We start from the raw sequence: 126,473 nt of genomic DNA on the forward strand, positions 1-126,473 counted from the left end.
CTAATAGTTGAAACTCATTATTATATTGTCGATTTCGATTTCTAAAAAATTGGAATGGAAAAATATAGACAACCACAATTCAACAGTATTAATAATCTCTTCTAATTTTGACTTAACATGAGCTTTAAATATAAATTAGTTTTTGGCCCCGGGCAATACCCCGGACCATTATATTTCTATTATAAATGAGGTTTTATAATAAAAATTATGTGATAAAATACAAATATAGATTAAATTAGTTACATTTGCTGTAAATATAAAAGTGGTCTAGTACAAACCGTATAAAAGTATTTAAATAAGCTCACAAACAATGGAACAATATCGGTGCGTTGTGATGCAAATTATCACTGACTTGAAAACGAATTTCCGACGCAATCAAGATGCTCAATTGTATTCGTCGGCATGAACCCTAAGGTTAACAAACCACTTCCAGCTTTGAGTCAAGTAACTTATGCCCAATAGTTAGGGCCTGTTCTCTTACGTTGAAATTTAGTTCAGTTCAGTTCAGTTCAGCTCAGTTTAGTTCAGTTCAGTTCAGCTCCGCTCCTAATTTCCTTCTCTTGTAAAATATTCATTTCAGTTCAGTTCAGCTGAGTTCAGTCAATGAGAACAGGCCCTAAATGTGTTTAGACTATTGTGCTTGATGTATTTTTTCAAGTGTGAAAACTAGGGGAAAAAAAAGGGGGGGGAGGCTTATTCTATTTATAGAAAAACATGAAAAAACATAGAAAAATAATCCCAAGCATCAATGGGGTGAATAATCACCTTAAACATCCTTTTAAATGGGTGGTTATGAGAGTTACTTATCAAGAGATCAGAACAATGGAGGTGGTTAATCACCTTAAACATCCTCTTCAATTGAAGGTTATAAGAATTACTCAAGAAATGACATGGCGCCATATCATCAGCCTAGTCATGATGACACGTGGCGGGATCATCAGCATGTAATTTCAATAATGAAAATTTAAATATTGAATACAATAATATTACATTTACCGATGTTTTACTCAATTAAATTTCTAAATAATAGATTAATAACCCCTAGTCTAGAATATTGTCATATTGCAAATTTCAATATCGGATAGAGAAAATAATATGTAATCATGATCATATTCGCTGGCACCAATTATTGTGCTTATTATGTAATATGATATCTTAATCATTCTTGGTAATAATCATCACCAAATCACTGATTCACCCCACCACAAACAATTATCATCTCCCCAAGTACCATCCACCAACCACTCGTCTCCTCAAATACCATTCACCATCGAAAAACTCCTCCCTCCCCCCCCCAACCCCTATCATGGTTTGGGTCTAAGTATTTTGACACTTGGATTCATGTGAAGCATTCTCATCTACTGACGACAAAATTGCTAATCGGGTGCGAAAAGAGATTGTAAGCATGTAGCATCACAAGCAAGAGGCAAATTTGATGGGTGCGTGCCCTTGTATATTGACAACAAGAGCAGGGTTTAGGGTCCAACAAGGCTTGTGAGTTGTGACGAACTATCAAATTGAGGCAAAAATAAACAGATCCAACAGCAAAATTTATCTATTTTCTATTTTACGATGCGTACATGTGGCAGCACGATATTTATAAGGAACTACGTACAACAACACAAAAAAGTATTAAAGCAAAGAAGCAGCAATGAGTACAGGGCAAGTGGTTAATAATATTCAACCCCTCCTCCCCATCAATCCATGTACACTACAACGTACCGTAATTATAAAATGGTAAAATGGTCAAAGTTCTGGTAAGTTTTCATTCCTTTTTCTTAATTTTTCCTTTTTTTTCTTTTTTTGTGCGCAAGATTATATTCAAAATTTATACAACATTGAGTAGTTATTACTTGCTTTGTGAATATGTTTATTCATGAGTTTTGTGCTTGTATGGCTTAGCTTAACAACAACAACTAGGTCTTAGTCCCAAAATGATTTGGGATCGGCTAACAAAAATTGTTTGAAAAGTAGCATAGCAAGATGGAAATTGTTTGAAAAAGAGCTTAGTAAGGTAGATCATTGGATAAAAGTATTTGGGAAAAAAAATATATTTAAATAAAATTTAAGAAAATTTCACAAGGTATGAAAGGGGTAAAAAGGAGAGGAAAAGCATGTAACGGAAATAAGTAGATTTGCAAAAACATGAGTTGAGTATTACCAAATAAAATTAAATATATACTTAGTAGAAAGCCATCATTATACTTTTCTCAATTCCCAAAACACTAAAATCACTAAAAATCACCATCTTCCAATCTTTCATAGGTCTTTCCCTACTCCTCGCAATCCCAACATTTTGCCTCTCTTCATATTTTATAACCGACGCCTCACTTGGTCTCCTTTTCATATGGCCAAAATACCTTAGGCGATCCTCCCTCACCTTTTATTCCTAAATGATACCCATAATTTCTTCCTACTAATCACATTCTTTAACCGATCCTTTCTTGTATGGCCATCACATATCCATCGCAAATCGCAACATATGCATCTAAATCACATTCATCATATGCATGCAATAGTGCTTCACAACCCAATATTTTTTACCTTCTAGTGATGCAGGCCTAAAATGTCTGATGTCGTTCAATAGAATTTACCCTTCAATCTATGAGGCATGTCAGGATCACATAAAAACTCGGTCGCACTCTTCCACTTCAACCAATCTTCTTTGATCCTATATTCATGTACGCTTCATCTCCATTTAATTCTCCATAACTTTTAAGATAATAAATCCGATATAGTCCTTCCATTTTAGGTGATCAACCAAGTCTCCTTGTTTCTCACGCCACTAAACTACATTCTAAATAGTCTTACTTCTGCTCACCTTCACAACCACGAGATTCCAAAGTCCATTTCCTTATTTCCATCCTATTTTTCATGCCTTCGTCCATCTCATCAATCGATACAATATCATCAGCGGTATATCATCTTGAATTGATCTCGTCTATTCCTTCATGACTGTAGCAAAAAGATAAAAGAGCTAAATGTAGAAAAAGATGAGCTCCAATTGTAATAGGGATTTCTTAAGTTTTCTAGCAATGGTCCATACACTTGCGCTAGCTTTCTCATACATGTACTTAATCATGTCAATGTATTTCCGCAAATTGTCTCTGTGTTAAACATTAACTAGTGAGAGTGTTATATACTCCCGGGTGTATCGTACACCCAACTAACCCTAGGTTAGTTTTTCTCTTTAATTGATGAATAAATGAAAAACAATCATCAAAATGAAAACAAAATACCTATAGGTATATTGTACACCCGGGTGTATATAACAAATTCTATTAACTAGTACTCATATAACAACAGTGGTCCGCACACTTAATGAACTCCTTTTGTAATAGGGAACTATTAAGTCTTCCCAATGTATTTATTTATTAAAACTAAAGTACTCTACAATACAACACTGGATTTTTTTTCCCTTATCGTTCCACCACTAGAATGTACGGTGCTAATGCAATCACAAGATTCAAAAATTATTAGGCAAGTTTAATGAGATGATGATTATTAACAATGTTTTGTTTTAGGGATATTTTTAAGGGAGTGCACAGTATTTTAACATCAGAATTTAAAGGGCTATTAGTAAAAACACAAAATACACGAGTTCGTGTTGTCGTGTTGTTTATGCACGATTTATTATCTAACAAAGAAAAATAAAATCCAAACAATAATGAGTTTCTCACCGAGAGTCCCTTACTCACTGGTCATACATCTTTATAGCATTTAAACTATTACTACAAAAATCTCGCACTAGTAAAAGAACAATAAGTATTCTCTACCTTCAAAAACTCAGATGTAAAATTCTTTTCAATACCAAATCCTAAACCCAACCTGGAAACCTCTACCTCCTGTAAGAGCAACAAATATCTGCATAATATCGTTCTGAACATCAAGTCAAATTCGACTCAACCAAAACTCAAAATTATTGCCAAAGAGGACCTATGCAAAATAATGAAACATCAAAGATCAAAATAAATACTTAAACTCTGCACAAAATGGAAAGATTTATGAGAAGTCGAAACACCAAAACACAACCCTAAGGCAACACCAAAATCGAAATTGCCAAATTCATGAAGAACAAAAAATCAACCAACCCAGAATGCTGTAATCAACCACTGAATTATGCTGTAATTAACAACTGCATTATCAAAAACAATTCATTGCATCATCACAAAGACACAAATTACATTTACTACGAGCAATTTCATCACGAAAGATCTAAGGTTGAAAATCTACAAAACCAACCCCCCCAAAAAAAAGCAACATTAAGTAAAGTCATAGCCAGCTTAGAAAATATTCCAGCTACCTCACACAAAGTCAAATCAGACCTTCAAGATAGTAACAGTTCACCAGTTCAGTGCTCCGAAAATGGACTGCGGCCTATTCACATCATGTCAGTATCAACAGGTGCACATTGAGAAAGGAGTGGAATTGGAAGGTAAAACTTAAGAGATGAGTGTTCTATATTATAGCACAGAAGAAAGCGAACACACAAACACACACAGGAAAAAAAAAAAGTAACTAACCCAAACACAATATGATTGAAACACAGTATAAAGATATGAATTGAAATTACATATGCTACTGAAGCCTGTAACAATTATGTATTATCCCATACATGAAAAGTGAAGGCTTGTCCTGCAACAGGTGAATCATTTTTCTTTTAATCCCACAAAAAACCCCTTCACACCCCATCCCCTGATTCTCTCCGCAAATGCCAAAACACATAGCAGTCTGCCAAAATTAAACAGTAGTCCAACAAACTGAAAAAAAAAAATTTGCTCGAACAGTATCAGCTTCCACAAAATTATTATTTCAAAAATATATGTGGGGAAGCAATATAGGAAGAGAGAAGAGGTTAGACAGGAAAAATAGAGAAAAGGAAAGTTCAAGAACTATGCAAAAGATTACCTGAACACCTCACATGCTCAGTGAAAGACTAGCATGGAGTAAACTAATTTTTTCTGCCAAGAAAATTTAGCACCAATGCAACCCAAAAAAAAAATGAAAACAGAATGCGAGCAGCAATGATAATGCTTCAAGAGAGTTACATTCACGCGGGAAGGGCAAAAATGAAAACTAAAATAAGGCATCACTAAATGCTGCAAAATGAAGAATTTGGAAAGAGAAGCAATGGATAATTGGACTCTCATATATTTTTCAACTTTCAAAGCATTTTACTTACAATTCTCTACCCTCTGGATATAATTTTCCTATATAAGCTCTGGATAATAAGACACTAAAATCCAATCAGATGTTCTAACAACATCTCAAGGAGTGTATTCTATTATTTAGCACGCTCCTTTAATGCTAACCTAAAGGCTATGGAAAGAAACTGTGAAATGAGAAGAAAAAAAAAAAAAAAATCTGTACAAAGGCAACAAAAATTTCAAGCACCCATTTACCTGCACAAACAGGACAAGGGTTTCAGACTTTTCAGTTAAATGAGAAAACCAGCAGGTCAGTAAACTAACAGCAAACCCCCCACTGTTATTGTCTCAATATAAAATCTAGTGAGCTGAAAAGTCTGGCGTCAATCAGCAAAGTAGCATAAACCCCTCTTAGTCAACCTCATAGCAAGTTAGAGGACTTCTGTATCTACAAATTCCAGTCAACCCGAGAATAAACCACATCATCTCAGCAAACCATCGGTTCCATTCCTGAAACATTTGAGAGTATAAATCTTATGTGAAAGAGAGCTCTTTAAATCAGAAAAAACTTCACCCACTCTTCTGAGCATCACTATTTTGCTCCCCGTATGAAGCTTTAACAGCCTCAGCAGTCATAATAGCAGCCACTGCCTTGTGCATTGCCAGATCTGCTCTACAAAGCATTCTCTGAGCATTCTCCCTTTTCATCTTAGCTATAGTAACGGCATGTCGAGCAGCACTTGCTGCATCACGCAGTCTAAACTCATCAAGCTCTGAAGGATCCAGATGCTCGAAGTTGTGCCTTTGGAACCCATCTGTCTGGTAAAGCATTTGGCTGGGCCATTCAGAAGAACCCCATAAATTTACTGGACCTCTCTTGCCTGGAGTTCTCTGGCTGTAGGATGATGGCTGCTGATCATTGGTGGATGGTATAAAGCATAGCTTTTTGGACTTGTTTCTATAGAGTTTCGGGTAATGATTCCTCTCATACCCATCACTACTCAAAGAAAAGTATCCCCCAGCGCCAGAATCCCTAGGCGAGAACATTCTTGATGATCCCTGAAGAACAGGAGAAAAGTCAGATGTCCCTTGATTATAGGCATTGTAGCCAAATCTTTCATCCCCAAAAGTGAAACCATTTAATCTTCGGCCAACTGAAATATTCACAAAAAAAAAAAGGATAAGTTTCAGAGACGAAATGGCAAGGTCTAGCTAGACCACAAGAATTGAAAAAATTAATTTAAAAAAAAAAACAATTAAACAAACCAATTAAATGGTACCTAGAGAGTGAAAAGCATCTGTATCTCCCGAAATACCATTGCTCAGTGCACCAACTGGAAGTCTCTTTTGTGACCTCTGTTTTGACCCTCTATTTGGCAATTCCAATCCTCGTGGTTTCAAACAGAAAGCAAACATGGGAGGCTTCTCAATGGTCAAGGGTTTCTCCTGGCACCCACTGGAAAGGGCCAGGTTACTCTTTGCCATCATTTGTTCCCATTCTTTTACTTGCTGCTGATACTTTTCCCAGAGTGGAGGCTGCATGATACACATACAGCTCTATCAAGTTCAAAGCAAGGAGAAGAATAGACAAAACAACCAGTATACTAGCCTCTATCATACAGAAAAAAAATAAAATAATAAAAGACCAAATTAATTAGACATGGAGCATATAGTAGACGACCAAGATTGTGGTTTCAGATTTCTTCTTTCCATTTTGCCTCCCTAATTCTTTATAATCAACTAAGTTCTCAACATGCACCTTGTACCGCTGCTAAAGAGACTTCCCAATTGTTTTATCGTCGATTACAAATATTTCTACCGGTAAAAAACTAGAATCTTCATCATGATGGGCAATTAGCAAAGCCGGTACATTCATTGATTCATGTCTACAGCTCTAAAATCTGGTATAGGAGTATACCAGTCAGTTCACATACACAAATATAATGGACCTAACAGATTTTCCAGAACAGAATACAGTAATTCAGGGGTCAATCAACAAAAACTATAATGACAAGTACATCTTAAACAAAGAAAGGTTGCATGACAGAAGATCAATTTCCATTAGTCACCCTAGAACAACCAATTGCTTCTTTGCAGGAAAAATAATTAGCTGACACACATAAACAAGATTGTCTGTGAAAACTAACACGACACTGTCATATATTATACGAGTAATTACCAAGAACTCAGAGATGCAAAATACTCTAAGACACAACATTTCAAAGAGGGAAAAAAAAAAGAAAAAAAAAAGAAGAAAAATCTTACGAAATCATGCTACTTTCAGAGAGACAGGTAAAAAAAAAATCATACAAAATCATTTTAAGAACAATAAAGGGCAAGCAATTTAAAAAACGGCCAAGTGAAGGATACCTGTAGATGCCGGACCAAAGGCAACCCCTTACTCTGTCGTTTCTCCTTCCAGTACGAATAAATGATTTTAATTGCTTCGAATGGCCCGACCTCAGCTGTAAATTCCTCCAGCTCATCCAAACTGAAGTCATCGTGCTGTTTGGAATACGCAAATTTCTCAAGCACATCAAGAGTCTTCTCAAACATCTCATCAGATATATTCCCACAGCCCCCTTCATTACAATCTAAGTGGCTGTGTTTCATAATCCACCGCTCATCATCACTGTCCATGTCATACAAAACACGAGATGAATTCATAGCTATTTCAATATCTGTTTCCAACTGCCTATAGTATTTGAGAGAAGGCCGGACAAACGGTACGTCAGGCACATTATCGTCATTTTCTTCAACCATACGAACTCCAGGAATGGGAATATTTTTCACAGATGCGGCACGAAAGTTCCTATTGTAGCATTCTTCATGCATCTCCTTAAAAAGTGTCCACTGAGAACGGTCTGGAAATTCCAGGATCCAATCCTTTCCTCCCTTCCACATCATAGCATGTGTGTAGCGATTTGTTGTTCCAGGTTGCACAAACTGGTGTGCTTTGTAAGAATATTTGGTATCCCCTGAAATTTTTACACCAAGCCTCCACTCATTATGATCAAACAGCTCAAGAACAATTCTTGCCCCACATTCTCTCCACCCTCGGTCCCCAACAGTCACCAAAAGATTTGCCTCACAAGAACACAATTCCATATTTTTTTGAGAAGTCCCAAAAGCTTCGGATGTCTTCTTCTCACTAGCTCTTCTAATGCGTTTATGAGAAAAGCCTTTTGACTGATGAAATTTATTCTTAGAGTTAAAATCCTGTCCTCCAAATGGCAGAGAATATGAAACCTGAGTCCGTGGCTTCTTAGGTCCATTGCCAAAGCCACTACGGAGAAAGTCTTGTTTCCCGTCAATCCAACCAGGAGAATGACTTGCAGAAGCCGAAGAACAAGCATGACCGATTCTACTCTTATCCCACATACTTTGAGAGGCAGTGAGATTTGGACTACATATCCCACCATTGGTATCTAAAGCTGAACCAGTAAAATTTTGAACGTTTTGCACAACAGCATCAGTATTCCTTTCAACAGGAACAAATGATTGAATGTCAATGGTCAAGCCATTGGCATCTAATGGCTTTGCTGATGAAAGCCTTTGTTCACTCTCAATTAGCTGAGCTTTCCCATTTTCTGCCTGAAGCATGCTATGAGTTTCATTGTATACAAAATCTTGAGAGCTTTGAGGCTTCAAAGGCATTCCTTCAGCAAGATCTGCAGAGAGATTATTGATCCCATGATCAACATTTAAACAAGAACCAGACTCAGATCTACCAAGTGGCAAGACCAAAGAATCATCACCTAATGAAAGTGAAGATAACACAGAATTATCACCAACTGGACATGTGTTGACACCGACCGATCCACCCTCATCATCTGGATGATCCATCAAATAAACAGGATCTTGCACCCTTAAGCTGGAGGAAGGAATGCTGCGCTCCATTAATAGTCTCAAATGTAGACTAAGAAAGAACGAAGGTGCAGCAGAAAAAGAGAGAGCAAATGGAGGAAGTCTTCCATTCTTTTCGTCACTATCAAAAGCTAGTCGGCTCAACTTGACACAAGCAGACTGCCTAGAAGAAAAGCTTGTTCCACGCTGCCTAGATCTTTTGTTTAGGTTCTGATTAGATAAAACATACCAATATTAGGACAGGCACCAGAAAGTTAAGCAACATAGGCTAGTTTATCAGAATAGCATGACTTTCAGTTCTTCATCTTAGACAATGACAGTAAATATGGGGGTAGAAATAACTGTAATATATTACAAGATAGGCATAATCAAACAGCTTGGGGAATTGTATAAAGAAAGTATATTACGACAGAAGAAGGACCAACATAATCAGTAGATATACAGAAACAAGCACCTGATAATTCTTCACTATCAATTCAATTCATAAATATATACTATTGATATAAAATGGTGAAGGATTATTTGAAACATAGAGACACCAGTCAATTCAATTCTTATCCTGTGATATATCACATAGAGACTTAGAAGAGGAAACAAGAAACATTTAATCAGACTAAACTATTTGTCAATATGCAAACTCTAGGTAAGAAGCACCACAATTCCTATACACATTGGATATTTGTACATAAAGTCTTGCATGAACTTTTATCAATCGATCTAAAGAAGGATACACATAAGCAGTGGAGTTGCATAATCTTGCAAACAATCAAAAATTGAAGAAAGAAATATAAACCCCTGTGATCATATGGTAAATCTAATCTAACAATTTTGAATAAAAGTGGAAAGTAACTAAAACTCACTTGATAAAAATCCGATTCCCTTGCTTAGTATGTGTGTGCGTGTGTGTGTAATAAAAATGAAAATATGTTGAGACTGTAATAACAACATTACAAAAGTACCATCTTTAGCATAGATGCTTCTCCAATCTTAACTCAGTCCTATCTCCCACTCTCTCATCCTCAAAACCATTTACGGTGTATATGGATTGCAACACCTACTTTCAAATCGCCATGTAAACTTTCCAAAATTCAAATTTACACCTCATGTCTCCAATTCCTTATATGACTTCCCATATATGAATATATATACTTCAAGGAAAAAAAATGATGCTGCTTCAATGTTATTTGTTTCTCTCGCCAAGTATGGAAAAGTGGAATTTCACAGTTTTGTACTACAACTCTACAAGTCTACAAATAGATGAGCAGATTCCCATTATTAACAAATGAAGAAAAGATTAAAAATAGAAGGGTTGGAATGAGAGAATAGCATGGCAGCCAGTGTTAACACAAAGGTTCAAGAAGAGAAGAACAGTTATGATTTTTGGAGACACTTGGTCCTTTACTAAAGTAAAACCTATTCCTAAGATCTACCAATAACCTCCCAAATAAGTTTCCTCTGTCCAATCCCCTACCCCCCTTGCATAATCCCACTTCCAAAAAACAGACATGACATTTATAGCTCATTTGGTTTAATGGAAAAGAAAATTTATCATTAAAATGAGACAATGGGGATTATCTCGCATTACCCTATATGATAACATAAGATTTTTCAACGCGATTTTACGCGCAAATTAATTACCAGAAATAAAATTCATGTCTGCTTACTAAACATGTCGTTAAGATTTAATTCCGATTACATTTCAGCCAATCACACCTACTTACTCCCTCAAAACAAATATACTATAACAGTTAACAACCAATAAACACAATGGAACCACTAAAGCATTCCAAACACAATTATATTCTTTCTGTGGGAGATTGGAAATTGCAGTGATTCTTGTTATTCTCGATCAGTAAGAGACTCATCACTGCATCAGCATACATTTCACCTAAATAAGAACTGAACCAACAATAAAAGCTATGAAGAAAAATCTGATGACATTAAGGTTGAAAGATAAAGTATTAGGAGTCAAAAGGTCTTTAAATGGTTGCAATCGCTCAAATTTCAGTAGTGAGCAAATAAAGCCTGCAAATTGGCAGAAAAGGCTGATGATAGCTAAACCCTTCGATTAAATCATTCTGTTTCATATTTCAACTTCAAATTCTATCCCAACCCCACAAAATAAAATTGAAAACAAATAATAATAGCAATAAGCCAATAATACAACCCCATATACCCCAATTTCTCATCTTTGAGTTGAAAAATGGATACATGTTCTTAATAAGACTCTACGGAATCTGTTCAAGCGTTGTTCGGATTTTATATAGAAAAAAAGTAAAAATAAATAAAACTCACATCCAGTGCCACATTGGCAAAAATGCACTGAAACTATAATTCAAAACTGAATGAATTGTTATTCGTAAAGTGCTTGTACGTGGTGTGCAACTAATTTGGTCAAACAAGGAAAGATGATAATAATAAGTTTAAACCGTAAAATTTCGCATGGCCACAACAGAACATAGAGTACAGAAGTTGGTATGGACAGAGCATATTAAAGCAGGATAAAAGATCAAAAGCGTCATTACCATCACTGAAGAGAGCTTCTGGGAAACATTGGTCAATTTCCGATTATTAGAACCATTCCGGAGCATTTTGATATTATCATAAGTGCATTCAGACGGTGGCAGTTCCTTGGTAAGCATACAGTGCTTCTTCAGCTTTCTGTCAATATACAACCACTTGGAATTTGCCATCGCACCGAAGTTGTAAAATGTGAATGCTAGCTGCTTTCCAAGATCCTGCAAGCCAGAGAATCTGAACCTTATTGAGGTTGCAGGAAGCTGCTGATCATCATGCATTTCTTTCTGATCAGAATGACAAAACACACCCAAGACCAAGAAAACAAAGGAGACTGCCTGGTTCATGCAACCTTCAAACAAGAGAAACCGCAGACCAGCAGCATTATCAACAACAAGTATCTCCAAGTTGACCATAGGCCAGGTAGAGATCAAAGTGCCATGTTGAAGCATGAAAAAGTACCTCTGCCATTCAACTACACTGCTGATCAAAACTGGCAAAGGAAAGCTCAAATCAAACTTAAACACCTTTAAACTCGTGATGGGAATAATCAGCTTCAGAATCCCAGAACAATCAGTGTCCCAAATGAGCTCGTCATTGCTCAATCTATAGGCATGGTGATAACATTCGCCAACTGAAAGTGACATTTCAGCACCAAAGTCTATAGAATCAACAAAATCGGATGCGTTTCCAAATACTCGAGGCTTCTCGGATGGTGGCTGTTCTTTTTTGTGGAACCGCCTCCTGACATAAACTATTGGAGCTCTATCATTATCAGAAAGGAAATTGTCTGCAATTGGCCTCCTCTCCATTAAAGAATCAACTGAATTATTTGGCAATCCAGAACTACAAGTATAGTCATCAGCATCACGCCCAAAAACAACCATGTCCAGGCTTCCCTGCGGCTCAATTTTCACTTCAGAAATGGAAGATGATTGAGATTTTGCAGATTCAAGCGGACTTCGCTTTTTCCTCTTCGTTCCAGTGGGTGGTGGTTTTTGATGACCAAATCGAGCCAACCATGAAATAATAGGCTCAGACTCCGTTGCATCAGCAGTATCACCAGGCTCCCCCTTTCCTGATTGTGCTGTCGACCTTTTGCTCTCACCCTTTCCAGGCACCTCACTTGGTAATAGAAAGAGCTTGAACCTCTCATGCTGAAGGTCAATCCATTCTTCATCACGATCATCATATTTAACGTGATGCAGATTTCTCTCTGGGTCATAACCAGTGACATGACCAATATACCACCTTTGGTCCAATGGCCAGAACACCTTGATCCTTCGGTTAATTACCCAATAAGAATCCAAATCCCTATAAAAAACTACATAAAAACGACGTCGTTTTCTAGAAACCCCTTTGCCTTTCTGCTGCTCCCTCGGTTGCAGAACTCTAGCCTCAGCATCACTAGCTTCGTTATCTGACTCGTCACTAGAGTTAGCATGTGCAGTAGTCAGATCTCTACTGGAAGAGGTCAATGCTGACAACCCATTTGCAGATGGCAAATTAGAGCTCTTGCCTCCCGAAGAAAATCCTGTGCAGCTTGGATCAAAACGAGATGAAAGCATCCTTGCTGCATTTGCCTCAAGATTTTCCTCATCATCCAAAGAATCATCACAAATCTTACTCGACTCATCGAGGGAAGGCTTGTCTTCCACCGTCAACCCAGGACTTCTGGTTATAGAATCAATATTTTTCTTACGGCTTCTTCTAGCTTTCTTGGTAACGGTATCGCTATTGCCTAGAGACGAATGAGAATCATCTCTCTTCAAATGCCGAAGCAAGTCAGGACTACTAGACCTATTTTCTTTATGATCATGAGGATTCTTTTTCCTTTTCACCTTCGCGATCACACAGCCATTAGAAGTACCCTCGGATTCACCATTCTGTGCCACATTGCCATTCGCAATTCCATTTTGTGATAAAATACCACCTGTATTGCCACTCAGCTTGCCTTCCCCTTCTGTTGAACTTGCTTTGCTGCTTGATGTTCCCTCTTGCTTTGACACACGACCAACCTCAACCTTCTTTCTCCGGACCAAATCTCGAGGCCGCTTGGGAATAGTGACATTACTGTTCAAGTTAAGAGAAATGCCACCATAACCAGCACCGCCACCATCCACTCCTGATTCCTCCCGTGACACCTGATTTCCCAAGTCAGCAGAATTCAACCCACTCTTACAAACTTCCCTAACACTCTTCTTCTCCTTCTTCTCATTCGACAGACTACTCAGTAAAACCTCCTTTTTACTCCTCTTCCTAGCCTCATTTTGATCACTAGAATCGAGTTTTCGCTTCACACCATTACCACTACCACCACTCCCATTCCGGGAACCCCGCTTTTTAACAGCAGAAACCCAGGGCTTCTGATTATATACCCTTTGCAGATCCAATGACATAGATTTCTCAGCATTTTCAGTACCATTAACCTTTTCTGCTCTATCTTCCATTAACATGCAATTATTCTACTAATTATAACCCAAAATCCCCAACCTACATGCCCACCATTCATGTCCGTACCAAAAAATCAGATCTGAAACCACAAATTTGCACCAAAATATAAATAAATCAAAATGCAACCCCATAATCATCATCATCAGCATTAAACAAAAACACAAACTCTCAACATTTCAACAACTCAAAAAAACAAAAAAATCATATCAACAAGATCTACCCCCAAAACAAACCTAATTTCGCGAAAAAACAATCAAAAACAACCGCATGCGAAAAAAATTAAACCAAAAATTCACAACAACGTACCTTAAAATTCATTTCATCCTCCAAGAATCAACAAAGATCATCGTTATGGTAGGTTAGGGTTTAAATCTAAGAATTTTCCGGCGTTAGCCCCAAATTAATTTAACGAAATTCGCAAGTAATTAGGGATTTTTCCAGATAGAACGTAGAGCTAGGGTTTCGTTTTTCCGTCACATTAAGAGAGAGAAAGAGGAGAGAGAAAGTAAAGGGGTTTTTGATTTGAATAATAAAAATTAAAATTGCGAAAAAATGGTTTTTAAAAAAAATAATTGCGCTTTTTTTGGTAAGAATTATAATTGATGATTATCCTAACCGTGTGATTTGATATCAAATCATATCAGACGGTTGAAAATGGATTACAATGGACGGCTACGATTTGATACAGAAGTGGGGACACGGTTTTTAGAGTAGTTAGCTGAAAAATATTTGATATTTTTAGGAAAAATAAATAACTTTTGTAAATAAAAAATATTTATTCATCTTTTTTTTTATTTTTGAATTTCCTTAATTGTCCTTTTAAAGTAGTGGAAATTACAGGTTTTGCCACTCGGTGAGCTTTTGAAAGAAGAAAAAAAGCGCCCTGTAAATAATTGAGTGACATGTGGATTTTGGAATAATTTAATTACACTTTCGATTGTATTGTGATGACGTGGATTAGCTTGAGAGTGTGTGTAATTAATCCACGTGTAATTTATTTGTTGATTTCTAATTATTTGCCAACTGTCATTTTCTGGTTTTCTATATCCATGTTGACAAAGCAAATCATCACCATTTGATTTGATTAAATCCATAATCTTAAGCTTTATTAGGCATGTGATCAAGTAAGAAAAAAAATTTACCCAACTACAATAGGTGGGAACTGGGAAGCAATCTCAGAAAAAAAATATATATATTAAAAAAAAAAAAAGCAAAAAAAATATTTAAAGAATACGGAGTAAAACGATAGTTAATGTTAAAAAGTTTTTTTTATCAGATAGACTGTGTGAAAGTATTTGATTAAATAATGGTTGAAATAAAGGGAGGTGTGTGTATAAGGAAGAAGGAAATTCATCATTTAGTTAGAATTTTTAAAACAGGGAAAAAAAATTAATTTTAGATCGTGAAGTTTTTGATACAGTTATCTTTGAAAATAATTATAATATGTCTTTATTTATCATTAAATGCTACTCGTATAACAATAGTTAAATATAAATATGAAATATATTTTTATCTATAAGACGGTTTGAAAGTATTTGATTAAATTGTGGTTCAAATAACGAAAGTGTATGGAGCTTTGCGTAAATTTTTTTACATATAAGGGAGTGAAAATGAAATAGTGTTCATCAATTAGTTAGAATTTCCATAACCATACGTAAATAAAATTCATCGTGAAGGATTTAGTACAATTACCTTGTAAAAAATGCGAGTACCACTATAGTTATAATATGTCTTTATTGTGTTCATATAATTTGACGAAATCAAGTCGTCTATATGCCACATAGATCCATTTAGTTCGCCACATCACTTATATGGATGAGAAGATTCAAACACTTGACTTCTTAGTAGAAATGTTATTGTTTAATCATATATGCTAACTGTCAATTATGCTTAAAACTTGCACAATAAATAATATTATACTACAAAGTATTGAAGACATATATTGCATACAAACTATTAGATGCTTTTAAAAATTAGCAGTTGCACAACTATAAAACTAATAACTCGTTGCAACGCCCGGGCTACTAACTAGTTAAAACATTAAATTAAGATAGTTATTAAAGGTTTTGTAGGCTAGGGTTTAAAAAAAACAAATTTATTTTTTTTGAATGGTTTTGGAGGGATTGCATAATATTTAAGGATTGGGTCGGGGATTTGAGACATTATAAAGAAATGATATTTTTAAATAGGAAATTTTGCAAAAAAAACCACCTTTTAAATCTTGTTTTTTGCAAATAACCACCTTTTAAATTGTTATAAAATAAGGAGAAATATAAGAGAGATTGATAGAGAATATATCAGTGTATTTCTATTCCATATAATGGGGTATATATAAATACAATACATTAGGGTTTGAATGGATAAGAATATAAACCCTAGATCTAGATTGTTCCGGTATGATACAAAGGAGGATAATGGATATCCACAAATATTTCATAACACTCCCTCTTGGATGTCCATTATCGAAGATTGTGCCTCATTAAAACCTTACTACGAAAAACCCTGTGGATAAAAACATAGTGAAGGAAAAAGAGTACATAATTCTTCGTAATATGCTCGAGATGCTGCCTCATTAAAAACCTTACCAGGAAAACCCAATTTGGGACAAAACCATGGTCAAGGGAAAAAGAGTGCAGCGCGTATTTTCTCCCCCTGATAAATACATAACTTGAGATCTTCTAGTGTCGCAACAATGAATCCAATATGTTGGATATATTCTAATAAGTTGGTAAAATATCACTTGTTGATCTTCTACTCTCCTAAGCTGAAGTTGCATCTTCAATTCTTCAAGTCTTCACGTGAACATATGAAGTGTCTTCATTTCACCATGTATGTGTTTATCTCTAATATCACCATTCCAAATTTCTATTTAATAGTTGATTAAAAAGGTTAAACTCATGCGGTTATGACTTCTTCTGGAAGTCGTTAATAATAAATATTGGTGATCATTATTTGATTTAACATTCATTAATGATAATTTGATGACAAACTTGATATTATTAATGTCATTCTTCAATCTCATATGAATTATAATATAAAATATGTAATTATGTACGCTAATCATGGTTCTTCTAGACCATGAGAAAACATTCTCGCGCATAAGTATTCCATTGATATTATTTAGATGTTTCATGATTGACATGATAGCTCTCTTATAAATACAAATAGTAAATCCTACTAACTCTCATATGCTCAAACTTCAGGCTGAGATGTCAATAATGTAGTCACATAGACTTTTCAAGAGTTTGATAATAATTGCAATATTCAAGACATAAAAATTTGTAGAGTTGGGCATTTAATACGTCATATATAAGTTCTTCAGGAACTCCTTTTACATGATTCATAACATGTTATTATATAAGTGTTGATTAGGGGATTTTTATCCTCCAATCACCGTCTGACAAGTGGACCAACCAGGTTCCGCCACGTGTCCTTCACGTAGGCCAATAGGAGCCTGCCACGTGTCAATCACAGATTCGTCCTCTGCGGACCAATTGAGACACGCCACGTGTCCACCCGTGCCAAATGGGAAAACCGGCCATCAAGGCCCAATCCAGTCTAGAGGCCCGGTCAGCCCTAGGTTTACCTTAAACCTAGAGAGTGGCACGCTTCTCAAGGCTATAAATACTTAACTAATCCTCATTAGTTGAGAGATCGAAGAAAATACATTAATTACACACAGTAATAACCGGCTGATCTCGCTAACAAAGCAGATTACCAACACTAAGCACTCTCACCTAGAGAGACCTTATTACTTTAATTTCCGTATTAATTACTCCTTAATCAGGTACTAACTTGACCGTTGGAGGCGGAGCTCTCAGGAGTCTCCGTTATTTTGCAGGTACAGGCGTCCGGTTCCAGTCTCGGAATTGTAACTCTCCCGCAGGACATTAGAAAACCCCGAAACATTTGGCGCCGTCTGTGGGGAGAGTACTTCAGAGATGGCATCCAAGTCTGTACCGACTCCAGAAGAGAGGCGTCCCCTAGACGACCCTCAAGTTCAGTCGGACCATGATACCGAAAGTGAATTTGAAGTTGAAACTCATACAGCTCCAGACGGGACCCTAAGAGCCCGACGTACCCGTCATACCGAAAGGAGGGAACGGGAGCATCTTCAAACAGGAAGCGAGCCAGCAGGCGCACCGCTTGCTCGGCAACAGCCGACTGATGGGTCTGCTCCCATCACAAGGAACGAACTCATGACTTTCATGAGGGACTTCAAGGGAGAGATTCAAGAGTTGATCAACAAAAAACCGCCTGCTTCAGTCAAAGAGCAGTCGGCCAAGAAACCTTCTTCTTCACTGAAGAGGAAGCCAGTTCAAGGGCGAGAGGCGACTCCTCATCCTAAATCCAAGAAGCGGGAGACACCTGCTCTTGATTTCACAAAATTCCGTTATCCTACGGGAAATAGGAAACCGGTTCGTCATATTCAGGCGGACGGGTCAAAGCAAACGTTCACAGATGCTCGGCTCCTGCTAGAGCAGAAGAAGAGTGACCGATTATCAGAGTCGGCTTCTACTTCAAATTTTCAAGACAGTTTGCGAAATGCCTCGATGAGGCATACTCAGTCGTACCATGAGAGTCAGTCAGGCGGCACCTCCCGTCAGTCCGGCTTTCATAGTGCCCAGGCGGTACCAAACTTACCATTTGTACCGCAACAACAGTATTTTATGCAGCCACCTCCATTTGGTGGACCTGCAGCAAAAAACGTCCAACCTATGGACTGGCAGCTACGGCTGCTTAGACTTGGTGAACAGCCGTCGGCCTTCTCCAAGGAAATTACTGAAGCCGCTCAGCCGGCCAAAGTAAAAAATGTTCTAGTAGGCGCCTATGACGGCACTACTAACCCAGAAGACCATCTGATGGCATTCACCAACCTGATGTACCTTCAAGGGTTGGATGATCCCACTTGGTGCAAGTGTTTCCCAGCGACTCTCAAGGGAATTGCACAGCAATGGTTCGGCAACCTGCCGACTGGTTGTGTAAACAGCTTCAGGACGCTTGCTTACTTATTTGCCTCCAACTTCGCTATGAACATCCCTGCGAAGAAAACGACCCTTGATTTGGGAACAATTCAGCAGGGCGAGAAGGAGGGGCTTCGTTCTTACATCAGGCGGTTCAACCTGATGAGAATACAGATTCAAGGGCTACCGGATGAGGTAGCTTATACTGACTTTTTTAGAGGTCTCAAAGACGGGTCTACCTTCAAATTTGATTTAGTTCGAAAAAGGGTGGCGACTCTTCAAGAGGCCTTGATTGAAGCAGAAGCCTATATACAGGCGACTGATCTGTGTACGATAAAACAGTCGGACGGGAAGAGGTTCGACAAAAGAGAGGGACGACAGAAACAGTCGTCCAACAAAGATGAGAAAAGAAAAGAGGTCTGGGCGGCTGATTCCTCTAAACAGCCGGCTCAGAAAAAGAAAAAAGAATTCAAACCATACTCCCCAAAGTATGTGTTTAACAAGGATAACCAGTTTATCCTAAAAGAAATAAAAGGACGGTTCTCAATTGAGAAGCCGCTCCCCATGAAGGGTTCTGCAAGCAACCGGAACCAAGACAAAATCTGTGCTTATCATGATGACGTTGGTCATCACACCAATGACTGCATCAGTCTCATGCGGTACCTAGACCGCTTGGCTGAGCAAGGTGATCTTGACACATATGTCAAGAAATCTACGGGGAACACCTCCTCAAAAAAGCAGTCGGCCAAAAAGAATCAACAGGCCGACAGTTCCGACACTGATGATGCAGTCGTCTACACCATTGCAGGCGGCTTCTCAGGAGGCGGCCCCACTATTAGGGGCAACAAAGATAATATAAGGCGGTTAGATGTAAATTCCGTTCATCAAGAACGGCCGTCCAAATATACTTTTCCTGAGATTGTCATCACTGAAGAGGATCTAGGAGGGGTAAGGGGGCCGCATGACGACCCTCTCGTTATTGAATGTAAAGTGGCCAACCAGAGAGTTGGCCGAATCCTCATAGATACCGGGAGCTCCTCAGATCTCATCAGCAGCAAATGTCTGTCAAAACTGAAATATCAGACGGACTGCATACATCCGGCCTCCCACCCTTTAATAGGGTTTGGAGGAGGGGTCGTCCACCCACTGGGACGAGTAGATTTACCCATTCGCCTGGGCGAAAAAGGGGAAGGACGACACATGGTAGTCCGGTTCCTAGTAGTAGAGGAACTCTCGGCCTACAACATGATTCTGGGTCGACCAACCCTGAATAATTCCAAGGCTGTTATAATCCCGTCTCTTATGCTGCTTAAGTTTGAGAGGGATAATGGAACAGCCGGCTCCCTAAGGGGAGATCAGAGGATGGCCCGAGAGTGCTATCTCTCGGATGTCAAGCCCACTGTTATGGCCACTGGGTCAAGTGGAGGAAAAACAGACCTTGACAATGTCAAGGAGAGTGCGCCTGTTCAAGAAGCAGGCGGCAAGAAGAGAAAGGCGTCCCAGACAGAGTCCGCAAGAAAAGCAAGAAAATAGCAATCATTGGCAGAGGAGCGGCCGGATGAGTTCCGCCCTCAGCCGGCTGGTGAGCATGCGGACCTGATATTAGACGACTCACGTCCTGACCGAACAGTCAAAGTTGGGACGACTGCTCTGAGAAACCTTGGTGACGACCTTCACAACCTGTTGAAAGAATACAAGGACATCTTTGCATTTGAAGTCCATGAAATGCCAGGCATTAGTCCTGATCTGGCGGTACATAAACTTGCTGTGGATCCGAAAAAGAAGCCGGTACGGCAAAAGAAGCGGAACCATGGCGAAGAAAGAAGTCAGGCGGCAGCCGCCGAAGTTAAAAAATTACTTGATGCAGGGTTCATTCGGCAATGTTACTTCCCAGACTGGGTTGCAAATGTGGTGCTTGTTAAAAAGCCGAATGGCACCTGGCGAATGTGTGTAGACTACACAGACTTAAACAAGGCGTGCCCCAAAGACAGTTACCCTCTGCCTAAAATTGATAACCTGGTCGACTCAACAGCCGGCCATGCCTTGATGAGTTTCATGGACGCCTATTCTGGTTTCCATCAAATTCCCTTATGGAAGAAAGATCAGGAGAAGACGGCCTTCGTCACTGATCAGGGGTTATACTGTTACACGGTCATGCCGTTTGGTCTTAAGAATGCCCCGGCTACCTTCCAACGAATGATAAACACAGTGTTCTTTGATCAAATTGGGAGAAACGTCGAGGCATATATTGATGATATGATTGTCAAGACTAAACTTCAGAAAGATCATCTGACGGACCTCCGAGAAACTTTCGCCACACTCAGGCGGCACCGTGTCATGCTCAATCCCAAGAAATGTGTATTTGGAGTTGAGTCTGGGAAATTTCTCGGATTCCTTATCAATCAGAGAGGAATAGAGGCGAACCCTGAGAAGGTACAGGCGGTCATTGACATGCAGTCGCCTCGTACCGTCCGAGAGGTTCAGAAGTTAACAGGTTGTCTGGCGGCCTTGGGGAGATTCCTAAGCCGATCAGGCGACAAATGCCTATACTTTTTCCAGGCAATTAAGAAAAAGGCAAGGTTTGAATGGGGGCCGGATGCTGAGGCCGCCTTCTAGAAATTAAAGGTTCACTTGCATTCCTTGCCGAGGCTGGTCAGCCCTTTGCCCAAAGAAGATCTCTACATGTACCTGGCCGTCTCTGATCATGCGTTAAGCGCTGTGCTCCTTGCTGAAAGGGACGGCTGTCAGCTCCCGGTCTACTTTGTCAGTCACGTACTGAAAAATGCCGAGTTGAGGTATCCCCTAGTGGAGAAATTTGGTCTTGCACTCTTCATGGCTGTTAAAAAATTGAAGCCCTACTTTTTGGCACATGCAGTCGTCGTGTATACCGACCAACCGATCAAACGGCCCCTTACCATCATGGAGTCGTCAGGACGAATGATCAAATGGGCCATAGAAATACAGAGCCTCGAAGTTACTTTCGAGCCTAGAAAAGCAGTGAAGGGGCAAACCTTTGCTGACTTTATTGTAGAGATGACTCGTCCTCCTGACTCTCAAGTTCCAGACCAAGTCTGGAAGGTATATGTGGACGGAAGCTCTACTTCAAATGGTTGTGGAGCAGGCGTCGTATGTCAGTCGCCAGAGGGCGACAGGTACGAGTATGCTCTACGCTTCAGTTTTCAGGCTTCAAACAATGAGGCAGAATATGAAGCTTTACTAGCCGGGATCCGCATGTGCAAGGCGGCAGGGGCAAGAAAAATAGACGCCTGTTCAGATTCACAATTGATAGTGAGTCAGTACAATGGCGAATACGAAGCAACCCATCCGGCCATGATCAAGTATTTACAGGCGGTCCGACAATCAGTCGGCTCCCTTGAGGATTTCCATCTGATCCAAGTGCCGAGATCAGAAAACAACCAGGCAGATGCACTGTCAAAATTAGCATCATCCGCCTCCTCCGATACTCCTCGAACTGTTTTTTGGGAAGTAATGGAGAAGAGAAGCATCGAGGAAAACCCTATTGGAGTCCTAGACAGAAGCTCAACCTGGATGGATTCAATCAGGGCATATCTGACAAACGGTACACTGCCGGATGATCCTCAACAGGCGGCAGCACTGAAAAGACGAGCCACCAATTTTGAAATTATAAAGGGAGAACTTCACAAAAGGGGGTACCTACAACCCTTCTTAAAGTGTGTTACTCCTGAAAAGGGACGAGAGATACTAGACGATCTCCACTCTGGTTACTGTGCTTCACATATAGGTGGAAGGACGCTTGCTCAACGGGCAAGGCGGCAGGGCTACTTTTGGCCTACTTTGGAAGCAGATGCAATGGAGATGGTGAAAAAATGTGACAAGTGCCAAAGGTTTGGCAAATTAATTCACCGTCCGGCTACTGACCTCACTACCATTCACAGCCCACTACCGTTTGCTAAGTGGGGCATGGACATTCTGGGTCCATATACGCCTGCTACAGGCGGCAGAAGGTATATACTTGTTGCCGTTGACTACTTCACTAAATGGGTAGAGGCGGAGGCTGTAAAGGGAATCAAGACGAAATATGTAATTTCATTCATTTGGAAAAACGTCATCACTCGGTTCGGGGTTCCCATGTCTATGGTTTTTGATAATGGTCCCCAATTTGAGACGCCTGTTCTCAAAAGCTGGTTGGGTGACCAAGGAATTTCAAACTACTTTGCATCTGTCGGCCGTCCACAAGCAAACGGCCAGGTAGAAGCCTTTAATAAAATCATCTCAGACGGTCTCAAGAAAAAGATTGAACGAGCAGGCGGCCTATGGGCGGATGAACTACCACATGTTCTCTGGGCCATTAGGACGACTGAAAAAGGGGCGACTGGAGAAACTCCATTCCTCCTAACTTATGGTGCAGAAGCTGTTCTTCCAATAGAACACTACGAGCCGACTCTTCGAGTAATGCTGTATAACGAAGAGGCAAACTGGGAAGCCATGCGCCTGGCATTAGACTCTCTTCCTGAAAAGAGGGGCAATGCTGTTTTGCGCCATGAGATCTATCGCCTGAGAATGACTAGATCATACAACAAAAAAGTACACAGGCGTCCACTCAAAGTGGGGGACTTTGTACTTAGAAAAATGGAAGCAGTTGGTAGGGCTAATGAGTCTGGCAAACTAACTCCCAACTGGGAAGGACCCTACCGAATCTATGAGGAAGTCAGGGACGGTACCTACCGTCTGGAAACACCAGACGGACAACCGTTGCCTCGAACTTGGAATGTAGATAACCTCAAAAAATATTTCTTCTGAATGATGTAAAGTAAAGAGCTACTTAATAAAGTTTGCACTTACTATTTAATTGTATTACGAGGGGCATGCCGTCTGTACCTTTACAGTCGGCTACTCTCCATTGAGTTTTTCACTCTATCTTCAGAGGGGCATGCCGCCTGTTCCTTTACAGTCGGCTACTCTCCATTGAGTATTTTACTCACAATACTTAGCTAAAAAGATTAGGGCCTGGCCGACCCTGTGCCTAACAGGCGGCTACCCTTCTTTGACTTAGCACCTACGTTCACCAAGAACTTACCAAGGCCACCGGCCGAATGATCAGACCAGGCGCCAAGCCACCTGATCAATTTACAAAACTAATACGACCTGTCCCAACATCATAGCAGGCGTCCGACGGCATCCCTCCGGATGAAATTCGTCGCAGAGAGCAGCTCCCTTTTGGGTGGAACATTGTTCTATAAACTAACTACACGGCACCTATACGACTGTCCCCAAGGGCAACCACGTAGCCGTTTTTGAGACAAGGATAACTCTATCACTAACCAAACCAGTGGTAGCAGTTGACATCTGAGTCAGATAACCGCCTGTATTACTTGGGATAAATGCAGGGGGTACCTATTGAGTTAATAGCCAACAAACATTGGCGAATCAAGGGGTCTAGCCGGCCTACGCCGCCTGGTACCTCTACTTCTCAAACAAAAGTGGCGGCGACTGAGTAACTCCAACGTTAACTCATAGTCACTCCTTCAAACTTGGTATGGAACCTAACAGGTTGGAGTCGTCCGCCTGTTTTAAACAAACAGGGGCACTCAAACCCCTATTCCTACTAGGTAACCTATTGAGTTAATAGCCAACAAGCATTGGCGAATCAAGGGGTCTATCCGGCCTACGCCGCCTGGTACCTCTACTACTCAATCTAGATTGTGACGAAGACTAAGTAACTCTTATGTTAACTTAATAGTCACTCAAACTTAGTATGGAGCCTAAAAGGTATGAGTCGTCCGCCTGTTTTTAACAAACAGGGGCTCTCGACCACTACTCTTGCTAGGTTAACAAATTACGAGTTAAAAGCCAACATTGGCAATAAAGGAAAACAACCGGTACCCGCCGCTTGTTATCCTACTTAATTCCTTGGCGACTAGGTAATACTCTATTTACTTGGTCAGACCGATTGAATAAATGGCCGACTGATCGCCCAGCTTGGAAACAGACAACCAGTCGTCCAGGGCATAGGCGGACCATCCGTACCTGTCTACAATCGGCCATGCAAAACAGTCGATATAGTGTACAATGCAATATCAAATATTCAACACTTAGACAAATTTCAAGCAAAGAATGATTTCATTAACAGATAAAAATATTCAGAACCCCGGCCCCCTGGCCGGGTAATTACAAAAGCAAACGGCACGCAGGCCGTGGAAAAAATACTTAAAGCTTAAGAAGGGGGCAGTTCAGTATCAGCAGCTGCCGCCTGGTCAGCACTCTTCTTGCTGGACTCGGCCTTAGCTGCACCATCTTTTGATGCCTTACCCCCAAGTGGCACAAGCGCCACAACCGGCTCTTCCTCCTCCAACGCACCGTCCAACGCCTCTTCTTCACCAGCCGCCAGGATCTGTTGATTATATATTTCCGAACACTGGCGGTACGTTCTTTCCCACGAGGCGAAGTCGGCACTGGGGAACAGTCGTTCCCAGGTCATGCGTTGGATTTGAGCGGAGTCTTCCACCATCTCCCGGACGAGCTCTTGTTTCTCTTGCTCGGCCTTGTCCGAGAGCTCTTGGGTAAGACTCTTCTCCTGGTTCACCAGGCGTTCTTTTACGTTAGCCAAAGATTTCTCCATGGCTTCGTAAGAGTGCATTTTTTGGCGAAGGGGTTTCAGCTCGGCTTTAAGGTTGGTGACGGTCCCCTCCAGCTCGTCCACCTTCTTTTGGGCCGCCTCTAGCTGAGCCCGAACAGCGGCGGTCGCCTGCGCCTGATAATAAAGAAGATCAATGGTCAGTACTTCATTTTGGGCAATTTGAAACATTGCCTTATCACAGCTGGAGGCGGCCATAGCCTTTGCGGCCTTTACCTCTTTGTTTTTCCGATCAATCGGCTTGCGTAGGCTGTTGACTCGGAGCAGGGCCTAAGTACAAAGAAAAACAGGCGTCAGTTTCCAGATAAAAAGTTAACAGGCGTCCTAGAACTCAAAAACTCAAAAATATGCCAAGTACACCTCAGCAAGGATCCCTGAAATCCCATCAAGGTCAAGGGTGCCGGCACCCCTGACCGCCTCCCTGTCAGATGGAGGAACTACTTTAACCATGGACTTGGCTACCTCAACCAAGTCAAGCCCCTGAGGGCCGGCTGCATTAAGCGAAAGGAAAAAACAAGTTAGACCTAATCAAGAAGGAAGCAAGGGTGAGTTTTTACAAGCAAGTGTCCATACATCTAGGCGGCCCCGCCTGGGTTTTTGAAGAAGTGGCCGGCTGCTTCTCAGCCGCCACTGTTTTCCTGGAAGACCCAGGAGAGCTTGCAACAGTCGTCCTCCGGGCCTTGGGGTCCGGCTGTTGCGAGGAAGAAGCCCTTGGAGTGCCAGACTGAAAACAAAAAGAGTTAGTATATGCATAAGACAACTAAAAGGAGAAGAGTTTTCAAAGCTTACCAAGGGTGCCTCCTTGTTGGGGGAGTCGGCATACGACTGCTTCATTAGCGAGACCCGCAGCATGGCCGCCGCAGTCTTAGATGCTGTTATTTTACTCATGGCGTCGGCTGAAAGAAATAAACAGCAAAGTTAGTAAAAATCCCAAGTAAACAAGGCGTGAAAAAACAGAGTATTCGTCAGGCCGGCTACCTCTAGAGCACCGACTGCTGAGGCCACAGGCGGCCAAGAAGTACTCGTCATAGAGCCACTTGAAGCTCGGGACGCAGTTTAGGGGTACTTGCTCTCGTACCCCTGAAGTAGAGTTCACCCTAGTCTCTACTTTGAAGAGTCCTTTGTCTAGGATCTCTTTTTTAGCCTTTGGGGGAACAGGCGGCATGCTGCGGCCGCCTGCGAGAAGAGGCGGATCCCTATTCCACTTGTTAAAGCGTTTGTTCAGCTCCGTGTCTGAACTCTCGATAATAAGAAAGGTGTTCCGCCAATCCTTCCATTTGTTTGCCTTACCTCTCGTCATGAGGTAACCCCTATGGCTTGTTAATTGATACCAGCCGGTACCTCCCGACTTAGGGGTCCGGCTGAGATAGTTCATGTGGGCGAAAGCCTCAAAACTTGGCTCCACCCCGTTCAGTTCGCACCCGGCCACATAGCCGAGTACGTTTACCCAAGAGTTGGGGGCTAACTGCCATAACCCCAGATCATACCCATCTAAAATCCGCTGAACAGCCGGATGTAATGGGAAGCGCAGTCCAGCTTTGATGGCCGCCACATAGCAGCCAAAGCAGCCGTCACCATAGCTGGTACCAGCCGGCCAGACGACAGTATCTTCTGGATCCGGCACAAACAGTAAAAACTCCGGGCCCATTTTGTGGTTAGCAATAAAGCTCGCCACGTTGTCTTGCATGGTTGCAATCCGGCCCCGGGGTACCCTGCAGTAGTAGGGGGCGTTTTCCTCTCTGTAAGAGGCGGACGGCTCTGCCCAATTATCCCCCTTCTCAACTGCATGAGAACGTCTCGCCTCTTGTAGGCGGCTATGTTTTTCTTCTGAGCCAGAAGAACTGTGGCCAGAAGAGCTGGATTCGGACTCGTCCCCTGACGAGTCCGAAGAGGACGACTCTTTTCCTCTCCTAGAGGGGCCCGCCTCCTCTCCCTTAGAAGGAGCAGAAGGAAAATTAGACATGTCCACGGTAAGGTGGGAAGGGAACACCTTGGTCCCTCTCTCAGAACTGTCAGCTTGACAGTCGCCTCGTTCTACATCTGGCGCCTGGTCAGATGTTTCACTAAGGAGCACCCTTTGGGAGGAGCCGTCTGAGTTTGATATCATAGCAGTCTTTTTCGTTCTGGCCATCACGTTCTGCATAGACACAGATACAGTCGGACTTTGTATAAAGGGCAAAGATGGGTCCAGAAAAGGGCAGGCGGCACTCCTAGTCCTAGATTCAGCCGTCCCCGGTGACCGGCTGATCACTAACTTAGGTCGTGTCGTGTGCTTCCGTGGTGCCATTTCAAAAAATAAAAAGAAAATTAAGAGTAAGAGAACTGAGTTACCTGAACGAGTGACGGTTGATGAAGTTCTGGAAATCCGGTGCAGTCGGCTTGTCAGAACAGGCGGTAGGCAGAAAAGGTCCGAAATGTCAGAGCAAGTTTAGGGGTCCGAATGTTCTCGCAAAGTTCTCAAATGTGAAAATGACCGAAGTCAACACTTCCTTTTATAGGCAAAGTGAGAAGGCGAAGGGTCGCTTACAAATTCAAAATTTGGGCGGGAAAATCTCTCGGCCGTTTGCAAGGTGACACCTGTAGCAGGCCGTCGCCTGTCATCGTGCGACACCTGTCACAGGCGACACGTGACCAGTCACGTGCCACCTGTGAGGGGCAAATGATTAGGGGATTTTTATCCTCCAATCACCGTCTGACAAGTGGACCAACCAGGTTCCGCCACGTGTCCTTCACGTAGGCCAATAGGAGCCTGCCACGTGTCAATCACAGATTCGTCCTCTGCGGACCAATTGAGACACGCCACGTGTCCACCCGTGCCAAATGGGAAAACCGGCCATCAAGGCCCAATCCAGTCTAGAGGCCCGGTCAGCCCTAGGTTTACCTTAAACCTAGAGAGTGGCACGCTTCTCAAGGCTATAAATACTTAACTAATCCTCATTAGTTGAGAGATCGAAGAAAATACATTAATTACACACAGTAATAACCGGCTGATCTCGCTAACAAAGCAGATTACCAACACTAAGCACTCTCACCTAGAGAGACCTTATTACTTTAATTTCCGTATTAATTACTCCTTAATCAGGTACTAACTTGACCGTTGGAGGCGGAGCTCTCAGGAGTCTCCGTTATTTTGCAGGTACAGGCGTCCGGTTCCAGTCTCGGAATTGTAACTCTCCCGCAGGACATTAGAAAACCCCGAAACAAGTGTCATCAATAATTTCATTACAATTATAAGCCTATTGGAATATAAATATCTCTTTCTAATTTTTCATCAAAGTTGTAAATATGTCTTACTATATTTTGAAAGAACATTCACATACACCACAGCCATTGTAAGAAATTAATCCATGCAATATGAGATATATAAAACATGATAACATATTAAACAAATTATGTAATGAGTAATGCATCTAACTTCCTACATATGCAATAAACCAATAACCTATGACTCACGTGTACATGAATATAAGACTCAAAATGATGCAAGACACTGTACAGCGTGGATTTAAAAATCCATATTTCATTGGACTTCGGGTCTATGATAAAATTATGATCATTATCATTATGTCGACATCAAAATGTACATATATTTCAGATCCCTTACTTGTGGATTTAAAAATCCATATTTCATTCCATTATGCATATGCATATTATTCATCGGTTCCATTATGTACCGGTATCATAAAATTCCTTTAACTTACATTCCGCATGCTATTTTACTATGATATCTTAATACATTTCTCATTGGTACCATCATAACTTTTCTAACATCATAGGCCATCTATTATAATAATTCAGATATCTATACCACTTTAGGGTATTTCATACACTATGGTATTTATATACTACTACACTATTAGTGTCAACTGCACTATCTTGCCAAACATCATATCTATTAAACATATCTTTATTTTGGAACTGATCATACACAACCTACACTTCAGGTGTAGTGATTCAAGTACAATTGGCAAGATTTTATCTCAATGTATACACATAATTAATATGACCAAAATGTATCTTCAACGCTATGCAACATGAGTCATAACTGAATACAAATCAAATCATAAATGTGCAACATATCTTGATAATATATATACAAAAGTTGGCATATATATAACTTTTCAAAATACCATTATAGGGATCATATATATTCTTTATTTATTTATTTCGATTTTCCCAACTTTTGCTATTTCTTCTCCCCCTAAGTTGGTAATATATCTCTTTTATAGGGGCGTCTAATTCTATACCAACTTAGTATATAAATTTGCATTAAAATTCATTTCAATGGGAGGATCACAATCAAAATTTATCTCTTCCGGAGAACAATTTCGATGAAGAATCATTTATTCATTAACTTTATATTTCATGTGCATTTATTATTAAATATTCAATAATATTTTCTCTTCTGGATATCAATGTCAATGGGGAGACATATGTTGTGCAGTTGTACGTTTTTCTTTCTTCTCCAACTTAATATGTGCTGACATATAATAGCCTAAATCAAAAGAATTGTTATACAAGCATAAATCACTTGCTCGTAATTCTAGTAGGTGATGATCTTCTGGATCGTTAAAGACTTAAATAGTGTATTTGGTGAGCTTCTGATCACTTGATAGTTGACAATAATATATAAGTTATTTTGGTGAACTTCTGGTCAGCAATTACTCCTTTATCAGCCATTACTCCTTTATCAGCCATTACTCCTTTATATAAAAAAAATCAAAACATATTAAATCTTGAAATTTTTATCAATACAAATTATTATAACTCACAATCCAAATATAACTCAATCTCAATATTACGTCTTGTCATTCAATTCATTTTATATATTTAACCTTGAGAAAGCGTCAGCACATTATCAAATGAAACTTCAGGTTTCCATTACGGGTAATTATTATTAAACCTGGATGGCCTAATTTAATTATCACATCCAATCACTTCTCTAAATTTGAACTCTGGTCAGTTTTCAACACTAGTGATCACTTTATTTAACTTACTATATGGATGGTCATGAATGTGATGTGATTTTAGAACACCAACAAGTGTTTCTTTATACAATTGGCAAGACAATCAATTAATATTTTATCCAATAATTACTCATACTCTACTGGAGTTTATACTATAAACTTGATACATGTTAATCTTGTTGGATATTTCATACTCTTCTGAAGTCTTTTATATAATCATGAAACATATGAACTTTACTAAAAGTGATTTCTCTAGAAATGTAATGATATTTACCACTTCCTCAAATTTGTCATTATCAATAGTGACTCCTTTCCTTTTCAAAGATACTTAATTATCTTTAGAACCTATTGATTTATCACGCTTCAGGCATGCTATAGGTTCATCAACAATTGATGTTGTACTCTTAGGACATCAATTTTAAATTAGAGCATTTACAACTAGTATATGATAAATGTCATTTGTTTATATCCATCTTCAGGATGGTATCATTTCAAAATATTTAATGAACATATGGTCACTTTTATTAAATAAATCGTTGATATTTAAGTTATTGTATGTATCAAACTGACCATCAATATATTTTATTATTTATATGCAAGGGTTACATACAATCTCCCCCTAATCCTTGCATACGGGTCCAACAACCTTTAAAATCCTTGCAACTTTTAAGCCATAAATTCTTTTGGCAATTTCATGTATCAAGTAATATGTTCCTTTTAGCAAAAACATGCTTATGTAAAATTATACTTATAGAACACTTATCATGTTCCTCATGCCCAATTACGTTCATTGACAGTTGTATCCTAGCGGTTTAGCACTTTAAAGCAATATATATGTTATGTACTTGAAACAAAATTGCCCTTGGCTAATCAATAAAATATAAACAACCTTAATCATAAAAACAAATATGATGTATAAGAAAGGTAATTTATCAAACAAATATAGAATTGCTTTCATGATTGTTATGGAGTGCCTACTACATACTATACTCACTAAAGCCAAGTGACCAAGTGGGATTCAAGGTCAAACAATTGTCAGATACAATAAACAATTAACTTAATGCTTTGTTTGAAAGAAATTCACATGATAAATCTCAAATCTATTATTAATTACAGAAAATAATAATTTGGCATTACTATTGAGTCCGTAATTATATTATTGGACATTTAGACGTACCTTTACTAGTGCAGAAGATATAATTTGCAAATTGATCACTTCAAAAAAAAACCAACTCCATATGTGCAAGTCATATGTAATTATGACTCTTATAAAGATATATTTGATAATACCTTTTATTTCTTGAGTATATACTACCAAAAAAATTAATATGATATAATAACTTGATATAATTAATTAATGTCTAGACTCCTCAAGATATTGTTACTTGATTTATCTTATAATCCATTACAAATACAACTGTTATTTAGTGAACCAAAAGTGTATACATATATATAATTCAAATAAATGATAATACTGATAAGGTTATTACTATTATTCAAGCCATAGACTGTTGCTTAACGATTATCTTATTAATATTGTTAAGCATGTATATCAATCTTGTATAGCTCCAAAGATAAGAATTCTAATTCCTAGCCTTTTGTTGAAACTGGTTACATATCTACTGATTCCATAGCAAATTACCAAAACAAAAGTGAAGGCCTATATGCAATTAATATTATAAGCATGTAGAGAGTAATTACTGCTCGACAACCATATCAAAATTAAAACATATTCAACAAATGAAATTCATAAAACATTGAATTAACCAGTTTGATCAATACCCCACTTGCTTGAACAATATCAATCTCCAACAAAATATAAAACCCACTAATCCACTTAATTACTTGGACATTATTAATTTGCGTCATAATATAGTGTAGTCATAGACCTCATATTGGTACATCCTACTTTGAATCATTGGTAGCTAATGAACCCAAATACTCATACTCTTTACATAAAGCAATTTGATAATGAATTAATATAAATAGTATATAATGTATGCGTACCTTTATTACTATTCACACATCAAAAACCACCAAAATTCTTAAAATTTAAGGTAGTAAAATATCATGAGACATTATGTGAACCAACAATTATGTAACCACATACACCTGAACTTAGGATATGTAACATTAATTATAGAGAAAAATAATGATAACTTAACATTTAACTACAACACAAAACAAAGAGATAATGCGAGTTCAATAATCGAATATGGACACGAAACTTATAAACGGAACCTAAATACCAAAGCAAGAACATATAACGCATCAAATAGAAAGCCCAAATCTCCCCATCTAAATCTAGTTACTAATGAACACAAATTAATTAAACTATTAAACTAATAGAACAAATTCAATATATTTATTTAGGTGAATGAATCAATCGAATAATCCTAAAAATTAACAACATCATATAGTTCCTTCAATAAGATCTCTCATCATTCAATTACCAAAAATAAAAATCGAACAATTCAATTAGATTCCAAAATACAGAACAAATAACCATATTCATCATTTCACGAAAAAATAAAATATCAAAAATAAAATAAAATTTGAAGAGATCATACCCATGAGAGAAGTATCGAGAAGACTGCGAGTAAACAAAACCTGATCAGTAGGATTAATAGTACCAGGCTCAATTTCACGTTGTTGAAAAGTGAGAATGCTTGAGATGCTGGTAACGAGCAAAACAAGAATGGTGCCGCCAAAAGTGGTGATGACAACAGGTCAGCTTTGGCAATGGAGTTCTTTAATTCGGATCTAAATTAAACAATTTGCGTAGAGCTTTGGTGCTGATAACATGTTATAAAATAAGGAGAAATATAAGAGAGATTGATAGAGAATATATCAGTGTATTTCTATTCCATATAATGGGGTATATATAAATACAATACATTAGGGTTTGAATGGATAAGAATATAAACCCTAGATCTAGATTGTTCCGGTATGATACAAAGGAGGATAATGAATATCCACAAATATTTCATAACATAAATAAAAATGTTGCAAAAGACCACCAATTTTAAAAATTTTGTTGCAAATTACCACTTTTAGCCAAATTTATCACTTGTTTTACATTGAATTGGTGGTATGTTGCAACAAAAATTTTAAAATTGGTGGTTTTTTGCAACATTTTTTTTAAAAGGTGGTTAAATGCAAAAAACAAGATTTAAAAGGTGGTTTTTTGCAAAATTTCCTTTTTATTATTATATATATAGATAAGTTAACCGACTATGTTCTCGAATAAATAACGCTATTTTACTAAAACTAGGGTAGCTAACACACACAATGCTACACATAGCTAGTCATGTCCGGAAATCTATATGGATTATGTTATAACTTTAGTTGTTGATCGATAACATTAGGTAAAATATGTAAACAAAAAATTTAGGGGTATAAATATCTATACACTACTTTTAAAATTTCAATAGTAGGGTCAACTAACATTTATAAGGGGTTAAGGGCAAATAAGCTGATAAATATTTTAAAAGGTATAATTGTCCATTCACTATGTATAAGAGTTATCTCAAACTTTTTAAAGGCTATATATAGACTAGAGAAGAAAAGGGGGAAAAACAAACAAGCCAAAAAGCTACGGGTTCGTTTGGCATTGTTGTGGTTTTCTGTTTTTTGGTTTTCAAAACTCAAAAGTATATTATAAATGCCACATCATGAATTTAAAATTATTTAGACTTATTAAAATAATGACAATATTGAAAACTGACAACAAAAGAAGTGGAAATATTTTTTCCTTGTTTCTTATTTTTGGTTTTTAGTTTTCGAAAAAATAGGAACTGAAAACCAAAAACGATGTTAAACACACTCTACGTTACTAATAAAAAAATAAAAAGGTTAAAAAAAAAAAGTAGCACACATGTAAATGAGGGTATATAAATAGACATTGTTAAGGATTTTTTTTTTTTTTTTTTTATTCAAAGGAGGAAAGAAATTCCTAGGGAAGAGCAAAACAAAAAGAACAAAAAACACCAAACAAACTAAAAATCTACCGACGGAGGGACAAGACGTGGTAAAGCCACGCATTTACAATCCTCCTCTAAAATACAACTTACATCTACTGGAACATTATTAATAAATTCTAACTGAGAGTCTTGAACAACTCCGCGGTTGGCCAACCGATCCCGCCTCTCGATTGCCTTCTCGATACACATGGGCAACCTTCACATTCCATCTTTCATCATTCAATAGCTTTCGACAGTAAACAATATCATGGATATTTTCACCTTTGGGTATCTTCTGCATTTTTAGAGCTTGAATGCAAGCAAGATTGTCAAGCTGAAACTCCAAATTCTCAATTTGCAGATTTTGTGCCATTTCCAGGCCTCTGAGTAAGAGCCATAATTTCTGCCCTATAAGCTGTGCAGTAGCCAAAGTTTGAGTGGAAGGCCGAGGTCAGAGGATAGTAGGTAAAGTATCTAATGAATTGGTGGTTGAATTCATGGAAAGTGTATGGAGTACTAAACATTTTTTAAATGTGATGAACTAGGTAAAATAAAAATGAAAATGTACGTGATCATCACTTAATTAGTTAGAAATGGCAAGTGTATTCTGAACGTGCATGGTAAGTTATGTACTGCAGATCTTATACAATTTAGAGACGTTATTCTTACAAAATATACTGTCAAAGAACCAATGATACTTACTTAGGAAAAGACAAATACAACATGATAATGAAAATTTATTTAAACCTTTCAAGGTGGTTGGATGTTGAATAAAATGCATTAAAGTATTTTATAAACTAAATTAATGGTTATATACAAATAGTAATACGGTGAAAATGAAATAATAATGATCATCAATTAGTTAGAACGGAAGAGACTTAGAGTTTTCAAAATATCATGTGAAAAATCCTCATTATTTAAGATTGTATAAGGTTTGGTAAACAATTATCATGCAAAATATTACTTTAATAATAATTGTAATTTGTCCTTAACTCCAACGCAAATATGTTATCAAACAATCAATTATACTTTGATAAGGTGAAGGATATATTCATATACTCCGTATATAATATGACAACAAATACATAAATATACTTTTACGGGTCCTAGCCACGTAACTTAAGGTAAGAATCTCAATTATCTTCTAATTTTATAAATGTACATGTAGTTAAGCAAAACAAGAAAAAAATAAATAAATTAAAAGCATCTCTTTCTCACTTTACATCAATGTTTTTACTGTTTAGGAAAAGAAAAAAAAAACACACACACTAAAATGCGTGATTTATCTACCTAATCTACATTTTAGATCATGTATGCTATGTTATTTGAGACAAACACAGTGTTTAATAATACTTTATACAAGAAAATTTAGTGTTTTAACGATATATATTTTCATTTATCAATTAGAACAAGTGATTTTTTTTTTCCTTCATGCATGTTGACAAGACATTTTTTTTTTTTTTTTTGGTATCGATAACCTCTACAATCCAGTTGAGCAAAACATTAACAAATAGAATAGCATTAACATTCAATTTTTATTTTTTTTTTTATTTTTTTTTTTTTGGAAATAAGGATTGCTATATAAGAATCAACATGCCACAATATTTGTAGTACAATTTATGATTATAAATTGACACTTTTTCTCATAAGTTTTATTATTTCGCATACTAATAATATAAAAAATATATGCTAATTAAATTCCTCAAAAAAAAAATATATGCTAATTAAAAAAACTATAAAATTAATTCATCTACCTTACAAAGATTTTAAATATAATTAAAGTAGACAATTAAGATATAAATTAATACGGGTAATAGCATTATTTATGACAAATATATTTCGTAGAATTTAAGTTGACTCAAATACGTTGGAAAACACAAAAGGCTACAACATAAGGTTAGTGACATCTACACCATTACAATAAAATTTAAAATACATGCATCAATGCACTCACCCTAACGACATGATTCGAAGTGAAACTTCAAGCTATATACTAGTTTAGTTTCAATTCACTTGCAACTTTGTAATAAGTTATTTAGGTCATCCATGGATGTATAGTTTATGACTTGCTATATGAAACGTACGTAGTATGGTATGGTTAATACAAGCATAGATGACTTAATGATTTTAAGAATATGAATTATCATCAACTTAAAGGGTATGATATTTTCTCTAATATCAACAAGATACATTCTCTTTGTCAAAAAAAAAAAAAAAAAAAAAAATACATTCTCTAATGACAATGCATAAAACTTTTAGCCTTAGCTAAAAAGTTAGGGGGGGGGGGGAGTACATTGGAATATACAAATAATAATTAAAAAAATCACATATTTACTTCCTAAAAAAACCATATGCTTATGTATTACAATGATCATTTGATGCTCTTTATATCATAATTTTTTTATTCACGCAATTATCTAAAAATGCACTCCCATAATTAAAAATTAGGGGGGGGGGGGAAGTTTCAAATATGGAGTAGTTTTAAAATATTTGCATGATAAACAATTGGATATTTGTTTGAAACCAAATACATGTTATTCTCTTTGATATCGAGTAGAAATTGTTTACATTAACTTCATTTGTTCATCTTTTAGTTTTGTTGACACATATCTCAACGGATTAACATCTTAATTTTATTTAGGAAATTTTACAAAAAACCACCTTTTATAAGCAGTTTTTTGCAAGAAACCACCTTATAATTTTTTTTTTTTGCAAAGACACACCTTAATCAATTTTTTTTTTGCAAAACCATACCTTTATGCCGGAAAATAGAGTCAAACCCTATTTTTCGGCGTTGACTACGCCATTTGCACCCACGAAACTGAGAGTGGAGGGGGGAAGGGTGGCTACGGCTATAGAGGAGGGTTTAGGGTGGTCAACGTCGTTAAAGGGGTGTGCTTAGGGTGGTCAACGCCGTTAAAGGAGGTGTGTTTATGGTGGTCAACGCCATGAAAGGGTGGTTTTGTGGGTGGGGCTTAGGAGCTGAGGGAGGTGGTTTCGTGGGTGGGGCTGAGGAGAGAGGTGGTTTCGTGGGCAGATTGGGGTAGTCAACGTCGGAAAATGAGGTCAAACCTCATTTTCCGACATTAAGGTATTGATTTGCAAAAAAAAAAATTGATTAAGGTGTGTCATTGCAAAAAAAAAATTTATATGGTGGTTTCTTGCTAAAAATTGCTTATAAAAGGTGGTTTTTTTTTTTTTGCAAAATTTGATTAAGTTATTAATGAGGCGGACAACTTACTACTAGTATATTTCCTCAAAAAAAAAAAAAAACTTACTACTAGTATATGTAAACGATCATACCCAAAATATGACTTTACTTAATCAATGTGGAATTTCATTGTTCATGAATCTTCTATTCTAATCATTAAGTAATTAAATTCAGGAAGATTATCTTTCTTTAATTTTGATTTACATGTACATTAGACTAAACTCTTTAATAGACCTGGTTCACACTAATTTATTGTGGACCACTTATAATAAAGATACTATGGTCACTTTATTAATTAAAAAAAAAGGTCACTATGTTAAAATAATGGTCATTATGTTAAAATAAAAATGATTGTTTTTATAAAGGTCATAAGCGATAAAAAATTTTAAATGAAAATTTTAAAATACGGGTCAATATGAATAATATAGGTCAGTAGGTTATAAAATTAGGATCATAACATCATACTTCAGGTTTTGCAACAATAATAAAAATAACAAATATTTTATTAAAGGTTACTATGTTAAAATTAAGGTTACTATATTTAATATTAGGGTCACTATGTTCAATACAAAACCAGTTACGCACATGTGTAACTTCGGGTCCACAATAATATTATTGTGAACTAGGTTCATATAAGTTTTTCTGATAGTACACTACTAAAGTGGGGATAAATCTGATGATATTTGTAAATCCCAAATAGTACAAAGAAACTAGGTTAGAACCCGTGCGATGCACGGTTTATATAAAACCTATTTTTAATTTGCACATTTTAATAATAAATCGCTATTACACATTAATATAAATAAGAATTACGCACATTTTGTAATTTAAAATCTTTTATTTTCATCAAAACTATGATATCGTATCTGTTCGACGTCGTTTAATTCATAGTTCAATATAGGAGAATGTTTATTAGTGTGTTATTAAAAAATATTTCAATTTCCTACAATAAATTGATAGGTTTTAGTTAAAAGATAGAAGCTTCTAATATTTAAATTTCAAAAATGTTAAATAGGATAACTCTACAGCAAAAAAAACCGTCATCATTGCATTTAGGCGGAAAAATTTTATTAACAGAATGACACGTGAGCAGTGGTGATGTCATCATCTTCTGTTTTAGTAATAGTTAATAGATAGATATGGTCTTCATCTATATATATTTAAACTAAGTAAATGAGATTTATATTGTAAATTTTTTAAAAAATTAATTAAATCACCCGTATATAGTAAACATCTTGGTTTAATTTGATAAAAACATAAGTTACAATAATGAATTAGTGTACTTGTTCCGCCCAAAACCCTATATAGCAACACGATACTTGTTAATTTATATATATATATAATATATTATATATATATATAATATTATATATATATATATATATATATATATATATATATATATATATATAGCAACACGATACTTGTTAATTTAATAATTTTAAAAATGAAGTTGAACCAAACCAATTTTAGCTAAATTCAAAATTAATAACTTCAAAAGAAAAAGGCCTTAAATTATGTAAAATATATTATAACCCTTTTTTAGTTTGTAATTCTAATTTATAATCAATTAAATTGGTTTAATTTCTTGATCTTCTACTTTTATTTTGCAAGCTATTTAACTAATTCATATTATAGTCGTCTTAATATATATATATATATATATATATATATATATATATATATAATTAGGTTTTTAAAAAAAAAACTCGCGTGGTAAATGACATTTAATCACATTCTATTTTATGAGAGATTTCCCTAAAATCGAAAAGTTCGAATCTTCCTAAATCTACTCTTCAATTTTTTAAGTGGTTGAGAAAAAAATGAGACATATCTCATTTTTACTAATAAAACACACAAAACTAACATGCACGATAAACAAGCTAAGTGAGAAAATAAACTTAAATCAAATCAGCAATTGAAGAACAAAAACTTAATTAATACAAAGCATATATCATATATTTTAGTCATTTCGAATATGGAGTATTACCTTTGAAACAAGTAAAAATTCAAGTATCAATAAATAAAATAATAATAATGATAATTATAATAACCAATCAATCAACCATCATCAATAATCAATAACTATATACTAAAAGACACACCAACAATGACATGTGTCATTTCCTGACGTGTCTTTAGTTGTTTTTTTTGAATAAAAAATTATATTACAGAAACAGATCTATACAAAAATAATTCGCTAAACTTATATAATATAATTACTTAAAATAAATAAAGATTTGACATATGTTAACACAAATTTTTATATAGCTATAATTTTTTACATCATTTTATACCTAACAAATCTTTCGTAATCCTTTATTTTGATAAAAAAATTTGTCAACTACATTATATATTTTTTTTGTTTATAAAAAACTAATTATAATGATAGTTCAAGAATGATTATTGAAAATTTCCGTACAAGGCACGGGAACTAATAACCTAGTATTAATGATAATATTGACATTAACCATTACAATAATAATAATGATAATAAAACAACAATAATAAGAATTAAAATACTCCGTATTAATAACAACAATACCCGCTGAAGTAGGTCTAGAATTTTCCCTCAAAAAAAAAAAAAGTAGGTCTAGAATTTCTCGAAAACTCAAAGACATTTAGGTACGCGCGTGCTGCTGCTCATATCTTAGTTACTAGGATATGATTGCTATAGATAGAGGAGTGGGGGCCTATTTTAATTTGTATCTTAGATTTCTACTAATTTTTTTGTAGGATGTATGACTTTGTCAGTTTTTGAATAATAATAATAATAATAATAGTAATAATAATAATAATAATAATAATATGATAACAACAATAAATAATAATAAAGCAAAAATTTTATCATCTATCTTATTTCCTCTATTTCTTTTTTATTGACACCTTTTTTTAGTCACGTTTGCCAACGCACAATAATTTCAATCATTAATATCTTTAATTACCGATAAACAAAAAATTATGAAAATTTGATATTTGAAATATATATATATTCTTACGAATCTAACAAGATCTCACATGACTATATTTTTCATTACGTATAAAGCACAAATCATGGACAAAGGAAAATGACTGAATAGTGCTAAAGTCAAAACGTGTCAACTAAAAAAAACGGAGGTAGTACATCCGATTGGTAATGTGTAATCTACAATATAAGGAAATAAAATATTTACCATACTAATTTGACATTTAATGATCTTAAACATAAGGGAAATAAATTTTCCATAATATCTTGATAATGTGTGATCTAAAAAAAAAAAGAAAATAAAAATTTGACTATCTATTTTATTGATACTTTCCTATTTGTTTATCATTATTTGATTCTCATATTATTTTATAATTGTGGTAAAAACTTGTTTTATTATTCTGGCAATAAAATAATTTGGATTATCATTAGGCCTATTCATTTCACCTTAAAAAAATAATATTCAGTAAAAATAATTTCAGTTCAGTAAAATTAGTTTCAGTTCAGTAGAAATAAGTTTAGTTCAACAAAAATAATTATAGTTCGGTAAAAATAATTTCAATTCAGTAAAAATCAGTAAACTTAAAGAAGAAACATAATAGAAAATCAGTAAAAATAATTGTAGATCAGCAAAAATAATTTCAATTCAATAAAATTAATTTCAGTTCAGTATAAATAATTTAAGTTCAGCAAAAATAATTTTAGCTTAGTAAAAATAATTTCAATTCAGCAAAAATAAGACAAAGTGAACGGGGCCTTAATTGGTATTGTCATTATTATAATATTAATTATTATTGTTACTATATATATTTTTTTATTTCATGATATTAACTGAACTTGAACTCAGCCGAATCAATATGAAAATAAGTCCAAAGAATAGAGCATAAGTCTAGATAGTTCTATGCGATGATTCATCCAAAATATTTTTATTGCCAAAATAATTAAACAAGTTGTTACCATAATTATCAATGAAATTGAGAATCAAATAAGGTATAAACAATCAATAAGATAGACAAATTATTTATTTCTTCAAAAATAAAAAAGGATAGACAAGTTATTTGTTTCCTTGTATTTAGATCACTCATTATCAAAATAGATAAAAAATATCTTGTTTCCTTATATTTAAGATAACTCAATGTCATGATAGTAGAGTAAATAATTATTTCCTCATATGATAGATTACACATTATCATAGAATAAATAATTGATGACAAACATTTTCCAAACTTTTTTCTTTTTTTGGTTCTTGCTCTAATGTGTTTGTAATGCTATGTTTTTTTTTTATTTTTTATTTTATACTAGGTTAAACCCCGTGCAAATGCACGGTTGTTGAATAATTATGATAATAATATAATTATATAAAAATTAATAGTGCACGAAATATATTATAACAATTAAAACATGTGAGAGAGAAAATATTTATAGTTATAATGTGCAAGTTGATATTAAAAGGGCTTGTTCTCATTGACTGAACTCAGCTGAACTAAACTGAATTGAGCTGAACTGAACTGAATTGAATTTAACTGAACTGAACTGAATTTAACTGAACTGAACTGAACTGAAATGAAATGAATATTTTATAAGAGAAGGAAATTAGGAGCTGAGCTGAACTGAACTGAGCTAAACTGAACTGAACTGAGCTGAACTGAGCTGAGCTGAACGTAAGAGAACAGACCCTAAGAAGTTTATTTTAGAATTTATATAAAAAAAGTCATAATCTAAATGCAATCTTTATTTTTATATAATGACGATTTTTTTAGAAAGTAATTTTGGCGGGAATTTTTTAATAATATGTTGTCAAGTGTTCCTTTAGATTCGCTTTTAGTAGTATATATATATACTTGATTGATTTATTTATATGTATATTCTTTATTTTCTTGAAGATATGCTTGAATCATTTTTTTTAAGCTTTGAAATTATTTTAAGAAAGATGCGAAATACATACATTTAATAAATTTTAGATATGAGTTTTAGTAAAGTTTTCTTTTTTTAAAAAAAAAAATTGCTTATATCAATACTCCTGCATGGCAATAAAATGTATCACTTATATTTTTCAATCATATTAGACCACACCAAAAAAAAAAAAAAAAATTCAAACCAATTTGAGTTATGAGTTTTAGCAAAGTTTTTAAAAAATCAAATTATTCACCTAAGCTTAGTTTTAGTATTCAATATATGTAACTAGCCTTTTGGCCCGTTCAATGCACGGGTTCTTATCTAGGTTATTTCATATGTAGGTATTTTTTCAATAGTTGAAACTTTTGATATGAAATACGAAGTAATTGTTTCATTGCTAAAACTTAAAAGAAAAAAAAAAGAATGAGGATAGAACTGTGGAAAAAGATAAAGGAATTTATTAGATACATATATATACATGAAGATTTTAGGATATGAAATGACATATTGGTTTAAGTTATATTTTAAGTCTATTAGTTGAAAAGACAACTTTTATATAATTCAATTCATATGTTTATGTGATGTATATTAATTGGTTCAACTTTATTTTATTATGATGGAAATGAAACACTTCATTTTCTTAATTGAATTTGCAAGTTATAGAATGTATAAAGACTTAAACAAAAAAATCAAAAGGGGTGACATATGTCATATGTGGTAGTGAGTGACTTGTAATGACATGTGTCATATGAAAAATTATGGTTTGTGTTTTTAAATACTAAGTATAGATAGATTACATAATTTTAAATTCAAGAATAATAGACGGTATATATCCTATCCTATATATAAAGTGAAAGGGTGTTTTGGGTGATAAATTTCATTTTTCCAAAATACCCCTCTCATATTTGTAAAAAAAAAACTACCATCTAAAACATAATACCATCCTTTAATAAAAACTACCATCTAAAAAACCTAACATGTGAAAAAAAGAAAGAAAAAAAAACTTCCATTCGTTTATCCTAATACATTCGTGTGAAAATTTAATTAGTTTAGGATATTAAATCGAGTTAGGTCGAATTAGAACGACACATATCAAAACAAACCTAATCGAATTAAACTACTCTTGCTTAACTTCAGAATATACGGGGAGTGTCCCACTTAAAAGATGTTAGGATCTAATACGGAATACAGTAGTGTAGAAGTTTAATCTAAGTTGAATATTAGTTCAACCAAGACCGACTCATATTTGAATGAACTTAAGTGAACAAAAACTACTCGTACTTTCCTAAAAGATAAGATGGAAAGAATACCGCTTAATAATGCTAATTCAATTACATTAGTGTAGAAGTTTTATCAAAGCGAGATATTAATTCAATCTATATTGAATCAAGATGATTTAGTTTAAAACAAACTGATGTCAAAAAAAAAAAAAGTTTAAAACAAACTTAGGGCCTGTTCTCATTGACTGAACTCAGCCGAACTGAACTGAACTGAACTGAATTGAATATTTTATAAGAGAAGGAAATTAGGAGTTGAACTGAGCTGAGCTGAACTGAATTTCAAAGTAAGAGAACATGCCCTTAATCAATCTAAAACTACCTGTACTTCACTCTGAAATAAGCTGAAAAAAATCTTGCTTAATAATGATAATCCAATTACGTTAATCAGAACAAACCTAATCAGTCTAAAAGTAGTTGTTTCACTTTAAAATAAGATGAAAAAATCTCACTTAGTAATGCTAATTCTATTTCGTTAGTGTAAAAGTTTTGTGAGAGCAAGACGTTTATTCAAAATATACCAAATTCAAACCGATTCAAATTAGGACAAACCTAATCGAACTAAAACTATTCCTATAGTCCTACTTTTTATTGAAATAAGACATAAACCGCAACTTATACCGCAACCGTAGTAAATAAGTGATCTTATTTATTTACCTCATACGTTATCCTAGTTCACATTAAAAACATTGCATCTTCTTCTCTTCTCCTTGATTGGGTTGTCCCCTTTTTATAATCTCTCACCACTCATCTCCTCCTCATAACTCCTATTCACCATCGATTTCCCCCTTTTTTCACAAACCCTAAAAAAACATATAACCTCGTTCAGCCCCCGATTCTATCGCATCACTTTCTTCTCTCATCAATCCAATCCGTCTTCTTAATAATCGAGCATCTAATTAGAGAGAATCGATTATATTAAAGCCCTAATTTTTTATTGTCTTATCCCTATGTTTTTAATCAGTGTTTGGGCTTGAGGGAATTCGTCGATTTTCCTGTGATTTTTTATTTAATTTTTTTATTTTGTAAAGAAAATTAGGTGTTTTTTTTTTATTAAAATCCCTTTTGATTTTTAATCTGTTTTGTGAAATTTGATATCTGGGTTTGACGTTTGTCGTCGTAAATTTTAGGGATTGTTGTTTTATCGGTGATTTTGATAGTTTGGGAAGAAATAAACTTGTTGTAGATCCTTTACTCGAAACCCCCAGAATTTTCAATTGTTGAAAGATATAACCTTTTGTTGAAATTGCTAATAAAATAAGTTATTTGGCTGTAAAATTTGACCTCAAACGTTGAAGAAGAGAGAGAAAAATGGTGGGTGGAGGAAACAGGAAGAACGAAGCTTCAATTACCATCAACAACTCGAATGTTTTCGCCGCGCTCGATACGCTAAGGAAGAAGAAGAACAAGGATAAGAGCAAGAGTAGCAGCAGTAAGAGTTCTAAGACTCCTTCAAAGGAGCAGGAGGAGCCTCAGGTTTTCTGGCAACCTGCCCCTTTGAATGCTAAGTCTTGGGCCGATGTCGACGATGAAGATGACGATGATTACTACACCACCACGGCTCCGCTGCCGTCCGTGTGGGGTGCCCCCACTTCTCAGCCTGGCAACGAGGCCGCTGCCCCGGCAGAGGTTTGGTCTTGTCCTTTGTGGTTGAATTACTGATGTATTCTTTATATTTGGAATCATTAAAATGTTGCTTGCCTGATGAAATTTTGTTTTTTATTGAATTGTATGGTAATTTACTTGTTGCATTTTGTTTTGATATTATGTGGATAACATTTAGGCAGACAATGATTTGTGGCATTAGTTTCTGTTTGTATTATTATATTTTGTTGGTTGAATTAGTTTGGTATGGAATGTGATTAGTCAAATCAATTTGGTGGCCAACACTTTTTTGGGAATATATTGTCATTATCTGGTGTAAATTTTTCTTATGATATTAAGCAGAAATCATTAGTTATGATATTGAAATGTCATTTTGTTCATTGTTTGTATAAGGATTGCTAGTTGATTTTAAGGCATAAAGGCGTAACAGATGGTCTGAAAACTGTTATTATGAGGAAAAAGTGACTTAAATTGTTTTTTGTGGGAGCTGTATAATTTACATTACGCTGTACCATTGCCACAATAAAAAATTCCAGGAGTTTTGGCATGTACTTTTGTCTACTCGAGAGAAAGTGGTTGATAAATACCTTTATGTTGTTACTTGTTAGTATTCACTAATAACTATGAAGGAATTTTGCTCCCTAGTTTATTACTATGTATTTGTGTCGATTTTTCATTTATAGTCTTATTAAGGTATATTTGTGCTATTGATAATCCCATATAGGTTGATTAGAAATATTTGTGCCATTGATAGCCTCATTGACGAAAATGTATTGATTTCTTCGGAAGGATCATAAGATCGAGGGAATTTAATACTTCGTCCTTCCCTTTATGTTTCCCATTGTATTTTTGGTGGTCAATCTTTAGCAACTTCGACCATGAATTCTCGCTAATTTATTAGTATAATATAGTTATGTGGGATCTTGTTATATTTGTTTTAATGTGTATTTAAAAAATATCAAGTTTCAACAATTTTTACTAAAAATTGGAGATATTCATGATTTAAGATGTGTCTTGAAGATTGTGATAAGTCATATGGGGCAAATAAATAACTAAAATAAGGACAAAAGAAGTATTACTCCATCTATGGTGCTATAACGACAACACATGATATGATGATTCCATGAATTAGTTGCATCACTCTCTCGTGGGCTTCTTTAGGGGGTGTTTAGTTTATTATATTGGAATGGATTGGTATGGAATCTCATACTCGAAAGGTATGGATTCTGAAACCCATAGTAGTCTAAAGTTGTTTGGTTTTGATGTTGGAATGGATTATTTACTTCATTAATAGAATAGATTTTGAATCTTAGGGGGAGAGGTGGGTATGGGATTTCATAGGTATGGGGAGGAGTTACAACCCTTTGGATATGAGATTCCATTACTAAAAAAAACTCAACCAAACAAAAAAATAGATGGAATGCATTCCAACTACATTCCAAATTATCCAACCAAATGACCCCTTAGTTCTTAAGCAAAGATAGCATGACAAAAATGAAGTTATGAAAAGCTTATCAATAGGGAAGTCCCACATTTATTCAGGGAAAAAAACATTTGAAGATGATGTAACTTGGCATTTTTACAGAGTACTTGTTCCCCTTTACATTTTTTGCTTCATCTAAAGTTTCAGACTTGCGATATGTACAATTCAATTTGTGATACTTGGGTTGATTTATTGCTTTCTTAAGTGTCGGTAATGGCTGGTCTTTGTTTGTAATGTTGCTGTTTGCTTTGTTCATTAAGTTTATTAACCGCAATGTTGATAACTGATGCCTTCTTCTTTGAAAATCAGGAGAGTGAAAGTGAAGATGATATGCTTGACCTAGGTGATGAAGAGGTTGAGGAAGAGCATGAACATGAGCATGATCATGAGACAGAGGCTCCTGTACATTCAGAGCCAGTGGTCAAGAAAGCTCCTGAAACTCCTGTGCCTAAAGAAACTGAGAGACAGCTATCTAAGAAGGAAAGGAAGAAGAAGGAACTCGAGGAGCTAGAAGCCCTTCTTGCTGATTTTGGAGTTCAAAGCAGCAATGGTCAAGGTATGTGGACAGCAGTTTACAATCTTTACTAATTAGTATCCTTACAGATGAACTGGCTTCTATTGAACCTAAGAGAGGAAGGAGAGATGAAATAAAAAATGCTGGTTGCAAACCAAGTAGATATGGTTGCTTAATCCTTCTTGAGCAGTTACTAGCTATGTGTGTCATTTTGATATTGTACTGGTTTTTGGTTTCTGATAACCAAAGAGGATGGGTTGTCTATTTAGAATTTAAAGACTGTAGGCATGAACTGGGATTGGGGATTAGAAATGGTGACATGCTCAATTTTTTTGGATGTTCTTTTTTTTTTTTTTTTTTTTTTTTTTTTTTTTTTTTTTTTTTTTGCTGGCATGTATGTGTTGACCTTTTCAATTTTTTATTTATTTCCTCCGTTCCTTTAATATTGCAACAATTACCATTTGAAAGTGTTACAAATATTGCATCAATTACCGTAGGTAGGAGGAAGTTTCACAAATATTGCAACATTGCTATATATGCATGTTTTCTCTCTATCTCTCTCCTCATCATTTGAGTCCCCCCCTATCTTTATTTCTCTCTATCTCTCTCCTCATCTTAAATCCCCTGTCTTCCCCCGTGTTGCAATCTTAGGGGAACGGACGAAGTATGTTTGAGTGTTTGATTTCCTACTTGGCAATGTTTGTATTTCTTGTTTTCTTGATGTGTGGGCTTGTTGGGAAAAGGTTTCACTGATCTTTAAAACCAGTAGTTGTTTCTTTTGTAAGATTTTTGCAGCAGATGGTTTCACAGATCTTTTAAAACCACTAGTTGTTTCTTCATATGATTCATATGATTTCCGCAGATGCTGCACAAGAGAAGAAAACAGAGGAGCTTAAGAAAGAAGGTGATTCAGAGAATGGGGAGAAGAAGGATAGTGGTGCTTCAGAGCCTAAGAGTGCAAAGAAGAAGAAGAAGAAGGACAAGGCTTCCAAAGAAGCTCAAGATCAAACTAACAGCTCGGAGGCCGCTGCTCAGCCAAATGATACGGCTGGAACAGAACAGCCAGAGAAGGACTCATCCTCGCTTGATGTTAAAGAACGCCTGAAGAGAGTGGCTGCTTTAAAGAAGAAGAAATCAAGTAAAGAGATGACTCCGGTGAAAGCTGCTGCATCGGAAGCTGCTGCAAGGAGTGCAAGGCTTGCTGCTGCAAAGAAGAAGGAGAAGAACCATTACAACCAGCAGCCTGTGCGGTAAACCTTAGATGTTCTTTTTGTATACAGGTCAAGGTATTCCCGTTTGGTCGTTCATTGCTGGTGCACAAATAAACTCTTGGGGGATCTGCTCTGCTTTTGGATAGAATTTCTTTTGCTCTGGACAGCCTTGTTTATGTAGTCAGGAAAATTTGTCCATTTTTGGCTTCTGAGGTCTTTACTAAATTGCTTAGTTATAATGCGATACCATTTTGGAACCAGTTTTTTATGATAACCTTTTGCTAAATGTTACTTAAACTTGGTGGAGCAGATGCGGGTAATGTACATTGGAAGCCATTTTTGCGAATGCTTGTGATTTGATGTTTGACCTTTATAGTCTTGTTCTGATGTGTAATTTTTCTTTGTTTGTTTGCATCCTTTAGTACATAACCAGTATTAGTGATTCTGAGAAAATGAAAAGTTGAAGCTCTTTGTGTGGCTCGAAACAATCCGCTATATCAAGTGGAATGTTCTAGCTTTTCCATTATGTGATGTGATTGTAAAATTATATCTGTCTGTCTGTTCCATTGAAGAGATTCCCTGATGTATGTATGAATTCAACTTGGTTTTGTAGCAGAATTGTTGAACCCAGTTTTCCTAGGTACAAATATATAACAGGGGAATTTTTGTACAATTGCAGTCACTTCCATAGTTATTTTAGGATAATACTGTATATATATAGGAAAAATGAAAAGAAAAATCCAACTTTTGCCTTTTTTTTTCTCTTAAAAATTCAACTTTTATTTTATTCCTCAAAAATTAAACTTTATACCCCACTGTTTCCAATAGATTCATTGCCAGATGATGATTAGCTTTTTCAAGTTGTATGCCACGTGTTAGTTATTAATAGGTCAATTAATTTTTTAATCATTAAAAACAAAAAATAAAATAAAATAAAACAAAAACCAGCCAAACACCACCACCTTCACTAGTCAGCCACCTTTTTCCCGTCGTTGCCGACGCACAACACGGCTTCCCTGTCCGCGCCTAGTTGTCCTCTAATTGATGGCGACGTCCATCTCCCTAGAAAGTTGAAAGTCGGGTCTGACTAAAACAACTCCGACTAGCCACGCTGAGCCCAAACATTACTTCTCTTTCTTCTCTCTTCTCTGACAACCCATCGCCGATTGATTCTCTTCCCTTGTTAAAGTCGTTGCCGACTCTTGTTCCCCTAGTTACAGCCGACAATCCTCCTCGAAATTGAAAACCTAAAAACTGATTAGCATTTGTGGTGGTGAGAGGGTGTGTAAGGGGTGGTTTTGTGGTGGCTGCGAGGTGGTTAAGTTTGGTTGTGGCTGTGAATTGGCTGGGTTCGGGTTTCAAATTTTTGTGGTGGTGAGTGGGTTACGAGTTGTGGTGTTGGTGCGAGTTGTTTAGGGTGGTTATGGCGGGATTTCGTGTCATGGTGGTTGGTGGTACAATGTTCTAGTGGTGTTAGTGGTGTACTGGTTGTATTGGTGGTGTACTGGTTGTTGTGGTAGAGGAATTGGTGGGTTGTTGAGTTGTTTTTGTTTTTGAGGATAGAGGGGAGAGAGAAAGTGGAGTGACAAAGGATATTAGGAGAATAAAAAAAAAAAAAAACTTTTTAAACCTGTTTAACAGGTTAAAGGTCAAATGGATTTATTGGAAAAGGTGGGGGTATAAAGGTTAGATTTTTGAGGAATAAAATGAAGGTTCGATTTTTAGGAGAAAAAAGTATAAAAGTTAGGATTTTTCTTTTCCATTCTTTTGTATATGTATGGACCACTTTATATCTAGGAACAATTGTTGTTTATTCAAACATTACTACTTTCTCTAATTTTTTGAGTTGTATCACTTTGGATAATGTGAGATCTTTGTTGATTGTTGGAGATGAGAGAGATAGAGAGAACAAAAAAAATGGACTCATGGGGTAAGAAAGAGATATAGAGGTTTATTTATTATTATTGTTATTATTTTGTTTTTTGAGAAAAGAGATTTCGTAACTATAAAGTGTGCAATTGATTTGAAACTTTCGTTTTAGGAAAGTGAAGTAATAAAAATGAAACAGAGAAAGTAGTTTATATAAGAGCAATTTGGCAGGGTTGTGATAGATTTTTCTAGCTTCATAGAAGGTGCATATTCTACCTTCCATGTTTGATGAGTAATCCGTAATCAATGGTGTTATATACAAAGAGAAAATTATAGAGGACATTAATGATTTGATTGTTCTATAATTGATCTAAGCTCTAGATAACAATTCTCATATTCAAACTTTAAACTCTTTCGAATTTTATAGTTGGAATTACTCATATTCATCATATACAATTTATGTTTAATAAAATAAAATTTAACTCATAGAGAATAAGTTAAGTTTTTATGATAAATAGTAAAAATAAGTAAACATTAAAGTTAAAATCTATTAGCGAAGCAGTAAAAAAAAAATTATTAAGTAAAAACAATTCAAATTTGGGAGAATTTGGGTTAAGATAACATGATATAAGAACTAAGAAAACAAAATAAAAAACAATAAATATACAATTGGTAAAGAAAAGAATGATTAAAGTAGATTTGTAGTTATTCGTTTAATTTAATTGTTTAGAGAATATGGTGGTAAGAGTGATTTGTTTTTCACATATTTATTTTATTCTTTTTACTACCTTTTCTCTCATGTCTTATGTCTTCCAGTTAATTGCTATGTTTTTGGTGTTTAGAGAGCCACAAGGGCGAGCTGAGAATCGATCCTAAGATCCCCTGGAACCGGGAGAGAAGCTCTAACTACTCGAGCTATCCCTCACTCTTAGTTAATTGCTATGTAAATAGCTCATTCCAATTATCAATAATTTATTTTTCTTGTAATATGCTACGGAGTACATGAGAAATTGAGAGGACATCATGGTCATACAAAAACAAATCTAATTGATATAAATAATTAATTTGTTCTTTGGAAAATACGTGAAAATTACCTAATACTTCATATATTACTTTTGTGAGAAATTATCTAATAAACAAATGAATATAAATACCTTATAAAGCAAATTTTGATGTAAAAACATACCTTTAGTCGGATTCTGATAGTTGATCGAATTCCTCGACGACGTTGATTGTCACGTGAGTATGATGTAACTCAATTACATACCCTCCTTTTGCCCCTTTACATGACTTTTTTGTTTCTTTACCCCATTTCTCCTTTTTTTTTTCTTCTATATCCCTGCGCCGATGTTACTCGATACTCACCCAAATTGACCATTGATGATTAATTTGAAGGCTAATTAAATTTCTCCTATTCACAATTAGAAATCCACACTTAAACTTAAGATTTGTACCTTGTCATGAACATGTTGGTTGATAGAAATTTGACCAATTTGACGGCTACTTCACCAATTAAACATGCTTCAATAATTAAACCCTATTTTTCTTAATTTTCGTACAGGAATATTGTGAAGAGATGAAGAGAGGGTTTTAGAATTACCTTGATTTGCGATACTGTAATTGAAGTTCAAAGTAAACAATTTTGATTTTTGGTGCTTATTGATGAGGTTTGAACTAATTTTTCTTTTGCACTTCACAAATGAGGAACAATTAGAGAACACGGAGAAGAGAAATGAAGTGAGTGAATAATAAATGTGAAAAATAATGGGAAAAAATGTCATTAATAGTTACGCTATACTTGTGTGTGCCAGTCAATGTTATGAAATTTTAGTCAACTACCGGAATTCAACTAAAGTATAGTTTTTACAACAAATATTGCCGTAAATCTTCATATAAGTTATTGTTATTATACAGAGTAATTACTCTTATTAAATGTCAACTTTGTCTTTAAAAGGTACGAAGTATTATTTTTTAAATTCTCAAAATTGAGGTTTCAAAAAAAAAAAAAATTTAAAATAAAAAATTCTTAAAATAGAATATTTAAAAACCATCCATTTATTCTTGCCCTTATGAAGTCAAGTTAGACCAACTCAAGTCGATTTATGGACAGTCGTGTTGGAGTTCATCAATTAAATTAACAATTACAACCCTAGAACAATAGCTCATTTCACCGAAAAGATGAAATTATCAATTTACCCTGCTTACCGTTATCAGACCCTCAAATATTTCGATGATATTTTATGCTGGGTAAAAAATGTTTTATGGTATTTTCGTGAACAAAACAAAACAATAATTCGTCGCTTACTTACGTGAAGAAAGAAATCTCAGAAGAACAACCAAACAAATTCATCTCCCAAAATTAAAATTCAAGGCAAATGCTTTAATTTTTAACACAAAAACCCTTTTATTCTCTCTTTTCTAGCAAGAAATTAGCAGCGGGCAAAGGATCGTAGGTAACTATGATTTTCTCTCTCATCACTACATAATTTCTGTACTAATTTTTCGTTTTATATTTATATTAATACTTTTTTTTTTTTTTGCAGGTTAAAGGGCTTAATTCTACCCGCCAAATTCAGAATTTTCCAGAATCTCTGTATTGTTTTTCTGGGTAAGTTTTGTTTTACTAAAAAAAAATCTTGTTTTGCGTGAGATGGGTTTTTGCTTTGGAGTGTAGAAAGTTGAAATTGACATTTGTTTGGGCAAAATTTGATGTTCACAAACTTGGGTAATTTCTAATTTTGGGGTTTATTATGAGTTTTATGCAATAATTTGGGTTTAAAGGGGATAATAAGTGAGGTTTGTTAGTGGTGAATCAATGAATTGGAGTATGTTTTTGAGAGGGAGAGAGAATGAGCATTAAGCTTCATTCCCCTTTTATTGGGACACCCATTTGTAGCTCTATAGATGGAAGAAAGGGTGGTAGTCTTGTGTATTTGAGGCGGCGATGGCTGCCGGAAAGAAGGAGCTCAAGCTCTTCAAAATGCAGATGTTGGAAGAAAAATCATTGGTCACCAAATGGTGTTTGGTTTCCCCATATATATGGAAAAATTACTAAATTTTTGAATGAGGACCTTGAATCGAGAAATGAATTGAGGGTAAATTATGTGAAAAAGCGTTTTTTGGAAGGGAAAGGGCTGGTGAAGTCTCTTTCTCCATTATGGCAAGAAGGGCTACTTCTTTTCCGGTGCTCAATTTTTGCCGCGGTGATATCTGGGGTGTGCTTGTTGCTGTGGTATGGCCGAGCTAAGGCTAAGGAATACGTTGAATTGAAGCTGCTGCCTTCTGTTTCTTCGGCATTGAGTGAATACATTCAACGTGACATTGATTTTGGTAAGGTTCGACGGATCTCACCTTTGAGCATTACATTGGAGTCGTCTTCTTTTGGGCCTCATTCTCAGGAATTCTCATGTGGTGAGGTTCCCACAATAAAGGTCAGGATTCATCCTTTTTCTAGTTTAAGGAGGGGAAAAGTTGTGATTGATGCTGTTTTGTCTCACCCCACATTGTTGGTTGCACAAAAGAAGGATTTTACTTGGTTGGGGATTCCCTATACTGAAGGTAGCTTTCAGAAACATACTTCAACGGAAGAAGGAATTGATTCTCGTACGAGGACTAGGAGGGCCGCTAGAGAAGAGGCAGGTGCTCAGTGGGATAGAGAAAGAGATGATGAAGCTAGGCGAGCTGCAGATACAGGATACATTGTGCCTAACCATGGCTCTAGTTCTGCTGAGGTTTATGCTGAGGAAAATAAAAATGGTACAACAGAAACGATGAATGAAAAGTCACACTTCTGTGGGGATGAAGGGATGCATCGGAGGGATCATTATTCCATGGATATGGGTGTTCCATATGATGTGAAGCATGATGATTTGGAGAAGTCGTTTGGCATAAAGGCTCCTAGATCAAGGTTAAAGTCCCTTTTCCAAATCATGCTTGGTCCAACAATGCCTAAATATAAAAGAAAAACCAACGGGAGAGACCTCTCTGCGTCTGGTGATGCTGCTAAAAGAAGAATTCTTGAGCGAAGTGCTGCTCCTGCTTTTTTGTACTTCCAAAGGCTTGGACTTGAAGACTATACCCAGTCTTCTAGTTCAGGTGTGGCATTCACTTCCCTTTTAAATACACATGAATTCACAAGGCTAGCCACCAACTGCAGTGATAATCTTGATGCCAAAAGAGAGGAAAATGCTGATTATGGGACGCCTGAACTGTCAACTCACAGTGCTAGAAGCTCATATTCAGGAGATCATGCTGTGGGTCCACGTTCATCAGTTCTGTTGGACAAAGAGATTGAAAATACAGCTGGATCTGATTCATCTAGTTTTGTAGTGGGCGATGCTGAAATAACCAGTGATAAATTACCATGTATTGCTGATGTTAATGTTGCAGGAAAGAAAGATGCTACTGATCTGAGTAGCAGAGGTCCAGAAAGTGTTGATGTAAGCCTATCAGATGGATCAGACACAATGCAACACCAAAGTTTTGAAACCATCAGAGGCACGTCTTCTGATCAAGGATATCTTGGATCGTTTGATCAAGCCACTGTGCGTCAAGAACCTTCACCTGTGGGTAATGATTCCCAACCTGCTTGGCCTCCAAATTTGAAATCAACCTCCACCTCACCTCCAGGAAGCAGTGGAGAGAAATTTTCTTATCTTGTGTCTGGTCCATTCCAAGAGTTGAAGAATGGCATGGGTCATAAATTTGAGGATGTTGTCACAGAATTAGTTGAAGAAGTGGATGATATTGAGACTGAAAGGATTGATAAGACACTACCAGTTACTCTCGATTCTGTTTATTTCAAAGGAGGAACTTTGATGCTGCTTGGATACGGGGACGCAGAACCCAGGTGCGACTAATTTACTTTTGAGAAGATCAATTCTCAGTTAAAATTATTGATGGCTAATTTCTGAATTACTATCTGCCTATTTGGTAGGATATTACTATGAATGTTTTTGTTGCACTTCCATTTCTGTGCTCGTTATCTCTGATGTCGAGCTTCCAGTTGGCTATATGTTTAAAATTGTTTTTGTTGTATGATGCTCTTGACATTTACTTTGAACATGTATGCTTGCCCTGAAGTGTGTCAAAGATAAACAGTTGGCTTTCTTGGGAAATTGTTGTTTGAAACTAGCATGTCCTTGATCCAGTTTCTGGGTTCTATCTGTGAGATAATGAAGTAACTATCTGTCAAAGGAATTTTCAAATAAGATTTACATTGCTATTTGGTACCTAATACAATCCTTCCTGTTACAAAATGGAGATAGGTCTGCTGTAGCAAAGAATTCAGAGGTAAGATAGAGAACATGTGCACCAACACACACAAACCAAAGATCAATAGAGGAGAACAAGAATGCCTATGCAGAATGTTTTTGGCATTGGTTTTCAGATTTACATTATTGTTTGGTACCTAATACAATCCGTTGTTACTGTTATGCATTCGCCGTCTTATTTAATTTTGTTGGTTGCCTTAAAGGCTCCTGTCATAGGAGTGTTGTTTAGAGCTGCCTAACATTTTTACTAAGTATGTGGGCTTTACGATGTATTCTTATTTCATCTGTTGGCGCTACTGATCTGGCATGGTCTACATCTCTGATGTAAGCCAAATATTTGACTTAGATCTAGTGTTTTTTTTGGTTTTTTATTTTTGATGCTACATTGCTATATGTGTTAGCTAGTAACATACTAACATCAAGCATGCGAATGGCTTGCAATATTCCTTTATACAAAACAAAAACAAAACAGAATTCTTATCTATAATCATCATAACTTTCTCTCAAGTGTGCTATATGAATAGAAAACTTCCTCCAACAAATACTGTAACTTCTTTTCTAAGCTACTAATAACAAAACTATTATGCATTACCTAAAGGGTCTAGCTCCTTAATAACAATTCCTTGCAGTTTCTTGACATACAAAAGGACGATGTTTGCAATGACTTCTGTTTGATTGCTTTTATACTTTCAGATTTTGTTTCAAATTTTTCATTAATTGTCTGAACACTTCATCTTGGTGGGTTGTAGATTTGTAGTGTATCATACTTAAAGACCAATGTACATGTTCTTTTACTCTTATTTTAAATATCTTCTTTAAAGCATGATTTGCAACACTTGGTGTCAATTTTTTGTGAGGTTTATACTTCAGGTGTACCTAGCCATCCATCTGCTGAGAGACCTTTTCTTTCTCATTGGTACTCGTAAAAAAATTCTGCTTAATTTGTTATCTTATCCTTTATGTTCCTTCTGTGTAGGGTGATGGAGAATGTTGACGGACATGTAAAGTTTCAAAACCACTATAGCCGAGTACATGTGCAACTTAGTGGAAATTGTATGATGTGGAGATCAGAGAGGGAAATCGATGATGGTGGCTGGTTATCAACAGATGTTTTTGTTGATATTATTGAACAGAAGTGGCATGCCAATCTGAAAGTTACCAACCTTTTTGTTCCGGTAAGGTATATGCTGATTTTTATTTGAAGTTGTGGAATTATTCCAACATAACATTCTTGAAAGCTATGAATGCTTATGATGTTATGTACTTTGTTTTTTTTTTTTTTTTTTTTTTTTTTGCTTTACAGCTTTTTGAAAGAATCCTAGAAATTCCAATTGCATGGTCAAAAGGAAGAGCAAGTGGTGAGGTGCTTATCTGCCTTTTTATTACGTTGGTGGTTTTAACAGCATTTGCCTGTATGATAGAATTGTAATGACAAAAATATTTCATGGGCTTATTTGACGATAACATTTGTTTAAGTAAATGCTATATGTATCTTTGATTTTTTTCCCTGGGCCTTATGGATTGAAAACTTGATAGGTTTACTGTCTAATTGTCTAGTAACTCTATTATGAGGCCTACTAATCTTTAATATTAAGGTATTCTCCTATGTTCATGTAAATATTTACTTGTCTAGAGATTCATGATGAATTAAAGAGACAAAGGAAGAACAGATGTGACATATGGGAGACATTAATTATTTAAAGAAATCCATAGAAACTACAAAAAGGGAGGAAACAAATGGTCAGGAATCAGGAGTCTTCTTTAGTTACTCTATGGGAGTGAATGATATGCTTACTCTTGAGGCTCTTGCTTATGGAGTTTTGGTGCATTTCCTAACATGTTCCTTTTCTGTTGTTTTGCAAGATTGGGGGTTCCTTTTTAATGTATCATCCCTTTATTTTTTGTCAAATGAAGTTTATCATTTTAAAAAAAAGGTCTCATTGAAACATGCGACTATCCAACTGCAACAATAGTGTATATGATCCCTTTTCAGATTATCATGTTAGTTTGGCATTGAAAGCATTATATTCCGTCATTTTAAATTAATCCTCTTTTGCAGGTACACATTTGCATGTCGAGTGGGGAATCTTTTCCTAACCTACATGGTCAGCTAGATGTCACTGGGTTGTCCTTCCAGATATTGGATGCTCCCTCATGGTTTTCTGTATGTTCTTTTAAATTCTCTCTCTCTCTCTCTCTAAGAATTTGAATTCTTCAGTAGGGGGTGTCTTTTTGTCAATTATATTATCCTATGCTCCGGAATTCTCAGTGCTTTGTGTTATAATTATAATTTTTTTTTACCTCTCCTCTTGGCCTTCTTTAAAAACTTCTTAATATTTTATTTTTAAACCCTCCTTTTTTTGTGTTTTTATTACACTGCTGTTGTTTTCTCTTGTTTTCCACTTTCTTACTTTTCCTTGTTTGGTTTCTTATAATTTATCTCTTCACTTTTCTTGTTTAATAATTTGCTGACAGTTCCTTATAATTAGTCACGTTGTCTGACACTAAATCAATTTGAGACTCAATCGTGAGATTCTTGGCTTTTTGACACAATTCCAAAACTTGCTTTATAAAACTCTGAAGTAGTGATTCACTTAGTCTTGATAAAGTAAGGAATAGGGCTTAAATTAAAGTGGACAAGACTCCTAAATAAAATAATAATGAAGTGATCAGAAATCACAATTTTAGAGTATTTGAAGGCTTGCACCAAATTAGAAACTACTTAATCCATTTATGAGCAAAAATTCTGATGCAACCTGGAGCAGTTTTTGAAAAAGTGCGCCTAGGCGCTGAGGTGTAAGGCGCTAGGGGGTAAGCACTTAACTTGGTCTGGGCGAGGCATATGTGGTTAGGCGCATGGGGTGCAACCAAGGCGCACTCGAGGCGCATCTGAAGCAAACTTTAGCCAATTTTTTTTTAACTTTAATTTTCATACAGTGCACCTCACTTCAAAGAAGCACACTTATGCGCAGCAGAACCCCTCTCGCTTTAGCGCGCCTTAAGCTTTTTAATATATTGACCTAGAGAAACTTTGGCCACCATCCACACACAATTTTGCATTGTAAAGTGAACATCCTTTGAGGGAAAATCAACAAGGTCACTACCATAAAAATCTTGAAGTCTTCTCACAAGTATATTGAAAGACACAAAAGTTCACAGGAGCACACACTACCCCATAGTTCCCAAAGCTCATCACAGAATTTGGGTTAATGACTGGGTTAAGAAGGAACATTGGTAGGCAGACAGACACAGACCACCCAGCACCCCTATCCGATGTGGCTCAGGCTCACAAGTTTTGCAATATATTAGATGAGAAACCTTTTTTCCGAGAAAATTTTCTACATGTTTTTTAAGTACTTGTAAATTTAAATGCTTAATGCGGAAACAAATTAAAGAAATTACCTATAGCGTGCGTAGTTGGATCAAGGCTCTGTTATTTTATTTAAGCACGATACTTAATCCTTTTCATAATTTAGGAAACTTGTTATGCACCACTGAGGAGAGTTGGAGTTTAGAACTAGAGAAGGTAAGCTGACTTAAATACCATTTAAACAGGTTTACAAGTTGCTTATTTTATGATTGCTTTAGAGGGTGCTTGCTTGAATTTATGCATTATTCTATGATAGAATAACTTCATTCTTAAGTTGAATTGTATACCTTATTTTTTATTTAGAATGATGATAAAAAACCAATGCATTTCACTGTTGCAATGTAATTTATTATTGCATTTTGCCAATGTTATTTCCAGGATATGTCAGCAAGTTTATGCTTTCGTGGTCAACGTGTATTTTTGCACAATGCAAATGGTTGGTTTGGGGGTGTTCCTTTGGAAGCTTCTGGAGATTTTGGCATTAATCCCGAGGAAGGAGAGTTTCATCTAATGTGCCAGGTATTGTTCTAGTAATCCTGGAATGCTGCTCACTTGCTCAGAGAGCTCACAGATATTTTGAATGTGCATTATTTATTATAATATAAGTGGTACTAAGTGATAAGATATAGTATTACCTATGTGTAGCCATTAAGAATGCGTATGTAACATTGTAACTTGCTTTATATTGGGATGGTATGTCATGAAATTGCCGTTATGCTTGAGCTTTTGTTTACACCATGTCCTGTCTCTATTGCCGTAAGTTACGATTAATTTCCAGCCAGCATTCTGATAGTTGTCTTTTGTTTTGCAGGTTCCCTGTGTTGAAGTCAATGCTCTTATGAAAACTTTCAAGATGAAGCCTTTATTATTTCCAGTAAGTAGATTGTCTCTGATGGAAGGTTAAAATCTGTTTGTTTTAACCAGCTGCTTTCTCATATGAAGTGAGTGATGTGATGGTGTTAAATCCGACCTTGCTCTATGACAAGGTCCATACGCTTTTGGTGGCTGGTTTCTATTAGAATTGGCATGTATGGTCGTACAGAATCCAGACCAGACCGAGCTTAGGTGGCTTAATCTTACTTCTGCTGAAAATTTTCATAGGTGCAAGTGTGTAACGTTATACTTTTTTCAACCCTCAATAGTTTTTATGCTTCTATATTTTTAATTAAGATTTGAATTCAAGACAACCTTTTTTTTCTTGCCTATCAATCCTATTTTCTCTCTTTTTTTTCATAATTCTTTCTCTTATTTTTTTTCTTCTCTCTCTATTTACTGTGACACCTATACACATAGCATCCTTGATAGTTGTTGATGTGGAAATTTTAAAATGGATGGAGTAGTTATTTTAGCGTCGAAATATTATTGGCTTTAAGATTTAGGGTTTTCGGTTTCTGGAGTATAGTGGGCACTAGGGCTGCAGAAAACTGAATCATAAATCTCTTGAGAAGATGATTTAGGAGCAGAAAATTCCACTTTATAATAACAACAAAAAAAGGTTTTGGTTTCAGTTTGAACTTGGAAGCAATTACCTGCTTTTCCAAGAAAGTACTCATCCTGTTATTTGTTTTTTTTTGTTTTTTTAATAAATGGAACTCAGTTTTTTAATCCTAGTATCTGATTATGATTTTTTGTAGACTTATCCTAGGAGATTTATTTTAGTAATTGATGCCTTGATAGTCACCTGTTTTCATGAGACATTCAGTTTATAATCTATAGGCTCAATATTTTCATTGTTTTTGCTCTTTTAAATCTGTTTTGTATTCTGGGATGGTCAGAACTGGTTTTACTAGCAAGGGAAGTTCATTGGTTATGTTCTGATACCCTTATAACCTGTTTAAAAGAATATTTATAATAGTACAATTGATTTAAGAAATGTGAGGGATCAGGTTTTATCCTAGAAGTCTAATTTTGTTAATGGTGGTAATATATGAATTGACACATAGTTAGCTGCATTATTAAGTATATCTGTGATCAGTTGCTAGTTTCTGCTGGCTCATATTTCTTGCCATCTTTTGTTTTGCATGGATCTTCTAGCTTTTAGATAAAGTAATTAATTTGTTTGGTTACAGTTAGCTGGATTTGTGACTGCCATCTTCAATTGTCAAGGACCATTGGATGCTCCTATATTTGTGGGCAGTGGAATGGCCACAAGAAAGATGGGCCCCTCAGTGTTTGATATACATGCATCATCTGCGTCTGAAGCAGTAGCAAAAAGTAAAGATGTGGGTGCTGTAGCTGCAATTGATCATATTCCCTTCTCTTATTTATCAGCTAATTTCACCTTCAACACTGATAATTGTGTAAGTGAATCTTAAAAACAGCACATTTGTTAGTTTATGTTTGCTTCAACACTGATAATATCACCTTCAACACTGACATATTTTGAACTGCTAGATTTTAAATTTTTAATTGTGCTCTGTGTGATGTGGTAGTTTGATGTTTCTATGTTAGACTCTCTGGCATGTCAGTCAGAAATTTCAGTACTTTTTTTAATCATGTATGCTCTTGTTGAAATATCAGGTAGTGTATGTTAGCGCATTAGATGAGAAATAGTGGTGTCAGAATTATTTTTCTTTTAGGTTAAATTTGTCCATCTTTTAGGCTTTAAACATGTGTAAGCTGTTAACATATAATAGATTCTTGTATATATTACTTGGTTTTAAAAAGGGTGTAATATCTTGGCGTTGTTTGATTTGCTAAGATGATCTAGTCTAGCTTTATTATAAGTCATAACTATTTGTTCATAGGCAAACATGAGTTTAATAAGATTCATCCTCTACGGGAATAAAATTCCCACTAACCAAAGTAGATAATCACTTGAATATAATTGATTCATTGACTATTTTCAAATGTGTAGGTAAGTGTGTTTTTCTTGTGTAGTCATTTCCTTTATCCATCAATAAGTTTAAATTGAGTCAAATGACTGCAAATTTCTATGTACAGATCGCAGATTTATACGGAATTCGGGCAAGCCTTGTGGATGGCGGTGAAATTCGAGGGGCAGGGAATGCCTGGATTTGCCCTGAGGTAATGTATTGTTTAGTGATTATATACAGTTACCAAACAAACTAGCTGCAGTTTTCAGATAATTTCAACAAAGTTGAATTTACCATTGGACACTTTATCAGCTTTATAATGCAATGGACTAATCCAATATCAAACTTATCCATCTTTTGCCTTTTGATTTTTTTTAAAGTAGTGGATAAGCCAATTGCCTTATTGATCAAGACTCCAATGTAAAATCTGCATTTGCTGGGGTATTGCTGTTATCCGCCCATTTATGAGCTCATTCTTTTTCTTGCTATAGGCGGGAGTCTTAATAGACTCAATAGAGCATTAGGGCGATGGTTGTGTATGATAGGTGCTATATTTGATACCTTCTTATCAGTCTTTAGTTATGTGATCCATTATTAATCAATTATTTTTAGCGAAAGGCTTCTATGAGATAAATAGATGACGTGACTTTTTATGTGATATTGTGTGACTCTTTGGGATGACCTATTGATTGTTTGAGATGAGTGATTTACAACAACTTTTAGGTGTGAACTATGAAGTGACTTTTAACAAAAATTATGGTTTAACTTTAGCTGTCTTTTTGTGTACATCCTTCTGAAGTAAGAGCTTGTCTTATATTCCTTTCCATATCTTTGGCATGTGAGTGTATCTTTGTTTGGAATTAGTTGGCTTAAGGGCTTAACTCAGTGAAGTAAATGATGTTATTAAGGTTTTAAAGAGGAGTTTGAAGGATAAAGAGATTGTAAGTTTTCTCTGGCTATGTGTGTGTACATGGAGGGAGAGGAACTGGTTGAGTTGTACTAGATTCAAGCTTGTTGGTCTTCCACAATCCACACACACACAAGTAACATTGAATTCGGAGATAAAGATAGTCTTTGATTGAAAATATTGAAAACGAGGGCAGAAGGATCCTTAGTTTGCTCCGATGTGTAATAGTCTGTGGAATTGCATTAGTTCTTCACACAATTCATCTCATTAATATTCGAATATTCTCTTGTGGAAACTTTTACTTTCTATCATTGCTGGAAATAGCAATATTTTGCATTATGATTTTGTTTGTAGTTCAATTGGAGGCTTGCATCTTTATTTTACTCACTTGTTTAGAATCTTTAGAGCTAGTTAGTGATTATGTTGATTGGGTGGTTGGTTGAACTTTCCATTCATGTGATCAAGCTTTATTGACATCCTATAAGTAACTTATGATTGGGTGATTCAGTATTATCCTGTTTTAGTTGTATTATTATTGTGAATCAAGAACTATCCAACTTTTGTTCCTTTGATACTTGAGCTGTTTGCTTTATTACGAATTTCCTCATCTTTTAATTTTCTTTATTAAAACATAAGAACAGGCCGAGGTAGATGAGACAGCATTGGATGTGAATTTTTCTGGAAGTTCATCCTTCAACAAGATTCTGCACAGATATCTACCTGGTTTTCTGGATCTACTACCTATGAAATTAGGGGAACTGAAGGGCGAGACTAAAGTTTCTGGATCCCTTCTAAAACCGTAAACTCTAATCTCTTGAATTTACTTTATTAGCATATATGCAATTATGCAAAATTTTGTATGCCTATTCATAATTTTATAGAAAAGTCAGATTGTCTTTAAAATATTGCTTATCTATCACTAATGGTATATCTCAATAAAATACTTAAGTTAATATTACAATCAACTCTTGTCTATAAATGTAAAACTCTAATCTCTTGAATTTATTTTATTAGCATATATGCAATTATGCAAACTTTTGTATGCCTATTCATGATTTTTTAGAAAAGTCAGATTGTCTTCAAAATATTGCTTATCTATATCACTATTGGTATATCTCAATAAAATACTCAAGTTAATATTACAATCAACTCGTCTAAAAATGTAGGGTATGCAATTGTAAATGTAAAAACAAAAAGAAATTAAAAATTTTAATTTATTGACAACTTCTTCTACTATGTAGATGATAATTGTAAGGTGTGTAGATATGTTCTTTGCATATTGATGAGTCAATTATGATAGTTTGAAAAAAAAATAATTATATGCACTATTAATTTAAATTTGAAAATATTTTTCTTTAGTTTTTTTTTTTTATCTAATACATTCTGTGTTTCCTGTGAAATACAAGATTTTTGCAATATTCATATGCAATGTTTTTCTTTAAACGCATAACATTAAAATAAAAAATGTTGTTATTGAGGGAAAATAAAGCGTCTACCAGTTGGAAAGCTAGACATCAAGTAAGTGGCTTGATGAGGATAACTAAGCTGACATGCCGGAGTTGGCTGTTTCAACTTTTCATAATTTATAATAACTTCATGTTCAAAGTTATGTCTTGGAAACTATGAAAGTGAACTAATTAAAACCAATACTCCTAAAACTTACTAACCATATAATCTTTGCTAATCTATATATATATATATATATATATATATGGAGGCTCTCGTGAGAATTTTTCTTATGTGAGAACACTCTTTATGTTTTAAATTTTTACTCGTATGTTCTAAATTTTAAATATGATGTTCTAAACTTTTCCTTAAGTGTTCTAAATCAAATCAAATGTTCTAATTTAGTACTCACATGTTCTAAACCATAAATTAGTTAAGTTTGATACCATAAATTTTAAATAACTTGTTCCAAAATTTTAACTTATATGTTCTAATTTTTAAAACGCGTGTTCTAAGATTTTTAATTATATGTTCCAGATTTTAAAGCGTATGTTCTATTTTTTTACTCATATGTTCTAAATTTTTTACTCACACTTTCTATATTCTATATCAGTTTGTTCTAAATTTTTATTCACATGTTCATAATCTTAAATCAGATTTTCTAAATTTTACTCATATGTTTAAAATTACATAAAGCAGATTTTATAAATTTTTAATCACTTGTTCAAATTCTTAAATTAGATGTTCTAAACATATCACTCACACAGATGTTCTAAACATATTACTCACACAGATGTTCTAAATTATTACTCATATGTTCAAAATTTTAATTTGAGTCACATGTTCTAAATTCTAACTCGTATGTTCTAATTTATTACTCACATGTTCTAAATTATAGATCAGTTCTCATATAAGTATGAATTCTCACCGGATCCCTCCCCTAAAGAAGATAGCTTGTGTGCATATCTCCACATTTATTTATTTTTGGTGCTTTTATACAAATTGACACTAAGGCTAACAAGGGTGTAATAAAAAAATCAAAATTTTGACACCAAGTTTTCGGTAGTTCACTTATATTATAGACAATAGATATAATTGGTGTGGATCTGCAAAAGATTATGGTATTGTTGTTTATATTCTGTCATATTGCATTTGTACTTATGTGCCAATCTGTGTAATTGTAGGAGATTTGATGTGAAATGGAACGCACCTAAAGCTGAGGGTTCATTTGTTGATGCACGAGGAGATGTCATAATATGCCATGACTACATTGCTGTTAATTCTTCATCAATTGCTTTTGATTTATATACAAAAGTGCTGATGCATTATCCAGAAGAAAACTGGTTAAATGAAGACTATGCTTTGAAGACTGCAAAAGCTTTTATTATGGAAGGACTGGAATTAGATTTACGCATGCGTGGCTTTGAGTTTTTCAGTATGATTTCGTCCTATCCATTTGATGCTCCAAGGCCTGTAAATCTCAAAGCAACTGGAAGAATCAAGTTCCAAGGCCAAGTAACAAGTGCTTCAAATACATCTGAACAATCTGCTGCTGATGATAATGATAGCGATAAGGAAATGGATTGTCTTGTAGGTGATGTTTCAGTGTCTGGCTTGAAGCTCAACCAGTTGATACTGGCTCCTCAATTGGCTGGACATATGAGTTTTTCACGTGACCGTATCAAGGTAAGGTTTGGAAGTATGATATAATTCTTTTTTTTTTTTTTTTTTTGGGGGGGGGGGGGGGTGGGGGTGGGGGTGGAGTGGGGGAGGGGTTGGTGGGATAAATGGGGGATTCATGTGATGATGTTTGCGTTTATATTTCCTTACACAGGATGAATCTGCCTATTCTTGGGCCTCTTTATTGTATTCAAGTTTTGCGAGAACCTAATATGAAAATTGTTTTGAGCATGGGATTCCCATATACTACCTCTGTTTCATTATAGTGGTTGCGCTTTCCTTTTTTGGATGTTCAAATTAATGGTGCACTTATGTTTTCTTTCTCTTGACATATGGGCCACAATGGTTTATCATTATAATGGTTGCACTTTTCTTTTTTTTGGGGATTCAAATTAATGTTGCATTAAGGTAATATTCCAGGGCTCATAATTGATGACCAATAGACCTCTTCTGACAATTTAAAATTCTTTCATTTCAGCTGGATGCTACTGGAAGACCAGATGAAAGTCTTTCTCTGGAGATCATAGGTCTATTAAATCACCCAGCTGAAGAAGCACAAGGAAAACTGTTTTCATTTTCTCTTCAAAAAGGACAACTGAAAGCGAATATTTTTTATCAACCAGAACTTTCAGCTAATTTAGAGGCATATCCTTCATCTCTTTTGCTTCTGTTCTTTGTATCCTATTGGGCACTTTCTTTTCAAACTTTTTAAACATATTGAAGCAATTGTATATTTGTGATTGTGTAGATTCGTCACTTGCCTCTTGATGAATTAGAGCTTGCTTCACTCAGAGGAACCATGCAGAGGGTAAGTTATTGTCTCCCTTTTTACAGCTGACTTTTACGATAGTATATTTCATAACTAAACAAGCCATAGAATAGGAACATAGAAGTCTTTTGCTCGCTTTCTATTTTCTTTCCCATTCTTTGTGTCCTGCATTGCACCGATTCATTTTTTTTTTATATACAATCTATGTTCAGAATTAATTGGAAAAGAGTTTGCAATTTTTTTTGCATTGATTGAACCTTTATCCTAACTCATATCCATTTAAATTATGTTCTTCCGTGTTTCTGTTTGCATAATTTCATTTTTGTATCTTGAAAGAATGGTCTTACTGATTAGCCATCATTGAAAGAATGGTCTTACTAACTCTGACATATTCTATTCATTAACCCTGACTGGTTATTAGAATTGGGGATTTACCTAGGATCTGTGAGTGGGGTAGAATAAAATTGGTAAAATTGAATCATAGGATAGTATGAATCTACATGATTAAAAAATTGGGTGTCAAAATGTTACTTGGACGTGGCATGGTTGTGGCTTGTTTTATTGATATTTATCATTGGCATGCACTAATCTGATGAGCTTGATACTGTCGCTTCCTTGAAATTAGATTATTAAGAACCCCTGTATCATGTTTTTAATTTCCGAGGAAAAAATTCCCTTCATTTTGTCTTCATATTTGGCTTTATGAACTTTGGTACTGGTTACTGGTTTATTTGGTCACTTTGTATATTTCTCTTCTACTGTCAATTTGAGAATATTCCTCTAGTAATGCTATTCACATTACTTCAATTAGAAAAAAGAAGAATCAAAGTTGCTATTGGACCCTGAGCTACCTTGACATTGATGACATATTTCAGATGTTCTCTCTGTTTTCTCTTTGTTTTCTGAGTGATAAAAGAATTTCGGATGCCAAAGGGATGTTTGATTTGAAGAATTTTGATTTATGAGGGACGTGAATGTATAATCTGTCACCATTACCTTATTCCTATCATGCTCTAAATTATACACACAATCAAGAGAAGCATTTGATGGTCAGTATGACCATATGAAATACTTGGCTGCTATACATTATTCTCAAAAGAAGACAACTTGATCCTTTTTACGAGAAGAAGCTTTGGTCTTTTTTTATTTTTTATTTTGTTATTTCATGACTATGTTTGTCTTCTTATACTAATTATTGAAGTACATTGTTTACCTTTGTTTCCTTCAGGCGGAAGTTCAACTGAATTTTCAAAAGAGGAGGGGATTAGGTGTGCTGTCAATGTTACGTCCAAAATTCAGTGGAGTATTGGGTGAAGCCTTGGACATTGCTGTCAGATGGAGTGGAGATGTTGTGAGTTCTTAAACTGATGTCTTTTTACTCTAGAATAACAAGCTTGCTACTTCGCAATATGAAATAATTGTTTTGTTGATGTTTTATTTCTTTTTCCCCCTTTAGATTTTTTTTGGTGATTCTTATATAAATAACGAAGGTTAGTTCTAAAGTATCAAGGTAACACAAGCAATGTTTGTACAAGCGATTAAATGACTTTCCGTGGAGAAAGGAACTTGGAAAATAATATCCTTGTGGTTTTAAAGATTACCTTTTTTTTTTATAATTTTTTTATAATTTTTTTTATCCATGACATTTCCAATTGTGAAGAAATAATTTGCCATTAATTACTAGTTGGAGAAATAGTATTCCATTTTAAATACGTAGTACTATTATCTTTTAATAGCACTATGTAATATTGTCATCACCATTATCATTAATTCATTATAAACAGGCTATTCAAAATGGAGCTTTTGAAACAATAATTTCATTGATAGATAGGATTTTAATGACATAAGACTATGCTTCGTCAAGGCTTCCAAGACCACTTATATGTGTTGATTCCTGTGTTGCACCTTTTTACTCCCTCTTATCATGTGCTAGCCATTGCTGTTTCTGCATATACATCATGAAGTAATCATTCACTTATGCACCTATATGGATATACTTGATTTCCAGCACTTGGTCATTCCTTTTCTCCTACTGTCCTACTCTTAGGACTCAAACACTCTCCCCACCCCTCCCCTCCTCCAAAAAAACCTTCTTTGAAAAGGAGATTAAGAATTCAAGATACTGTTGCCTATTTTGCTACAATAACTATTCAAAAATATACTCCCAATTAAAAATGGCTGTACCACTACTTTTCCATGATGTTGTCAGTACAAGGGGCTGAATGAAATATGTAAACTTCAAATGCTCAAAGAGAAGCAGAAATTTCTAAGGTGATGGTATATTTATAATGTGGAATTTTACTGTGCAAGGAAGTGAACAATGATCATACGGGCCCTCAGTCTTAATTACTGCCTGGCTGGTCAATTCTAAATTACTGTTGAGAAAACTGTTTCGGGACAAGGGAAGCAGAAGGTTTTAGGGACAGTGTAATTATTATGTGGAATTTTACTATGTAAATGAATATAGTTCATATGGGGCCTCAGTCTTAATTCTCTGTTTATACTACCATAAAATCTATCTAATTATATGATTTGTTGCCTTGCTGGTCATTTCTAGATTACTGTTGAGAAAACTGTTTTGGAACAAAGCTACAGCCGATATGAGCTTCAAGGTGAATATGTGTTGCCTGGCACACGAGACCGAAAGTCTAGTCCTGAGCTAAGCGGCGGCTTTTTCAGCAGGGCCATGTCTGGGCATTTGGGTAGTGTTATGTCATCAATGGGTCGATGGAGAGTGAGGCTTGAAGTTCCTCAAGCTGAAGCTGCAGAAATGCTTCCACTTGCAAGGCTTCTTTCCCGGAGTACTGACCCTGCTGTTCGCTCTAGATCTAAGGTTATATCTTATAACTCTAACCCAAGGCAAATTCAGAATATGGTTTTGTCCATAATTGTGCTCTGTACTACATTTCCATGGTTTATTTTTTTCTCTTTTTTTTTTTTTTTTTTTTTTTTTTTTTTTACATACAATCTTTTTTGGTAAACCATTCAATGTTTTTATTTTTATTTATTTAATTTTTATAGAGCCTAAAGATTGAATGCTCTTTGGCTTTGTTCAAGATTGACTTAATTAAATGCTATATGCCTATATCAAACTAATGTGCTGTGCTATCATTGTGTAAGTTGTTGCTGATCTTTTTATATTAAATGTGTGATTTCAGCAACCATACTGATATTACAGGATCCATCTTTCTAGTTGCTTTGAATGCTTTCCCCTATAGTATCTGTTTGCCTCTCTATCTGTTACATTATCTCATTAAGTTTCACCTTTCTAACCATAAGTATCACATTTAGTTTTTTTCCCCTTTAATCTGTTTCGTAATTTATTTCCTTTATTATGTATATCTTGTGTGTTTTATGATCACATGTTGTTTATTATTTGTGCTTTTCTAGTAGAAGCTTAATTATATAACAAGCACTAATATAGCCAAAGTAATATCTTCCCTTTCAAAATGTATTTGCAGGATCTCTTCATGAAAAGTTTGCAATCAGTGGGTTTAAGTGCAGGAAGTCTCCAAGAACTGCTTGAGGTAAGTTGGCTCTTCAAATTTTGCACCAGTTTCTCATAAACAAATAACGTGACAACCCCAGTTTATTTCCGAAATAAATATATTTCATTTAGCAAGTAGCAAAATTGTAATATTTTGGTGAGTTTGGTGAGAACCGGTAATAGCATAAGCAGTTTTACCGTCAAACCAATACTGGTGTTAGCAGTTTTGCCTATAAACAGGGCAAAATTACGCCATTTAATTACAAGGTTGTCATTTGATATACAACTAGGTAAACTTGTAATTTTCTGAAAAAAAACTAGTCATTAGTAAAAATCAGACTGTTGCATGTTTTTTTTTTTTTAGTACTCCCTCCGTTTTTTATATATGCATCACTTGGGAATGCACATAATTTTAGGAGATAAATATAATATTGTGAGTGGGTGAATAAATTATTATAATACAAGTATGATGGGGACCATGAAAGAGAAAGTATGTGAAAGAGAATAGATAATTTATTATTTAAGTGAGGACATAGAAGAGAGAGAAATGATAAAATAATTTGAGTGGGGTTTAAAGTAAGAGAGAGAAATAATAAAATATAGTATAACTTTACCAAATATAGAAGTGATGCATATAAAAAAAAACATCCATAAAAGGAAAGTGATGCATATAAAAAAAAAACGGAGGGAGTACTAATTTTGGAGCATGCTTGGGGTGAATCTGAGTTTTATACAACTGTAAAATAGTGCAACTGTTTGTAGATGAAATTATGTTTCTCATCAATTTCTTTGATACTGTGCTCAAATTCTGTTTCACAATTTCCTTCCGTGTTTATTTTCTTTCACTATCAGACTCTAATGAAGTACCAATTTTAATTTTCAGGTCATAAGAAGGGAATATACTTCATCTGATGAAGTTGTCCCTGAAGATATAAGTTTACCAGGTTTATCTGAACTTAAAGGCCACTGGCATGGATCTCTTGATGCAAGTGGCGGCGGCAATGGTGACACAGTGGTAGGTTATATCTGATTCATTTTTGTAATACCCGAACTTCATTTACAGTTTTGTTCTGTGCTACTTGACAATGAAGTTTGGTATCATCAGTGTTGTTATAGATTTCGTAGGGTGAATTTTCTGGTTTTCTAGTGTAGATGAGAGGTCTTTCTTTTTGTCGCCATTTGTGACTGTCATATTGAACTATTATCATTTGAAACCTATTAAACTTACTATTTCTGGCTTGCATTGCCGCTAGAATAGTATAAGCTATATTATTTGGAAAGATATGATGCTTTTTTTTTTTTTATGATGAGTGTAAAGTTTGTCATTTAAAGAGGGGGTTATAGAAGAACCATACATTGCGTATTTTGTCCTCAAAATGTTCTTGATCCATAACTTTTCTTTTTTTGAAAAAGAATATTTCTTATGGGTCTGGAAACACCCTCTCTTCTAGACTATTAAGAGGAAACAGTGGATACTGGTGCTCCTGCCTAAGTCCTCAATAGGTGATATAATCCATATTGCTTGTTGGTAATGGCTACATTATTCCTCCTGCCTATTAACATCTACAGTCCCATATTGTGGATGGTAAAAGGTTAAACAAAACTGGTAACCTCTGTACATCCTATCTTACGCATATGCTACTTCTGAAGTTCAAATAACTAAAAAGGGGAGTTAATTTTTTTTTTTTTTTTTTTTTTTTTTTGGGGGGGGGGGGGGGGAGGTTTTAACTCCTTTTCTTTAGACTTCTCAAGTTGAGAGCAGTATGATTGTTCTTCTACCTGGAGGCTGTGCACTTTGACTCTTATCTTTTGTGTTTATGGCTTAATTGGAGTTTGGTTCTGGGTGTTTTTTAGTTTATTTTGATGTATAATTTTGTGGCACTTCATCATCCTCAACATATACCTGCATTGTTATAATTGAATTCAGAGGTATTTCAGACTTTCAGTTGACGAGTGACTGACCTAAATTACTTTTCAGGCAGAATTTGATTTCCGTGGGGATGAATGGGAATGGGGAGCTTACAAAACACAGCATGTTCAAGCAATTGGTGCATACAGCAATGATGGTGGTTTACGCCTTGAGAAGATTTTTATCCAAAAGGACAATGCCACCATTCATGCTGATGGCACATTGTTGGGACCCAAGACAAATCTTCATTTTGCAGTTCTGAATTTCCCCGTTAGTCTAGTACCTATGCTTGTGCAGGTCATTGAATCTTCAACCACTGCTGCAATTATGTCATTAAGGCAGTTTTTAGCACCAGTGAAAGGAATTCTTCATATGGAGGGGGATCTACGAGGCAACCTCTTGAAACCAGAGTGTGATGTACAAATAAGGCTCCTGGATGGTGCTATTGGGGGTATAGATCTTGGTCGAGCAGAAGTAGTTGCTTCCTTGACCTCAGGAAGTCGTTTCCTGTTCAATGCCAAATTTGAACCTATTGTTCAAAATGGTCATGTTCATGTTCAAGGAAGCGTTCCAGTTACTTTTGTGAACAATGGTGTTTCAAAAGAAGAAGATACAACTACTAATGGTGGCAAATCAATCTGGAGCCCCGGTTGGGTTAAGAACAGAGGCAAAGAGTCTAGTGATGGTGATGCAGAAAAAAAAGCTTCAAGAGACAGAAATGAAGATGTTTGGGATATTCAGCTTGCTGAAAGTTTGAGGGGACTGAACTGGAACTTATTAGATGCTGGAGAAGTTAGAGTTGATGCTGATATAAAAGATGGGGGCATGATGTTATTGACTGCTTTGTCTCCCTATGCTGATTGGCTTCATGGAAATGCAGAAATCATGCTTCAGGTTTCTCTAGAATCTTTTCTCTTTCTGCACTTGATGTGATCAAAGATATATCAATGTGCAACCAAATGACCAATTAGTAATTTGCATCTCTAATGTATGCGATCTGTTTCAATAACTAGGTGAGAGGTACTGTTGAACAACCAGAGCTTGATGGATCTGCAACTTTCCACAGGGCTTCCGTATCTTCACCAGTACTTCGCAAACCTATTACAAACTTAGGTGGTAGAGTTCTAGTAAAATCTAATAGATTATGCATAAACTCCTTGGAAAGTAGAGTAAGCAGACGAGGAAAGCTACTGCTCAAAGGGAACCTTCCCCTTACCGCAGCTGAAGCTTCCCCTGATGATAAAATTGACTTGAAATGTGAAGATCTGGAAGTCAGGGCAAAAAATATATTAAGGTAGGTACATGTTACCTCCTTAGTTGTCTTTAATTATCTAAGGTCAGCTGGTTTAATAAGCACTGTGCCTACTTAGTTATTTAATACATTTCCTACAATGAAAAAAGTCTTTATTGACTTCCGTAATTACATAGACATTAGTACCTCTCTACTTTTGGATTCTACTCTCATGGCTGACTTTTTGGTTCAACTTATAGTGGTCAGGTTGATACTCAGTTGCAAATAACTGGATCGATATTGCAACCTAGTATTTCCGGGAAGATAAAATTGAGTCATGGTGAAGCATATTTACCACATGATAAGGGTAGTGGAGCTGCTCCATTCAATAGGTTGCCATCTAATCAAACAAGGCTCCCAAAGGACACTTATAACCGGATGGTTGCTGCAAGATATGTTTCACGGTTTTTTGGCTCAGAACCTGCTACCTCAACCTCCAGTTTCTTACAAGAATTGCAACCCTCAGGTAGCTATTACCTTGATTAGATTTGTTGTTGTCACATTTTTGTTCTTGTTTTATTTTTCTTTTCTTCAACCTAGTCTACAGCCTGAAGATTAGCCAAACCTAGGCCTTGTGACTTGTCCTTGGCATAACTTTTTGTTTTTTTTTTAAAACATGTTATACTCATTTTCTCATTTACCTCAAGCATTGGCAGGAAAACAGACTGAAGTTGGGAAGCAAACTGAACAAGTAAATAGACAACCACAAGTGGATCTACAATTGATCAACTTGAAGCTTGTTCTTGGACCCGAATTGAGAATAGTCTATCCACTGATACTGAATTTTGCTGTGAGTGGGGAGGTAGAACTGAATGGTGTTGCACATCCTAAGCTAATTAAACCCAAAGGAGTTCTTACATTTGAAAATGGTGATGTTAATCTTGTTGCAACACAGGTAAAGTTCAGTCCTTTTTTGATGTCTATCTGGCTACAGGCTGCTGTGTATGCTCATGTACTCATTTCAAATTCCAGGTCAGACTCAAAAGAGAGCATTTAAATGTTGCAAAATTTGAGCCTGATAATGGATTGGATCCGACATTGGACCTAGCTTTGGTTGGTTCAGAGTGGCAATTCAGGATTCAGGGTCTAGCTAGTAATTGGCACGAAAAATTGGTTGTAACCTCTACACGCTCTGTCGAGCAGGATGTTCTTTCTCCTACTGAGGTAATGTATTGTACAGTTAATTTGTTTTTTTTTTTTCAATGGATGTGATGATCTGTACATTTACATGTTTCTATCCAGTTGTAAACCTATTGAGTTGATGACGATGCATAAAATCTTATTCAATTGTCCACTTAAATTTATAATTGAAGGTTAAATTCTGGCTGTAGTATACTTAATTGTGAATGTGCTTAAATCCTTGTAGCATGATTAGCTCTTGCTTCTTTAACTCCGACCACTGTCGAAGTAGTAGATCTTCTATAGATGTATTCTCTAGATGTTATTCTTTGTATACTTAGTTCTGTGCATATTCTAGGAACACTTAAGTGCCTGTTTCTTGAAGAGTTTCTAAGTGGGAAAAGGAGAAACTTGGCCAAACGGTGTGATTTGCAAAAGTAATTTTAGCTTCTTGATTTAGCTTCTCAGGGAGGAGTTTAGGCTATTAAATGATTTTTTTTTCAGACCAATATGCCCTTAAAAAAGTTAAAATGGCCATGTATTCCCTCATAAAATAAGGCCACTCTCTTTCCTTTATCTTCATCTCCATAGATTTGACCACAATTCCAAAAAAAAATATGCTCTGCATCTGCTAAAAACCCCAAAGATTTATTGTTCGATAGCCTAGTGGAGATTTTGGTGGCGAAGTTGGTCACTTATAAGGAGACGATGGGAGGATTGATGTTTCGGATCGGATGAAATTTTGGGTATTTTTAGGGTGGGTTTTTATGGGTCACTAGGTTGAACTTGGACAAGTGACAAACTAGGAACGACATTAAAGATCCATTAATCCATTAGTGGCAGTGCCGTGGTGGTGGGTGGTTTGATTAAAAAAAGTGAAATAATGGCAAGTAGTCCATATTTTTTTGACTAAGGCTTCGATTGATTGATTGAATGGCCTGAAGTTGCAGCTTTGCAGGGGAAAGGTGGAGAAATGTGAGAAAGATAATGGGTATTTTTTCATTCAATGGGCCAAACAATGTAAAATTGTTTCTATTTCTTAAAAAGCACTTCTAAAATTTTGTGGCCAAACAAGTATGTTTCTCACAAGTGTTTCTTTAGAAACAGTTTTTAAAAAACTACTTCTAGGAAACAGAAACTGTTTTACAAAAGCTTGGCCAAATATACCCTAAATTGGATAACATTCTGCATGGATCTTCAAAATGATGTCTTTTTTGGTCCTTATTGTGTCCTATACCTGCAATTGAAATATAAAATGCAGTCTGTTTATAGGCAAGGAGTTAATGTTGATGTTGTTCTGTTGATCCATTAGTTGTCCAGGTTCAGCCGTTCAGGTTGTGATCCAAGAACAATTTCTATGCAAGTCTTTGGAAGTTTTTTTTTTTTTTTTTGTTTTTTCAATAGCTTTGTCAGTAATACAGAGAACTATAAGAAGTTATCAATTTGGAATTCTCAGTAAGCTTTTCTTGCTGCCTGTAAATGGTAGTTCTGGAAGAGAAATTTTTATGCAAGTCTTTATTACCAAATATTTCTTTTGGTGATGAATATCCTGCTTTGTAGAGGCTTGTGTTGTGAGGGAAACCCTTTCCTCCTAACATTTTTCTTTCTTTCCTTAATGATGTGAATATTATGGAATATGGATTACTTGTCATATTCAAAATCAAATAGGTATATAGCACAAAAGCAGGCTCTTTTTTCTCAGAAATTAATGCTTATATCTCTTTTCCTGCAGGCTGCTAGAGTTTTTGAAAGTCAACTTGCCGAGTCGATATTGGAAGGTGATGGACAGCTTGCACTCAAGAAACTTGCGACTGCTACACTTGAGACTTTGATGCCAAGAATAGAGGGGATGGGTGAGATTGGGCATGCTAGATGGAGGCTTGTTTATGCACCACAAATCCCTACTCTGCTGTCTGTTGACCCCACTGTCGATCCTCTCAAGTCTCTGGCTAGCAATATATCATTTGGCACTGAAGTAGAAGTTCAGCTTGGCAAACGACTACAGGTTATTCTGGCATTCTTTCTACTTACTTTTGGGGCTGGGATAGACAAACAGAATTTATTTCTTGTTTTCCTCCTGCATGTTATGAAATCCTTTTCCTTTTCAGGCTTCTATCGTCAGACAAATGAAGGACTCAGAAATGGCAATGCAGTGGACATTAATATACCAGCTTACTAGCCGCTTAAGAGTGCTGCTACAATCTGCACCCTCCAAACGTCTTCTTTTCGAATATTCTACAACATCACAGGACTGACTTGCCTGCTTCTTCAACTGCGGTCAGCTTACTTGTCAAATGGGAAGTACCTAATGAATCCAGTCAGAAATGCAAGATGGAAGGCAGGAATTCGGACTAGCTCATTGGTTAGGATTTAAATATGTACATAGAAAGCAATCATTTGTGTTCTCTAATATGAGATCTTTGCTCACAAGTGATGCTTTTTTTTTTTTTTTTTTTTTTTTTTTTTGGGGGGGGCGGTGTTGAGGAATTTAAGAATCATATAGATTAGGTTTAGAGAAGGCATGGTTCAAAATGGGTTAGGACAAGTGCGTAGCATATTATTTGTATGTTACTAATTGGATTTTGTAAATATGAATATCATTCAATTGATTGGTTGTTACAAAGAAAATGAGAATCCTAAAGCCAAGAAATCTTTAGGGTCTACGTATCAGCGTGCCATTTATGTCTAGAATCTGAAAATTGACATGAAAAATAATAGTAGTTGGTAAAATTAACTAATCGTACTAGATAAGAGCAAATGCATTGATCAGTTGGTCAGTTAGCCAATACTACCAAGAGCAAATGCATTTAAGAGCAAATGCATTGATCAGTTAGCCAATACTACCAAGACCAACTCATAGAATACGTGTTGGTCATGCTCATTGATTACGGAGAGAGTTGAGTTGAGATCCAAACCCAAACTCAGCTTTGAAGTATTATTCATACATTATGCCTCAAGACAATCAACCTGAAATCTAAAGTCTTTCTGTCGAGTAGGAACCTTGCTCTGAAAGTGCTATGAATAAAATGTAAAAGTGCTTATTTGAAAATTCTTTCAATATAATAACAAAATCAGTTCTCTCCAAGCTACATATAGAAACATAAAGGCCCTACATTGTAATATTTCAACTCCCTTTCAGAGAAAAGCCATGCAGATTTACTGGCTGCTGTGCATAAAACATTTGCATTGCTCCAAGAAGGGGACAAGAACAACCGATGGTTGATGGAAAAAAGATCACCAAAACCTCCATGGATCCTTGTATGGAGGGACATAATTATCGGTTGGGGGAGAAGCCGAAAGGAGTTGGCCGTTCTCTTCAAGATAGGTCCCATCTGCACCAAATAGAAAACAGCAGTCAAAAGATCAGATATAACCACAAAAACCACATGACAATCGTTGGATGACTAACAATGCCTCCTCAATATATAAGTGAGAAGGGTCAAATGCTGCAATGCCAAGATAAGAGAACTTACAGTTTCCCACTGTTTGCTCAAAGTTGAAGCGTTCAGAGTGTATAAAAAACCTGCAAATATTGCACGAGTTAGATGAGTCTCTGGAAAAAATACTTTGTTTAGATTAAAACTTAATAGTCAAATATACTATCTTATACCTAATATGCCAGAACTTAAATATTCATTTTTCAAAAGGTACGGAAAAGAAAGACATTAGGAAACATTCCTCACGACTCATGAAGGGAAATGCTAATGCAACCAGAGCTTAAATTAAGTAATCGGGATAGAATCAAATTTTTTTTTTTTATTATTTTTTTTTTAAAAAAAAAGTCTCTCTTAGTAAAATCATGTCATATCCTCCCTCTCTCTATACTTTTTCTTTGCTTTGCAAAACTTATGTTTCAGGGTTTTTTTTTATTTTTTTATTTTTATCCTGTTTTCTACTTTGTAATTATCCGAAGAGGGAAAGGTCTCTTGGAGACAGCAACGCTTGCAGAGACCGTGTGTTCAATTTCTCAAGGTGTGTCATATAGATAAAAGAATATGCCAGAAACATACCATCACGCTCAGCTGTAGAAGCAACATATTGTCTATAATTGTTTGACTCCTGTGCCTACAGATTATGGAAGTAGGATTAAAATTTGCAAATAAAATGTAAAAGATCTCCAGGGAATCCAATTTGATATTAGAAAAAAAAAAAAAAGATAAAACATACAGATTTGGTTGGTGATTTGCGGACTAAGTATTCATAAAACCAGTATCTTTCGCCATCAACCTGAGAAGTAAAAGTACAACATAAACATCACTTCGGAATGAAAAGGCAATTGTTATTTAAGTAATCGCTGTAGATGTTAATAGTCAGCTAAAACACCAAACAAGCAAAATTCTGAGGGCTTACTTCATTTGATTGTGCATCAAGTATGGAGCTCTCAGCCAATTTTTGAGTTGATGTAACTCGCTGCAGAAAACCAATACCATATTAATTAAACCTGAAATGAATTTGAAATTACTGATGGGTGCATCATTTTAACATCCGAGTCGTATTACAAGCAGCAAACTGACCTTCAATATATGAAATTTGAGAAGTACTATGGTGTACTTTTTAAAAATAAACTTATTTTTATTCTATACTCCATAGTTCCATAACTCAGCAAGTTTAGAGCTAGGACTATGTGAAGGCATTTTAATAGATTTCTAGTACATAGAAAAATGATAGCTATTAAGAATCTAAAATGCTTGCGGTTCCCTCAAATGAAAAGCTTTTCCATATTTCAGCATGCAGTATATCTCTTTAATCTACTTAGTTGATTTTTTTTTTTTTTGACAAGCAATATTTGAATTCTTATTAATACCAATTATAACAGTGATCATGGCTTTGACAGAGTTGGTAGACTTGGTAGTGACAATCATGATGAATGCATTAGCTACACAGCAATCTTTGAATCATAACAAGATTGCCACATTAATAAGTTCGAAATTTTATAAACTCATCTACGAATCATAACAAGATTGCCACAATAATAAGTACGGAGTTTTATAAACTCCAAGCGAAGACTAGGAGGAATTCCCAAAACCTAAATTATGTTTGGATAGAGAGAAATGGAGGAAAAGGAAGAGAAAAGGAGGGATGCATCATCCTTTGTTTGGAAATCTAATGCAAGGAAGAAAGGAGAGGGAATTGGAAAGATCCAATTTCCTTCCCCTTTTAAAGAATAAAAGCCCTCCATTGTTGGAGAAATTTAGAAGGAAAAAGGAAGTTCGCCTTTTCTCTCCCCTCCCCTCCCTTTTCCTTCCCTCATTTTCCTTCTCCTTTCTTTCCCTTCACTATTGTTATCCACACATAGTGTTAGTATGTAGTATAACTCCTCAAGAACAAACTATTAGGGATGGCATTCATGGCAGCAAAGCAAAAATGTAAGACAGCACTGAACCAATCAATTTTCATTCTTTTTCAGGTGAAAAACAGCAGAGAAAATGGCTGTTACCAAAGCAGATTTGTCAGACAGTACTGAATCGGCAACGTCTTTCGGATCCCATGTACTCTTATCCTTGGATTTCAAGAACTCTGGATTGGGGGGGCCTATCTGAATCAATATACCAAGTCAGCTAATGTAACAAGATAACCCTGAAACAATTTAGCAGATACATGTTTAGGGTAATCACCGTAACAGATATGATGACATTGTCGATAAAGTCAACACGCTCGGATACTATACGCAGCCGCGCATTAGCTGCATCAATTCATATCAATGTCTGATCAGCTCTACTAAGATGAGGTACTATGGTTGAAAAAATAGATATTCATGACTACATGTTTACATTAATCATATTCAGGAATGAGTAAATGAACCCAATCTTCTATGCACGTGCACGGGGGTGGGGGGGAAGCAAGGCGAAGTTTAACTTACGGGCCAGAGGAGCAGCTGATGAATATCTTTCTGGCTTTCTGGATTCCACCCTTAAAATAGATGAAAAGAGTCAGGTCCCTACATTTCAGGACAAAAAGAAGTGATTCGCAATAGAAGTAGTGCATTAAATTTTTGAAAGCAAACTACAAGAATGAAATGTCATAGAAAGCACAAGATACAACTTCTCACTTTCGAATATGCAAACATATAAATTTGATACATAAAAAATCAGGAAAAACTACCTTCTATTGCTGTACTCTTTTCATTACTAACAGAACAATTCTTTAGTAAAACATGTAGCTTGTACTATTGGCATTTAGACTTATTTTACATAATTACATGATTGCAGCTAGAGAGGGGGAGGGGGGATGCTCAGAAAAATCAAAGTGAATGGTGGTTACAGTTGTTTTAGTGCCACTAAAAAATAAGCAAGAACAAGCAGTTTCAAGTGGAAAAAAGAATTAACTAATTGTGATCAATGAACATAAGGACAAATATAATCCTTTTGACATAAGAAAATTTGCCACAATTTGGTTAACATAAGCTTTCAAACTGCATTTGATGATACGCACAGATAGCATAGCTTGATATCCCTTCTAGAAGTAAAAGATAACAACACATGGTAAGCTCCCCGAGAAACCAACAGTTGGTTTTGTCACTCCAGCTGTCCCAATATAATATGTTTCATTAAGATATTCAACCACTAACTTCTCAAAAATTATGAAGTATGAAGTGAGTTACACTTTACTAGATTTATCTCAGTAAAATACATTTATAAGAGAATATTTTTTTAGTCATCCGTAGTAATCAACAACTTTTAGGTTTTAGTGATAGTACTTGACTATTATGAAACTATAAACTGTACTACTTTGATCAATAATTGCAATTAAAGGGCCATGCTATAATTGAACACTTAGATGAGTGGATTATGATTAAACGAAAACACAAGGATAAACTTCATAATTATAGTCCAAACTCCACAGTCCCATGTATAACAAAGTCTTGTCCTCCAATCCCAAGCAACACAACACTAAAGTTCAAGTTACACAATTGTAATCATAGGTTTAACAATAGTATTATAAAATAGAAAATATACCATTTAAAGGCAAGCTTTCTGGAGGGAAGTTTCATTGGATATGAGTAAGAATAGGCATTTAAATCATCAACAAATTCAAGCATTTTCACCTCCTCTTCAGCATCAATTCCTGCAGCATTAGCTACTTAATTAGGGATATGAATCCAAAAAATTGGTTTTGATACATGTATTGCCACTCCATTAGACGGGGAAATTATAACAAAATCACATGTCGATTGGTGTTATTATTGTGTGTGTGTGTGTGTGAGATAGCTATTATTATTTTAATTGTCTACTCCATAGTAGTCAAATATTAGGATTCTACGTATCATTGTCCAATACAATATAAATAAACCCACATCAATAATTATCAAAATTAGCATACAAACACAAATATAGAGTAAAATGAGCTCACCATTAGTAGGAAAAATCAAGGCCATAGAAGAAGTTAAGCCAAAGAGCAACAAATCCCTCTTGCAAAACCCAAATTCTGAAGCGGGTATTGATGAATTGCAAGAACAAGCAATTATTTTACCTTTTGATTTGCATTTTTTCAGGAAAACAGAGGAATTTATCTGATTTCTGAACCCCAAATAACAAAATTGATTACATAAAAAACAATATCCAAAATGAAATTAAAACAAAGTATAATTGCTATAAGACAGAGAGAGGAAAAGGAGTACCTGAAGAGTAAAAGATGAGAGGGTAATTGAGAGGGAGAATTAAAGATTGTTGGAGTGGAAGAATGAAAGACATTCGCCATTGTTGAAGCTTCTTTCTCTCTCCTCTCCCGCGCTAAGGGAGGATAAACCGATAGAGTTTGTTAATGGAATCAAATTATCTGAGTACTATTTTGTTTTCATTTTTTTATTGACTTGTTTACCCTTTCGATAGAAGGCACTGTGTACTGGTGCTAATGCACGACATAATTATTCAAGCAAAACGATAATTTTCTATAATGATGGATCGACCGATCGAGTAAATTTAAGTATTTAAGGCTCGAAGCAAGTTTTAAGGAGTAAAATCATTTCATATACGAAGTACAATTTTTATTGAGTAGATCGGAATCCTTAATGCTTGTCACAAATTTGATTATGAGGTTCTTTATTTATTTATTGAATAACTATGAGGTTCTTTTTAATCTTAAATGAAAATATGGTTTTACAAAAATGCTATTAACACATACAATGAATTTTTTGTATTAATTTCTTTCAAAAAAAAAAAAATTGCATTAACTGAACCTTGATATGCGCTCCTAAGTTTTTAATCTTATAACCATTTTGATAAGGATGCACATCTTTGTGTTCAACACCAAAGTATGAATGAAGTTCATATATGCAGTATTTTTTATCAAATTGCCCACCAAATGAAGAAAGTTGAGGGTGAAAATGTAAAATATTTCCATTGTGAGTGTCAGAAGGGGGGACAATACAAATTTATAAGCTTGGTAAATGTTGAAGAATAAACCTCTCAAGCGTCACCACATGTAAGTGTCCCATATTGGTTGAACAAAAGAGAATTAAACACTTTATAAGGCTAAGGGGCTACTCCTCCTATTGCCATATGATTTTGGAATGGAACCTCCTTTGGACTTGTAAAGTGAAATCTCTCTCTCTTGGTCTGCGGGTGCGGCCCAGGCCTGCTTTTAATATGGTATCAAAGCCAGGCCCACGGTTATATGTGAGGGGGAGTGTTGAAGAATAAATCTCTCAAGTGTCACCACCTTTGGTTTTGGAATGGAACCTCCGAGTATAAAAAAAAGGAGGAAGGGGGGGGGGGGGGACGAGAAAATCCAAGTTTATCTTTGATATATTTCCTCTCACGATATAACATTTTTCTTTTATTTTATAAATTATAAAAGTGAAATAATAAAGTGACATAGAAATTAATGCAAAAAAGTGTGAGAGAAGATAAACTAAAATGTTAATCTGAGAAATTAAGTGGGGCTCCCTCTAAGGGAAACATTGAAGGAAAATGGGGGTAAAGTACTTCCACATGGGGAAGACATTGAAGAAAAATGGAGGTAAACTGTTATTATAAAAGTGAAATAATAAAGTGACATAGAAATTAATGCAAAAAAGTGTGAGAGAAGATAAACTAAAATGTTAATCTGAGAAATTAAGTGGGGCTCCCTCTAAGGGAAACATTGAAGGAAAATGGGGGTAAAGTACTTCCACATGGGGAAGACATTGAAGAAAAATGGAGGTAAACTGTTAAAGTACTTCCATAACCTGGCCTTGACTTTTCTTTTTCGTTTTAGAACAATGATTATCAATTTATTTTCTCTCTTAAACTGGTAATCAACTACTAAAAAATTATTTGACGGTCGTAATGTCGTTCTAACAAGTTGTATATTGTTGTTGGAGACTGGTATTGTTGGGAAATTTGTGTATGAACAAGGGTCACAAAAATAGCAAACAAGTTAGTGCGGAAAATCTTCGAGGCGTGAACGGAATCACTTTCCCAAAAGTATAATTCCGACCCTATACTATAATCGGGTTTTCACGAAAATTTACTTAGAAGATACAACGAAGAAACAATTGCAATCACAAGTAGGATGATTACAAAACAATGTAAATGAGCTTTTGGATTTTGTGATAATGATAAATGGACAGCTTTGCAAATAAATGGAAAAATGATGAGAATGTTATAGTACATCCTTCATCACCCTCATTTTTCCAACTTCCAACATATATATATACTAATATAATTATAAGACAAAAAACCACTCAAATAACCGTCAATCGGTTCAGCGAGAACACCCAACATTTGATCGGGCCCGATCGGGCGGTAAAGGCCCGATCGAATGAAGCAGCAACACTGCACCAACATTACAATACACACGGGCCTGATCGGGCATCCACCGCTCGATCGGGCTATTATCAGCGTAAAATCAAGCATCCTTTCGCGCCCGATCGTATGGTGGTGGCCCGATCGGGTGGAGAAACTGCAAGAATCAACCACGCTCACGCGCCCGATCGGGCTATCACCACTCGATCGGGCTGCGTTAATTGCTTCCCTGTTCTTAGTACTTGCGTTCGATTGAACTTCCATGGCTCCATAAAATGAGCATGCTTTTGCTGCACTACATGGTTCTTGTTTTATTAAATATTAATTATTTTGCAACACCTTTACCTAAGCAAATAATTAAATACCTTGAAATTGTCTCAAATACTCTAAATTATTCAACAATCCTCCCCCGGCCATTTAGAGTATTAAACAAGACTCATTGCAAATAACATCATTATCACAAAACAATCTTATGCATAAATGAAAGTGTACATAGACTTGAACTCCCACTTAGTGCAATATACAATTCAAGAATCCGTATCCATTTGGTATCGTAAAACGTTTGAACCAAAAGCAACAGATTTGGAAACTTGAAGATATTACACACACAAGATTAATTACTTAAATACATATTAGCTTGACACTATAAGCCATGTGTCCATATCTATTCATAAGTACATCAAAGCTACACCCCTAATAGCTTCTTGAAGCGGCTAACCTCGTACTTATATATGTAGAGTTCCAACATGCTCCTGTGACCAAAGCACTTTTATCAGGAATTCTATTAAGTTTAAAACAACCTCTTTTCATCACAAAAAACCGGAACTTTACCTTGGATGAATAAACAAGTTCCCAATCATCAATTAAGAGAATTAATCTCATTGAACTTAGGACCCAACGTCTTATTGGGCGTTAAGTTGAGATTCTCCTAATTGTGATTATTTAGGGTTCCAATCCTAAACCGATTGCCATCCTATTGTTAACATCTCTAGCCAATGCCTTTGTAAAACAGTCGGCGAGATTAAGATCCGTTCGAACATAATCAATAGTGATCACACTATCCTTAATAAGTCCTTGGATGTAAATATGTCGTACTCCAATGTGCCTTGACTTACCATTATAAACTTGGCTATAAGCCCTTGACAAGGTAGCATTATTATCACAATGTATCACTATTGGTGATATCGGTTTTGGCAACAAAGGAGTCTCAAACATGAGATCCTTCAACCATTCGGCTTCTTTACCAGCTGAATGCAAAGCAATAAACTCCGATGTCATTGTGGAGTCCGCAATGCAAGTTTGTTTCTTTGAAGCCCATGAAATGGCACCTCCCCCATATCGGAAAACCCATCCACTTGTGGAGGAATGATCTTTGTTAGAGATCCAACTTGCATCTGAATACCCTTCTACAACCGAAGGATATCCACTATAAGACAAACCAAATTCCTTGGTTTTCTTCAAGTACTTCAACAAGCGTCGAACCGCTTGCCAATGTTGCATACTAGGCTTGCTAGTGTACCTTCTTAGTTGACCAACTGCTATCAGGTCTAGTACTTGTCATGGCATACATCAAACAACCTATTACTTTAGCATATTTAAGTTGTGAAACCGCATAACCTTCATTAGGTATCAACTTTATGCTAGGATCCATAGGTGTTGAATAAAGAGAAGTAGTGTCTTCACTCACATTGAATTTCTTGAGCACTTTCTCATTGTAATGAGATTGTGACAAGATCAACTTTTCTTTTTCCCTCTTTATCTTTATGCCCAAGATGGCATCCGCTTCCCCCATGTCTTTCATGGAAAACTTTGAACTAAGGAATGACTTTGTCTTTTCAACTTGTGACAAATCAGTTCCAAAGATCAACATGTCATCTACATATAGACAAATTATGACATCTTGACCATTGTCATCAAATTTGCTATAAATACACTTATCTGAATTGTTCATTTTAAAACCATTAGACAACACAACCTCATCAAAATTTTGATGTCATTGCTTAGGTGCTTGCTTTAGCCCATACAAAGACTTAATCAACTTGCAAACCTTTTCTTCCTGACCTTCCACAACAAACCCTTCCGGTTGTCACATGTAAACTTCTTCCTCTAGATCTCCATTCAAGAATGTTGTCTTGACATCCATTTGATGGATCACAAGATTGTGAATAGCCGCTAGTGCTATCAACAATCTTATAGTTGAGATTCTAGCAACAGGTGCATATGTATCGAAATAATCGATACCAGGTTTTTGTGTAAAACCTTGTGCCACTAACCGGGCTTTGAACTTTTCAACCGTTCCATCAATCCTCAATTTTCTTTTGAAGATCCATTTGCACCCAATTGGTTTACATTTTGGTGGTAAAGTAGCTAAAACCCAAGTATTGTTTCCCATGATGGATTCCATCTCATCATTAATAGCTTCCTTCCAAAATGGAGCATCACGAGACCTCATAGCCTCATCATAGGCCAAAGGATCATGCTCATGCAGTCAGGCATGCTAAGCTAGGATTCTATCACTATACACTAAACCTTAACCTCAACTTTCATTATTATTCTTTTTTTTGCATTTTCGGATTTCCCATATAATAATTATTGGTAATTTATATTATTATTTATAAATTGATTTATACCTTTCCTACTCTACTAATTACTTACTAGACTCAATCAACATATTTAAATCATGAAATTATTTTAATAAGCACCAATAACAAACAAACACATGTGAGTAAATAATTAGGATTATAACTTTTTCTTCACAAAACATGTTATTCTCAAGTTCTTATTATACTAGTAACAACAGACGCACTACGAAATACATAAATAACCGTAAACATTACAAACAGGATGAAGAGTACAACGTACCATTCCTCGGGTCCATAGCAGCTAGGCCAGCTACCGAAACGAGTAAACAAAGACTCCACAAACGCAACAACGCCATCTCACTGAAAATTGAAGAAAACAATATAATAAAAACCTTCATGACCCAAAGAGGATTCCTTAGCATTCAAACTACCCTTAAATAACCCAAACCATACATGGACTAAATAAGTATTATATCACTATAATAACACGCTTTAAGAAAGTTTACCCGACGAACGTAAATTCGATCGAGAGCAAATAACGCTCAGAAATTGTCAACGTAACAGGTAGAAATGGAGTTGCACACGAAGAATATCGCAAACGGAGTAACAATGGCGGTCAGGTTCAATGATGAGAGAGAAATCTGAAAAGAAGCAGAAAAGGGCATAAACAATAGAATATCACTGGAAATATGAAGCACAAAGATAAACATTGAAGCTCAAAGTTTGTGCAAAAATTATACCCGTAGAAATAAAAAGACGGAGGAGGTTATGTTGGAGGATTTCGGGTTGTGATTAACCATAATTAGGCGAAGGCGGCGCTTGATCAGTCGAAGCCAAGGTGATGATGGGAAAATGAGGGTTGTTTGAATTTTTTTAGCATTGTCATGTGTTTGTGTTTAATGGTTATTTTCTTGTGATTAAAAATTGTTTAATTGGGTTCATTTTAAATTCAATGTATTGGAGTAATTTGTCATCTTACATTGTTTAAAATTGCAATGATATTACAGGACCTTTTGTTGCTAATTATCGCCGTGTGGCTGTCCTCCACTCTCTAAATTGATGTTGTTTACTTTATAAATTAAATGGGTGAAGAATTTTGAGGTTTAATGTTTTTAAGGAGATATCTGTTTTTGGTTAGGATCTGTGTTCTTCTATCATACTTGCATCCTTGTTCTATTAAGCTAGGAATATTATATGTGCAAAGACATTCCACTTTTAAGTGCACAGAAATCTTTGGTTCTGGTGAAAGCCGATTAGTCATGTTGATTACCATCTTGCAGGGAATTTGTTATTTCACTTTCATAAGCTTCGTTGGATAGGTGAAGATCGACTATAAGAGATTTGGTTTATGTAGGTATTCTTGTATTGTATTGCTGATATCCTTACTCGAATCTCACTTGGAATTTTTCCGTAGTTTCTACTAAGGATTTATGTAAATTGTGACCGCGTTCTATCTATGACTGTTGGATCCCAAAGGATACTTTGTGAGTATATTATAATCATGTGTTGTTGGGTTATTGACATATTCTATGTTTAGTTCTGTGTTAGGTGTCGAAAGGGAATGGAATAATCGAATCATGTGATTTTTCTTTATTAAGAATAACAGATCCATCTTCTTTATATAATGAATAACTGGTTCACTTGAAAAGAGTTTGGTTTGTGGCTTCTTTTTGTGGCTGTGGCTTCTTTTTACATGGTTTGTGGCTGTGGACTCATGGTCCGGAGGATTTAAATTTATGGTTATATGATGATGGGGGATTTTGATCTGTGTGGTACTCTGGTGTCATTCAGTTGAAATGCATGTTATATCTTCTCTCCTTTCCTAAATTTCCCATCAATGTATTCATGATTTATGTTTAGTGGAGTAATTTGTCATCTTATATTGTTTGATCTTGCCCAACATTTTGCCGCCTTATTAAAATTTGAATTACTGGACCTTTTGGTGCAAACTATCGCCGTGTGGCTGTCTTCCACCCTCTAAATTGGTGTTGTTTAGACATTGTTATTTGCTTTTTATAAATTAAATGGGTGAATGAAGACTTTTGAGGTTTAATGTGTTTAAGGAGATTTCTGTTATTGGTTAGGATCTGTGCTCTTCTATCATACTTGTATCCTTGTTTTATTAATCTGGGAACATTATATGTGCAAAGACATTACAATTTTAAGTGTACAGAAATCTTTAGTTCTGGTGAAAGCCGATTAGCCATATTGATTACCATCTTGCAGTGAATTAGTTGTTTCACTTTCATAAGCTTAGTTGGGTGAAGACTATAAGTAATTTACTTGGAATTATGTAGGTATTCCTGTATTGTATTGCCGATATCCTTACTCGAATCTCACTTGGAAGTTTTTCCTTAATTTCTACACATGGAGTTTATGTGAATTGTGACCAGGTTCTATCTATGACTGTTGGATCGTGTTCCTACTTTGTGAGTATATCATGTGTTGTTGGGTTATTGACATATTCTGTGGTGAGTTCTGTGTTAGGTGTCGAAAGGGAATGGAATAACTGAATCATTTGATTTTTCTTTATTAAGAATAACAGATCCGTCTTTTTTATATAATAAATAACTGGTTCACCTGAAAAGAGTTTGGTTTGTGGCTTCTTTTTGTGGCCGTGACTTCTTTTTAAATGGTTCGTAGTTGTGGACTCTTGGTCCAGAGGATTAAAAATGTATGGTTATATGAGATGGGGGATTTTGATCTGTGTGGTACTCTGGTGTCATTCAGTTGAAATGCATGTTATGTCTTCTCTCCTCTGCTAAATTTCCCATCAATGTATGTGAGGTTGTAAACTGTAAAGTTGCGGGAACCACATGCAGGGAAAGGGATTTCATAGACATCTGAGTATCTAGTTCATCACTGAAAAATGGCAGGCCTTTGATTATCACGAGTAATTAGATATTAATCTTTAGCCTTTCTTGGTTTTGACTAAACAAGCCTGTTCAAGTGCTTTCAAGCAGCATATGAAGCACTTGCACTAGATTTGTGAGTCCTTTTAATATATGTTGCAGGAACATTTCGTATCATAACTCAGACAACTTTGAATTTTGATAATGGCTAAGCGTGTTTTAATTTCAGCGAGTTCTGGTGTATCTGATACAGGATTTGCTAGAGAGTTGTTGGAGAAGCTTATAGAAGAACATCACGAGTATCAGGAGAGCTTACGAGCTTGCTATTGCCTCCTTTGTGGATGTCAGGAGTGTGTCTAAATCACTGTGAGGCCCTTTCAATATCAATATTGTTACTCATCTATAACCCTTAAAAGCCAAATTGGTGACAAAATGGTTCCTTCATTCCTATTCTTTTGAACAGTGTGCTTCCCCTTTTGCCCTTATAAAAGTCCCTTAAAAGAATGACCATTTTCTCCTTGCTTTTGCCCTCAAAAATTGTTTTTTTTTTTTTTTTTTTTAACCCTCCAAAAAGTCTATTACCAATTCTATCTTCTGCCTTTGTCTCTCCTGTGGTCTCTTCATCTCTCCTCTCTCATACGGTCATACCTCCATTTTCTCTTTCCTTTCTACTTTTAACATTTCTCTGGGCAAAGCTCACACCTAAATAATGGAGCTTACCTCTTTTGCTGCTAGAATTACGTGACTTCTCTAATGGAAGCGGCTTCTGACCTCGGTTCTTCCGCAGTTGATCATAGTTTTCTAGCGAACTCTTTCTCTCTCCTCAGTAATCGAGCTTAGCTTTCTGTTTCTCCCTCCTGGTTTGTCATCTAGCAGCTCATTTATCTCTCATTTAACATTAATTTATGAATTTGGTTGATTATAGTAGTTTTGATTGAACATGATTTGGATATTGTGCGAAATTTATGTTTTTGATTTTGTTGATTTTTTTTTTTTTTTTTTATTTTTTTGGTTTGCAGCAAGATGACGGGACTTCTTTAATGGAAGCAAGAGGGTTTTAATTCTCCTCCCTTTTTTCTATGATTTGGATTTTTTTTTTTTTTTTTTGGTATAGGGCTTTAAAATTCTTTTGGTTTTTCTGGTGTTTTTTTTTTGTTCTATAATATAGTTAGGGTTTGGGTGTTTTATTTTCAGTTTGATCTAGGATTTCTGATTATTTTTATAGATTACCTAATTGATTAGTTTTGTTTCTAAATTTTTATTGATTTAGGGTTTCTGATGAGTTTTGCTTTTGGTTTGTTGCTTATCAGGAGCAGTTCGGCCTAATTCATGTGATGAAATTCGGAATAGGCATGCGAGCAAATAGATGGAGTTTGGTTGAATCCGGAATATGACACCAAAATGGTATTGCCTCAATTTTTCTACCTATGATTTGCTTTTTAGCTTAGTTTATTCTTTCAATGTCATTAGTTCTGTCTGTTTTTGTTGGATCTGTTTTATTTTAACTTAGATGTTCATTTTTAGACGCCCAATTTTTCAATAAGTGTAAATTGTTTTGGCATTTTAAGTGTTGATGAGCAAATGGGTTCATTTGAGGTTGTTTTTAATAAATATGGATTTGAAGAATGCAGCTTTGGATTTTTTTTTAATGTTGCCCAATTTGGCTTTTTTTTTTTTATGGATTTTTCTCTTTTATCTAATTGCAAGGCTTATAAGCTGTTCAAAAAAAATAAAAAATAAAATTGCAAGGCTTATACAATGTGGTTGTTTTGTATCCGAATTAAGTTTAGAATTGGCTTAAACAATGGGCTTATATGCTTTGTTGTTGTAGTATTAGAAACTTGGTAAGCAAGATAGAAATCGTAATGTTGTAATCCTTTAATGGTTGAGTGATTTAGTTAGGAAAAAATATTGATTTCTTCGGCTTTTGAAAAATTTAGGATGATAATGTTGGACCATTGTGTTGTCATTGCAGATTATCTAAATCCTTTCCATGCTTATGATGAAGGAAACCTTTCATGGCTGGTAATTTGCTGATTCTTATTGGTATTTTTGTAGTCATATATTAGATTTCTACTATATTTATTATGATGCTTTATTTGTTGTGGAGAATGTGTTGGCCATGATTATAAAAGGGTTAGATGTGTGAAAGCCTACTATTAACCGCACTAAGATCACTGATAAGCATTGGCTTACTTGTGGGTTGCATTCAAACAAGCCTTATAATGATTATTATCGGTTTAGCCAAGAAATTTCAATTGCACTAGATATCATGGAAATAGACTAGATACGTCAACCATCTTAAGAAATCAAATATAGGCAGTGAGGCGCAAGCTGCACAACATGGGAGACATTAATTTCAATGGCACAAGCTTGCAAACCGATGTTCTTTGCTTCTAGGATACAAAACTGCCGAAAACTTATTAGGGAACTTTTCATCGGAACAAATGTTATCCCTGGGATAATGGATTATTCAAACTTTCTAACCTTTTAAGCATCCAAACTTATATAAAATCTTTGTCCAAATGTGAAATGGTCCAAGAGTGCAATTTGTTACTGATTGCATTTGTGAATGTAGGCCGCAGCAGAAGCAGAGCCTGCCACCATGTCAATTACTAGAAGAGCTATACTTGATGCTGCTTCCCTGGATGAAACAATTGAAATAGTACGTGGGAATTGGCTTCGAGTAATTGAGCAACATCATCTAGAATGCTCTGGTAATTCTGTAGTTGCGGACATCTTAGACTTAGGATGTTTTGTAGGTTGGAGCACAAGATTTCTGGCTAACAAATTTCCTTCTGCTAATGTTACTGTAAGATTTTGTTCTTATGAAATGTTGATCATGTAAAATGTTTTTTCATCAAGCTTTTTATAGTAGTAAGATAATTGACAATTGACTGTTGCAGGGGTTGGACTTGTCACCTTATTTTTTTTTGTTGCTCAATCAAAGAGAAAAATGGATCATCAAGTGGAAAATGCATAAAGTGGGTTCACGCAAATGGTGAAGATACAGGTTTGCTGGCCAAGTCATTTGACATTGTCTCAATTGCTTATGTTGTATGTGTCACCTAAACTTCTCACTCTAATCCATGTGAATCTGTGATAGTAAGAGTCTGTGACTGATGCCTTTGATCTCTATATAGACCTCTCTTCCCATTGCTTTCTTTTGATTAGTGCTAGCAAAAATTACCGAAATTTACAATTCAACTATGTGTAGTGTATGCAGTCTCATGTTACTTTTTGCTGATTTTCTCATCCTATATTTAGGCTGTGTTTTGTAGTCATAAACTAAGTCAACAATAAGATATAAATGTGAGAGACTACACATTACTAGCAGCAGGCTTCACAGTCATCAGCTGTAAAGGAGTGTGTTGTCATATAACCTTAATAATTGAACATTGAAAAGGAGTGTGTTAATGTATAACCAAATTAAAGAGAATGGTGGAGTTAAGAGCGATTAGAATGGTGATCCATTCAGGGAATTATCTTGAGAGCGGTATGTGCTTTATTTGCTATTGTCTGGAACTATTGGTTTGAGTTCTTGAATTGATGTGGTGGATTGTAAGACAGCTGCAGTGTATATGCCAATATCAAGAAGTTCCTCTAATTAAAAAAAAAAAGTTAATTTTATTTTGATTTGATTGGAAGAAAAGTTTTTTTTTTTTATTAAAAAAAAGAAAGAAACAAGGAGAGAGATGAAATAGTAAAAAAAAAAAAAAAAAAAAAAAAAAGGGTTCGTGTTTTTTTTTTTTAGGTTTTAACAGGTATAATGTGTTCATGAAGTAATATTCTTTGATTAGATAGCAATTGCTAGACAAGTAGCGGAGCAAAAAATATTTAGCTCATGATATCGAACTATTATCATTGTGTTAAGCAATGGAATTGGAACTAAAACTGCTGATGATTTTCTCTGTGATAAGTAATTGTTATTTTTGCTCACTTTTTCTTTTCTAATTGCAGTATACAGTGAAGAACTTTCAGTTTGCTTTGACAGTTGAACTCGAAAATGCAAAGATAGTGGAGAAATTGGCATGGGCTCTGAACCACTGAAATGCTGACTTGCCTGCTATTCCGCCAACCATTGCGGAGGGGATTGAAACTAACCCATTTATTTGTGTTGCACATTATTCCTCTTCAGTTTAGGAGTTATTTATGTTATCATAAAAAGTGTTTAAGTTGTCAGATTTCTCTTTAGAAACCTTTCTTTTTTGGATATTTGGTCGAATGTGAAGTGCTCCAAGTCTCTGTCAGTATTCTTAGACACATGATATGCAGGCTTCATTCTTTTTATCAAAAGCCCCTTGTCCGAACTTGTATTTCATTATGGAATAAACTTGGCTGCCCATATGTAACCTCCCCATTTTAAAGAACTTGGCCATAAGTGTACAAACAAGAATCACATCTCACATTGACATGAACTTTGAAATTTGTTGATTGCTTCCGAAGAGTTTCAATTCCTTCCTTAATACTCTCTCCGTTTCCTAATGTTTTTTACGTTTGGAATTATGCGCGATTATTAAGAAATTTTGTAAAGTTGAGATATGTTGGAATATTTCCATGATTGAAAGTACAATTTTATTGAAAAATACAATGTTGAACATGTGGGGTGAAGAAATTAGAGGAGAGAGGAGAGAGAAAGTAATAATAAGTGTTGAAAAACTATTACAATAGTGCAAAAAGTACCATAACACATGGAAAAGTAAGAACTTTTGAGTATAAAAATTGTAAAACAAGGGTAATTTTGTCTAAAATTTATGACCAAAATAGGAAAGATATTAAATGTAAAGAATAAAAAGGAACACCCTAAATGGAAACGTAAAAAACATTTAGGAACGGAGGGAGTAGTTAATACTCTCTTATTTCCTAAATGTATGTTCCAAGTACATTTTATAGGATTTTCTGTATTTAGTTGAGTGGAGTCGATTAGAAGGTAAAATATTGGGACCATATTATTGTTAATGAGAGATTAATGGAGGTATGAGACTATATGGCTATCAAGAAAGTAGAAAATTCTTGTATGAACATCAAAGAAAGCATGCATATAACCATATCCATATAGGGACATAAGGATTAAGGAGTATTTCGGTATATGTAACTGACAAGAGGCTTTGGGGTTCTGATTTAAAAAAATGGGTATGTTTGTTTAGTGCTCATTTGTAGACTTGATTACTTAAGTAGATACTCTGTAGTAAGCTGTGTATTTATGCTCTGGCCAGGCTTGGAAATACACTTGTTACAGCTATGTGTGAAGCTTGTAACTTAGAATTTGTCAAAGGCTTAAGGGCCGATGAAGTTCTCGACTATAAGAAGACTGAAGAAGGGGTACTTAATTTCAATTTGGGAACATCCTATTTGTATATGCCAGGGCTACTCTTGATTCTACTTTCATTTTTTGTAATGAGTTTATATGGTGGTTTAATTCTTTGTAGTGTAAATTTCTTTGGTGGGTTTGTTTTAATGCTTTTTTTTTGGGATTTTTTTCCTTAGTTTATTTTGAGAATTCTTTAGTGGGTTACTTTGTGCGGAATGGGTTTCTTTGTGCTTTGAATTGAACGAAACTCAGAAAATTGATTTATGTACTATGGTAGGGAGGGCTATGATATGAGAATAATCGTATGCCTTGATTTTTTTTGGCTGCTAAAGACTAGAAAACCTTGCACAATAATTCCTTATGTTGGGTGTGATCACACAATAAAGCCTTGCACAATAATTTTTTGATCACCTCTTTGTTTTTTTCTCAAATTAAATAATTCCTTATGTTGCTTTTATTTTGATCACCTCTTGTTTTAATGAATTTAGTTCCTGATTTACTTATATTTTGATTCTTTTTTTGTCCTTTTTAGCTGTAATTCTCGAGCAGGGGTTACTCGATAAAGGGTTACTCAAGGGGTTCACTTAGTCAAGAGTTACTTGAGATATTACTCGGTTAGGGGTTCTTAGTCAAAAGTTACCCGAGAGGTTACTCGGTCATGGGTTACTCGAGCTACTCGGTCAGGGGTTATTTAAGGAGTTCGGTCAAGGGGTTACTTGAGGGGTTATTCAATCAGAGGTTACTTGAGAGGGAGGGGTTACTCGGTTAGGGGTTACTCGAGGGGTTCAGTCATGGATTACTCGAGGGGTTACTCAGCCAGGGGTTACCTAAGTTACTTCTCAAGTAAACCCTGACCAAGTAACTTGAGCAACCCCAGCAACTCGAGTAACCCCTGGCTGAGAAATAATTAACACAGACCAAGACAAAGCTCAAACATATGATCCAATCCAAGCAATGATATTAACTTTTCTAATTTTCTATACTCCATATCAACATAAGTGTCAATGCTTATCAATTGTTTGTGATATAAATAATTGCTAAGATTAATATATTTCGATATGAAATAATTATATCTTACGCACTCATTCCTATAATTTATATTCCTTACAACTACAAATTCATGAACAAAATAACAAAACCTTTACCAAATAGATTTATTTATCTATTCACTAATAAATTCCTAATTTAGATTAACAAAATGATGCGCGCGCAACGCGCGTGAGCACCAAAACTAGTACAGTTAAAAGGCAAACTGTAAGTTGCATCATTTGATAGCTAACCCCTGAAATTTACCTACCTTGATTTCAGTATGACTCCATGGAAGCTCTCCAACTGCCCTGGACTAAACAAAGATGACAATTGAAGTGATTTCTTGACAGCGTTGAGGGGCTAATTGTTGATTATGGGAATGTTCGTTCATATCTTCTGTCAGTCTGGGCCATTATGGTTGTGACTGCAAATTCTTGACCCGTCTCTTTATGCTGGTCAACTCATTTAAATCCATGCAATGCTGCTTTCTTGCAGTAATTTCTGAAGACCTAATTCATTAGGCTGGGTTTGCTTAAAATATGGGATTTCATCGTATCAATGTCCTTGACTCATCGCTTATTGGAGAAAGGGTACACGTACACCTTGCTGTGGTTTAGGTGGTGAAACAGAAAGCATGGGTGATGGTGATATGGTTGACATTGTGGCCAGACTGGATCGGGTGCCGGATTGCAATCCATGTAGTCATACAAGTATATAACCCACGTCGGATGTTGCCATTGTTGATAATTTGGTAGTGAGTTGGCTATTGATGCATACTCATTGTGTTGCTTGTAAAGGAATGACTGAATTCTGCTTATTAAGCATTCCAACATTCTCTTTCTCATAACTCTATTAAGAGGAAGTGATTACTGAAGTCTGAAGAGGTATATTTTATTGGAACTATATTAGTTTGAATTTTATTAGCATTGTCATGTGTTTGTGTTTAATGGTTATTTTCTTGTGATTAAAAATGGTTGAATAGTGTTCATTTTAAGTTCAATGTATTCATGATTTATATTTAGTGGAGTAATTTGTCATCTTATATTGTTTGATATTCCCCAACATTTTGCCTTCTTAATAAAATTTGAATTACAGGACCTTTTGGTGCATATTATCGCCGTGTGGCTGTCCTCCACCCTCTAAATTGATGTTGTTTATAAATTAAATGGGTGAAGAATTTTTAGGTTTAATGTTTTTAAGGAGATATCTGTTTTTGGTTAGGATCTGTGTTCTATTAAGCTAGGAGCATTATATGTGCAAAGACATTCCACTTTTAAGTGTACAAAAATCTTTAGTTCTGGTGAAAGCCGATTAGTCATATTGATTACCATCTTGCAGTGAATTTGTTATTTCACTTTCATAAGCTTAGTTGGGTGAAGATCGACTATAAGCGATTTGTTTATATAGGTATTCTTGTATTGTATATATTGTTGATATCCTTACTTGAATCTCACTTGGAGTTTTGCCTTATTTTCTACATATGGAGTTATGTGAAGGATACTTTGTGAGTATATCATGTGTTGTTAGGTTAATGGCATATTCTATGTTTAGTTCTGTGTTAAGTGTCAAGAGGGAATGGAATAACTGGTTCATTTGATTTTTCTTTATTAAGAATAACAGATTCGTCTTTTTGTACACAAAGTCTTATATGTGGCATCCATTATGAGGGTTACTTCGTTAGTGTTATAAGGGTTTCTTGTTTAATTTTATAGGGGTTACTTCGTCAGTGTTATAGGAGTTGCCTAGGGGTTACTTGGTCAATATTACAAGGGTTACCGGGTTAGTGTTATATGGGGGGACCACTATGTCTTTATTCGTAATGATTGGAGAATAAGTTAATGAGGTTTTTGTAATGATTGGCTAGCTACATACGGGGGGTCATTATAGTTACAATAACAACAAAGTCTTAGTCCTAATATGATTTGGGGAACATACACTATATTTAGGGGTAAAAAAAAGTAACCTTGACAGTGTAAGAAATCCTATTGTTCTGACTTCTGAGCTTAGACAAATAGCAGGCCTCGAAATGATGTTTTCGAGCAGCATATGAAGCACTTGCACTAGATTTGTGAGTCCTCCTAAGTTATGTTGCAGGAACATTTCGTATCATATATAACTCATACAACTTTGAATTATGATAATGGCTAAGCATGTTTTTATCTTTTACGGTGACCTTTGAATTTTCACATAAATCCCTATGCATAACACTAACAAACAACACACCTTAAGAAAATTAACCTATAAGTAATAGCTTGTGCATCAAAGGGGCTAGAAGCCTAACTAGTTTGTATTAATAACCATGACTGACTTATATTACTTTCATACTTATGTCATAGTCCATTTTATATTAATAACCATTTGAATGTTAGGATGTAATAGTTTTAAGGGCTTTGCACAAGTAAATGCATGCTTCCATTTGTGTTAAAAAAAAAATTATTATATGAGAATATATTCGGATTCTTGCAGCTTGTCGAATTTAATGGAATAGGTTTTGGGTTCATATACTAATATGAGGTTGAACGTTGTAGTGTATAAATCTTGTTAAAGAGCGATAAATAATCTATTTCAAAGACCGCCAAAGGAGTCTTTTTTTTTTTGACAGAACCAAAGGAGTCTTGAATAACAAGTCTTACTGTTGCAAAATCATCTTTTGAAGAACCACAATACCAAAGTAAATTTCTCAAGGAAAGTAACAAAAATGGTAGAGGACGTCGTAGGAGAATTGTGAAACATAGGCTTAATTATTGGGCAAGTCGGGTCAGGATTGGTGGGGTTCGATAGCAGTCGGGTCAAGGAGGTCATTTTTAAAGGCCAAAAGAAGGTTAGGCCAATGCAAATTGCGGGTCGATAATGTCAAAGTATGGTTGCCGCTAGCCCGCTACCATCTCCTCCCTAGTTGTCAGGGGTTCAAATGTTAAGACTATCACTAAACCAAACTTAATACTACTAGTCATAGACTCATAGATGATGCTCAAGCTAAAGCAAAATAGCCGAAGGGAATGCGCCTGGTCTATGGCATTTTGTTGATGAGCGTCAATTGGTTAATTAGTTTTGCATGTTAAATTCAACTTCTTATATTGCAGTTCGACTTTGGCTTAACTTATTAGAAACATTGACTTCTTTAAACTGCACGTAATAAAACCATTGGACAACATCAAAATACTGAATCTAAAGACATGAAAGTTCACCTCAAATAGCCAAAATCGTACAGATAGATAGATCATACCATTACATTTACAAATCTTGTATCTAGACAATTAGTCATAGACTCGTAGAATTGAATATTTCTAGAAATCATGACAATCAGAGTTAAATTTGCAAAGAAGTGGGCTGTCAATCATACTCCCAGTCGTCAAATTAGTTGAAGTTGCAGTTAAAATCCTAACCTTTATGTCATCACACAAGAGATTGATACCACAATTCACAAAAGCACCTCTACGCCAACTTACACAACGACCTTTCCCTTTGAGAGCAAACTGGACAACATTCTGGTCCGCCAAATCCCGAGAGATTGAATCCACAGTCCTGTTCTGAAGGCGTGCATCATCATCCTTGATCTGCATTCCAAATTGCAGTTGGTGTTGATCCTCCACAAGAAGATAAGGTTCAAGCATAGTCGACGATAGAAACTCATCATGGTGATACTCTAATGACACTTCCATAGGGTTAAAATACATCAATCCTTCTACCTTGTTATTCAATGTCAGATTAAACTCCAAATCTGCCATTAAGTGTTGTTTCTTGTCGCCAACAATGACAGAATAGTAATCATTACTGACATTATATACTTTCATGGAAGTCACCTCAACAGAATTGATCTGGAACTCTAGCTTGAAGTTGCTGTCGCCATTTATCTTATCATCAATACGAATAAAACAAACTAAAGCAACAATCAAGAGCAACGAGACAATCAAACCAACACATGCCCGGCAGCCATCGTTGTTATCAACGCTGCTATTGTTGTTATCAACGCTGCCATTGTTGTTATCAACGCTGCTATAACTATTGCTGTTGTCAACGTTGGTATTGTTGTTGTTGTTGACCTTTTTTTCCCCAGACATTAACACTTGGTATGATGCAGCCATATTTATAACTTGCATAACCCTGAGATTCCTTCTGTTCAACAACAGACACACTGAAAAAGGCTGTAATACATTATCGTTATTTTGATGTCAATTTTAGAAAATAATACATGACTATTAGAATATAAATGGCCAAAATTCGGCAAGAAGTCTAAAATTTTTAACTAGAGGCAATTAAATTGCTTATAGTAGGTATAAAAAGATATGATCAAGCAATACATTGCAGGCTACAATCAAGTTATAATTGGAGATTTGATACTTATATTGTTAATCAACTAAATCAATACAATTTCATTCTTATACCATTGTTGGATAATTCAATCCTAACATTAAAGGGGTTCTGCAATACATTAGCAACCATATATGATTCAATCATCAAATTAAAGGCTCGAAAAGTCACATTTATTTACGCATGCTTGATTCAGTTATCTAATATGGCTTGAAAAAATTCACATAATTTAAGGCACGTTTGATTCAATTATCAAATTACGCTAAAAATATCACATAATTTTAGGTTTATCAAATTAAACTCCAAAAATCACATAATTTCAGGATAAATTATCAAATTAGGCTCGAAAAAACACATAAATTTAGGCATGTTTGATTCAATTATCAAATTACGCTCGGAAAATCACATAATTTAAGGCATATTTGATACAATTATCAAATTCGGGTCATAATTTTGTTTTCTAACAACATAATCGCTAGTTATGATCTTTCATAATCTTACTAATTTGAACCATTCAGATATTCGAACCTTAAACAATTAAATTAAATCAAAGATAAACCCTAGATTGTGAAATTGATAAGATTAGAAAAAGAAACTTTAACTTACCTCAGAAGCTGCTTCAATGGAGAACGTCAAGTGCGCTTCAATTGGTTGGACCGACGAAATTCAATTTGATTTTATTTTATTTCTTTTACAAAGAGGAACTACGTGTTGATCTATTTTTGTAGGATCATGTTGATCTTTTTATTTTCCAACCTTTTAAAATCCTATCCTATATATAAAAGGAAAAATTAGAAATAATAATCCCAACTTTTATCAATTTTTATAAAATAATCCCAACTTTGAATTATATCCAAAGTTCGAAGCCACCAAAACCCCAAAACGCAGCCACCAAAACCCCAAAATCGCTGCCATCAAAACCCCAAATTGCAAATTTAGGGGTGGATAGGTGTTTTCGGGATTAGGGGAGGGGTTTCAACTGAGTTTCGTGACCGTTAAACGTTCATGGCTGGGGAATTGAGTGATTGTTTCGAGGTTGGTGTTTGCGGTTGTGTTGGCCGCGGCTGGGGTTGCTGGGGTGGTTGTGGTGTTTGGCGAGGCTGTGGTGGTTGGCGGGGGTGGGGGAGGGTTGGGTTTCGGTCTGAGCCGTGCAGTGGTTTTTCCGGTGAAAGAGGGAGAGGGCAGTGGGTGGGGTTGGGGGCTCCGGTGAGCAAGGTTGGAGGGTTGGGTGATTGATGGTGGTTTTTTTTTTTAATATTTTTTTAACCAATTAATTTGTGACACGTGTCACTTTAACAAAAAAAAATAAAAAGTAACCCACTCAACCGGTAACCGGTATTTGGGATTGAAAAAAATGAAAACCCCCCAAAGTTCGGATTATTGTAGTATAGTTCAAAGTTGAAATTATTCTACCAAAATTGATGAAAGTTGGGATTATTATTTCTAATTTTTCCTATATAAAATTATAAAGTGAAAGGGGGTTTTGGCCTTTTAAGTGATAAATTTCACTTTCTCAAATACCCCTTTTAATTTTGACTTTCTTTATTTTATTTTATACTATATATAAAGTGAAAGGGGTTCTGGCTTTTTGGGTGATAAATTTCACTTTCCCAAAATACCCCTTTCAATTATGTCTTTCTTTGAAAAAAAAAATAAAAATAGAGAATTAAACTTGATGGATTCACACACGCGAATTTATGTCCATCTCTTAGCTTGTACTATATATAAAGTGAAAAGAGATTTTGGACGATAAATTTCACTTTCCCAAAATACCCTTCTGATTTTTTTTTAAAAAAAATTAATAAACTAAGGGCCTATTCACATTTACTGAGCTGAATTGAACTGAACTGAATTGAACTAATTGGAGTTGAACTGAATTAAACTAATTGGAGCTGAACTGAACTGAACTGCAATTAATTAAGTAAATATGAACATGTCCTAACTACATACCACCTTGTATAGATAAACTTACAAAATAATCCGTTGGCAAGCTGATAAAAAAAAATGTATATAAACCTTTAAACAACTTGGATGTACAATTAAATACAGTATATCCATTATGAAGTTAGGGTATGTTCTGTTCACCCTATTTTCACTAATTTCAGGGGTAATAAGTTTAGATAAGTTCAGATTAGTTCAGGTTTGATAAGTTTTGATAAGGGTTATCCAAGTACAAATTACAACTAAAAAAAGTTGTAATAAATTCAGATATTTCATATCAGTGAAAATCAGGTGAATAGGACACACCCTAGCAAAAGTTACCCAAATATGAATAATAGTTGACCCGACATAAATAGAAGTTACCAAATATTGATGCTTTATTGTTAAAAGTTACCCAAAAAATTGTAAAAGTGACCCTAATTTTGATAAAAGTGACCTCCAATACACAATAAATTAATGTACACTGGATGTATACAAAAGTTACTAAAAAATGTATCAATTAAATAAAAACAAAATAATCTGTTGGCAACCTTTTTTTTTTTTTTTTTTGTAAATTAAATAAAAACAGAGGTTTTCTTAAAAAAAAAAGTTGTTTTAATGTACTAAATACTTCATTTACATATTAATATTATATAAATATGAAAATACCATATACAAAATTATTTTCACTTGTATTTGATGATCATTAATAAGAATTAAATCAAAAATTAATGTGTATCTTAGGCAATGTCCCAAGTAACCTTTTATAATAGGATTTTTTTACTTTTGCTACCTATCAAACACCTCAATTTCAATTTTGCTACCTATCAAAACTATTATTTTATTTTACTACCTAACATATACACTTTTTTTTAAGTTAACCTTAACGGAATCCTAACCGATTCCGTTAAGGTTATTTATTTTATTTTTTTTAAAATGATAATAAATTTTTTTAAAAAAACTAAAAACTAAAAAAAAAAAAAAAAAAAAAAAAAAAAACTAGCCACCCCTCCCCTCAACTGCCACCCCATCCCTCCCCCCTTGCCGGCGCCGGCGCGAACCCACCCCCCTCCCTTTCCCCCACCCTTAGCAGCTCCCTACCTTTTCCCCGACGTTTCGCTGCCACGACCCCCACCCCGAACCAAATCCACCCCCCTTTCCCCTTCCCTCACCGGAATCCGCCCCTAGCCCCGTTTCCTCTCATGAAATCGATAGCCCTCCCCTTCCCCTCATGTTTTCAGCCTTCCCTAACCCTAAACCACCACCCCAAAACCACCCAAGACGAAACCCTAAATTATGCAATTCGTTTAAAGTGGTTTTGGGTGACAGGCTAAAGTCGTATCACCTAATAAAAAATAATTACCTAAGTCATCTAGCTTATGCAGATAGGGAAGTAGGGTCGAATCCACAGGGAAACAAGTCTTTCTACTCCTAATTAATTATTATAATCTAAATTATCAATAGTAACCAATATTTTTGTGATTTAAAATCTATACTACGAAGAATATGAGTAAGAAGAATATATAAGGAAGAAATCAATAATAACAAAGCCTAGGGCATAGGTTCACTAATAAACAATATTCCAGGGTAAAACATAATAATCAATCATCAATGCATTAATTAATCAGATCATAAAGGGCTTTCGCTACGTATTACAATCACAGAGTTAATTTACCGGTATTAAATCTCATCTCTCGAATCTCGACCTAACCATTTATAAATTAATCTGCCTATTGCTGAAACTAAGCCTAAACATCAATTCTCATCTCTCGAATCTCGAATCAATATTGCTAAACTCATACAATTAAACCTGGCCAAATCTAATTGCATAGCATTTAAACAATCAATAGGAAATCAATTAAGCATTAATAATTAATAATCATAAATTACCCCTTCATATTATTTATTAGATCCCCATAAACCCTAGAAAAAGAACTACTCAGACATGATCAAAGTTAAACAAATCAAAGTAATTAAACAAGGCATAAGGAATTGAAGGAATAAAATACTGAGATTAATAAAAGAGAAATCGTACCGAATCGACGGAATTACAATGGAGTTTAGGAACAAGAGAAAATAAAAGTCTAGAGAGAGAAAGTCTAAGTAGAGAGAGAAGAAAATAATAATAGAGTGTAGAGAAGTGTCTAAACTTGCCTAATAAAAATACATTAATACTAAGCAAGAATCCTAAACTGAACAAAAAGCTAAATCGGAGAACAAAGCTCTCCTAACAATCGCGCCCGGTCGGGCAAGAGGCCGCCCGACCGGGCCCGCCGTTCTTCAATGCCTCCCTTTCTCGCGCCCGGCCGGGCGCGTGCTCCGGGCGCGTCTGCTGTTGGGATCTCGCTTCGCCCCGCCCGGCCGGGCGCGCCTTCGGGCGGCCCTTGATGGCCCGGGCGAGGCTCTTAGGCTAAGTTGGATGTCGATTAGGCCTAAATCCTCCGGCCCAATCAGATTTCCTCTTCGAGTCTTGAGTATACTCGGTCCAAAATGCCTCGGAGTCTCAAGTATCGAGCCCTTAATCACCGATTTGCTTCTTCTAATCGGTCTTGGGCTTCAATAAGTGGTCACGGTCTTCCAATGCTCGTAGTCGCTCCTCGAAAATCCGGGAAAATGCTCCAAATGTGCAATTTCCTACAAAACTCAAACAAAACTACGAAAACACTGGAAAACACCAATTAGTAATAAAAGTGGCTCGAAAGAGCCAAAAACACTACTAATTACGACCAAGGGACGGGGGTAAATCTCTATATAAAATGAACATATCAAACTCCCCCAAGCAAAACCTTTGATTGTCCCTAAGCAAAGAGCTCATCAATGAACATATAAAACATGCCTCATCCCAATATGAATATCAAGCACAAACGATTCAAGGCAAATCAAATGAACATGCTTCAACATCAATCAATCTTATTCATCTAATCACCCTTCCTCCCCAACAATTGTCAAATAGAGCAAACCACAAGAGCATATAGAATTCAAGACTAGTGCTCACACACTCAACTCTCATTTATGTGGTGAGTAAAAGATGTACTCGATCGCTCTCCATCCCAACCCCTTTATGTGAACAATGCCCTCCCAAACTCACAACAGTCGTGTGTTTAAAAATACATACACTCAACCTAATAGTCGACTCGGAATATGTCAAGTCATAACTTGCATTGATAAGAAACACTTTCACATCTACACAACTCTATGCACAAGGTCGGAAGGTCTTTAAAGCTTGTAATGTAAGGCTAGGGTAAAGGGTAGGATAAATTTGGGGAAATATGTGAGAGAAAAGCTATGCTATAAGGGAGCCATATCCTAATAAACCCATGATCAAATATAAATAATGATCATACATCTCCATCATAAACAACTCCAACAAGAATCCACCAAATATACTCCATTCATAAAATTCAAACCCAATACTTACAAAATCCACTCCCAAAAATATGATAATAATGAACTAGAGTGACTAAACAAACTTTGAACTCAAACTTCAAATATTTACATTGAAACTCAAACTTCTTTTCTTTTGATCAACCTTCACTTAGAACATTTGAACATCAAACAATTTTTTTCTTTTGCTCTTTTTTTTTCAAAAATTTTTTCTCTTTTTTTTTCACTTTTTTTTCATATCAAACCATCATACTTTATTTTTCAAGAATATATACACTCTTAAACTCATCAAAACAAAAATATGATCAAGAACAAATTACTTCTCAAAACCCACCCAAATTGTGCAAATAATGTGCACACTACAAACTCCCTCACCTCACTCACTATTAGCTCCCCCAAGCCAAGCTTGGGACTAGTAACCAATGGGGCAAATATGACTTGTAATGTGGTTAATAAACAAAAAAAAAAGGCACAAGCAACAACATGGGTAGCAAGAAGGGAACAAATGTATCTAAAATCATCTGAAGGCTACCTAAGAGAACAAATGCCTTCGTCCTCCACATGTGCATAATATTGAGTCATGAAACACTACTCATAGTTGCAAACCAATACTCAAATTCATTGACATACCAGGAACTAATCACACATTCCTAACTAAATCAACTAGTCAAGCACTATATTCACAAGTAGTTGGGCAAAATTGACGCATGTTTAGGAATCCAAGCAATTAAACTTCAAATCATGATCAACAAATCCACAATGCTCATCATCAAAAACCAAGAATCAAAACAATTTTTCTCAAGTATGGGGCACAGGGAAGCATGATTTACAATTCATTGGAATGTATTTTTTTAATTTTATTTGATTTTTTTAATTTTTTTGTGTTTTTCATATAAGGAAAGCAATAAAACTAAACTAGAAAGCAAAAAATCTAAACTAAAAAACACACCAAAAATAAATAAATAAAAAGAAAAAGGAAGAAGAAATATATATATACCAAATCCTAAAATCTCCCCCAAGCCAAGATCAGACAATGTCCTCATTAGCCCGAGGCTAGCCCAGCTGGCTAATCCTCCTCATCCTGGTCCATCCGTGTGGACCCACCTGCTCCACCACTGCTACCTGCACCATCTGCACCAAAAGAGCTACCACCAAAATAGTTAGCATGATAACTCCCCCCCCAGGTCCTCCGCCGAAAGGAATGTCCTGGCCGTACCCATGGAATGAGGAATAGTCTGTGTAAACACCATGGGCAGTGGGATCCCTATCGTATCCCTGGGGTGGTGGCTGGAACCAATCTGGGTAAATAGCATCATCGGGAATGTTGCCCCGACGAGCATAGTCATCATAAATAGGGTAGAGCCCTCTAACCCGGTTCCTCTCTAGGTAGCCTAGCCTATGGTCGATGGACCCAATCATCCGCCTCATGTCAGTCTGGTTGTGCTCTATACGACCTCATGCTTGACCGATACTTTGAAAATCCCAAACTGGGTCAGAGTCACCGTGGGGGAGAGAGTAGGACTGTCGGGGTGGTGAAGGTGGAAGCTGGATAGGCTCAACCACTGGTTGAGGAGGCTGTGGCTGTGGCTGTGGTGGAGCATCCCCCCTAGCATGGGAAACTAACAGGGCATAAGTGTAGGACCCCTGCCCTGCTGGAAAGGCGGTCAGGTCTGGGTTGGGCAAAGGAAAAATAGGTAAAGGGTGCTCGTTCCCTACCTTAATGCACCAATGGGTGACCTGATGACCGTCTACCCTCAACCACCCCAACTCCTCAAGGTACCTTGCAGTATGTAGGTATCAGCTCCCATGTTAGTCATACGGTGGGGTCCGTTCTCTACAAAGTTGGCTTTCTTAATGGCTATCCTAGTGATAAGGCCACCAAGACGGATAGGGGTAGTGACTGTGTTACTAGCCGTGGCATGTCTGCTAAGGTGGTGGATAATATATCTAGCTATGTTCAATTTCCCGAACCTAAACACATAATGGCCAATTACAACAACTTCATTGGTTTGACAGTTGTGGGGTTCATTCCTACCTAGGAAACAGACACCGGCAAATCTTTGCCACATTTTGGGGACAGGGTGGTGGATCGGTTTAGCACTAGCATGTTGTGCATTTACATTAGCAATACCAGTCAAAGCAAAATACACATCTTCCATTTTAAATTCAGCATGCCATTGTCGATCCAAATCATGTTCTAACTCAAATAATTTACAAAATTCCACAAAAGATAAGGTGATATTTATATTATTAAGCCTAAAAATTAATTTTGGACCACTTTTATGATTTTGTACAATTAAAGAAGACAAGAATTCACAAGTTAATTCACGGTATGTAGAATAATGCATGTCAACAAATTTTCTCATACCAATATCATTCATAAATCTCCTAACAAAACCATAAATACCTAGAGATTCTAGAGTAGGACGGTGTAACCACCGTGAGGGAATTACCTCTCGCCCGTAGAGCACTTCCAGTTTCTCTTTTTGCTCGAGTGTCGCGATTTTGATCGTCGGCCACTGCGGGAGTTGTAGAGCCGGGTCATACTGCTGAGAAAAGCTTGAGCTACCGCCGAGCAAGTTCCTAGCCCTTTTCGCCGCCATTTGAGTAGAGGGTCGAAATTAAAGTTTGTGGAAAATGAAAAATTTTAGAGTGGAAATGTAGAGGATGAAGAGAGGAGAAGAAATATGTAAGAATTTTTGAATTTGGGTAAGAAATGGAGGAGAGATCTTAGAGAGAAGGTAGAGAGAATTTGAGTTTTAGAGAGATAAAGTAATGGAGGAAGAGGAAGAAAGAAAGAAGAAAGGAAGAAGAAGAAAAGACGGAGAAAAAAAAGAGCATTGTGTCGCGCCCGGTCGGACGACTTACCGCCCGATCGGGCGATCGGAATCTGCCCAACCTTTTACTTCTCGCGCCCGATCGGGCGACTTACCGCCCGGTCGGGCGATTTTCTTCCAAATTCTTTGCCACTTCTCGCGCCCAATCGGGCGGTACACCGCCCGGTCGGGCCAAAAAATTGTCCGTACACGTCAAGTATCGCGCCCGGTCGGGCGCTCCTCCGCCCGGTCGGGCAAATTTAAAGCTTTTCCAACCTCAACTCTCGCGCCCGATCGGGCGACTCACCGCCTGGTTGGGCCCGAGAGCAAAATGGACGACGTATTTTTCTTCAAATTTTGGCTAACTCTTTTCCTCTATTCTGTACCAAAAACTCATAAAACTCGTCAAATTCCCTCCTCTCTCCTCTCATAAGAAAAAGTAGAAAAATAAAAACAAAAAGTAAGGAAAATACGGGTTCCCTTTCGCAAAGCTCTGGTTTATCTAGGTCCCGCACGACCCTCATACCATAGTGTGTTCAAGGTGAACTGGAACTGGTTAGGTGTAGTAATTCAACTGCACCAATTGTAGCCCCTTCATGATATAGCTTGAGTCTTTGACCATTGACTTTGAACTCATTACCATGCTCATCAATCAACTCTACATAACCGAACTTGTTAACCCTTTTTACAGTGAAAGGACCCGACCACCTTGACTTCAACTTTCCTGGGAAGAGTTTAAGTCTAGAGTTGAACAACAACACCTTATCACCCTCTTTGAATTCTCTCGGAAGGATCATCTTTTCGTGCCATCTCTTAGTCTTCTCCTTGTAGACACGCGCACTATCATAGGCCTTCAACCTAAACTCATCAAGTTGGTTGAGTTGTAATAGCCTCTTTTCTCCCGCTAGCTTAGCATCCAAATTGAGCTCCTTAATAGCCCAATATGCCTTGTACTCTAATTCCACCGGAAGATGACATGCTTTACCGTACACAAGTCTATAAGGAGTGGTACCTATTGGGGTCTTAAAAGCGGTTCTATATGCCCAAAGGGTGTCATCCAACTTATCACTCCAATCTTTCCTAGATTTTTCTACCACCTTCTCTAAGATGACCTTAATCTCACGATTAGAAACTTCAACTTGGCCACTAGTTTGGGGATGGTAGGCTAAATCTGTCCTATGGTAAGCACCATACTTTTTTAGAAGGTTATCTAACTTCCGCTCATGAAAGTGGGATCCCTGGTCACTAATTATGGCTCTAGGTACTCCAAATCTAGGAAAAATTATTTTCTTAAAAAGCCTATGGACCACCTTGGCATCATTGGTAGGAGTGGCAATGGCCTCAACCCACTTGGATACATAATCTACGGCGACTAGTATATAGCGGTTCCTCCTAGAAGAAGGGAACGGTCCCATGTAATCAACACCCCAAACATCAAAAATTTCAACTTTCAAAATCCTAGTTTGAGGCATCTCATGCCGCCGCGAGATGTTGTCAGTCCTCTGGCAAGAGTCACAAGCCTGCACAAAAATGTTAGCATCCTTGAACATGGTGGGCCAGTAGAATCCTGACTCATTTATCTTGGCCACCGTTTTGGAGGGACCATGATGTCCTCCATAAGGTGAATTGTGACAGCTAGTAAGAACACCATGTATCTCCCATTCGGGAACACACCTGCGAAATAGTCCATCTGCACACTCACGAAACAAAAAAGGATCATCCCAAAAATAATGTTTAACATCAGAAAGGAATTTCTTTTTTTGTTGGTAGGACAAGTCAGGAGGTAGAGTACCACCCACTAAATAATTAGCAAAGTCAGCATACCAGGGGTGTTGCTCTACAACTGTATTTAGGTTGTCATCAGGGAATGAATCATCTACAGGAAGAAAATCATTACCCTCATCATACCTGATTCGTGACAAGTGATCTGCCACTACGTTCTCTGCACCCTTTTTGTCCCTTATCTCAATGTTAAAATTTTGGAGCAAGAGAACCCATCGGAGTAGCCTAGGCTTTGATTCTGCTTTGGCTATCAAGTACTTTAAAGGTGCATGGTCAGTAAAAACAATAACTTTAGAACCAACTAGATATGATCTAAATTTTTCTAAAGCATAAATAACAACAAGAAACTCCTTCTCCGTGGTGGCATAATTGACTTGAGCCTCATCCAAAGTTTTACTTTCATAGTAAATAGCATGTAAAACTTTGTTCTTCCTTTTTCCAAGCACAGCTCCTAAAGCAAAATCACTCGCATCACACATGATTTCGAATGGAAGATTCCAATCGGGAGTACATATGATGGGTGCTGATATTAAAGCCTGCTTAATCCTGTTGAAAGCCTCAAGACACTCGCCAGTAAAAATAAAAGGGGCATCCTTAAGTAAAAGCTGAGTCAGTGGTTTAGCAATTTTAGAAAAATCTTTGATAAAACGGCGATAAAACCCCGCATGACCCAAGAAACTCCTAACTCCCTTAACATTAACTGGGGGAGGCAACTGCTCAATCACCGAAATCTTAGTTTTTTCTACCTGTATACCCTTATCAGATACAATGTGACCAAGAACTACTCCCTCTGTCACCATAAAGTGACATTTCTCCCAATTTAAAACCAAGTTGCATTCTTCACATCTTTTCAGGATTTTAGCTAGATTAATTAGACATGCATCAAATGAAGAACCATAAACACTAAAATCATCCATAAAGACTTCCATAATAGACTCTATGAAATCAGAAAATATGCTCATCATGCAACGTTGAAAAGTAGTAGGTGCATTACATAAACCAAAAGGCATTCTACGATATGCAAAAGTGCCATAAGGGCATGTAAATGTAGTCTTTTCCTGATCTTCGGGGTGGATCAGAATTTGGAAAAATCCCGAATACCCATCTAAATAGCAAAATAACTTATGGTTTGCTAACCTCTCAAGCATTTGATCAATAAAAGAGAGAGGGAAATGGTCCTTTTTAGTGGCAACATTTAGTTTACAATAATCAATGCACATACGCCACCCTGTAACAGTTCTAGTGGGAATTAATTCATTTTTATCATTTTTTATAACAGTCATCCCACCCTTCTTAGGAACCACCTGTACAGGACTTACCCATTTAGAGTCAGAAATAGGATGTATAATACCTGCATCAAGTAATTTCATAACCTCTTTCTTGACTACTTCTTGCATATTAGGATTCAACCTCCTCCGGGGTTGAATACAGGGCTTGTAGTTGTCCTCTAAGTGTATCCTGTGCATACAAAAATCAGGGCTTATACCCTTGAGATCATCAATACTGTACCCTATTTCCCTTTTGTGGGTTCTAAGAACCTCTAGAAGTTGGGAAGTTTGTGGGTCATCAAGTGCAGTACTAATGATCACAGGATGCATTTCCTGCTCATCAAGAAAAACTTATTTTAAATGAGAAGGGAGAGGTTTTAGTTCAGGTTTCTTCACCTCCGCAGGTTTTGATTCCTGAACTAATTGTACTACCTTCTTATTTTCGTTAGCATCGAGTTCTCCTATGGCAAGAGCTTTTTCGATGACATCCACCTCTTTACTCCAGATACTCGCCTTACCTGTAGCCAAATTTCCACAAAGTATTTCTTCCAAGGGATCCCTTGCAAGAATCTGTGTCAAGCTATCTTCACAAATATCATCCATTATATCAATGACATCAATTAAACAACAATTTTCCTCTAACATAGGACCTTTCAAAACTTTCCCTAAATTAAATGTTATATTATCATCACCAACAGATAGGGTTAGTTTACCATTTTTAACATCAATAATGGCTCCTGCAGTATGGAGAAAAGGCCTACCTAAAATAATGGGAATTTGTGTATCCTCAGCCATGTCTAAAACAACAAAATCAACAGGGATGAAAAATTTACCAACTCTAACAGGGACGTCCTCTAAAATACCTAGGGGATATTTAACAGAACTATCTGCCATTTTCAAAGTTATATTAGTAATTTTTAATTCACCCATATTCAATTTAGAACAAATAGACGATGGCATGACACGAACAGAAGCACCCAAATCACACAATGCTTTATCTATGAAGACATTACCAATATGACAAGGTGATAGAAAAACTAACAGGATCCTTTAATTTAATTTGGGAGGGGATTTATTTTGTAATAATGCACTACATTCCTCAGTAAAAGCTACAGTTTCTACTTCATTAAAGGCCCTCTTTCTAGTCAATATATCTTTCATAAATTTAGCATATGCAGGAACCTGTGTAATGAGTTTTGTGAAAGGAACCGTTACCTGCAAATTCTAGACAACCTCTAGAAACTTACCAAACTGCTTATCCAACTTAGTCTTTAGTTGGCGATTTGGGAATGGTAATTTGATAACTGGCGGTGCTTCCCTACTCTTCTCCTGGGGTGGATCCTTCCCTGAGGTTGTACCCTGCAATGAATTATCAGAAATATTAGTATTACCCTGGAGCCCTGCAGGGGCATTTGGTACAACGGAATCAGGATTAGCAATATCAATTAAATCAGGTTCATCCTCTTTGGGCATTGGGGGCACATCGTAGTGTGAACCACTCCTTAGGGTAATTGCATTCGCATGTTCCGTAGGTTGAATTGCCTGCGCTGGTAGGACTCCCTGCTAGTGAGTTTGTAGGGTAGAGGACAATTGGGAAATTTGTGTTTCCATGACTTTATTATGGGCTATAATTGAGTCAATTTGTTGGTCTCTACTCTCCATATGCTTTTGCATACTGGTTAGCATCGCTCTAATTTTTGACAAGGCAGGGTCAGAAGATGTAGTAGGGGTTTGTGATGGGGGTTTCTGGTTAGCGTGGGGGTGGTAATATTTTTGCTGTGGAGGGGGTGCTTGTTGTGGTTGTTGTGGAAGTGGAGGATTTTAAACATTGGTGCTACGGTAGGATAAATAAGGATGGTTTCGGTAGCCAGGATTGTAGGTGTTGGAGTATGGGTTATTTTGCTTATAGGTTTGGAAAGCATTAACTTGCTCCATCGAACTCCTGCAATCTTGCTCATAATGTCCTACACTTCCACAATTTTCACAAAAAGCATCATTAGCATTGTTAGTAACAGCAGAAACATTAGCAACAAAATTAGGAATAGTAGTACTAAGGTTATCTAATTTCTGGCAAATAGATGTGAGCTGAGCTTGCATAAGAGTTACTGAATCAACATGGTGCTTGCCCTTATTTGCATAGCCTCTAGAATTCCCATATTGGGAATTATGTATCACCATATCTTCAATAACCTGACCTGCATCATCAACATTAAGATTCATAAATCTACCGCTAGCTGCGGTGTCTAAAATTGTTCTTGATGCATTCCCTAATCCATTGTAAAAAGCTTGAATCAACTGCCACTTTGCCAAGTTATGGTGGGGACACTCCCTCTGCAGATCCTTGAACCTCTCCCAAGCCTCATATAATGCTTCATCTGGCTCCTGGGCAAAGTTCTGAATGGCACTTCTCAGTAAAGCTGTTTTCTCTGCAGGGTAATATTTGTTATAAAAATTCAAAGCAAGAGTCTCCCAGTTAGTAATACCAAGTGTAGTTCTATTCAAACCATTAAACAACAATTTAGCTTTTCCACATAAAGAAAAGGGAAAAAGAATCTCCCTGATCTGGTCCTGCGTTACCCCATTCTGCCTAATAGTATTGCAGTATTGACAGAAATCTGCAATGTAAAGATTAGGATCTTCACCCTTAGCTCCAATGAATTGCTTTCTTTCTATCATCGTTATGAACTGGGGCTTGATCTCAAACTGGACTCCCTCGAGATCTGGTCTAGGGGAAAGATGTGGAAAATCCGTCAACGATGGTTGCGAATAATCGCTGAGCTTCTTTGGTGTAGTCATCTCTAATTCTGAATCAGAAGGAACCTCCGAATCACTAGAATTAGATGGTGAATTTCTAGGAATATCGTTACTCCCAAAACCTGCCAGGATTTGCCTATAAAAATTCTTATGTCTATGGAAAGAGCGCTCGATCTCAAGATCAAATGGAATGTAACCTGATCTGGAACACCTGGGCATAAACAGAGAACTAAAAAGACAAATATGAGAACTACCTCAAAGAACTAATGTCCTTTGAGGCAAAAGAAAAATAATCTAGACTACAAAAACAATTAGAAATAAAAATAAAACCGTTTCCCCGGCAACGACGCCAAATTTTGACAGGCTAAAGTCGTATCACCTAATCAAAAATAATTACCTAAGTCCTCTAGCTTATGCAGATAGGGAAGTAGGGTCGAATCCACAGGGAAACAAGTCTTTCTACTCCTAATTAATTATTATAATCTAAATTATCAATAGTAACCAATAATTTTGTGATTTAAAATCTATACTACGAAGAATATGAGTAAGAAGAATATATAAGGAAGAAATCAATAATAACAAAGCCTAGGGCATAGGTTCACTAATAAACAATATTCCAGGGTAAAACATAATAATCAATCATCAATGCATTAATTAATCAGATCATAAAGGGCTTTCGCTACGTATTACAATCACAGAGTTAATTTACCAGTATTAAATATCATCTCTCGAATCTCGATCTAACCATTTATAAATTAATCTGCCTATTGAAACTAAGCCTAAACATCAATTCTCATCTCTCGAATCTCGAATCAATATTGCTAAACTCATACAATTAAACCTGGTCAAATCTAATTGCATAGCATTTAAACAATCAATAGGAAATCAATTAAGAATTAATAATCATAAATTACCCCTTTATATTATTTATTAGATCCCCATAAACCCTAGTAAAAGAACTACTCAGACATGATCAAAGTTAAACAAATCAAAGTAATTAAACAAGGCATAAGGAATTGAAGGAATAAAATAATGAGATTAATAAAAGAGAAATCGTACCGAATCGACGGAATTACAATGGAGTTTAGGAACAAGAGAAAATAAAAGTCTAGAGAGAGAAAGCCTAAGTAGAGAGAGAAGAAAATAATAATAGAGTGTAGAGAAGTGTCTAAACTTGCCTAATAAAAATACATTAATACGAAGCAAGAATCCTAAACTGAACAAAAAGCTAAATCGGAGAACAAAGCTCTCCTAACAATCGTGCCCGGTCGGGCAAGAGGCCGCCCGACCGGGCCCGCCGTTCTTCAATGCCTCCCTTTCTTGCGCCCGGCCGGGCACGTGCTCCGGGCGCGTCTGCTGCTGGGGTCTCGCTTCGCCCCGCTCGGCCGGGCGCGCCTTCGGGCGGCCCTTGATGGCCCGGGCGAGGCTCTTGGGCTAAGTTGGACGTCGATTAGGCCTAAATCCTCCGGCCCAATTAGATTTCCTCTTCGGGTCTTGAGTATACTCGGTCCAAAATGCCTCGGAGTCTCAAGTATCGAGCCCTTAATCACCGATTTGCTTCTTCTAACCGGTCTTGGGCTTCAATAAGTGGTCACGGTCTTCCAATGCTCGTATTCGCTCCTCGAAAATCCGGGAAAATGCTCCAAATGTGCAATTTCCTACAAAACTCAAACAAAACTACGAAAACACTGGAAAACACCAATTAGTAATAAAAGTGGCTCGAAAGAGCCAAAAACACTACTAATTACGACCAAGGGACGGGGGTAAATCTCTATATAAAATGAACTTATCATTGGGGCGGTGGTTTTGGGTTAGGGAAGACCGAAAACATGAGGGGAAGTGGAGGGATGTCGATTTCGGTGGGGGAACAGGGCTAGGGGCGGATTCCGATGGGGGAGTGGAATAGGTAGGTGGATTTGGTTCGGGGTGGGGGTCGTGGCAGCGAAACGTTGGGGAAAGGGTAGGGGGGCTGCGTATGGTGGGGAAAAGGGAGGGAAGGGGGGCTGCGTATGGTGGGGGAAAGGGAGGGAGGGGGGTGCGCGACGACGCCGGCCGATTTTCTGGGCGCCGGCCGCCGGCAGCCGGCAGCCGGCAGGGGGGGAAGGGAAGGGATGGCAGTTAAGGGGAGGGGTGGCTGGGTTTTTAAAAATTCTTTTTTTTTTGGTTGGCTGACGGGGTGGCTAAGGAGGGAGTGGAGGCCGGAAGGTGGTAATGAGGGTGGCTGGATCTCACTAACGGAATTATTAACGGATTTCGTTAACTGGTAGCGAAATTTTAAAAACGGGATTTGATAGGTAGGAAAATAAAATAAAACTTTTCCCAGGTAGCAAAAGTGAATTTGACCTGTTTTAGAGGTAGCAAAAGTCAAAATTTCCTTTATAATAATCTATTAGTCTTTTATGTGATAGGGAGAATTTTATATCTTAATAATCTTTTCCTGTGATAGGGAATTATTACACCACCTTCGTTAACAGTTATTTGCAACAAGTGGTAGCACAGACTCCTAGGCAAAAGTTTTAAAACAAGATTATTGAAATGTAAGGGCATATACGTAAGCACTAATCCAATTATATAAAAAAAACCCACAAATCATCAGAACCACTAAACCACCAAACCTAGCACTAACAACCACCACCACCACCGAACCCACCAAAAACCACCACCACCACCACCACCACAGAACCCACCAAGATCCACCACCACCACCGAACCCACCAAAAACCACAACCACCACCGAACCCACCAAGATCCACCGCCACCACCACCGAACCCACCAAGAGCCACAACCACCACCGAACCCACCTAAAACCACCAGGCCACCACCCAACCCACCGAAAACCACCAACACCTACGAACCCACCGAAAACCACCAACACCTACGAACCCACCGAAAACCACCACCAAAACCCACTGAAAACCACCAAATTTCCCAAAAAACACTAACCCACCAAAACCCAGCGAAAACCACCAAAACTCACCGAAAACAACCACAAAAGCCCCTAATAATTCCAATTAAACCACCACCAGCAGCAATTAAATTAATTCCAATCAAACCACCACCATGAAACCGAACACCACGCCACCCACTACCCTACGAAACCCAATAACACGCGACCTACCACCCTCAACCACCACAAAACCTAGACCTAGACCCGCGAGCACCGTCATGTAGATCCGCCCACGAAACCTAGACAACCACCACACCTAGGAAACCTAGACAACCACCACAGCCAATTAGCCATTTTAAATATTAAAAATCTAAAATTTATTAATAGATAATAGAATTATGTCAATCTATACTCTCGCCAATTTAATAGTCATATACTTTATTTATTCCAAATTAGTTTACAGAGTATATACACATTTTAATTTTTTGACACGAAAATTGCTCTTACCACTTTAAGCAGCTCAAAAACGCTCTCTAAGCAACCAGCTCAAATTTGGGCGATTTTCACCCTCACGAAAAGTGAGTCCTAGGGTTTGAACCCATTTCCTCATCAATTCCTTCCTTCTTGTTCTTCAATTTCCATCCAATCACCATTTTCCCCATAGATTCATGCTACCAATCCTTTTCTTCCGCATGCCGCTCTCCAAGGTACTGAAGTGTCTTCGTTAATTTCTTCAAGGTACACCTGTCCTTTCCTTAGCCTTTGCATACGAGTTCGTCCTTTTCAGCAATCTCTTTCTTCTTCTTTAAGGTTTTGTTCCTAGCCTTTGGCTTTTTCTTTTTTTTTTTTTCTTTTTTTTATTCTAAACGTGGTTCTCATTTTCTTTGTGTTCTTCACTAGTCTTTCTTTATAATTTTCTCAACCACCTTCTTTTATTTTGTTAATTTCTCAAACGTGTTCCATACTTCCCATACTGAGTTTAATATGGAGAACCAAGATAACCGCCGTGGCCCTATTAAGAGAGGAGTTTTAGGTAGGCATCCGTCAAGCCACAGATTAAGGCCTCCAACTGATTGGGATAGCTCTGCTATAGGCAGATTCCAAGGATCTTCTCCTCCTGCTCGTTCAATTGTTTAAAATATAGTTGACACTAGGTGGATAAAGAGGGGACCAATTCGAGTCAAACGAATAGGAAACTTCTACGCGTTTGTCTGCTCTAACTCAGCAGATGTGGATGCTATTCTTGAGTTGGATACCACTGTTATAGATGGAAGACTTATTACGTTTCGTAGAAGTCAGCGTGGTCTACTCTTAGCCAATCTCAATTTCGACTTCGCTAAGATCTGGATCAAAGTTACTGGACTACCTCTTGATCATCTTGACCCTGAATGGGCAGTTGAAGCTCTTCGCCATGTAGGTCACATCATCAAGGTCGAGGATCATGGAGAGGAGGAGCCTTTCAATCCAGATTACAGGGCGCTGGTGATAGTCGATCTCTCGAGGCCACTAATACCAGGTTGCTTGCTTCCAACTGATACTCCAGGTCAGGCAGTTTGGGTTTACTTTCAATACGAAGTTGTGTTTAAATTTTGTCAATTTATAAGCGACGGTGACTCTCTTTCTACAGGTGGGTTTTTTCGAATGTCTTTGGATGAGGCACTTTTATCTCCCACAGGTTGTCAGCAGTCGACAGAAGAGTTGCTAAATCGTAACCCCAATTTCGAAATTGGGGAGCCATCTTCTAGGGTTGTTCGTCACCATCAGTCACCACCCGTTTCAACCGCCTTTACTCATTCTGAATTCACAGGCCGGATTGTAGCAACTGGGTCAAACACGGCCTATGTTTACATCAGCGGAGTTCGAACCCCATTTACAGAAGGTGTCCCTCAGGTTAATAGGGATGGAACTTACTATCCAATTCATCATCGATGGCAAGATCAGGAGCCGTAGCAGCCTGATGGGGCGCGGATTTGTGGGAAGATTCGATCCTTCCTTCACTCTTTGGGGAAGCGAAGCAGAGTATACCCTGTCCCGGCGCCGGTTCAAATTTCTCCACCTAATGTGACCTTCTCTTCGCCAAATTCTAAAGGCTCAGGTCCTATTCCACATTCGGAGCATTATCAGGTACCGCATAACTCACCTATGCCTCAGTTACTTCATCAACAGGAAACTTCAGATGCGAGTATGCAGATGCAAATTGATATTGAGCATAATTGGCCTCGTAAAAGGGCGCGTCCTTTTGCCAGCAGCTTGGAGCGCTCTCAATCACTTGACATGCCTGCTGTTCTTCGCTACTGCACTTCGAATTGGCTTCAGAAGAGACGGAGGCTTCGATTAGAGAGGCTCGAAATGAAAGGGGCCTTTAATCTTTGGTCAGATAAGGAAGGTAGCAAGCTTCTGTCTTCGAAGTGTGTCACAGATGTCACAATGGCTGACGATATGGGGGTGGAGCCGGGGTTTGCTTCAGCTTTGACCGCCCGTAAAGGAAAGACTCAGTGCTCTACAAAAGCAGGAAAACGTCAGGCTCCGAAGGGTTTTGGTGTTAGTTGCAAGAAATACAAGGTCGATTCCTGTGAAGCATCGGACTCTTCAGATTCGGTGAATATGGTTGTGGACAATGACTCAGATCAAGCTACTAGTTCCGACAAAGCGGGGATGCTTTCCTCTAACTCCCAATGAAGATGATAGCTTGGAATTCGAGGGGGCTTAATTCTCATGATTCTCCTAAGCTCCCTTACCTTTTGTGGCTACTTAATGTACATAAACCTATGTTTTTGTTTCTCTCCGAGACTAAAGGCTCGGTTAGTACGGTTGCTAGTTTGTTTAGTCATAGGAGTCCTACTTTTGTTACAGGTGTAGATTCGATAGGCGCTAGTGGGGGTCTACTAGTTTTAGGATGGTCTAGTTTGCCTATCTCTTGTGTTTCCATGACTCCGCATTTTGTCCACTGTAATGTACATGATCGGAATGGAATTATATGGAACGTCTTTTTTGTGTATGGGCCGCCTGTTTTTGAGGATAGGTTTGTCTTTTGGAATTCAATGTTGCAAAACCTACATCATTTTCCTAATAGTCTTGTGTTAGGAGATTTCAATCAGCTGAAATTACTTGAGGATAAGATGGGAGGGAATATACACATTAGAGGTTGTGAGGTTTTCACAAATTGGAAGTTAGGAAATCAGCTTTTAGATGTTCCTTTTTCGGGTCCGAGGTTTACTTGGACGAATAAACGTCTTAGTGGTGGTCTGGTTTTGGAACGTCTAGATAGGGCCTACATGTCAAATGAATGGTTTTTCCAGTTCCCGGAGAGTAGGCTTATTAACCAACCGCTGTTAGCTTCGGATCATGCAGCTATCATTTTTACCAATGAAGCTGGTCAGCAGAAGAGTAACATACCTTATCAGATAGATAATTGGTGCTTAGATTTTGCTGAGATTGGTTCGATTGTTCGATTGTAACACAGACGTGGAATGAGACTATCCAGGGCTCCCCTATGTTTTCTGTCTCTAGGAAACAGGTTTTAACTAGATCTCAATTACGTCACTGGTGTTTACAGAACACTAAGCTCTGGGGGGTGAACTGGAAATTGTTGACGACGGAGCTGGCTACACAGGGTATGTCGACGGATGATCTACATCATGCTCACTCTTATGTCACATTCGTTGATACTACTATGACTGCTGCCTCCTTGAGTGTCGTGTTTTGGAAACAGCGCCTGAAAGAAAAATAGGTAGCTGCGGGAGATCTCCCTACTTCCCTTCTGTACTCGAGGGTGAAGATGCGACAGAAGCGGAACCTTATCCACACTCTACAAAATAACGCCGAAGTCTGGATCGAGGACAAGGATCAAGTTAGGGATTTGGTTGTAGACTCAATGAAGAAGGTTTTATGCCCGGTTCAGAATTCCCATACTGATGCTGCAACAAACATGCTTTTACGGGAACTTCATATCCCAACTTTAGATAGTTGCCAGCTGGCGACTCTTGCTAAACCTGTCACGGCGGAGGAGGTTCGAAGGACTATGTTTAGCCTCAATGGTGATAAAAGCCCTGGCCCGGATGGCTTTACAGCTTCCTTTTTCAAAAAACACTGGGATAAGGTTGGGAATGACGTGGTTGCTACTATCCAGAGTTTCTTTGCTATAGGTTACTTGCTAAAGGAATGGAATCATTCCATTCTTGTGATGATCCCTAAGATTGATGTCCCTGAGACTACAGCGCACCTTCGTCCTATTAGCCTTTGTAATACGGTTTACAAATGCATCTCTAAATGCATGGTCAATCGGATGAAGAGGGCTTTGCCGAATCTTATTTCCCTTTCCCAGCATGCTTTTATTACAGGTAGGCTTATGACAGACAATATTCTTCTAAGCCATGAAGTTTTGGACAAGATTAACAAGAGGACTACGGGGAGGGGGGGGATTCCTTAGCGGCGGTGAAGATTGATATGAGCAAGGCTTATGACAGGGTTAATTGGGATTTTCTGAAACGGGTTCTGCAATGGTACGGGTTTCCCTCCACCTGGTTACAAATGATAAGTCAGTGCATCTCGACGGTCTCGTACAAAGTTCACCTAGATGGGGAGACAAGTGATCAGTTCAGACCCTCTTGTGGGTTGCGTCAGGGGACCCTTTATCGCCTTATCTCTTCCTTTTTTGTATGGATGTTCTTTCAAGAATGTTACAACAGGGGTGTGACATGCGTCTTTTTGACGGGATAAAATTGGGAAGTAGGGGACCCTCTATTTCTCATCTGTTCTTTGCAGATGATGCCCTGCTGTTCTACAAAGCTAATGTTCAAAGTACCCAAGCGATTGCAGCCATTGTTCACAGGTTCTGTAACATTTCGGGCCAGGAAATAAACCTGGCAAAGTCATACTTTAAGGTGAGCCCTAACACCCCGCTCTCCCTGCAAACATCCTCAGAGGCATTTTTGGAATGGCCAAGGTTGAACAGTTCGCGACGCATCTTGGGGTCCCTATTGATTTGGTGGCCCGTAAGTCTACCTCCTTTCAGTTCATAGTTGATAACATAGATAAACGGCTTACGAGTTGGAATGCGATCAATCTCTCTCAGCCACAAAAGTTGATTGTTATCAATTCTGTTCTCATTGCAATTGCCTCTCATGTTCTCAGCTGTTTTGAGGTACCAAGTGGTATTGCTAATAAGGTTGACTCTCTGCATGCTTCTTTCCTGTGGTCTCATAGAGACAATAGGGGGATGCACTGGGTAAGCAGGGATAAGGTGTGCATGCCTAAAGGAATGGGGGGCCTGGGAGTTCGTAGTCTTGGGTCTTTCAACTCTGCTCTGCTCATGAAACAAGCTTGGCTTTTGTTTCATAATCCCCAACTTTTGGTCGCGAAGGTTTGTGCGGCTTGGTTTCACAGCCCGTTGTCTAAAGGTGTGGAGGTTCGATATCGGAATAGGAATTTCTCTTGGGGTTTGAGGGGCCTCATAAGGGCTGGGAATATCCTCACTAAAGGTTGTAGGTGGAAAGTGGGTAACGGTAAGTCTATAGTGGCGGGAAGGGATAGATGGATGGCTGGCAGAGTGCCAGAATTTAATGCTTCTGTTACTTTGCGTCAAGCTAAGGATTGGAAGGCCAGCCACTTCATCTGCCCGTCTGGTTCTGAGTGGAATCTGGCGCGTATTCATTCTGTATTTGTTCACAATGATGCCAAGGTTATTGCGAGCATGGAATTGCCAGGGGCCGACTCGGAGGATTATCTGTATTGGCGTTTCCACCGGTCGGGTCGCTTCACTGTTAAGACAGGGTATGCTTTCCTCAAACAACTCTCCGATTCTTCAGACGACATCTCAGGTTTGTATAAGATTTGTTGGACACTCAACATCTTGCCTAAGTGGAAATTGTTTTTTGTGAAAGCTGCTTCGGAATAGGATTGCCACAAAGGCCAATTTGGGAAGACGTGGCTTGTCTATTAGTATACACTGTGACCTATGTGGTACGTAGGAGGAAGATTTACAGCACTTGTTTAGGTTTTGCAGTGTCGCACGGGATGCATGGAGGGGTGGGATTTTAACTATCCACTCAGAAGCTAACGCAGACCAGTCCTTCAACGATTGGATTTTGTACTATATCCGGCTGTTTTTAAGCCAGGATGGGTTTCATGGTCATAGAACAACCTTTTTCGTTGCAACTTTGTGGGGGTTGTGGATATCACGTAATAACAGGGTTTTTAGCCGGCCTGGGACTGGCCACTTGATGACACCTGCAATTATATCAGAGGGACTTCGCCAGCAGGAAGTTTTTGCTACCGGGAGGGAGGGGAGTCTACGCGCCTTGCACCCTACAGAACTGGTAAGTGAATATCCTCCGGGGTTCTTAAGTGTTGTTTTACAGGACACAGGCTCGGGATGTCTGCTTTTACAGACAATCATCCTGGTTGACTGCTCTTGGAACAAACGGACTCATAGGTCTGGGATGGGATGGTGCCCAGAGTTTGGGGAGTACGGGGAGCAAGGTTGGCTGGGGGGGGGGGGGCTTCTTCCGGGCTAGCTCATTCTGCTCTTCACGCAGAGTTGAATGTTTGCCTGCTAGGGCTACAATGGGCGGTTACAAGATCCCTTCGTGCGGTAGTCATTTACACGGACTCCACTACAGTGGTACGTTGCCTTCGGGGCGACCAGGATCCAGACATAGCTGTTCGATGGACGCTTGCTCGTATACACCAACTAAGGAGCAATTTTGAGTGGTGTTTCGTTCTCAAGGTCGATCGGGAAGTTGTAGAGAAGGCTCACGTTCTTGCTACAACCGCTAACTCTAGTTTATCCTCTTTTAATTTTGTTGAGTAGTGCTCACTTTCTATTTAAGCTCTTGTCAAAAAAAAAAAAAAAAAAAAAAAAAAAAAAAAAAAAATTGACACACTACATTTTAACTTTCTTATTTATCACAGATTTGGACAAATTTTTCTCAATATACCAAAGTACCTTATCATAAAAGAAGAAATAAAAAATTATTTAATGCATGTTTACCTCTTCTTTTCCCCTGAAGTAAATAGAACTTATAAGTTCAAGTTTGAGGCATAAGTGCATCAGACATGTGAATGTGAGAATATAATATGCATGTCAAGTTGTCAACTGTTGATTATAACCTTGGTTAAGCAATTCATGTCATAATACATGAATACACTACAAGTCTAATATGCATAGTGCATGAATACACTACAAGTCTAGGCCCCAAAAGCCTTGTGGGTCTCAAACAAGTTCATCAAGTACTCTGAGCTTGCCATCATGTACTCAATACAAAACCTTCCTCATTCTTCAGTCTTCACAACCTACACACTTAATCAGTAGGTACAAAATAACAGTAGTGCTGATAAAAAATGCGAAATCAACATTTTTCTGATGCGGTTCCTGCAGCCAAAAGATTATTAATTACTAATTATTAGTTATTAATTATTACAAATAAAGGTTTCAAAACAAAAAAAAATATTACAAATGAAGAAATCATACCAATTTGCTTATAGTGCCAAAGTACACTTGAGTAAACAAAGTAGTCAAAGCTGCGGCAGTAAGGAAGATGTTAAGGAATGTGCCGGATTTAACCCTGTGAAAAAACAAACGCTAGCGTTTATTAGACTTTAACTTTTCTATCTTATTGGGCTTGTAATGCGCCTATACTAGTACAGTACTATTTTTTTGGGCTCACCAGAATCACATGGCAATTATATGACAATTTTGTGATAATAACGTTTAAATATGAAATCTTTGTGAATGTGTAATATAATTTATTCATATACCACCTATGATCAATCTATTTATCTATCTATATATTATACTGAAAGACAAGCGCCTCAATGTGAGACTGACAAATGTCTCTTTATGATTCGCTGTCTTTTTTAAATTTTTTAAATTTTTATTATACATTTATGTTTCCATATAAAAAAAATTCTAAATAACTACATAAACTATTATAATAAAGTCTAGCAATATTATTTCTAAAATAGTGTTAGGATTATTTTTGAGAATTGCCTTTATTAATAGCATACTAGCATAGAGTGATATTTCTTTGCTCATTAGTCATAATGTAATCAGTTACTATAATAGATGGTCGTGAAAATGGTCAGAGCATCTATTATAGTAAAGTTTAGCAATATTATTGTGACATAATGAACAAAGGAAAGAATTATACAAGTATTTCATACTACATAATACGAGCATAATGGTAAGAACATCTATTATAGTAAAGTCTAGAAATATTATTTCTCAAATAAATAAATAAAAAGTCTACAAATATAATGGTAGCATGATACGGTAAAAATGAAATATTCAAAAAATACATTAATAATAAAATATTCTTAAAATATACAATTCAAATCATAGTATTCAAATAATAAAATAAGATACAATATTTTTTTTTTTTTTGTATTATCATCTATATAAATAATAGCCATAGTCATAGCATATATGTCTTTATATTTTTCATTTCAAGGCCATATTATATATCTATATTATGGAAAGATTAATATATTGTTCTTCAATATGACATTCACTATGATATTTGACCATACCCCTCTTAAAGAATCATGGTGAATAAATTAATTTAATAATTTAATTTTAGATTAATGTAGAGTCTATGAATTGTTAATATACAATATATTGAATTTTTTTTAGGGGGAATACAATTTATTGAAAATAAATTAACTTAGATTAAAAATATATATCTAATGTAACTTTTTCATAAAAAAGAGTTAAACAATATTTTCCTAACAATAATTATGCCAAAATTTACGCATATATAATAATTAAAGATTTCTCACACTTTTAAAATATTATTTTTCTATAACCATTAATTTTTCATATTTCCTTACTAATTTAATGCTAATATTCAAAATTTAAATAATTATAGTATAAGAATACATATCCATAAAAAATATATATTTACATACATGATTGAGTAGTTGATGAAATTTGTCTTTTATTCTTAAAAATCTTAATAAATATCTTTCATTCGTATAAAAATTTACCAAATCCATATCTATATATTTGTGTTGTATATTCTATCAGTTATTGATTGGTTGTATGGATATTATGTAGTCCGTAATTGTTTTTGACGTACACAATGATTTGCTTAGGAAAAATGTATATATGGTGGGTCAAATATAAGGTAAGTGATTATTGTGTCTAAAATTTGATGAATACAACGAGTAAAACAAATATTCGATTGTATAGCTGCTTATGTTAAGAAAATTTTAGTTTATATCTATAGGAGGTAGGAAAGATTTAGTTTATATCTCTTAT

At 36.2% G+C, this 126,473-nt stretch overlaps 4 protein-coding genes, 1 long non-coding RNA gene and 1 pseudogene across 11 annotated transcripts; 3 read left to right on the top strand and 3 right to left on the bottom strand.

The window, feature by feature from the left end:
• Window positions 1–5,114: 5,114 nt before the first annotated feature.
• LOC110723093 lies at window positions 5,115–14,527 on the bottom strand. 2 transcript variants are annotated; one of them, XM_021902388.1, is made up of 6 exons: window positions 14,292–14,527; window positions 11,540–14,064; window positions 8,906–9,224; window positions 7,518–8,818; window positions 6,428–6,683; window positions 5,115–6,301 (listed from the first exon to the last, which is right to left on the bottom strand). In XM_021902388.1, exons 2-6 carry the CDS (start codon window positions 13,985–13,987, stop codon window positions 5,718–5,720), a joined length of 4,908 nt encoding a protein of 1,635 aa, XP_021758080.1. In that variant the 5' UTR covers window positions 13,988–14,064; window positions 14,292–14,527; the 3' UTR covers window positions 5,115–5,717. The 2 variants fall into 2 exon arrangements, with proteins under 2 accessions (XP_021758080.1, XP_021758079.1); XM_021902387.1 differs by having other exon boundaries at window positions 7,518–9,224.
• Window positions 14,528–44,495: 29,968 nt separating this feature from the next.
• Window positions 44,496–49,050, top strand: LOC110723094 (hepatoma-derived growth factor-related protein 2-like). Its single transcript, XM_021902389.1, has 3 exons — window positions 44,496–45,472; window positions 47,241–47,487; window positions 48,308–49,050. Exons 1-3 carry the CDS (start codon window positions 45,155–45,157, stop codon window positions 48,697–48,699), a joined length of 957 nt encoding a protein of 318 aa, XP_021758081.1. The 5' UTR covers window positions 44,496–45,154; the 3' UTR covers window positions 48,700–49,050.
• Window positions 49,051–52,776: 3,726 nt separating this feature from the next.
• On the top strand, window positions 52,777–77,238 carry LOC110723096. Of its 2 annotated transcripts, none has more exons than XM_021902390.1 (24): window positions 52,777–52,978; window positions 53,069–55,374; window positions 56,775–56,973; window positions 57,102–57,161; window positions 57,858–57,962; window positions 59,547–59,687; window positions 59,980–60,042; window positions 61,238–61,468; window positions 62,112–62,195; window positions 63,533–63,690; window positions 65,522–66,023; window positions 66,496–66,660; window positions 66,766–66,825; window positions 68,015–68,137; window positions 69,344–69,619; window positions 70,248–70,313; window positions 71,157–71,288; window positions 72,252–73,076; window positions 73,196–73,476; window positions 73,674–73,939; window positions 74,121–74,368; window positions 74,446–74,637; window positions 76,325–76,597; window positions 76,701–77,238. In XM_021902390.1, the coding sequence occupies exons 2-24, from the start codon at window positions 53,375–53,377 to the stop codon at window positions 76,845–76,847; spliced, it is 6,597 nt and encodes a 2,198-aa protein (XP_021758082.1). In that variant the 5' UTR covers window positions 52,777–52,978; window positions 53,069–53,374; the 3' UTR covers window positions 76,848–77,238. The 2 variants fall into 2 exon arrangements, with proteins under 2 accessions (XP_021758082.1, XP_021758083.1); XM_021902391.1 differs by having other exon boundaries at window positions 74,130–74,368; window positions 76,701–76,886.
• Window positions 77,239–77,690: 452 nt separating this feature from the next.
• LOC110723097 lies at window positions 77,691–82,374 on the bottom strand (annotated as a pseudogene).
• Window positions 82,375–90,303: 7,929 nt separating this feature from the next.
• On the top strand, window positions 90,304–94,169 carry LOC110723099. 3 transcript variants are annotated; one of them, XR_002511667.1, is made up of 7 exons: window positions 90,321–90,611; window positions 90,771–90,805; window positions 91,062–91,155; window positions 91,727–91,776; window positions 92,330–92,563; window positions 92,658–92,764; window positions 93,712–94,169. It is a non-coding gene; the product is annotated as an uncharacterized LOC110723099 (long non-coding RNA). The 3 variants fall into 3 exon arrangements; XR_002511668.1 differs by having other exon boundaries at window positions 90,304–90,611; window positions 90,771–91,155; window positions 92,658–92,808; XR_002511666.1 differs by having other exon boundaries at window positions 90,316–90,611; window positions 90,771–91,155.
• Window positions 94,170–99,238: 5,069 nt separating this feature from the next.
• On the bottom strand, window positions 99,239–101,715 carry LOC110723100 (probable serine/threonine-protein kinase DDB_G0267686). Of its 3 annotated transcripts, none has more exons than XM_021902395.1 (2): window positions 101,009–101,715; window positions 99,239–100,207 (listed from the first exon to the last, which is right to left on the bottom strand). In XM_021902395.1, the coding sequence occupies exon 2, from the start codon at window positions 100,189–100,191 to the stop codon at window positions 99,379–99,381; it is 813 nt and encodes a 270-aa protein (XP_021758087.1). In that variant the 5' UTR covers window positions 100,192–100,207; window positions 101,009–101,715; the 3' UTR covers window positions 99,239–99,378. The 3 variants fall into 3 exon arrangements, with proteins under 3 accessions (XP_021758087.1, XP_021758086.1, XP_021758085.1); XM_021902394.1 differs by having other exon boundaries at window positions 99,239–100,226; XM_021902393.1 differs by having other exon boundaries at window positions 99,239–100,236.
• Window positions 101,716–126,473: the final 24,758 nt, after the last annotated feature.

The sequence above is a fragment of the Chenopodium quinoa genome, unplaced genomic scaffold (assembly GCF_001683475.1).
Source record: "Chenopodium quinoa cultivar QQ74 unplaced genomic scaffold, ASM168347v1, whole genome shotgun sequence".
Taxonomy (NCBI): Eukaryota; Viridiplantae; Streptophyta; class Magnoliopsida; order Caryophyllales; family Amaranthaceae; genus Chenopodium; species Chenopodium quinoa.

Excerpts from the sequence above, each read along its gene's own strand:
- LOC110723093 (XM_021902387.1), bottom strand. The coding sequence starts at position 13,987 with ATGTTAATGGAAGATAGAGCAGAAAAGGTTAATGGTACTGAAAATGCT. Across the intron at positions 9,225-11,539 it reads AGAAGCTCTCTTCAGTGATG|AACCTAAACAAAAGATCTAG; the intron begins GTAATGACGCTT and ends TTATCTAATCAG. Across the intron at positions 6,302-6,427 it reads AGATGCTTTTCACTCTCTAG|TTGGCCGAAGATTAAATGGT; the intron begins GTACCATTTAAT and ends TGAATATTTCAG.
- LOC110723094 (XM_021902389.1), top strand. The coding sequence starts at position 45,155 with ATGGTGGGTGGAGGAAACAGGAAGAACGAAGCTTCAATTACCATCAAC. Across the intron at positions 45,473-47,240 it reads AGGCCGCTGCCCCGGCAGAG|GAGAGTGAAAGTGAAGATGA; the intron begins GTTTGGTCTTGT and ends TTTGAAAATCAG. Across the intron at positions 47,488-48,307 it reads TCAAAGCAGCAATGGTCAAG|ATGCTGCACAAGAGAAGAAA; the intron begins GTATGTGGACAG and ends TGATTTCCGCAG.
- LOC110723096 (XM_021902390.1), top strand. The coding sequence starts at position 53,375 with ATGAGCATTAAGCTTCATTCCCCTTTTATTGGGACACCCATTTGTAGC. Across the intron at positions 66,661-66,765 it reads AACTTTCAGCTAATTTAGAG|ATTCGTCACTTGCCTCTTGA; the intron begins GCATATCCTTCA and ends GTGATTGTGTAG. Across the intron at positions 74,638-76,324 it reads ATGTTCTTTCTCCTACTGAG|GCTGCTAGAGTTTTTGAAAG; the intron begins GTAATGTATTGT and ends CTTTTCCTGCAG.
- LOC110723100 (XM_021902395.1), bottom strand. The coding sequence starts at position 100,191 with ATGCAAGTTATAAATATGGCTGCATCATACCAAGTGTTAATGTCTGGG.